Source organism: Exophiala aquamarina (assembly GCF_000709125.1).
Source record: "Exophiala aquamarina CBS 119918 chromosome Unknown aczIA-supercont1.3, whole genome shotgun sequence".
Taxonomy (NCBI): domain Eukaryota; kingdom Fungi; phylum Ascomycota; class Eurotiomycetes; order Chaetothyriales; family Herpotrichiellaceae; genus Exophiala; species Exophiala aquamarina.
Window position 1 is genome coordinate 4278217 of NW_013550585.1, and position 132886 is coordinate 4411102.

At 51.2% G+C, this 132886-nt stretch overlaps 49 protein-coding genes across 49 annotated transcripts; 21 read left to right on the top strand and 28 right to left on the bottom strand.

The window, feature by feature from the left end:
- Positions 1-1415: 1415 nt before the first annotated feature.
- A1O9_05085 (cytochrome-b5 reductase) lies at positions 1416-1987 on the bottom strand (the record flags this gene model as incomplete). The annotated part of the gene is made up of 2 exons (XM_013407371.1): positions 1416-1716; positions 1875-1987. The coding sequence occupies 2 exons, from the start codon at positions 1985-1987 to the stop codon at positions 1416-1418; spliced, it is 414 nt and encodes a 137-aa protein (XP_013262825.1).
- A 906-nt stretch (positions 1988-2893) lies between these two features.
- A1O9_05086 (uncharacterized protein) lies at positions 2894-5899 on the top strand (the record flags this gene model as incomplete). The annotated part of the gene is made up of 1 exon (XM_013407372.1): positions 2894-5899. The coding sequence occupies one exon, from the start codon at positions 2894-2896 to the stop codon at positions 5897-5899; it is 3006 nt and encodes a 1001-aa protein (XP_013262826.1).
- Positions 5900-6325: 426 nt separating this feature from the next.
- On the top strand, positions 6326-7834 carry A1O9_05087 (uncharacterized protein; the record flags this gene model as incomplete). Its single annotated transcript, XM_013407373.1, has 1 exon — positions 6326-7834. One exon carries the CDS (start codon positions 6326-6328, stop codon positions 7832-7834), a length of 1509 nt encoding a protein of 502 aa, XP_013262827.1.
- An 877-nt stretch (positions 7835-8711) lies between these two features.
- A1O9_05088 (uncharacterized protein) lies at positions 8712-9020 on the top strand (the record flags this gene model as incomplete). Its single annotated transcript, XM_013407374.1, has 1 exon — positions 8712-9020. The coding sequence occupies one exon, from the start codon at positions 8712-8714 to the stop codon at positions 9018-9020; it is 309 nt and encodes a 102-aa protein (XP_013262828.1).
- A 1129-nt stretch (positions 9021-10149) lies between these two features.
- A1O9_05089 (uncharacterized protein) lies at positions 10150-11313 on the bottom strand (the record flags this gene model as incomplete). Its single annotated transcript, XM_013407375.1, has 1 exon — positions 10150-11313. The coding sequence occupies one exon, from the start codon at positions 11311-11313 to the stop codon at positions 10150-10152; it is 1164 nt and encodes a 387-aa protein (XP_013262829.1).
- A 1108-nt stretch (positions 11314-12421) lies between these two features.
- Positions 12422-13574, top strand: A1O9_05090 (uncharacterized protein; the record flags this gene model as incomplete). Its single annotated transcript, XM_013407376.1, has 2 exons — positions 12422-12545; positions 12610-13574. 2 exons carry the CDS (start codon positions 12422-12424, stop codon positions 13572-13574), a joined length of 1089 nt encoding a protein of 362 aa, XP_013262830.1.
- A 159-nt stretch (positions 13575-13733) lies between these two features.
- On the bottom strand, positions 13734-15173 carry A1O9_05091 (uncharacterized protein; the record flags this gene model as incomplete). The annotated part of the gene is made up of 2 exons (XM_013407377.1): positions 13734-14380; positions 14504-15173. 2 exons carry the CDS (start codon positions 15171-15173, stop codon positions 13734-13736), a joined length of 1317 nt encoding a protein of 438 aa, XP_013262831.1.
- Positions 15174-16092: 919 nt separating this feature from the next.
- A1O9_05092 (NADPH2:quinone reductase) lies at positions 16093-17100 on the bottom strand (the record flags this gene model as incomplete). The annotated part of the gene is made up of 1 exon (XM_013407378.1): positions 16093-17100. The coding sequence occupies one exon, from the start codon at positions 17098-17100 to the stop codon at positions 16093-16095; it is 1008 nt and encodes a 335-aa protein (XP_013262832.1).
- Positions 17101-17797: 697 nt separating this feature from the next.
- Positions 17798-19720, bottom strand: A1O9_05093 (replication factor A1; the record flags this gene model as incomplete). The annotated part of the gene is made up of 3 exons (XM_013407379.1): positions 17798-17891; positions 17943-19376; positions 19425-19720. 3 exons carry the CDS (start codon positions 19718-19720, stop codon positions 17798-17800), a joined length of 1824 nt encoding a protein of 607 aa, XP_013262833.1.
- Positions 19721-20408: 688 nt separating this feature from the next.
- On the bottom strand, positions 20409-20972 carry A1O9_05094 (uncharacterized protein; the record flags this gene model as incomplete). The annotated part of the gene is made up of 2 exons (XM_013407380.1): positions 20409-20679; positions 20728-20972. 2 exons carry the CDS (start codon positions 20970-20972, stop codon positions 20409-20411), a joined length of 516 nt encoding a protein of 171 aa, XP_013262834.1.
- A 571-nt stretch (positions 20973-21543) lies between these two features.
- Positions 21544-22825, top strand: A1O9_05095 (uncharacterized protein; the record flags this gene model as incomplete). Its single annotated transcript, XM_013407381.1, has 5 exons — positions 21544-21677; positions 21725-22503; positions 22568-22619; positions 22671-22715; positions 22768-22825. The coding sequence occupies 5 exons, from the start codon at positions 21544-21546 to the stop codon at positions 22823-22825; spliced, it is 1068 nt and encodes a 355-aa protein (XP_013262835.1).
- A 490-nt stretch (positions 22826-23315) lies between these two features.
- On the top strand, positions 23316-24421 carry A1O9_05096 (uncharacterized protein; the record flags this gene model as incomplete). Its single annotated transcript, XM_013407382.1, has 3 exons — positions 23316-24096; positions 24167-24271; positions 24327-24421. The coding sequence occupies 3 exons, from the start codon at positions 23316-23318 to the stop codon at positions 24419-24421; spliced, it is 981 nt and encodes a 326-aa protein (XP_013262836.1).
- A 471-nt stretch (positions 24422-24892) lies between these two features.
- A1O9_05097 (calmodulin) lies at positions 24893-25688 on the bottom strand (the record flags this gene model as incomplete). Its single annotated transcript, XM_013407383.1, has 5 exons — positions 24893-24927; positions 25008-25220; positions 25274-25399; positions 25469-25533; positions 25627-25688. The coding sequence occupies 5 exons, from the start codon at positions 25686-25688 to the stop codon at positions 24893-24895; spliced, it is 501 nt and encodes a 166-aa protein (XP_013262837.1).
- An 805-nt stretch (positions 25689-26493) lies between these two features.
- On the top strand, positions 26494-27451 carry A1O9_05098 (syntaxin 16; the record flags this gene model as incomplete). The annotated part of the gene is made up of 2 exons (XM_013407384.1): positions 26494-26908; positions 26961-27451. The coding sequence occupies 2 exons, from the start codon at positions 26494-26496 to the stop codon at positions 27449-27451; spliced, it is 906 nt and encodes a 301-aa protein (XP_013262838.1).
- Positions 27452-28488: 1037 nt separating this feature from the next.
- A1O9_05099 (uncharacterized protein) lies at positions 28489-30180 on the bottom strand (the record flags this gene model as incomplete). The annotated part of the gene is made up of 1 exon (XM_013407385.1): positions 28489-30180. A coding segment is annotated over one exon (1692 nt), but the record flags the coding sequence as incomplete, so codon positions are not given.
- A 3773-nt stretch (positions 30181-33953) lies between these two features.
- A1O9_05100 (uncharacterized protein) lies at positions 33954-37553 on the bottom strand (the record flags this gene model as incomplete). The annotated part of the gene is made up of 1 exon (XM_013407386.1): positions 33954-37553. The coding sequence occupies one exon, from the start codon at positions 37551-37553 to the stop codon at positions 33954-33956; it is 3600 nt and encodes a 1199-aa protein (XP_013262840.1).
- A 1327-nt stretch (positions 37554-38880) lies between these two features.
- On the bottom strand, positions 38881-39445 carry A1O9_05101 (histone H4; the record flags this gene model as incomplete). The annotated part of the gene is made up of 3 exons (XM_013407387.1): positions 38881-38936; positions 38990-39235; positions 39436-39445. The coding sequence occupies 3 exons, from the start codon at positions 39443-39445 to the stop codon at positions 38881-38883; spliced, it is 312 nt and encodes a 103-aa protein (XP_013262841.1).
- A 632-nt stretch (positions 39446-40077) lies between these two features.
- On the bottom strand, positions 40078-40967 carry A1O9_05102 (lectin, mannose-binding 2; the record flags this gene model as incomplete). The annotated part of the gene is made up of 2 exons (XM_013407388.1): positions 40078-40515; positions 40572-40967. 2 exons carry the CDS (start codon positions 40965-40967, stop codon positions 40078-40080), a joined length of 834 nt encoding a protein of 277 aa, XP_013262842.1.
- An 896-nt stretch (positions 40968-41863) lies between these two features.
- A1O9_05103 (uncharacterized protein) lies at positions 41864-42307 on the top strand (the record flags this gene model as incomplete). Its single annotated transcript, XM_013407389.1, has 1 exon — positions 41864-42307. The coding sequence occupies one exon, from the start codon at positions 41864-41866 to the stop codon at positions 42305-42307; it is 444 nt and encodes a 147-aa protein (XP_013262843.1).
- Positions 42308-43199: 892 nt separating this feature from the next.
- A1O9_05104 (AGC/PKA protein kinase) lies at positions 43200-44581 on the bottom strand (the record flags this gene model as incomplete). Its single annotated transcript, XM_013407390.1, has 3 exons — positions 43200-43578; positions 43636-43889; positions 43952-44581. The coding sequence occupies 3 exons, from the start codon at positions 44579-44581 to the stop codon at positions 43200-43202; spliced, it is 1263 nt and encodes a 420-aa protein (XP_013262844.1).
- Positions 44582-45999: 1418 nt separating this feature from the next.
- Positions 46000-48511, bottom strand: A1O9_05105 (uncharacterized protein; the record flags this gene model as incomplete). Its single annotated transcript, XM_013407391.1, has 2 exons — positions 46000-48397; positions 48489-48511. The coding sequence occupies 2 exons, from the start codon at positions 48509-48511 to the stop codon at positions 46000-46002; spliced, it is 2421 nt and encodes an 806-aa protein (XP_013262845.1).
- Positions 48512-49276: 765 nt separating this feature from the next.
- Positions 49277-51646, top strand: A1O9_05106 (ubiquitin thiolesterase; the record flags this gene model as incomplete). Its single annotated transcript, XM_013407392.1, has 1 exon — positions 49277-51646. The coding sequence occupies one exon, from the start codon at positions 49277-49279 to the stop codon at positions 51644-51646; it is 2370 nt and encodes a 789-aa protein (XP_013262846.1).
- Positions 51647-52395: 749 nt separating this feature from the next.
- On the top strand, positions 52396-53337 carry A1O9_05107 (1-acyl-sn-glycerol-3-phosphate acyltransferase; the record flags this gene model as incomplete). The annotated part of the gene is made up of 2 exons (XM_013407393.1): positions 52396-53131; positions 53192-53337. 2 exons carry the CDS (start codon positions 52396-52398, stop codon positions 53335-53337), a joined length of 882 nt encoding a protein of 293 aa, XP_013262847.1.
- A 604-nt stretch (positions 53338-53941) lies between these two features.
- Positions 53942-55857, bottom strand: A1O9_05108 (imidazole glycerol phosphate synthase hisHF; the record flags this gene model as incomplete). Its single annotated transcript, XM_013407394.1, has 3 exons — positions 53942-54028; positions 54142-55638; positions 55729-55857. The coding sequence occupies 3 exons, from the start codon at positions 55855-55857 to the stop codon at positions 53942-53944; spliced, it is 1713 nt and encodes a 570-aa protein (XP_013262848.1).
- Positions 55858-56836: 979 nt separating this feature from the next.
- A1O9_05109 (uncharacterized protein) lies at positions 56837-59848 on the bottom strand (the record flags this gene model as incomplete). The annotated part of the gene is made up of 1 exon (XM_013407395.1): positions 56837-59848. One exon carries the CDS (start codon positions 59846-59848, stop codon positions 56837-56839), a length of 3012 nt encoding a protein of 1003 aa, XP_013262849.1.
- A 486-nt stretch (positions 59849-60334) lies between these two features.
- On the top strand, positions 60335-61140 carry A1O9_05110 (uncharacterized protein; the record flags this gene model as incomplete). The annotated part of the gene is made up of 2 exons (XM_013407396.1): positions 60335-60480; positions 60531-61140. The coding sequence occupies 2 exons, from the start codon at positions 60335-60337 to the stop codon at positions 61138-61140; spliced, it is 756 nt and encodes a 251-aa protein (XP_013262850.1).
- A 167-nt stretch (positions 61141-61307) lies between these two features.
- A1O9_05111 (uncharacterized protein) lies at positions 61308-61763 on the bottom strand (the record flags this gene model as incomplete). The annotated part of the gene is made up of 1 exon (XM_013407397.1): positions 61308-61763. One exon carries the CDS (start codon positions 61761-61763, stop codon positions 61308-61310), a length of 456 nt encoding a protein of 151 aa, XP_013262851.1.
- A 689-nt stretch (positions 61764-62452) lies between these two features.
- On the top strand, positions 62453-64129 carry A1O9_05112 (uncharacterized protein; the record flags this gene model as incomplete). Its single annotated transcript, XM_013407398.1, has 1 exon — positions 62453-64129. One exon carries the CDS (start codon positions 62453-62455, stop codon positions 64127-64129), a length of 1677 nt encoding a protein of 558 aa, XP_013262852.1.
- Positions 64130-70046: 5917 nt separating this feature from the next.
- Positions 70047-72187, top strand: A1O9_05113 (uncharacterized protein; the record flags this gene model as incomplete). The annotated part of the gene is made up of 7 exons (XM_013407399.1): positions 70047-70237; positions 70291-70376; positions 70440-70519; positions 70572-70678; positions 70745-71091; positions 71139-71599; positions 71666-72187. 7 exons carry the CDS (start codon positions 70047-70049, stop codon positions 72185-72187), a joined length of 1794 nt encoding a protein of 597 aa, XP_013262853.1.
- Positions 72188-72748: 561 nt separating this feature from the next.
- On the bottom strand, positions 72749-74239 carry A1O9_05114 (uncharacterized protein; the record flags this gene model as incomplete). The annotated part of the gene is made up of 1 exon (XM_013407400.1): positions 72749-74239. One exon carries the CDS (start codon positions 74237-74239, stop codon positions 72749-72751), a length of 1491 nt encoding a protein of 496 aa, XP_013262854.1.
- Positions 74240-77415: 3176 nt separating this feature from the next.
- Positions 77416-78231, bottom strand: A1O9_05115 (uncharacterized protein; the record flags this gene model as incomplete). Its single annotated transcript, XM_013407401.1, has 1 exon — positions 77416-78231. The coding sequence occupies one exon, from the start codon at positions 78229-78231 to the stop codon at positions 77416-77418; it is 816 nt and encodes a 271-aa protein (XP_013262855.1).
- A 583-nt stretch (positions 78232-78814) lies between these two features.
- A1O9_05116 (uncharacterized protein) lies at positions 78815-80356 on the top strand (the record flags this gene model as incomplete). The annotated part of the gene is made up of 1 exon (XM_013407402.1): positions 78815-80356. One exon carries the CDS (start codon positions 78815-78817, stop codon positions 80354-80356), a length of 1542 nt encoding a protein of 513 aa, XP_013262856.1.
- A 243-nt stretch (positions 80357-80599) lies between these two features.
- Positions 80600-82279, bottom strand: A1O9_05117 (uncharacterized protein; the record flags this gene model as incomplete). The annotated part of the gene is made up of 1 exon (XM_013407403.1): positions 80600-82279. One exon carries the CDS (start codon positions 82277-82279, stop codon positions 80600-80602), a length of 1680 nt encoding a protein of 559 aa, XP_013262857.1.
- Positions 82280-83029: 750 nt separating this feature from the next.
- A1O9_05118 (proteasome component PUP1) lies at positions 83030-83982 on the bottom strand (the record flags this gene model as incomplete). Its single annotated transcript, XM_013407404.1, has 3 exons — positions 83030-83701; positions 83749-83796; positions 83857-83982. The coding sequence occupies 3 exons, from the start codon at positions 83980-83982 to the stop codon at positions 83030-83032; spliced, it is 846 nt and encodes a 281-aa protein (XP_013262858.1).
- A 743-nt stretch (positions 83983-84725) lies between these two features.
- A1O9_05119 (uncharacterized protein) lies at positions 84726-86207 on the top strand (the record flags this gene model as incomplete). Its single annotated transcript, XM_013407405.1, has 1 exon — positions 84726-86207. The coding sequence occupies one exon, from the start codon at positions 84726-84728 to the stop codon at positions 86205-86207; it is 1482 nt and encodes a 493-aa protein (XP_013262859.1).
- A 328-nt stretch (positions 86208-86535) lies between these two features.
- On the bottom strand, positions 86536-87630 carry A1O9_05120 (uncharacterized protein; the record flags this gene model as incomplete). The annotated part of the gene is made up of 1 exon (XM_013407406.1): positions 86536-87630. The coding sequence occupies one exon, from the start codon at positions 87628-87630 to the stop codon at positions 86536-86538; it is 1095 nt and encodes a 364-aa protein (XP_013262860.1).
- A 452-nt stretch (positions 87631-88082) lies between these two features.
- A1O9_05121 (uncharacterized protein) lies at positions 88083-88412 on the top strand (the record flags this gene model as incomplete). Its single annotated transcript, XM_013407407.1, has 1 exon — positions 88083-88412. The coding sequence occupies one exon, from the start codon at positions 88083-88085 to the stop codon at positions 88410-88412; it is 330 nt and encodes a 109-aa protein (XP_013262861.1).
- Positions 88413-89268: 856 nt separating this feature from the next.
- A1O9_05122 (uncharacterized protein) lies at positions 89269-90525 on the bottom strand (the record flags this gene model as incomplete). The annotated part of the gene is made up of 2 exons (XM_013407408.1): positions 89269-90425; positions 90507-90525. 2 exons carry the CDS (start codon positions 90523-90525, stop codon positions 89269-89271), a joined length of 1176 nt encoding a protein of 391 aa, XP_013262862.1.
- A 702-nt stretch (positions 90526-91227) lies between these two features.
- A1O9_05123 (uncharacterized protein) lies at positions 91228-92270 on the bottom strand (the record flags this gene model as incomplete). The annotated part of the gene is made up of 2 exons (XM_013407409.1): positions 91228-91841; positions 91910-92270. 2 exons carry the CDS (start codon positions 92268-92270, stop codon positions 91228-91230), a joined length of 975 nt encoding a protein of 324 aa, XP_013262863.1.
- Positions 92271-93790: 1520 nt separating this feature from the next.
- Positions 93791-95533, bottom strand: A1O9_05124 (uncharacterized protein; the record flags this gene model as incomplete). Its single annotated transcript, XM_013407410.1, has 1 exon — positions 93791-95533. One exon carries the CDS (start codon positions 95531-95533, stop codon positions 93791-93793), a length of 1743 nt encoding a protein of 580 aa, XP_013262864.1.
- Positions 95534-97337: 1804 nt separating this feature from the next.
- On the bottom strand, positions 97338-98399 carry A1O9_05125 (uncharacterized protein; the record flags this gene model as incomplete). Its single annotated transcript, XM_013407411.1, has 1 exon — positions 97338-98399. One exon carries the CDS (start codon positions 98397-98399, stop codon positions 97338-97340), a length of 1062 nt encoding a protein of 353 aa, XP_013262865.1.
- A 1404-nt stretch (positions 98400-99803) lies between these two features.
- On the top strand, positions 99804-101329 carry A1O9_05126 (uncharacterized protein; the record flags this gene model as incomplete). The annotated part of the gene is made up of 3 exons (XM_013407412.1): positions 99804-100694; positions 100744-101130; positions 101171-101329. The coding sequence occupies 3 exons, from the start codon at positions 99804-99806 to the stop codon at positions 101327-101329; spliced, it is 1437 nt and encodes a 478-aa protein (XP_013262866.1).
- A 199-nt stretch (positions 101330-101528) lies between these two features.
- Positions 101529-102696, top strand: A1O9_05127 (uncharacterized protein; the record flags this gene model as incomplete). The annotated part of the gene is made up of 3 exons (XM_013407413.1): positions 101529-101582; positions 101610-102058; positions 102126-102696. 3 exons carry the CDS (start codon positions 101529-101531, stop codon positions 102694-102696), a joined length of 1074 nt encoding a protein of 357 aa, XP_013262867.1.
- Positions 102697-103478: 782 nt separating this feature from the next.
- A1O9_05128 (uncharacterized protein) lies at positions 103479-104783 on the bottom strand (the record flags this gene model as incomplete). Its single annotated transcript, XM_013407414.1, has 1 exon — positions 103479-104783. The coding sequence occupies one exon, from the start codon at positions 104781-104783 to the stop codon at positions 103479-103481; it is 1305 nt and encodes a 434-aa protein (XP_013262868.1).
- Positions 104784-106355: 1572 nt separating this feature from the next.
- A1O9_05129 (uncharacterized protein) lies at positions 106356-107708 on the bottom strand (the record flags this gene model as incomplete). Its single annotated transcript, XM_013407415.1, has 1 exon — positions 106356-107708. One exon carries the CDS (start codon positions 107706-107708, stop codon positions 106356-106358), a length of 1353 nt encoding a protein of 450 aa, XP_013262869.1.
- A 1856-nt stretch (positions 107709-109564) lies between these two features.
- A1O9_05130 (uncharacterized protein) lies at positions 109565-112629 on the top strand (the record flags this gene model as incomplete). The annotated part of the gene is made up of 3 exons (XM_013407416.1): positions 109565-110383; positions 110434-110708; positions 110784-112629. 3 exons carry the CDS (start codon positions 109565-109567, stop codon positions 112627-112629), a joined length of 2940 nt encoding a protein of 979 aa, XP_013262870.1.
- Positions 112630-114938: 2309 nt separating this feature from the next.
- Positions 114939-121149, top strand: A1O9_05131 (adenylate cyclase; the record flags this gene model as incomplete). The annotated part of the gene is made up of 2 exons (XM_013407417.1): positions 114939-120842; positions 120895-121149. 2 exons carry the CDS (start codon positions 114939-114941, stop codon positions 121147-121149), a joined length of 6159 nt encoding a protein of 2052 aa, XP_013262871.1.
- Positions 121150-122881: 1732 nt separating this feature from the next.
- Positions 122882-125335, top strand: A1O9_05132 (uncharacterized protein; the record flags this gene model as incomplete). Its single annotated transcript, XM_013407418.1, has 1 exon — positions 122882-125335. One exon carries the CDS (start codon positions 122882-122884, stop codon positions 125333-125335), a length of 2454 nt encoding a protein of 817 aa, XP_013262872.1.
- A 4340-nt stretch (positions 125336-129675) lies between these two features.
- On the bottom strand, positions 129676-131802 carry A1O9_05134 (uncharacterized protein; the record flags this gene model as incomplete). The annotated part of the gene is made up of 4 exons (XM_013407419.1): positions 129676-129888; positions 130052-130822; positions 130896-131653; positions 131709-131802. 4 exons carry the CDS (start codon positions 131800-131802, stop codon positions 129676-129678), a joined length of 1836 nt encoding a protein of 611 aa, XP_013262873.1.
- Positions 131803-132886: the final 1084 nt, after the last annotated feature.

Genomic DNA, 132886 nt, shown 5'->3' on the forward strand with positions numbered 1-132886 from the left:
GGTGGATGCCCTGGATGGATGGATGGATGGCCGGATGGAATCGTCAGTACTGTGGTGTCTCTCCTTCTCCTTCTTCGTTCCATCTTCTTCCCTGCTATTCGGCCAGAGTACGCCCCGTGGCAATGAGCCACTTGATGCCTAGTTAGCATGAAAGTCGAAAATCGATCCAATTCACTTCTAGTTCCTAAGTATAGAGGACCTCACGGGCGTCCGCCGGGCTGCCAATCAGCTATAGATATCCTAGTGCTACTGCCATGTAAAGCAACGGCCCTAGTTGTAGATGCATGGCGTGTTATTAGCAGCGTGATTTTCTCTGCATTTCACAACCAACGCCGTATACTCTCTGCTAGCGAAGACGCCCGCCCGCCGTTTGAATGCGCGATAAATGTGTCTGTATGTACGAGCTAGCTACGTACCTAGGTTTAATTGACTAGGTCGATTTAACTAGGTCGGCTCGCGGCACCGTCTCTTACTATCGAGTTGTGATATCCAACGACTGATGATGTGAAGAGAGTCTGCCCCCGTCGATCATTCATTGTTTCGAATCCGCCGCCCCTCGTAGCATTAAATTCCACGGCGCCGAGCACCTGCTACATATTCTCTCCCCCCCATTCGCAGCCCAGGGCCACAAGGCGTTGTTCTCTCTCTTGCTATCCCATCTACTAGTCCTGGGCACGGTCCGGAAGATGTTAGTACTCGTACGTATGTAAGTAGTTCGGTGCCCAGCTTGCATTTCAGGAGCCAATCAGTGGTAAGCTTGGAGCTAGGAAGGGAGGCCCGAAGACTACAGAACTCGCGGGTGGCAGCAGTCAGGGCTACTGAGTCGACACGACATGGTCGGGTTCTTCGTATACATTCATCCGTTGGTACGAGGTACGAGGAGGCCGAAGAACGATTCCGCGTAGGTCAGCTCAGTTCATGCCTAGTAGCGAGGCAAACGTCACGAGGCATGGTTGGTCAGTAGATACGCCGTACCGTATGTACACTGTGTAGCAGAGAAACTTGATCTTTTCATTGATCTCGGTCTAACTTTGTATATTGTGGCAGCAAAACTGAGGCCACTCCACCCAAACCGACGATAACTCACACTCTGTAGGATATATAGACAAGAGCCCTTTCCTTCCTTGGTGGGGGAAACATGATGCCAAGTTCGATAAATCAGGGTTGCGTGTGTTTGTTCTGGGTAGTAACAGATGTCTATAGTGTTGGATCTGTGAAAAATCAGACGATCTGCGCTGGGCAAGGAAAATGTGGATTGGTTGCGAGGCTCTGCGCAAGATGACGATTGGCGGCTGGTCTCGAGGTGTACATTGTAACACCGAGACACTGATATTGCTCCGTGCCCTTGCAAGAGGACAACAAACTCCAAAATGAATACCCAAGCATGAAATCCTGTTTGAAGGCTTTCCCCACATCTATTTTGCACCTTCACTTTGACCTTGGACGTAACCGTAAGCGAGGTATGCAACGGCGGCTCCAACGACGAGGACGGCGTAGAGGAGAATTCCAGAGCTAGTGTCAGCGCCACTCTTTCCAGGACCAGCAGCGATCTTGTCAGTGCCAGCAGCCTTGGGAGCAGGGTCACCAGCGACACGCTTCAGTGTTCCGACCAATAGACCGTCGAGGATCTCGCGAGCTTCATCGGAGTGACCAACATCTTCAAAGGCCTCGGTTGCGTCTTGACCGCCAACGTCTAGTAGAACTTCTTCACCACCACTGGGACAAATAGTTAGTAGGAAGTGACCTGTGGAGGGCAACGGTACTGATTGAGGGATTGAATGTGGGGCAGGTGACTGGTGGGACGGTAGAGACAGGTGTTTTGATAGCGGTGGTGTGAGATGGATGAAATGAGGGGGCATCAGATGTAGACGTACGGATGCTCATCAACAAACGATGAGGTATTGTAGACCTTATCATGGATGACCAGGTAGAGATCTTTCTTAGTTGAGTGCTTTTGCACCTCGGCATAGGTCAATTGCTGCGACATGTTGGAATTGATGAGAATGTGTGCGAAGAGTTGGGGTAATTGGTTTGGGAGAGCGTTGACGGTGTGGTGTGGAAGAAGTCTTCAGTTGTCAGAAGGAGACGGTGATGTTGGTAAAGTTGATCGGACAAAAGAATGAGGAGGGGACGTGGGAGGGAAATGGAATGAGATAGAAAGGTGAATCGCAGGTGAATGCGAACGAATAGTGGTGTTGCTGGTGGTAGCAGTGGTTTCTTACACAATTCTGAGACTGACAAAATTGTTCGGTTCGGGAAATCTTGGGGCTTTTGGCGCAGGTGGCAGGTGGCAGGAGGCAGGAGGCAGATGGCAGGTGCAGGCGCAGGCACGACACAGGCAGAAGATAGTGGTCCCTCGGGCTACGGCCCAGGGTCACGGGTAGATGTGGGTGGTCTTGTTGCTGTGGGTGTAGGTGTGGGTGTGGGTGTGGGTGTCGCAGTGCTGGGCGCTTTCGGCAGCACGAATCGGAGCAGCCCTAATTCAAAGGACTCTGGCCACGGCAACGGGAATCAATGCCCCAAATCGCCAATTCTCCCCGGCTTCCGGCTTGACAATGACTGATTCTCTTGAATCTGCTATTCTTTGCTGCTTGTTCCTCTTGCTGTTGCCGCTGTCCGCTGAATTATTCCGCTTTGTTCATCCGTCTCGCTCTCTGATCACCCCATTGCCCCGTCCTCGGATCTGCTCCTTCCATTCTCCATTCTCCATTCTCCCTTCTTATTCCGTCCTGTGCTCGGCCACACTTCGCACTTTCCTCTTTTTGGTTCTGGTCACGTGTTTTCGTGCCACTACCCCGCTTCTTGTCACCACTTGACAAGTTTGACCGCGCGATCATACCAAGTATGTACTGGCCGCCGTCAACACGTGTTGGCTTGTCCACACCCCGCAACGATGACTTCAAATATCGTCTACGATGGGGTTCAACGTGCGGGCCATGAACAGGAAGTAGCCAACACGCTATTTGGTGGCCAGAAGCTATGGTTTGCTCACACAGTTCCCCAACGAAAATGGCTGATCGAAAATGCCCAGAACAATGGTGCTGTCATTGTCGCCATGGACAAGGACGCCGATGTGAGGCTCGTTGATCACGCGAAAAAGAACAATGCCCCGGGTACGCACTCTTACAGATATATTGAAAATTCCATTCGAATGGGTGCCCGAGACAATCTGGCCGACCACGCGGTGGGTCTTGCCACACGTGTCTCCAGGCCTGTGGGTAGCACTACCACGGCCCCAAAACATGGGAGGACTCCCTTCACGAATGAAGACGACCAGCAATTATGGGATTGGGTCAGGCCTCTTGAGGAGAGAGGATATCAGTGGAAAGGCAATGAAATCTATAAACAACTGGAAAGTGTCAATCCCAGACATACCTTTCAGAGCTGGCGCGACAGGTATATCAAAATTACCCGATTCCAAAAGAGAACGACAAATCCAGTCGCCGCCGAGGAGACTCACCCAACTCCAGAGCCATCAACCTCTCAGATCGGTCGTTGTGCGCAGCAGCGGAAGCGAGCAAGACAAGACCTAGACGATCCCGAGGGAGGTGGGGATGAATCTCTGGCTCATGATACTCTCGACCCAACCAGTATCGGAGATGATCGACGTGTGAGAAGGTCCCATCAAAGTCCCAGTGACCCATTACATACTGTATCCTCACTCTCCAAAGAGAAAGATCTCAAGAGGAAAGACAGGTTAGAACGTCCAGCGAGCAAGATAAGACGAGAGATGCCTGTGGAACATCCAACCCCTAAGGAAACCTCCAGGATGAAAGACATGTCAGATCGAACTGGTATCGTGACTGGATGGGAAATTCCCCCTATCATCGCACTTGGAGCGGATCAACAGTCTTTTACCCTAGATGAAGCGAAGCAGCTATATGACCTTGTTCCCCAGCTCACCAACTTGAGTGCTGAGAATTTCGACGAAGCCTGGGACGCCGTGGCTGCTTCCCAAGACTGGGCAGGACATACTCCTCAGGAATGGAGATTTTACTTCGAAAACTTCGTGCTGCCTGAGTACTGCCGGAACAACAAGCTACCTATCACAGAGGCTGCTCCATATCTGATCCGAGAACGGCAACTGAGCACAAGCACTCCCAAGCCAAGAGCAGTAAAGAATCCTAGAACGGATGCTGACCAAGTACATGGCGACATGAAAGAGTGTGGCTTCTGCCACGAAGTAAAGTCAGCCAGATGGCACCTTGATCATAAAGGAAATCGCGTCTGTACTAAGTGTGCCATCTTCTTGAGAGTAGCAGGAGTTCCCAGACCGTCGACTTCCCAGGTCGAGGTAGTTGATGATTTGGAGGATGGGGATCTCTCAAGAAGTATCCGCACTCCTCAGACAAATACAACCATGCGCCCTATGACTGCACCAGCATCCGACTACGTGCACCGTGGGACTTCACCAATCACATCGAATCAGGATCTAGATGTATCTGAAAAAGGATCTCCTGAATTTGGCAAGCCGAAGTCGCCTGTATTTCGACCTGACTCTTCCTCGCTCGCTCGTGTCCCGGAGCCTAACGAGGCCAGAAAGCGAAGCACTGGGAACGGGAGCCAGTCACAATCAACATCGCAAGAGTCTACTAAGAGCGGTGCACAAGGACAAGGCACAAAGTTACATGCGCAGCCAGAATTATCAGAAGCCTCAACTGAACCTCAAGTTTTGCCTTCAAAAAATAGAACGAGAGATAAACGTAGGCTACCTGATGAGCCAGGAAATCTCGACATCCCAATCCAATCCTTGACGAGATCAGATCAGCTTCCTTCACAGCACCCTGCCAATACTAGAATGATGGGTTTTATCGAGAAAGATGAACCCGCTGTTCCACCACTGCTTGAGGCAGCGCCGCAGCAAGACAACCAGGAAATATTGCTATCAGAGTCTCTATCAAAAGACGATGAGGTGGATGGGTTTGTCACTCACCCAGCGCGCCGAGGGGCATCACAGGCATTAAGTCTAACAAAAGATCGGCATGAAGCTCAGACGAGTCCGCTCAGTGTTCATCTAATGAGCGACAACAGTTCCAGAAGGGCCTCAAGAGGATTGTCAGCGTCGCCCGAACCTCCAGCTCGCTCCACCACAGCTTATAGTGAAGATCCTCAGACAAGCACCAGGTTTGACAGGTTTGAGACCGCTCCGGAAACCCCCGACGGTTTCGATAGTGCGGTGGAAGAACAACAACCTGGTCCGAGTGCAAGTCTGGCGAAGTGCAAGGAGCGGCGGGCCTCGACACAAGCTCTTTTCAACGAGATCGGTGACAGCCTGGACGAGGCATATCTTGATTTTGAACTTCCAGAACCAGAGGGGGGTTGGCGAGAGGTTCTTGGCTATGATCCCGATCAGCTCGACCTTCATGAGCTGCATAACCAAGAACCTCGCCACCGGGAGATATCACGAAACAAGGTGAAAGGAAAAACAAAATCCAAAGAAGAACCTCAACACGATTCGGCATTGGCGGACCTCCGCCTGCCCTCTTCTCCCATTCAGAGGAGGCCTAAACCTGTGCCAACATCAACACAAGAATCTGGTGGACCTCAAACCTCGCGCTGGTTCGCTGAACAAGAGGCGATCCACACGAGCATCCACCGTCTCACATTAAAACCCATACTGTTCAAAGCCTTGGAAGCGACAAGCTTTGACTTTGATCTCGCGAGCGAAGTTGTAGGCATTGTTGTCAACCAAATACCTCCAAAGTACAGGCGGCGAGACAAATTCACACTAGGCCTGGAGGTCAGCATCCCGCCGAACTTACCCGGGGTATGGACAAACGAAGACGACAATCTGCTGTTGAGCCACGACTCTGAGGATTTGAAGACTGTCTGGAGAAAACATGGCGATGGCGCGTGTGATGCCCGGTTTGTCTTTCTGGATCAGTGGGTGGAAAGCTGAGGCCAGAGGACCGATTACATATGAATCTCGTAGTGCTCCATGAACTCTCTAGTGCTCATCTCACGTGCCCAGACTGCCCCTGTTTTAGCCTCAATGTCACGTGCCACTGGTGGAGGGTCAGTGATCCAACCATCTGGCTTGTAATTTTTCCTTCCTCCTCTTCCTCTCCTACCTACCACGAGTCTCTGGGACTTTGAATGGCACAACCGAATCCATCAGCAGATCCCGATCCTACGACAATCATGACAGCTCGTTCGATTATAGGGGTTTGATGATGCTATTGGTCATATTTAGGCAATATTTGCATCTCTGTCATTGATGATCATCGTTATGCTTCGCAACCGCCTTGGCACTGTCGGTTTGATGCTACCTCCCAGAATTGTGTATCGTTCACCCAGAACGTAACCACTTCTCACAATCTTGAAAATGGAGCCTGCGACTACAGAAACGAAGCTGGATCTCTCGGTCTCATCGATTCGCATTTTGACTTTGAATTGCTGGGGTCTCAAGTACATTTCCAAATTTCGATCTGAGCGACTGTCCGAAATAGGAAATCGGATTGCAACCATTTCACCACAGCTCGATATTGTTGGTCTACAAGAATGTTGGGCCTTTTCCGACTATCTCACAATCAGAAACCGCACTCGGTCTATACTTCCATATGGTAAATTTTACCACTCGGGGATATTTGGCGCAGGACTGGCGATCCTCAGTCGCTGGCCAATCAGAGAGTCATCTATGTATCGCTATCCTCTCAATGGTCGGCCAACTGCCTTTTTCAGAGGCGACTGGTTTGTTGGAAAGGGTGTTGCCTGTGCCAAGATAGCGCTACCTGATGGAGTGAATATTGAGGTGTTCAATACTCATCTTCATGCACCATATGAGAAAGAGCCGAACGATAGCTACATCTGTCATCGCACGGCCCAGGCATGGGAAATTGCCAAGCTGATGCGAGCTGCATCCGAACGGGGAAGCCTAGTGGTTGGATTAGGGGACTTCAATATGGTCCCTCTGAGCTTTGCGCATGTCCTCATCGAAAATCAAGGCCGCGTTCAAGATGTCTGGCGAGTCCTCAAGCCCGAAAGTAGCGTTGGTGCAAGTATCGACCCTCCCGAAAAGGAGAGAAGAAAACGAGTTGGAGAGGACGAAACTCCAACCGTCAACACAAGTCTCCAAGAGCATGGGCATACGTGCGACTCAGTACTGAATACCTGGCGATGGAACAAAGCAGACCAGGAGGCACTCGAAAAGGGCCGTGATCGAAAGATTCCAGGAACCGACCCTGATCCCAAAGCTAAGCGCTTGGATTATATCTTCTTCAGCGGAATCGGTAAAGGCTGGAACGTCAAAGATGTGCAAGTTGTCCTCACTGAACGGCATTCTACCCTACGATGTTCGCTGACTGATCATTTCGCCGTGCAAGCTACTTTGCTGAAAGGCCAGTCCTCTTCGTCGACCCCAGTAAGGATTGAAGTCCATGGGGCACTCAATAATTCAAGAAGTGAGGATCCCCTTTCTGAGGTGGCGAGCTTTGAGGACAAGGATTTTATTACGGCTGTGTCGAAGGTGCCAACACAATTCCAACTCGGAAAGGACTTCTATAACGATATTCTAGCCATGATTGATAAGTACGCACTACGGGAAAGAAAGCAACGACGATATCGACTAGTGCACTTCATTGGATCGGCATTGTTTTCGATTGGAAGTTTCATTGCCGTATGGTGGTCGCCCATAAACTTTGTGTCGTTCATTCTCATTCTTGTGAGCAGTCTAGGACTTATGGCTGGCACAGTGGATGGGTTGATCGGCGGCCTGTTTGTTGGATCTGAGTTGCGGGCCCTTGCCGAGTTTGAATGGGAGGTGCGGAACGCTCTCCAACTCACCGGTGGTCCAGTGCAGGAAGATCAAGCACTTCAGGACTGGTACGATAAATGAGATTGTCATCGCGGGCCGTCGAGATGTGAAGACAAGCCGAAGATGTAGAGTTGGTTTCGTCAACAAGCGCCCAGGTGATGAGGCGCTTAAATCAGTCATTGCGCTGGACGTCGTGGGCTGTGGGCCTATGGAAAGGCCCAGATATGGCCTTCAGATACATTGGAAGCATCAAGTCAGCCTCAGGGGAAGTTTAAACAAGATGCACAGTCAAGGGGAGAAATTGAATAATAATTACGGTGGTGGTTGTTTTGGTGGTGTTCATGTTGTGTTGTTCTCAGCTGAGGCGCTGCAAGGCAGGCGTTGGGATCACCACTCGAAACAGAAGGAGCGAAACAGGGCTCGAGTCAAAAGGTAGGCACCTCCCACCCTCCTCGATCGCGTCAACCTTTCCACCTTCAACTTCACCACCACAAGTCATCTTCCTTTCAAACTCGTCGTCACTTGGTCGCCTAGTGGTTATTGACCCTTTGATATTCTTTGAGAAGCTTGCGACAACTTGTTCACCAGGTATGTACACATATGTTCCCTCCGCGCATCGCATCGAGCTGCTTTGCTGGCCCGGTAGCTCCCCATCTTGGTTGCCTACCCAGCCTTTCACAACAACATGTTGTTATCATTCAAATGAATCATCTCTTGTCGCAAGAGAGTTATCTGCCACTCTCTTTTATCATATAAATGTTCAAGCGCTGCCCATTGAGTTGTGTTCATTATCTCACCGCCATCGCCTATCCTCAACCTGCCCCGCCTTTTCCACGTCAACAGCTTACTTCACCGAACAAACTAGCTGACATATCGAATCTATAGCCACCCACAGAGCTCTTTAACTTCCCTCTCTACATTCCAGACACCAGTCTCTATCATACACATCCAAAGCACAATGGCCCAAACACGTGGCGCAACCGGCAACTCCAAGCCACGCGTCTTCCCAACCATCTCCACCGAGCCTGTGCGCAAGCCCCGTACCACCACCGGCGTCAAGAAGACCAAAGCCACAGGCGTTACCAAGAAGCGCGCGCCGGCTACTCATCACAAGAGAACGCCATCGCTCAAGGACAAGGTTGTGGGTGTCGTTGAGAAAGTCGTTGGCTCTGCTGAGCACAAGCCTGGCAAGAAAGCAGCCGGCACCAAGAAGATGACAGGCACCGATGGCAAGAATAGCAAGTCAGCAAAGGTTAAGAAGATTTAAAGCGACGAGGTTTCTGTTTGGGGACAATGACGCGACGGATGTGTTCATGTTCTTTGGGCTGGGCGTGCATTTGTGTTGACTTATTACGAACTCTGCCTGGCACGCGCACAACAACACATACGGGCGGGTCTAAACAGGCTTGGAAGACGGACGAGGTTATGGACAGCCATGAATGGATCGATGGCTACGACTAGGACTAGGGTAGGGACGGCGGCGGAACGAGTCTTGGGGAACGAACACGTACTTGGGTATTTGCCATTGACGGTTTTGGTACAGTTTCCGCTATTGCACTTCCAATTACTACTCTATCAGTTTATGACAATCGTTGCAAAGTCTACTTGTCTTTTGCATGGATTTCTGGACAATGAACAAACGTACGCTTTCTTCTCTAACCCCATCCACTCGTGTTGGGTTTTGCCCACTTGACTTGATTTTTCTTGATCTCCCTTGCACAACGCCTTATCTTTAGGTATCTACGGGCATCTTGGAAGGGAGGGAAAGGAAACGAGACCGGAATATTGTATGGCTATCCCGAGTACTCCGTACCGGTTGCCTATACTAACTGAGGGAAATTGGATCTACTCGAGGGTTGACCTGCCTGGTTTGTTTGTGCTGTCAAGATTATGTATGCCTGGCCTGGGAGTGACCGTTGTGGTCTCGTGGCACGAGTCCAAATGCCACTACAGCGATTCACCCTGGTCTGGTCACGAGAGAGAGAGATTCTCTTCCGAGGATATAGGCAGAGGAAGCGGGTTTGGAGGGTTGAATTTGTTTGTCATTCGTGGTTCTATATAGATCGAGCACTTCGTGGTCTCATCTCAGGTCTCCAAATATGCGTTCCGATTCGATTCACACCAAGGCTGATGGGGCCCTTTCCCAGGTTCCTTCAAAGGTTGTCACGTTCCACACGTGGCTATTTTGCCGTTCCCCATACGCCGACTCCCGTCATGAGTTGATGTGTACAGTACAATTTTCGCTGATCATCCATCGTGTCATTTCCACTTCCATGCCTTTCCCAAGGGCTGCTTTTGAAGCCAGCTGGTGGTATAATATGCTCGTGCCCCCCATCCAAGTCGGTTTGCAATTTCGAGGAGAATAAAACAAGAATCATTCATTTGCACGTCGTTTCTCAGTCATCGAGACTGTCGCGCCTATCACGTCGATAGCCACCGCCGTTCTTATTCTGACCGCTCAGTCCAGGAAGAGGGTGGTGATAGCTCTTTGTGTTCTGACTCTGAACGTCAAAGTCCAATGGCTCGTTGAAGGCACCGGGCACAGTTCTAATTGGTCGCTGAGGGCTGGTGTTCTTATTGGGGGAATGATAGCGAGGTGGGCGGGCTGAGGTTGTGGTTTCGGCGGCGGCGGCAGTAGGCGGTGATCGCACACCGAAAGTCTCTTCGCCAAAAGAGAAATCACGGCGATTTTGGCGTTTCTCGGGCGAAGAATGGCGTGGAGGTGGGGGAGCATAGCTGTTGCTGTTGGTTTCGCTGCCTGTACGATCGGACTCTGTGTAATCAGTGCCATAATATTGACCATCAGAATCCTTATTGAGACCGCCGACACGGGCTGGCCTCTCATGTCGGTAGGCACGGACATCGTCATCATGACCTCCCTCCCAGGTGGCTTCGTTAGCTTCTCGTACCTTTCGCTCTTTGGCAGTTTCTTTCTTGAGCTTTCTTGACCGCTTCTCTTGAATGATAGGAGCTTCGGAGGAAAGATCTGTCATTGTTTCGGTCATGCCGTCGATCACGGTACCATCCACCGTGGCGAGGTCGTCTTTGTCGGAATATCCATCTCCGACCACACTGCCACCACCAAGTGCCGTGCTCTTGGTTGCGTTACTGAGAGTGGTACCATTGGGCCCTTTTCGACGCAAGACAGTGGATTTGTACTCATCCCAGTCTCCCTTTTGAAACTTGAATCCACCGTTCTTCGCCCAGAAAAAGAACCAGATGATTCCAACGACGAAAGCAACACCAATTAAGGCGAAAACGGCTTGGATGCCTTTCATATTGATGTCGTTAGGATCAACAGAGCCCGCACCTGGGTTCGTCTCCTTTGTTGGCTGAGTGTCTCTTGCAGTGAGAACTCTGAAAGTGTCCATAGGCGAGAGTATTGGAGATGCATCATCATTGCGTGGGAGGAGGGGATTGTCCAGTCCAAAATCAGATGCACTTCGCTTAACCATAGGCGAGTCTAACAGCTCACTGGGCTTGGAGGACCGAGAATCGAGTTCGAGAGAGGAGAAGATGAGGTCGGGAATATCGATCTTAGTGATCGATGTAGGTGCCATTATTGATGGAAGAGCCCCGAGGCTCACGGAGAGGAGCTTTGTTCAGCAGATGATCTTCTTGTGGGAAATGTGTCAAGCCCGGGCCGTCTGAAAGTGGAGGGACTTGTAGCTTGTATAATGTTTGAAGATGGTTAGATGGAGAAGAGCTAGAAGACGTTTGAGGGAACTCACTCTTGAATGGGGTGATCAATGGAATTGTAGGGTGGCTGGCAAGATGATCACCATTGCTGGTGGCTGGAGGAATGAGACTTGAGCTGTGAATTTACATGCAGTGACGTACAGGCACAACGGTCGCCAAGACTCGTCTTTTATTTACACTGCTGTATGTAGTATAGCTCCGCGCTAGTCAATTGCTACGACGACTGCATGGCCAAAGATGTCTATTCAACCACGGCTACTGCCAAAAGATGTTTAATCTTTGCTGTGTCCCACCCTTTTAGAGCATTGCAGAATTCTCACAGCCATTAGAAGCAAAGTATATTTCTGTAGTATCGCATTAAAATAAAGCAGCATGGCCTTGCCGGGCTGAGATATCTAGCCCACAAGGATTGTCCCCAAGTGTTGTTACATGAACATTTGGGTCCTCGTAGGTTCAAAGTCGATGCACCTGAGGCCTGATTCCTGCAATTTGCGGCCATGTACCTGATTCTTGGCAGCACTGACACCAACAGGGATATGACGGATAAGAGTGGGAATAAATACGGAGTACAAACATCTACTCAACAACATCATACATCATACATATCTATATACATCAATACATCTTGAACCCTTGGACTTTTTCCAAATTCTCCGAAACCCCAGCGTGAAAAAGTATGACAGCAACTTTCACTATGAGCAACCCACCTACAAGGCCCCTGTGGAGGGCTGCTCCACCCCCATCTCGCCATTGTGGGCCTGAACTCGTGTATGTTTCAGGCCAAATTCCTCGGCCTAGTCAAGAATGGCGTTGGCATTGGTGTGATCCGTCGCTCTCTCTTCACTGTTCTTGGGGCTGACCGTCCCTAGCGAAAAGACTCCATGTTCCATGAACCAATAAGTACTTTGAGTTGGCCACGCGGCCACGCACAGTTTCGTGGCCTCAACTTTCTGTCTGGTTGTCGTCCGCATGTCCAACGTGCTGAAATGGGTGTTGGCCTTGTCGCTGGCTCAATGGGTCGCTGCGCAATATCAAAATACCACTCTCTGCGGCCAGAGCGACTTCTATAACTCGACTCTCGTCCCCTACTCCTGTGCGTACCCCTCTGCAACCAAGGGCAAAGTCCTGGTGAAAGTTGCGCTGACTCAATCCTGCAGTTAACAACAATGCCTGGGGAGACAACGGTCAAGGCTACTCGTGCCTGCGCATTTACGACGATGATACCGCCTTTTCTGTCACGTATCAGTGGTCAGGAGACGCCTCCACGGTCAAAGGATTTCCATACATGAAAGCAGACCCCTCACGCCTACCGGTCCAGCTATGGAATGTTTCCTCCCTCGAATTCGCTGCGCAGTGGCGTACATATGTGAAAGGATCCGAGAACTGGTCAGAGGAAGAGCAGGCGATCGCCATGGACAATACAGGTCTACGAGTGAACGTTGCCGTCGATATGTTCCTCTCAGACAATGCAGAAAACTCCACGGGTCTAGGACCTCCGATTGAGATAATGATCTGGCAGTGGTTCACCCCTACCGTCCTGCCGTTGGGGCATGCCGAGTCCACCCCAGAGAAGGACACAGTCGAGATTGCAGGCACGAATTACAGCCTCTACCACGGCTGGAATCAACAGGGCCAACACGTATTCTCCTGGCTGCCCCACCAGAACCTGACAAGTCTCGACACCGACTATTCTCCTCTGTTGAGATACATATGGGAACAAGGTCTCCTTTCCGGTGCGCTGTACATGGGACAGCTGGAGTTCGGGACTGAGGTCATGCACGCTGGACAGGAAACCACTTTCGAAGCGCGGAATCTTACCTTGAAGATCACCAGAGACGGGGATCCAGATGCTCCTCCGAAACCAACCACGACAACTTCATCTGCAACAACGTCCAGAACCTCGGCTCCTCGTACATCGAGCTCAACTACTGTTTCCTCGACGACTAGTGCGACTATCACATCTGCCAGTGATGCTACCGGTGCGACTTCTACCGCCAATATTGCTCCATCTGTCTCGCCACTAGGGACATCTCGTGGAAATTCGGGGTTGTTCATCATTGCATTGTCTCTGGCTATTCTACCGCTGACAATGTTATATAAATTAATAGATAATGCATTATGAGCGATTTGAATATCATCTCATCATTGCCCTCTTGGGCCAAAGGGATATCATCTTCTTATGCCGAACATCTGTGGCCTTCATGTTGTGGACATCCGCACGATCCCCCCCCTCCCCCCCCCCCCCCCCAAAGCTAACACTATTTATCCCAAAAGCAGCTCATTAGACATGGACAGCTGGGCCCTCTCCATCAAAGAAGACCTCATCCAACAAACTCAACATGACTTGCATGCCCTGCCACTGCTCCTCCGCGGTGGCACGAATCTGGTCCGGGGGCAGCACGAAGCCAAAGTCGCCCGTATCGCGCAGCTCGATCGTATAGCTCCAATCCGCCTTGCCAGCGCCGTAGATGTAATCCACACTACTCCCCGTTGTAGCGTACAGCGTGCCACAGCTAGGCCCAAAGGTAAAAGTCACATTGTTCACCTCTCGAATCGTGTACGACACTAGCGCCGCCAGGTTGATATGCTGGCCCAGGTCGTCAGCGTACAGGGTGCAGTTGAACCCCCACGGCGCCAGGATATACTGCCCGTAGCTGTGCCAGTCGATGTACAGCTTGATGCCGCTCGTGTCGCGCAGCGTGTCCACGAGCTTCGTCAGCCCGCGGTTCTCCGGCGTGTCGCTCGGCGCCTCGCCCTTGTACACCTCCGAGCACGGGTTCGTGCTGGCGCCCTGCGGGTTGCTGTCCCACTCGTACGCCCAGTTGCGGTTGATGTCCCGCCCGAAACAGGATTGATTGGCTGGTGGTGGAGGCGGCGGTTGCCGGCTCTTGCGCCATAAGCGTTGCGTCGTTTGGGTATAGATGAAGCCTGCTTGTCGTGGGGTGTCAGCCTCGTTCTGCACCGCGAGGAGCAATATATATACATATACATATATAGATATGTATATACATATCAGAGATATCGGAGATATAAAATAAGGGTGCCACATACCATCGGGGTTGACAAACGGAATGACCCAGAAATCATAGTTGTCGACGAAATACTGCGTGACGTTGTCACCTCCGTTGTAACCCTGGATGAGGTTCAGCGTGAGGAACTCGATGACGGGCGCCGTGATCCACTCTCTAGCATGCACCGTGCCGTGCCAGAGCACCGCGGGCTTTCCAGGCCCGTTGCGGCCCCAGAAATGGAGGCCGAAGATGTCTCGACCCTCGTAGCTCGTTCCGCTGGAGATCAGCTCCGAGTTGTCCGGGAATGCGGCATGCAGGTCCTTGAAATACTGCACGTGCTCGTCGTAGGCATGGTAGCTGTCGTACCATGAGAGATCACCGACACCGATGTCGCGTTTCCATGTCGTTGGTACAGCGGATTCGGCTCGAATCGACTCGCCGAGATTGGAGTGCATGCAGTGCGAGTCGAGACCCAGGGCCTCAAAGGCGGAGAGCTGATCAGGGGGCAAGACGATATCGATGTGGCTAGCGACATCGTGGTTCCACTGCTCGAACGAGAGAGATGATAGTTTCTCCTGCACAGCCTTCAGATGTCTCCCGGTCTTGATGCGGAGAACCTGGTAGCCTTCATAGTCGACGAATGCTGTGTTTGTGACTGCGAGGCTGTGCGTGAGAGAGATAAATAACCATGTCAATGTGAGTATCTTCATAATGTCTTGTGTTGCCGAGGTCAAAATCAGAGGCACTCAGGAGTGCCCGACGTTGGCCGTGACGGTATCGAATATATATAACCACTAAACGTGGGCACCCCGGACGTTTCTGTGCCTGTGCCTATGGCTGGCTTTGCTGGCAGGGTGATTTCACTGACCTGCCTCCGACTGATCGGCCACAGTGTTATGCAATAGATTCAGAAGGTAGCACTGGAAGATCACCTGCCGATGTGCGTGTACAAGCCCACTTGAATACGGGAAGTAGGGCCTATCATTGAATCGTATACCTGTAGGAAGCCGAGTAAAGGACCCAAGTTAGGACGCACAGCCAGTGACAGGCAGACAACAATGTAGACAAGCAGTGGGCGGAGCAGAAGCCCTGGAGAAGCCCTTCTGGAGGTCTCTGACCTGGTGAAAGGTTGTGATATTCTCGACCGATGACGCCAGGCACAGCAACCAGGTTGCTATCCTCCTTCTGGATTCATTCTGGTCCAGCCATGGCGTTTTCTTGTCTTCCAATATAGCCTCTCGGCGTGCCTGCAGATCGAGGGGTCGCCAGCCTTACGTAGTCCTTGCAGGGCTATGGCAAACCAGGCGCCTCGGCCGCCTCCGGATGTTGAAGCCCATGTATGTACAAAGTATCCAGGATGGGGGCAGCTTGGTGCATACAAGCTGTTCCCTGTTTGGTGCTGAGCAGTAGCTCAAGATCATGGTTAGCACTGCAGAAAATAGGGTCTGCATGGATTATTTATGCTACATATGCATGCAACTTTAGGTGATCCGCCGTGGCTGAGTGGAGGGAGCGGGCGGAAAGACACCGACTGATGTTAGAGAGAGAATTCCTGTCTCATTTGAGAGAATAATTGCCTACAAAGCGTCACTTCAGAACGAGGATCTCTCTTCCAAGCTGTGTGTGCTCTCAGTAAACCGTCGCAATCAGCTTCCCTTTGGTCTGGTTCGACTCCAGCAGCTCATGGGCCGCCTGAATATCTTCCATTTTAAACACCTTCTCAACAATGACCTTGAACGAGCCATCGATGAACTTGGGCAGCGCGTGCTCCACCAATTGGTCCCTCAGTTTCCCTTGGTAGCCTTCATCGCGACTCCTGAGACTACTGCCCTCATAACGCAGTCTTTTCCTCAGGAAGCGACTGATATCCACGGGTTTCTGAACGACGCTCCCGCCCATGTTCCCCAGACTGACAATGTGTCCGTCCTTGGCCGCAGCCTCGAGGTTCTGATCAAAGTACGCTGCACCGATGAAGTCGACGATCAAATCAACGCCTTTGCCGTCGGTGTACTTGAGTAGCTCCTGCGCCCAGTCCCCTGTCTTGTAGTTGAACCCCTCGGTCGCGCCGAGAGACTTACAGAAGTCGATTTTCTCCTGGCTGCTCGCAGTCACGTACACGGCACTTGCGCCGTCTGCTCTCGCGAGCTGGATGCCAGAGATCGACACACTGCTCGCGCCCGCATGCCACAGCACACTCCTGCCAGGCTTGTAGTCACCGATGAGGTAGAGCGCCTGTGTTGCGGTGATCCACGTCTCTGGAATCCCCGCCGCCTCCTCCCAGCTGAGTTCCTTGGGCTTGTGGACAAGCATGTGCGTGCTGACCGCGATGTACTCGGCATAGGCGCCTCCATACGCCAGACCGAAGACTTCGTCGCCAACCTTGAAGCCCCGCTCAGGCTCGTTTCCGAACGACTCGATCGTGCCCGAGAATTCCACTCCGAGGGTCGACGGCGCCTGTGGCGGAAGTGGATAGTGTCCTTCCCGCTGCAAGAGATCCATGCGGTTCAGTCCAAATGCCTTTATCTTCACCAGTGCCTGGCTTCCTTTGGGCGTCGGCTTGGGCGTTTCCGAGTTGATGAAAAGCGCCGAGATGGGCCCTTTCCCACCCTTGATGTCGACTGCACGCATAGTAGCCATGGTTGAGTAGCCTGCTTTGAAGATTCTTCCCTGAGCCGGCTTGAGCCGTGCTGCCGTTCTGATAAATATATTCTTAGATGAATATCCCACCCTGGCCTCGCAGAAATATTGAGTAGCCGGGCGTTAGCCGTGAGATGTGAACGATTGGTAATAGTAGGGAGGCCTTGTGCATGTATTATTCTTGCCTTCTTTTCGTGCGAACCAGGCTGCTCCTTCGACGCTTTATCTGTTCAGAGGGGGCCGTGCCGGGGAAAGAAAGATGAATAAGCTTGTAACACATCTACGGCAAAGAGTCACTGGCAAACGTTTAAATAATCTTATGCACTCGGATTACCTCTGCTCGTCCAATGGTTCACACATCATGTCTTCCCCAATTGCCCATCGGATATCGGCAACTGCCCGCGATGACGCAATCTACAGACAGACCCATTCTCCATACTCGTCGATATGATATAGTACAGTGACAAAGCACAATTTCCTATCCCTTGACCATCCTGAGGTCGCATGAGAATGGCTTTCAATGTCGGCTGCGTAAATGTTCCAGCCCCCGTGGCTGCAATGGGCACGACGACGCCCTCATATACTTTGACAATAGCCTCATATCCGCGCTTGAATACTAACAGTACTTCGTCCTCGCACTCCTGGTACCCTGCCCTTTGGCGCCGCAGTATATTCCGATGTTGTCCCTGCTTCAACCTCAATCAATGTTATATTGCTTGATGAGGTCGATCAGCTTCTGTGACTCTGCTACATAATTCATAGGTGATGCCGAGGTGATTTGGTACCGTACTCTGGTTTCAAAGATTAGATGCGATCATGACATGGATTGGACGAAAACTTACCGCTGTTGCTCCTGGAAATTATCAAGTTTGGCCTTGCACTTCCAATTCCAGGTCTTGCAGATTGAATCAGAGATGATCTCAGCCAGTTTCTTCTCGTCAACTTCCTTGATTTCCATCAACTCATCCGCTGTCATGCCGATGATCTGTCTACCTGTCTCGTCAAAGCAACTGACCCATAGCTGACCAGTATGATCGCTAATATTGACCGACATGATGTATCGATATTCGGGCTTAGGATGAGTCTTGTCACATTTCTCACAGCGCCACTGTCCAGGGTCGATCTCGACGACTTTCTTGTTGCATCCTTCTGAAAGACATGCTGGGTAGCAAAAGTTGTCTTGCTTGATGTATTGTATGGATGCCTTGACGGAGAAGAAGTCTGGAGTCTCGGACATGCCAAGTTGCTCCTCTTTGATTTGAGAAATGGTCTTGAATGGGTCACGTCGAGAACCACCTGCAGAGACAGTCCCCTGAACATTGGCATGTGTGGCGAAATTGTTTGATTTTCCTTGGTCCTCATACCAACCTTTCAATTTGTGAGCCTCGGTCATGTCTGGATTTGCACTGACGGACCCGGAGCTGAGAAGACTCAAGCTACGGCCCCCGAAATCCGAAACCTTTACGCCTTTGAAAGCAACCACAGACTCGGGGGGAACATCAAAAGAAGCCGCAGTCTTTCCCCATATTGTGAGCCGTACGGAATAGCCAGTATTGTCGACCAGGGTAAGCTCCCGCTTATCATATGGCTTACTCGTGGTCTTAGAGATGATTTGAGAAGTCTCGCCAATGTCTTTTAGGACTCCGATGATGTCGATCGTTGTATCTTTCTCTACAGACTGTAGATCAGCGATGGTGGTGAAGTTGTACCGCACCTGAGGCACACCATCTTGTTCTTCAGCCTTTTCAACCTTTGTGTCTTTCTCGAAGTGCAATTCGTAGTCGTTGGGGAGATTGGAGAATTGTTTCTTTGCGAATGTAACTCGGCAAGGGCTTGTAATGTAGTAAACACTGTTTTCCTGGAACAAGTCATATAGTAGATCACATTGTTCGTTGAAACCCGTCGCACGGATTTCACTACTTTCATCGAGCAGGTTCACACTGAACAGTTTGCCTTCGCCGTTGCGATTATGCCACGTCTTGATGTCTGACTTGCTCGTGCATCGCGCTTTAATGGTCCATTTGTTGGAGTAAGGGGAAATGGCTTCGATGGGATAGATATTGGCATGTGCGGAGGATGATTGTTTCGCGTGCGTCGGCATGGCTCTGCTTTTGGGTTGCTCTTGCTTATTACCATAAAAGCCTTGGCTCGTGGCTGCACTGGGATTCGGCTTCTGGTCCTCCTCCTCAGGTTTGGTCTCGAAAGGTTTCGGTTCGCCGAGTTTCTCATGTTCGCCGTACTCTTCAAGTACTTTGATCTCGGTAACGATAAGAATTCTGCAATGGAAGTTAGAGATGACACAATCTTATGGGTACTGGGCTCACCGCTTGGCCTTGTAGTTGTTTGCATTGTACCCCAGCAACTGGACCAAAACTCCACGGCGAAGAATTTTCTCCTCCACAAGGTGATTCTGAGCGACTGCCAGCATCGTCTGAATATAATTCTTGGTATCACTGAAGATGACTCTGTGACGTTCTTGTCCACCAGGCTGGGGAGCAATGGGCTTAATCTGAACGCATTGCATTACAGGATGTTGAACTCGGTTTGGGCGATCGTCAAAAATGTCGGCGAGGGAGCCCGCATCGACGCGGGCCAAGGCTGAAGCAACACTGGAACCCATTTTTGCTCAATTGTTGAGAGGAAAAGGGTGTTAGCAATCAAGCGTGGTTGTTCAAGAAGAATTTACAGTAAGAGGCACTCCAACAACTTCGTGGCAACGAGGGGCTCTTGTTGCCTGCACGCGTTGCAACGCGTAAAGTGAATTCCTTGGCACAGCATTACATGGCTGAGTCATTCCTTGGAACTATCTTCAGCACGTGACTAGGACCTATCGCGCCTTACGAGTACGTCATCCCTCCATTTCGCCTATGGCTCAGCTGAGTTGCACGATTTGCGGGTGTATTATTGTGGATGCTCGCTGAGACTGGTAGCGCTTACAAAATAAGCACACGGCGAGTTCTCCGCTGAACGCCGAGTATGGGGATAATCGGAATTGCCTGGGGATCTCCCCCAGTCTAGTAGGTGAGAAGTCCTCGAAGTGTGTGTAGTTTCCTTGAGCAATCGCGCAGCGGTAAGAGACAGTTAGCATCGCCTCGATCGCTTGACCCGCTGCTAGGTCCCGGATCTCTCCGCACCTGGGCACTGTTCCCGTAAAGTCGTCCCAGGGAAATCAGCTGCTGCTTTAGCCCATGATATTGGTACTCATTGATTGTAATCTATTAATACAGTTTTGATTCGTGCCCTTCATGCACTTGTTTTTGCGACTTATCATCTCAAGCGTCTCCTGTTCGTTACTGGACTTATCCTCTTCATGGAGGTGGTTGGGCAGCGACCTCCCTCAAGCCGATGTGAGCTCTTAACATTTTCTTCTTCGCTGCCAAACTTACACCATGAACAGGTTGAAGACCCAGTTGTTGTAAGGTAGCATCCGTTTGCCGTCCGGTCATTTGCCCAAGTTCTATAGATGTAGCAGGGAATTCGTGAATGGTGGCACCGTTAGAGGGGTTGAGGAATGGCCAAAGAGGTTCCGATCGGCTTGCAACGTAGGCATTCTGAACTCGAGCTGTATTATTATGATTGCTATAGAATTAGTATAGTAATATTAGAATGATTGAGGGTTATACATACGATGTAGTCATCATAGTAATAAGATCTCGACGAGTATTTGCGATGTCTTGACGAGTGTCTTGATGCGTACTTGCGATGTCTTGACGAGTGTCTTGACGCGTACTTGCGATGTCTTGACGAATAGCTCGGAGCTCGGCTAAAATTTGTTGACCGTTGGTGATTGCAGGTAGATTTTGTGCTTTCTTGAGCTCATCACTAATGAGATTGAAGTCTGGCTGCGGACCGAGAGGGTTTCCGTCTGCCATCGTCGCGGTGGTGGTGGTGGTGGTGGTGGTGGTGGTGGTGGTGGTGGTGGTGGTGACGGTGTTTGTTTTTGTTCACGAAATGGCGAGGGGGAGAAACTGCTAAAAGTGGGACGCGACTTCACTTAATAGAAACCGCGTTGTTAGCATTGAGGGAAGAGCACCTCCAAAAGCGGCGGCACTGGCCGCCAGATTTGGCGAGAAATTTCTCTGCAACCTGCGTTTGAGCTGCAATTAAGCATCGATGCTGGCAGCCAGCCAACGACGAACGCGAAAATTACATCCGAATCGGGCCGTGAAGCTTTGGTCGTTGGTCGACTGTATCCGGGATCTTGCGAACGACGGTATTCACTAGCTGGCTTTAACGCGGCACAATGCCATACGCCATGTAGAATCTGTGTAGGAGACATTCCGAATATGGATCTAGATGAGGTCGTCCAGTGTTATCGGATGTATAAGTAAAGGAAGAGACCCAAGCTTGTTCGCAATGCTTTCAGAACCGTCAAGGCTCTCTAGGTCAACCAAATTCATATAGCACTTCTGAAAGTGAAGCATCTTTCAATCTGTTCCAACAATGGCACCAAGCACGATGAATGCAGTCGTATTCAAAGGAAAACTCAAAGTTGAAGTCGAACAGCGACCTGTACCTCAAATTCAAGAACCAACAGATGTCATCGTGAAGGTCCGCTATTCAGCATTATGTGGGAGGTTTGTCCCTTGGCTCTCCTCTAGCCAGAATCAAGACTGATCTTTAGTGAACTTCACGTGTTTCGAGGACATCAGGAGTCCCCCGATGGCTTCGTTATGGGACACGAGTTTACCGGCGAGGTAATCGAAATAGGCTCTGAGATCATCACTGTAGCCGTTGGTGATCACATCGTCGCGCCTTTCACCGTCACTTGCGGTAAATGCTTCTTTTGTCAACACGGATTTTCCTCCCGTTGCTCTAAGGGTAAGCTCTTCGGCACAGCAGCTCTGGATGGTGCTCAGGCAGAATATGTGCGCATCCCACTGGCCGACTCGACAGTTGTCAAGGCTCCGAAAGAGATTGACGAGAAGAAGCTGGTTCTTATGGCCGATATATTCCCTACCGGCTATTTCGCCGCGGCAAACGCCTTTAGCGGCATCTCCAAGCAAGTGGCAAGCGAAAGTGTGGTTGTACTCTTCGGGCTTGGTCCCGTGGGCATCTGTGCTTTAGTCAGTGCTTTAACTTACGAGCCGAAACATTTAATCGCAGTCGACAGCGTTCAAGACAGACTAGATCTTGCTGGACGATTAGGAGCCGAGCCCTGGAACTTCCAGACTCAGAAGGACGAGCTATTCACAAGAGTCAAGGAGTTGACTGAAGGTAGGGGTGCCGATGTTGTCATCGAAGTTGTTGGACATAGCTCTGCGTTGGAGATGGGCTTCGAACTCTTGAGGCCATGGGGGACAATCTCGAGCGTCGGCGTTCATAACGGCCCCATACCATGGAGCGGGAACCAAGCTTACGGCAAGAATCTGAGAATTCAGATGGGTCGATGCCCCGTCAGGAGTAGGAAGCCCTATCTCTCTGAGTCCGCACACAGAGAAAGGGCAGATTTGCTGACCATCAATAGGCATTTTTGGGGATGCCCTTAAACTTCTTGCTGAGAAACAGCACACTCTGGAGTAAGGAATTCTGTGAAAGTGCCAGTGACTCAGCGGTGCTAACAATCGTAGTTTCATGACTACCGACATTAGACCACTTTCCCAGGCAGTTACAGCGTAAGTTTTCATGGTTGAATTGACTAGATAAAAATATCTGACTGCAAATTAGTTACGACGACTTCAACCAGATGAAAACACAGAAAGTCATATTCGATGCGACCAAATAAATGTCAACCTCTTGTAGCTTTGGATTTTTAGGGTGCTGGCTTCCCCTTTCGGCCGTTTAACTCCAAGTTTTACACCTCTCTCTCTCGACTTGGGAAGTTTGGACAGCAGAACAGAAACTGAGAGGTTGGATTGACTAGTCATTGTCTTTTTATATTGAGATGGGAACCGGGACAGGCACTCGCAGTTAGGGAAAAAGGGGTTGGAGGTACAGGAGACTTGAGTTGGTTAGTGCTTGGCTTTTATGGGTCAAAGCGGCGTCATATGATGCCCAAAGCGATGATCCCTCTCACCTCACCTCACCCCCATCTGCTCAATAGACACCACCATCATTAGAATTTAATGTCTGTTTTCTCTGCATCGGACTTGTAGACACGAAGCAGACGGAACTTGAGGTTAATAGGCCAGCTTTGTGCTCTGGTCGTTACGACCACTTCCCCGCTTGAAGTCTAGCTCTCCATTGACTATTCGATGCCAACTTCACAACCCACCATGTCCGAGCCAGAGCTAGCCACCAAGGCACCAGAGTCAGATGCATTGGAACCATCCCTGATCTCATCCACCGATTCACCCGCACAGACTGGGCCTACCATGGGAGAGCATTGCGTTACGGACCGTCCGACACCGACCTCCAATCGCCAGCCATCCGGCGAGATGACCAAGTTCGGCGACATCGAGGTCTACGTTTCCAAACCAGGAGACTATCCGAACTCGCCGGCAAAACTACTCCTGCTTTTGACAGCAGGGACCGGGGTACACTCGACCAACAACCAAATACAGGCAGACCTACTCGCCACGGAGGGCTTCGTGGTTATCATGCCCGACCAATTCGGTGGGGATCCCGCGCCCAACACTAAAGCCATCTCGTCAGAGGAAGAACCGCCCAGCCCGAATATCCTAGAACAGTTCAAGCTACGCGCCGCGGAGACGGCAAAGTCATTCCTCGTTGACATGTGGTTAGCCAGGCAGACGCCGGAGAAGGTCCTGCCAATCCTCCTCAAGGTGATTGAGACGGCAAGGGACGAGTACGCTGATGCGTTGGCCCACGGCGGAGGCATTTATAGCGTCGGGTATTGTTTTGGAGGGAAGTATACCGTGCTCCTGGCCGGTGAGGATCCTGGATCGCTGCTGAATGGGGGCCAGGCCGCAAAGGACGAGGAGGCCGGTGTGGTGAAGGAGCCTCTGATCAAGGCGGGCGCGGTGGCACATGCGACATTAGTGACGAGAGAAGACTTGAAAGGTGTCAAGGTACCCCTGTCGTTCGTCTGCGTTGGTATGTTGGCACCGTACAGTTCGATAGAACACTTAATTACGGGCAAAAGCTAACCAATGATACCAAACAGAGAACGACCCTTTGTTTCCTGACGAGATCCTGGAGGAAGGCAAGAAGCAATTTGCTGCAAGTAATCTAGTACACGAGATCAAGACCTATCCTGGTGTCCCTCATGGTATGTTCCCCTCCAGCCCATCCATATGTCGCTGCTTTAGTGACCGTCTTTTCAGGCTTTGCGGTCTATGGTGACTACGATTCGCCGACGATTAAGGAATCACAGCAGTCAGCCTTCCAACAGATATTGAGCTGGATCCAGTCACATTGAAAAAGGGTGTATGAGCATGATGTGCTGCTTTGAGGGGAATCATATGTTCAGGGGACCCCACATCTGATTGGCTGATATTTTGATTGAGGACGATATTGGTATGAAACCGGTGAAATAAAGTAGCAGCATGATGCGAGTGAGATTATGATACCCACACGGGCCCCGAGAATTCCTTATGGCTGAAAAATCGGGGAAATGGAATCAGAGGATGACGTTGCAAGGTTCGCATGAGTTTTAAAAAAGCCCTATAAGGCACTGGTGAACACTTTTGATTTGCTCACTGGATGGGCATGCTAGCTGTTCAAGGCACCCGGCGTCGGTTGAAGCTGATTTCTATGAAAGAGAAAGATGATCCCATTCAAATTTGACACCGCCTGTATTGGGGGGCTGTTCCTTTGATCCCCTCGCTCCGCTCTAAAACATCAGGAAGCATTTTGCGCTAGGTATACGCCCAATGACTGGGTTACATACTCATTTCTGCATCATCAACTGTACGAACTCGTTGTCTGTAAAAGATTGTTAGTACCACTCGAGCGACCACATATCATGTGACAGGGTGGATAGTTGAAAGGGCAGTAGAACTCACAGTCAATACGGCCGTCCCCATCTTGATCAGCTTCCCTGATCATCTCATCCACTTCATCATCCGTGAGTTTCTCACCAATTGAAGTCATTACATGACGCAGCTCAGCAGCTGAGATGAAACCGTTGTTGTCGCGATCAAAGACCTTGAAAGCCTCTCGGATTTCCTCCTCCGAGTCGGTATCTTTCATTTTGCGAGCCATCATGGTAAGAAACTCTGTGCTCAGATGAGCATGTGGGGGGTATGAGAGAAATTCTGTCCAAGCATACCTGGGAAATCAATCGTGCCGTTGTTGTCTGCGTCAACCTCGTTGATCATGTCCTGTAGTTCGGATTCAGAAGGATTTTGACCCAGTGATCGCATGACAGTGCCCAGCTCTTTTGTGGTAATTTGTCCTTGGGTGAAATCAGTATTGTAGGGGCAATGACGGGGTCATGAGGTTGAAGAAGTCAGAATGGACATACCATCGCCATCTTTATCCTGATATAATATGTCAGCACTGAGCTCCGCGTTCGTGGACAACAAGGGACTTACGAAGAGAGAGAATGCCTCCTTGAACTCAGAGACTTGTTCTTCGGTCAATGAGTCGGCCTAAAAATCCATGAGATCAGTCTGTGCGCACTTGGGAATTGTTTTGCAGGCATAGGCGTGGGTAATAAGGTGTTCATGGAACAGGCATACCATATTGAGGGGCTGTTCAAGATGTGCGACTGAGCGCTCCTGGGAAATAGATGGGTGAAGGTTATGCGCAGGGGTATTTGAGAGTAGAAGGGCTTCGGTGGGTTGAAGGAGAACAAGTCAGGGAGCAGCTGAGGGAGGGTACAGCAGCAGGAGATGGAGATGTTGGTTAGTAGTAGTGGCAGTTGCAGGATGATCTGGACTTGTTTTAGTTCGAAAGAGCGAACGACGACCAACAAACGACAAACAAGCATCCAATGGTATTAGTGGGCAGTGAACGGAGGAGGGAATGGTCCCCTCGGTTCCGGATTATCCTTCTTCCCCAGCCTCGGATTATCTATTCCTCCGCGTCCCCTGCCCGCGTATACAACCTGACATCCGACTCCTTTGCGCCATCCATAACGTTGGAGGCCACCTCGTTCAATGATCCTCGCTGTCACAACGCACTGCACTGTTACTCTTTAGATAATGACCACTTATTGAGCCTCGTTCCTCGATGGGAATCTTGCAACCCTCCAAAACCCATCTACGAACACAAGCGACCAGCATGATAGTCACTGCTACCACCCAACTCCATCTAGCAGGCATCACATGTGCATAAACTTGCAGTCTGCCTCGATTTGAAGATGTGGAGAGATCGAACCAACCTGTAATATCTCGTCCCTTAATTGCTCTATTTAATCCAATACTCACACCTTCCAGCTACATCTCTTATCGCCAATCTTACTCCCGTCACCCCGCGAAGAAACCAAAGTATGGAGGTGGATCCAACGGCTTTGCAGGCCATGGCTCCGAGGAGACTAGGGGTCTTATGTCTGCAGACCCCTACGACAACGACGGCGATGCTGTGATAGAGATGGACCTATTACCACCGCGCTGGATCGATGTCCAAGAAGAAGTTGGTGACGTCCTCAAGGACATCACATTAAAGGCCGCCAGACTGGACAAACTGCACGCTAAACATGTCCTCCCAGGGTTCGATGATGATTCGGTCAAACAGCAGGAGGAGCGAGAAATAGAGCGACTAACAACAGAGATCACCAGAGCCTTCCAAGATTGCCAGAGGGCGATCAAACGCATCGAAACAATGGTGAAAGATGCCCGCCAATCTGGCAATGTCCAGAAAGGCGACGAGACAATGGCGAAGAATATTCAAGTTGCTTTGGCTTCTAGTGTTCAGGAAGTCAGTGCGACGTTTAGAAAGAAGCAGAGCACCTACTTGAACAGTAAGTCATACCATCGATGACCATACAGCCATTGTGTCTGACACTTCCACAGAACTCCGAGCCCTGGGTGGTTTCGAGTCACCAATTGGCCGGTCCTCAACCCCAGTCCCACAGAATCCATATACCGATCCAGCATTGATGGAATCCGACGCCGACAAAAGATTCAGTCAATCTACTTTGCAGCAGACAGCTCAGAAGCGACATAACAATGACACTGTCATTGCCCAACGAGAACAGGAGATCAACGATATTGCCCGAGGTATTATCGAACTGGCAGATATCTTTCGCGACCTCCAAGGCATGGTTATCGATCAAGGAACCATGCTCGATCGCATCGACTATAACGTTGAGCAGACCGTCACCGACGTAAAGGGCGCTGAGAAGGAACTTACCACCGCAACGAACTACCAGAAACGTAGCACGAAACGGAAGATTTTGTTACTCCTTTTGCTGCTTGTCATCGGCATGTTTGTCTTATTACTGGTCAAACCCAAGAAAAGCTCTCAACTAACAAACCCCCCTCCGACACCAGCACCACCCTGAGATTCAGCATACTGGACAATTTTCCAGGGGTTTACAGCTTGACGACAAGTGTTCCTTATGACTACCGTAGTAACATCTTGGGCTTGACCGCCGCTCCGGACTTCGTATCGAACATCATTCAATCTCAGATCGATGGAGCGGGTACCATGGTTCTGGTCGATCTTCCCTTGCAGGTGAGGGTTGGCGCAGAGGAAAATGAACCACACCCCCGATTTTCTCACCCTTCCAGCATGTCGATGCAAATGAGGAAGAAATCCTTGGATATCATGAGTTCACCATGTGAGACATGTATAATTGGATCGGATAGTGTCTCGAGACAGATCGAATTCGGCATCCACGTCGTGGTCGTTCGATGCTCGGCGCTTTGTATGCCTATGAAGCCTCCAGAGACGACCTCCTAACCAAATCCAAACCGGTCTCAAGTGGACCTGCTCCAAGAATATGCGAATTTCGTTGAGCTATAGTGAAGCTTCTCGTGTACGAGCAAGGCCAGTCTGAGTGATACCGAACATTTGGCGCGTCCCCGGCTGAATGCACCAAAACGTGTGCTCAGCTACTAATAGTCCTAGTCGAGCACACATGGATTGCGGGAGTGAGCTACTACAGGGGCCGAACAGCAGCAGGGCGCGGTATTCGACTTTTGAAGGGAACATAACACCGAAGCAAGACCAGCTCTTCGGGGCTGTTCTGCCACACGAAGCACGTAGACTATAGACATTCGAACCACAGTCTTGTCATTGTTCAACAAACTATAATGATAATTAGATCCACGCAGGCATTGAGCCATTATTCCTCGCTGACGCATGTCTCAGCATCCTAGCCTCGTCAAGACCGCGTAGCCTCGCTGCATCGTCATCCATCGATATCAGGTTCGGTTGGAGTGACTCTCGGCTCGCACTCCTCTCATGGCCGTACACATCATTACCACTGGCCATGGTGTCCGAGCCATGTGCACCTCCACCACCAAGTTCACTCAACGACCTGCCCAACTGCGTAGTGAAGCTCAATTCCTTGGCCACACCATAGACACTCGGATCCCTGCGCGCAATGCGCCAGCCATTGAGCGCGAGGATGAGCACCAGCGCGCTGTAAACACTGCTGCACACGACCAAGAACGCCAGTGCGCCAATGGGGACTTTCGCTACAAGCGCACCGCGACGGCTCTGCTCGGCGAGATTGTCACTCGCCGTCGAGTAACCCCCAATGACACTGAGAACGCGATTTCCAAACAAGGTGGCCCATGTGCCCGCCATATCCCGGCTGTTCGCCTGCAGGGCCATTTGCAGGACGTCGTTGGTCCAGTCGTTTCCCGGCGAATTAGTGTAGTACTGCAGCTGGCCGACGTACATGTTGAGGATCGACCCATTGACGGGGCTCGTTGTGTGGCTGCGCACGCCGCCATCGGCCCACACGTACTCGACCTCGAATGCTTCCACGGTGCACCCGAACATGAAGTCCATGTAGTACGCCGCATCGCCGCCTGTGGAGAACAGGCCACTGTCGTTGAGCAGGTTTACGTCCACACGCGTTGAGAACAAGTCGAAGCGCCCGGCTACGCCGACGTGGACTTTGTTGAGGAGAGAGGAATCTGAAGGGCATGGAGTCGTGGAGGAGTCGCCGAATTCGAGTGCCCAGCCGGACGAGCTAGTGTTGTAGTTGACGGGGTTGTACGGGGTGGACAAGTTGGCATTGGCGAAGAGGCCGAGCTGCAGGTATGCCGTGGGTTTTAGGTTGAGGGGGGGCGTGTCAGGGTCGGCGATGGTGAAGTATTGATCGGCGGGCTTGACCGGTGCCTTGTTGATGATTCCACGGAAGGCTCCTGAGCAGTTGAATTGAGTGTTGGATCCGTTCGTCGCGAGGGGGTTGCAAGAATTCGTGATTGGCTGGCACTGCGTGGATACACCTAGGGTGCGAGCCCTGTATTCAGTGACATTCGGGACTCGAGCTGAGTTCGGCAAGAGAATGGACAGCCCGGAGTCCAGGCTTTGGATTTGTGACGTGTGCGAGATATTCGTCCTCACCTCATATACCGAGTTGGTCAGTTGTTGGAAGTCAGTTGTAGAGCCATAGACGTCCCAGGTACACGGCAGACAAAGATTCTGGGATCGATCGAAATTCTCACATTTATCCATCACTCGATGACCAAGTGAAGTAGTTGTTGGCGAGGCTCTGACCTCCTGGATATTGACGGCATCGGTGTAGGTATGGAAGATGGTGTCGGCGATGAACATACTCACAACAAGAAACATGCTCAGCAAGAAGATCAAGGCGGAAGAATGCACTTGTTTTGCCATTACAGGTCTCCTTTGATTCGGCCGCCTGCCAAAGAGTGATGGAAGGCACTGCCTTAGATAGGTGAAGAGGCCGTCCATTGATGCAGCTAGGAGACTGATCAGGAGGCTGAGCTGTGGGACATCTGAGATGGGAGATTCACTGCCCCATATGGCTCTCGAGCGGTGTCGAATCTTCCCAACTACATGGAATTTCCAGACACCCATGATAAAGGAGGTCAGGAAGGGCGCCAGTGTAGAAGCGACGGAAGAAACGATGGCCAGTCGGGTTGCGGAGAGGGCAACAAGAATATAGCCTGGAAACTGCTGAGTCGCATCTCGGTATTGAGCAAAAATATCGGCCTGTGGCTGAAACTGGTTCAAAAAGACCAACGCGAGCAATACAGCTGGACAAGCGATATTGGGAATTAGCACAATAAGCAGTGGAAGCCATATCGACGAGGGTGAAGTCGGTCTGCGTACGATGCCAGCGTGTCGACCACTGTGATCTACACTTCCCGGTGGCTGCATGGAGAGACGGGCGATCGTCTTCTCGTCCACGACGATCTCGGGTGAATGGTAGCTGGAGTCGATGTCATCTTGGGGGATCTTCCTTGAGAAAGTGAGATGTGCGTCGTCGCCTCGTAGTGTAGACTGGGAATCATCATGTTGGTGCTGCGGCCGATAGTCTCCAGCGCGTTGAGCGTATGTCTTTCCGAACGTGCTGGCGGTGCCTGGCCTGGATATGGTATTCGAGAAGGAAAAGCCGTCCATGGTCAGGCGAGTTTTCGACATTCACACGAAGAGATGGCAGAGGAGACATGACTCTACAAGACATGGATTTTTGGGGACAAGGAGCAAGGGGTGAGTACATTTTGTGAGAGGTAACCTACCGTGTACTGCATCTGCAAGTCTCGGCTGCCAGTGTACCACTACTCCTTGCCGTCCATATGCCGTGCAGTAAGTCGTGCAGTAGGCTGAAAAGAGATGTCGACAGCGCGAGCGAGCTTTTGATACCAGCCACAGGTGGTGAGATGAAGCTAAGCTGAAACGGGTTAAGAGGCCGCAATAGACTAGTCCCTATATAGGCTAGGGTAGACTGGTGGTCAAACGACGTTCTTCAGCTGGAGTTGTGATCCCCGAGCTGCGCACCTCGTAATTAAGCCTGTTAGGTGCCTTTTCAAAGATATTGGTTAGCGTGGGAAGCTGAAGCCCGCCGTGGCCCAGCCTCAGCCCCGTCGTGTTTAACTAGACCGCCTAGTAGCCACCCTGGGTGCGCCTTTAGGCGAGAGGTGTATTAGGTAACTGCATGCTGAATAGTTAACTGGTCAGATCCCCCCTTCCCCCCAAGACTGCCCCTAATAACGAACCCTGTCACTTCTCCCTGGCCTGTCTGATTAAGCCAGTCGCCTTCTCCGACACCGACTCTTCTATTTTCATCTTCTGCTCACCCATCCCATACAATTTCTCTCGTCTTGCTGCTTCACAAACGCACGTTTCTCAGCATGATCGACCCGGTCGACAAAGGTTCCACCGCTACTTCTGAATATCTGGGTATCATTTCCTCCAATTATGAGCTCCAAATTCATGCTCCAGAATAAAGGTTTGGCATCTTCCAGCATCGTGGCTCGGTAAACATGGCTATCTATTTCGATCTAAACTACATCGCACTTTAACTAGCCTCATCATTCCACCTTACTACATGGCCTTGTCCCTGTCGCTGACACTAATCAATTTTTTTTTCCTGTCGTAGCGGCTTAGCATCAGAAAAGGGCATGAGGTTGTGTATCAACACCGGCTTCACCTCGTACTCGATAGCTTTGGACCAGTGGACACCGGTCTACCTCGCTATGGCTTGGACGAGACAACGATCTTGACTCGACTACTCGTACGAAGGGACCCCCGATCCCTGATGGTTTGTCCTCTCACTAGATATTTAGCATGTGAATCTCTTCTCGTCTCTTGGATCAGGTTTTATACATAAGTATCTCTTCTGCTCCCTCAAGGCGCTAGATGAGCAGTTCCAATCAAGCCATCCTCCTCCGTTCAGAATGGTGTCCAAAAACCTCTTGTTCTCGCTTATTGTCAGCCTTGCCCAGGTGCAAGTGGTGATATCAGAATCCAGCCCAGGCCAAGTTGATGTTGCATCAAATGGTCTCCCAGATTCCACCTCAGGTGCTGGCTTGGTCCACATACAAACTCTATTGTCTCAACATATCACAGAGTTATCTGCGCTTTTGGATAACTTCAAGGAGAGGAGCACCGGGAAAACACTGCTACAAGTCCTACCGACGAACGCTTCAGCCGCTCCCTTGGCCTGTAATTGCCAGAGTTCTCCTCTCGCTCCAGAATGTCGAATTATGTGTGGCAATCACGAAGATGGCCCAATTCCGCCGACGGACACTTCAGCAGTTCCCTTGGCCTGTAGTTGCCAGAGTTCTCCTCTCGCCCCAGCATGCCGAATCATGTGTGGCAATCACGAAGATAGCCCGATCCCACCTGCTGATCAAGCAGCCATACTTACGGACTCCAATGTCAACGGAAACGGGATCGCCCAAAGTCTTCCTCCAGCCGGCCTCCTCCCTTTGAGGTTTTCATGTACCTGTACGCCTCCGATCTTGGTCAGCTGTAAGGTGCTTTGCGCCAATCACGGTGGAACTGTTTGGCATCCACCGAATTCCGAAAGACTGGCTGCCTCATCGGACCAAACTCTCCTCAGCACGGGGGCCCCTCATAGGAAAGGATGCAACTGCAATAATCCCACGCCTAACTGCGTGAACATCTGCTCCAACCATGGCGGCAGAAGGGACAACGGAACCACTGGGGGACAGGACAATGTAACTGGGCCTTCTCATCCCAGTGACCACAAACCTCGACCGCCTCGATCGGGTTCAGATCATGCGTGTTCCGGATGTCCAAACATATGCGGCAATCACGGGAATGATTCTTCAAGGGATGGCCCGTCAACAAAAGCGGCATCTGACCCATCAGTTGACAATGAACGCTCAAGCGACCAACACCAACACCAGAACGCCAGCATGCCATTGCCAGGCACCCAAAGCCTCAACGCCGCCGCAGCAGGAGCACGCCAACTAGCACTCTCAATCGCACTCTCAGACGGCTCATCCACAACAATATCCGCGGCCGTCGACCTAGCATTGTACGCGAGCTTCGCTTCTTCCTCTGCCATAAAGAATCTCGGCTTTGCACATGAGATCCACCCACCATCATCCCATGAGCAATCGGTCACCATCCACGGCCAAGCATGCAAAGTCATCGGGACCGTGGCACTGCTGCTGCCGGACTACGGTCTGCACGAGGTCTTTTACGTCGTTGACCCCATGTCCATCAACATCGTCGTCCTCCTTCCTGAGCTCATCGTTGGCGTCGACTTCCTCCAACAGACCGGAGGCCTCGACGTGAAAAGCCACCTGCTGGTCTGAGATCCATGCGAGACAGATGAGAGATCAGAGCCTCTGTTCGGGGATCTGAAATGGTCGCCGGCGATGACATCGATTTCGTCCGTCCGTCGATAAAGGCAGGAGCGCTGCTACGAGTAGTGTCGACGGGGGTGCCTGAGGGCAGGAATTCCAGTCTCTCCCGCCTCTCCCACTTCCACCCCCGTCCCGAAGCTCCCAACGCCCCGTGGCTTCCGCTTTGCTGTACCCTGCGGATGGAGTCCCAAGGACTATACCACTGCAGTACTATATCGAACCCCATTTCTGCACGCATGGGGTTCCGCTGTTTATACAAGCCAGGGTCGGAATCACGGTTGTTGTCACGGTCATGAGTGAGGAATCAGAACCAGCCTAGTCCTTTCACTTAAGCGGCCGACACATTGTACCAAGCAGAGGTAAAAAAAGAGTTAGATGGAAGAAGGAAGGTCTTCGGTATGTTACGTATTTAGAAGTTGTATGTATACTTGTTATTTGGATATGCAAGAGTTTCTTGAAAAGGAAGAGGTAGAAAAATCAGTATACTTATGCTTAATCTTATGCTCTTATCTGAACCCTCCTTTGATATCCGGATTTTCATTCATTCATTCCTTCCTTCAAGGACATAGGGCATGCATGCTATCTGACTTAATGTGTGCAACGATAATTACAAAAAAAAGAGAGCAATCACTCGCTTGCTTGCTTGTCTAGTCGCTCAGGAAGGACACGGCCAGGTAGACAGACCATAACTAGCCCAGTCACGACAGTCGTCATAAAAATATATAATTATAAATGCAATCAAGAAACAGTACCAGCCATGAACAGCGGTCTTACGCCGACGACCTCCTGTTTCTTCCTTGGGCCATTGCCACCCGGTCCCGAGAGTGCTCCCTGAGCGGGCCCTACCTTACTCGAAGCTCCTCCAGAGGTATTGCTACTGCCGTTGCTGGCACCTTCGATCTTCAGATTCCGCAGTTTCAAGGCCAACTCCGCTGAGGCACTGTTACGCATGGCCATGCACTCGTCCTGTCCTACCCCGGATGGTAGCTTGCTGGCCCCGACCCTAGCTCTACATGGCACAGGCAGTTCAACAGTGCTTGCACCAAGACGGGTCCTGATGTCGTCAAATAGTACCTCCATCGGGGCGATGTATGCAGTCTTGCTCTTGTCGCCCCAAGCAAGGACGTGACCGCAGAGTCCGCCAGATACAGGGTCGTAGACCCATGCGCCGCTGTCACCGGGGATCCCGAAGCCGCCTTCCACGCACCAGCTTGTACTAAAGGATTGTCGGCCATGTAGCTTGACCAGTGCCATGGCCTGCGAAATGCGCCCCTTTTTGAAGCCCGAGGAGCGCCCACGACAATGAACATGCAGACCAGAGAGTTTTGTTAGGGGAGTCACCGAAGTGAGAACTGGGAGAGCGTTGGGATCAGTGGGCCTTGAGGAGGACTCGCGGGTAGTCGATTGGGCTTGTTGAGGTGTTGCGCCAGAAGGGGTAGATTGTTCGCGCATCGAATTTTCGACTTTCAATCTTTCTTCGTGGACACGAATGAGAGCCCAATCCACTTCGTGTTTGATCTCGCCCCTCCTAACGCGACGAATACCACTGGTCGCAAAGACGTACCCAAAGGAATGGCTGGCCAGATGGTCGTCGTCTCTATCTTCCTCACTGGGAAAGAAGTCGTCGTCTACATCATCAATAGCAGGTTGAGTAACACAGTAGTCATCATCAGTGTATGGTGCGATGCCGACTTTGTCGCCAATCGATGCAGCGTCATCAACATCATCAGATGACGAGGAAGATGCATCATCGTCATCGGAGTTGTCTTCGTCGAGCTCGGGAGGGGAGTCTTCTAAGAACCAGAACTCGTTTCCGTCGGCGTCCATGATGGCATAGTCGGGACGGATGGTGCTAGTGTCGCTGTCATCGTCACTGCCTTCGTACTCGTCGTCAGAAATTTCAAAGTCCGAAAAGCGTGAGAGATCTTCCTCAGATTGCATAAAACGTACATCGGCTGATGGATCAAATTGCCCTGGTATGGTCCGCGCAGGAGCTGCTGCTCTTCTCGGTTGATCTTGAGCCGGGAGCTCGTCTTCTTCGTCTTCGTCATCGCTAGGAACATCGAGCATATGATGAACCGTTAAACCGAACGGGTCACCGTCGACGAGGATAGTGCCACCAAAAGATACTGGAGGAAGGTGCTCATGGTCTTTGAACGCTCCGATGCTTGCTCCACTTGATGGACGTACTTGGTACTTTTGTTCTCTCGGCTTGCGAGCAATGGTGCGGCGACTCTGAGTTTTGGATTGATAGGCGGATCTTCTGGGGCGTCTCCTTTTCCCACTTCTCCTTACCTCACCGTTAAGGATGACCACACCCCAACCTTTCTTAGGTCGAAATCTTTTTCGAAGGACGTCGCGAACTTTATTGATGTGTGCGCACTGCACACAAATTGTGGTCTTTGCACTCTCTGGGCTGCTGCCAAACATCATCAGACTAAGACTGCATGACTCAGGGGTATCTTTCAATGCTGTGTTAAGCATCTTGCCTAACTTCGGCATGACAACGGTATTCCAATCGTCGAGATCGGCTTGGGGAATATCCACGTCTGGCCATTTCTTGAGTGGCACCTGCGGCGGAACGGTCTTCTGCTGGATTGCGTCTGCCTTGCGCTTCGAGTTTGCGCGCTTAGGAAGTTCAGGTCTGTCTTCGGCCTTGTCTGAAACAAAAGCTGTCTTTTTGTCCTCGGCGGCAGCCAATTCTTCAGCCCTGCACATTTGCTCGATGATGAGAAGCTCGAAGACTTCAATGTCAGAGACAGGCGGTGGCCCTTCTTCATCAAGTACACAACATTGTTGAAGATCTTTTGCTATTTGTAGGAGAAAGGCTCCAGCGTCCTCATAATTGTTTCTGTACTGAAGCTCTGCTGGGGCTTGCAAGCATTTTTGTACCACCCGCATATACTTGCTACCACACTTTGGTGATAGCTTTTGAGAATAAATTCGTTGGACTCGTTCCATGAATATACCGCGATTGTACTTTGGCTTCCACAGTTTGGCTAAGGGAATCCAGAGGCCAATCTCGAGTAATAGCAAGCCAAGGCTGTAGATATCGTAGGCTGGGACGGTTTCGGCCGCATGAATATCGTGTTGTGGATGCCGATATATGGAAGCCGCAAAAGGCTCTTCTTCTTGTAGTCTCGACACAAAGTCTTGACATGACTGCAGCAGATACGGCGACCGCATTTCCCTTGGGGAGTTGGATCGATGCATTTGGTCGTTGGAACCAATCAAGATGATATTGCTGCTGTTGATATATTGATGAGTCTCGCCTTGAGAGAAATATCCCATGACAGAGAGAGCCAGGTTATAGGCCAGTCGGAAGCGATCTTCGAGTGCTGGTTGGGCAGAGTCTTGAGTATTGGAGTTGGAGATCAAAGATGCTAGTGTGCGCTGGTGTTGAAGGTTCTTGGAATCGTGTCCTTCAGGTAGACCGTATACCATACCGCAACGAGGGCCGTTAGGGTCGACCGTGAAACCGAGTAGTCTAAGATGTCCACACCATGACAGACTCCGATCCTTGCATAGGTTTCCCCCAAGTTCGTGAAGCTCGAAAACATCATCTGCGCTTCCGACGACATAGGGAGGACAGTCAGCAGTGAGATAATCAACAAGGACGGGTTGGTTGGTGGGATGATAAAATGCGATGGACCTTTCTCGTGAGGCGGCTGATCCTTCCTTGGGGTCATATGGAGGTGGGTCAGCTGTCTCAGAGAAATAGGCATTGAACTCGAGGCTCGCAAAGTCGATGTGTAGGGGGTGATCGAATAGATGTGCATAGTCGGTTCCATCCGAGGCCTGATGGGAGTGCTTCATGCGCTTAGCATCGCCTTTCTCCTCATCACCTTTCATCCGAGACTCAGATAGACTGTAGAGGACATCGATGCAGTTGGTCAGCTGGTCGAGTAAAGTCCTTCCAGTTTGGACCTCGTGACTGGTCCAGTCCTTACGTTGAGCCACGGGACTGGAGCCGGGCCCCCTCATGGACTTTCCTGTCTGCTTCATCTCATATCGCTCCGGATGCTCGAGTCTGCCACTTTCTTCTAGCAGTCGCTTGATCTCCGACATGACACTAGCGACGACTTCTCCCAACCCGGCTTGGTCGATTTTCTTGTCGATATCAACATCGATCTGACCTGGGGTCTGGGGTCCTACGTCGGTCCAGTGCATGCCCCATGCTAATAATCTGTCCTGCTGAATCTGGAAATCGCGCCTTAGGTCTCTGACATCGGGTGAGTCAGTGGTGTTGGTGGCAACCTTTGCACTTTCATAGGATTGCTTGGTGTCGGAGTACAGCTTCGAGAGGCGTTGCAGATAGGTGCCACGCCTTTGAAACATGTTGACGAGCGCTTCTTGTTACTCGGTTCTCGGTTTAGGTTGGTTGCGTGGCTCCACGATGTGACCGAGTAGTAGTTGGTGCTTCATAAGGGCGTGTTCATCTTGACCCGGCTGATACTGAGTGCTGAGTGAGTTATTCCCTCGTACGTGCTTGATGTTGGCTGATGGGCGACGGGTGTGTAGGCGTAGAGTCTCTGAGCGTGTGGTGGTGGTGTTGGGCTCAGACTCAGCCAGAGAAGGGCGGGGTAGAGGCACGTATATCGTGGGCGGGCGAAATCCTGCTGCCTGCAGTTTCATTCGTAAATCGTACAGTAACTAGTCCTAAATGGACATCCGAGCGACTACCTCTTCGCCACACTCGCGCTAGACCATATGCGGCTCTTTCCTTGCGACTAAGTCTTGCTAGTAGCAGTCGCCATGGAAGTGGATGGGGGTTCTAGGCGCCACCCGATCCCATCCTCCTGACTGGCACGGCCCTGTATCAATTGCTGATCCAATTTGGTGCTGTTTCGTGCGAGGAGGCTTTGTTCAATCATCCTGTGTTACGAGCCTACTCCTACTCCTGCTGTAAACGTGGCTGCCTTGGCTTACTCGTAGCGACAGACCGCATCTCGGATTTATGTGAATCCGCTGTGGCGGTACACAGGTACATAGGTGTGTGCCTAGGCACTCGGCCTTCCGCACGAGAGACTGCTGTGCGAGTCCGGTACGGAGTAGATGGCCTGACGTGAGCGAGCTCAGCGATCACGCTTAATCGCCGAATCTAGCCGGGCCTGGGGTGCCTGTTCCACGAGTGATATTCAATCGGTATGTGCCTGAGTACAGAGTACTCGGTTCACGATCAGAACTGAATACAGGGGCTAAAAAGGCCTTGCGCAAGTCTACACTGAGACGAATGATTCATTGAGGTTCTTCGCTGAGGATAACAGTGTTCTTTTTGCCATGGTGAAGAGCCGCCGCGAGTTCTCCTAGAGGAAATAGCACCCATAGTACGGAGTAGTGGCGGCTTATTCTACCGGGGCTACATGCAAAGGTAGAACAGTTTCATCCGCAAATTTATTTCATTGATTGGTATTTAGTGCAACTGACTATCTTGCTTTGGTTGGAGATGCTGAGCCTGAGATAGTCTCAAGCATGACCGCAGCATAGCATCCCTTCATCAAGTCAATAGCAAAACATCATGGCTGAACTCATAAAAGCCCAAGTTCAAGTCTGGTGTGAATTGTGATACAAAAACCCATTGCGCCATTCATCAACCATAAAGCTCCATAATCCATAGCCATTGTAGTGACAACTCTAGAAGGCATGACCAGCCTGTTTGACAAATCTAACCGCCGAAACCGTAGAGAGTTCGGCCCTGTCGCTTGAGAGCATAGACGACATCTGAGGTATCATTAGATTCGCACCAGATCAGGCACCTAGCGTTGTAAACTTACCAAGGGAAGTGACAGTCTTTCTCTTTGCGTGCTCAGTGTAGGTGACAGCATCACGGATGACGGATTCGAGGAAGGACTTGAGGACACCACGGGTCTCTTCGTAGATCATGGCAGAAATACGCTTGACACCACCACGGCGAGCGAGACGTCGAATGGCAGGCTTGGTGATACCTTGGATGTTGTCTCGTAAGATCTTGCGATGACGCTTGGCACCTCCCTTTCCGAGGCCCTTGCCGCCTTTACCACCTGTAGGAGAGAAGAGAATCAGTATATGCTATGTCTGATAGATATTGTATGTGTTGCACATCGAGTTCATGATCAAGTGTGGTTGACTTGAGGTAGCAGGGGTCGGGGCGCAGCCCAGGCAACGCCGACGAGATGCATCGAGAATGATGACGAGGAGCTGCGAACAAACACATCGACAGTTCATCAGAGGAAGTGCTTACGTCCGGTCATGTTTGTAGAAGTTGAGAAGGAATAGACAGTAGTTGTTTGAAGAGTGAATTGATGGTTGGTAGATGCAAGTTGTTGATGGATGAGGACTGGTGGTGAAGATGTAATAGGTGGGAAAAGAAGAGAAGAAAGGGAGAAAACGGAAAGGAGGGACAGAGGGGAAAGAGCAATATAAGCCCAAGGGAAAATGGGAATCACGGGAGGGAAGGGGCGACCACTGGCAGGGCACAAGGCAGTGACAACAGAGATCAATAATAGCTTGGCGGGATGAATGATCCTACGGCAAAAGCTCAGCCAGAAAAGCCAGCCTGGGATCACAAACAAAAGTGCTGGAATCAGAACGGCGTAAGGTCCTGCTGTGGTGGCGTGTTGATTGGCTGTGAACATTTCCATACAACACTGTCCAGCTGCTGCAAGTATGTAGGATCACGTCACGTGCCATAGCTTAACTCTCCGAGCCAACCAATGTCTTGGCAACATCATGATCATCATCGCCAGAGGACGGAGGACTGGCAAACAGGCACATTCGAGGCACTGATAGAAAGTGTACACATGAGTCATGATTCACTACGGCATCATCACTTATCTAGGCAGTACATACACGCTGCTAGAACGTCACGCATGTCTGCCTACACCTAGAACCTGGAATATCTCTGCTTCTCGGTGTATTTGGTATACCCGATATAACCGCCACCAACCAGGCCCGCGAAGAATAGCACCTTGACAAAGAACCAGCCCCAGCCGCCGCCGGTCTTCTTGGGTGGTCTACCTCGTCCACTGGCTCTTGCTGCTGCGGCTGCCGCTCTTCCTGAATTGGCCGCTACAGGGTTGTACAGATTTCGGGTTTCCACGCTAACAATATCAAAATTGTCCGTCAACTCCCCTGTGTGCGCACTGAAACCAAGATAAGCTGTGTTGGGCATCTTCAGCGGCTGTTGGTCGGTGGCCTCGACGGTGAAGCACTCGATCCATGAGTCTGCGGACTTATACTGTAGTTGTAGTGAAAGCGATTTGTCTTGGAAGTATGTCAACTTCGCTTTAGACGGTACCGAGGACGCACGTAGACCCCGTGCCTGTAGCCTTGTCAGGAGCAATTCCACGTATTGCAGTGCGGAGCAGTTTCACTTACCGAGCACCCTCCGAGCTCATTCGCCTTGCCATCATTCGCCGAATCATAAGTAGTCTTTCCGTCTCCCATCATCGCCATGACATACGGGAATACCACCCCAGGACGGTTGTTCTTGTACGTGTCGAAGAAAATGCCCAGTCCTTCGAATCGATCTGCGTGGCCAAAGACCGGCCCTGGCTGTGCCCTCTCTTTGGTAATCCACAGTGCAAAGCCATCGCCATGTAGGTGGCCCTTGCCTGCTATCGAGAACTCAAACTCGATTTCCCAGTTGGTTGCGGTGATAGGTATTCGGGAGAAGATCCAGCCAGACTGCGAGGGGATATCCGAGACTAGTCGTATGTACTGGTCGGCGCGAATGATGGTGTCTCCTCCAAAGTCGAACCATCGACTGGACATGTCAGAGTCGAGATATGGAGGTGCGAGGCTGTGTGTTCGCAGCTGGTGGGCGCAGAGTCAGCACGGTTGCCCAACATCTGGTGGGTGAGATAGAAGTTGAACTGACAGGAATGCTTTTCATTTCAGGGTCAGCCTCGATGGCTGCCCTCGTCCCAACAGCGCATGCTGCCAGGAGGGTTAATGTAGACCAGGTGTTGGAGTACCACATGTTTTGTGGCGTGAGGATGAAGAGTGCGACAAGAAACGCTCGAGCAAAGAACAGAGAGGATCAAAATGACAATTTTGTGAAGCACCACATGACACGGACCAGTCGAGGAACTGAATGCAATTAAATCGAGGAGAAAACCACCTCCTGAGAAAAGATCAGGTCGTGCTGGCGACAACTTTCTGGACGACTTGGACTGAACTGGGTAGAATGACTCGCACCCTTTACCAATAGGTGGCCAGTTTCAAGAGACGCAGCAAGTCCCCACGACGAGTGCTACTACTCCATGTAAACGGGGCGGAGTGTGGAGAGAACATACTGCAACATGCAGGTGCTTCGGTGCTTTCCAACCCCTGTAACTCCAAGCCTGATGAGCGCCTGGGCCCTCTATTCGTCGTGCTTAAAACGGTGCCCCCTCTGCCCTGAACTACCCGCGGCCGCCTAAAGAAATGGCTCGTTGCTCATATGCTAAATTGCTAGGGTTCCTAGCCTGCGGCAGACTTGCCTTAGTGGGCTCCTTCTGGGGTGTAGAAGACATCGCGGCCAAAAAAGCCATCAAACTGCAGGCCAGCTCGACTTATCCAGCAAATACTCTTCACAACCGATCAATTCCACCATCTTGCCACAACGACTCTCACACCATCTCTATCACCATCCAGAAAACCAGCTGAACGCCTCACCACTCATCACGATGGCATTCGGCGGCTTCTTCGGCGGCGGCGGCTCGAACGACTCATCTTCCTCATCTTCCTCATCCTCTTCCCCTACCGACACATCATCTTCCAGCACCACTACAATATCATCACCATTCTCCAATGCCTCCTCATCCTCCGCACAGCCGCCGTCCGAGATTCGGCAGAAGATCCAAAATGCGATCGCCATGCAGTCGTCGGTCGAGAACGCCAAGTTCCTGATCCAGAAGGTCAACGAGAACTGCTTCGAGCACTGCATCCCGGCGCCGGGCTCGAGTCTGAGCTCCAAGGAGCAGGGCTGCTTGAGCTCCTGTATGGAGAAGTACATCGAGGCCTGGAATTTGACGAGCCGGACGTACAACAACCGCTTGCATCGCGATTCGTTGGCCGCGGGTGGACCGGGACTTGCTGGTGCGGCGGGCGGCTCGAAGGAATTGTTCTAGGCCGTCTCTCGACGGGACAGAGCCGTCGGCGTGAGCGTGTGTCAGTGTTGATCAATACTGCGAGTGCTCGGTGGAAGGAGAAGGAGAGTACTGTATGAAAAATCCCCTACTTACTGCCTACCTGGGTCTGGCTACGACAGTGATATACGTTAAAGGAATAGAGAAATGAGCAACTGGACGCCATGCTCTAGTTGGTGTCCCTATTTTGTACAAACACAATGAACTTTCACATTCTACGAGAGTGTGACTCATTATCAAAGCGAAGCACGCAGTGGGTGAGAATACGTATTACTGGTAATAATAACAATGGTCGGAGGCGACTAGATGATAGCTGACCCTGGAGGGATCGGGAATTTTTGACGTTGAGCTGCCTACCCAACTCGGTTTCATATTGCATACAGCCCGGCTCCAAAGGCAATGATTTCGTTCGTGCATTGATCCCCCACCCCTTTCCTCATGTACTCTCGTCCCTCATTTACTCTGACTGATCTGAATCTACCCGTGGCAGATGACCTCGCTTGAGGATTTCACCAACGGTGAGCCCGCTTTGGACACACTGGCTTCACTCTTTGGTATTTTTTCATCTCAAATCTGAAGCACAAATGCAGTGTTGCGTCCGGTTCGTAAAGTCAAAGATTTCGATATGCTTCCAAAAACCCGGAAATGTGCTCCTCGGTCCATCGTCGAATTAGCAGAAAACGTTCCAGTGCTGCCAACAACCATCGGTCCGTCGTCAACTCCCAATCTCTAGACACGTACACATGGTTTCTCGCCTCTTCAAATCCTTGGCTCATGATGTGATATTTCTGCTCATTAAAAGTCCGTAAAATAATGACCGTATCTTTTATTGATCAATCAGCTTAGTTATGGACAATCGTCGACCCAGGCACACTTACGGATCATCACTCTTCTTGCCATACTCCTCTGTCTCCTCGGGATACTTGTCAAATTGACTGGCATCACCTGCTCCTCCCTTGACGGGAGGCACATAGGGTGCGTCAATATCTTTCTTGACCAACCGCTCCCAGGTCACTTCGGCAAACCATGGGTGGTTCTTGATAGCGGCTGGACCTTCGTGCAGATTTCCCAACCTCTTGGTCAAATCGGAGGTAATCAACTGCACCAGAAGATCTTGAGCATCATGATGGATGTAGGGCGGGTACTTGACTCGACCCTTCAAGATATTTTCATAAATCTTGACGGGAGAACCACCATCCCAGAATGGGGTGAAACCACAAAGCATTTCAAAGATCAAGATCCCGAGAGACCACCTAGGCTGATGTGAGCTCACCATGTGTTAGAACTGCTGTTCAAAGTGTCAAACTCACCAATCTACGGACTTGTTGTAACCCTTCGAAGCCACAACTTCCGGCGCCAGGTAATCTGGAGTTCCGCAAAGCGTCCAGGTAATGTCTGGTACCTCTTTGGCAAAGCCGAAATCAGTAATCTTTACATGGCCATGTCGGTCCAGAAGTAAGTTCTCGGGCTTGAGATCTCGGTAGATGATGTTCTGTGAATGGAGGTATTCCAGTGCAAGGGTGACTTCGGCTGCATAGAATTTGGCCACGGGATTGGGGAAACGCTGTAATTTGGATGATTAGCTTCACTTCACTTCGGCGCGAGGGATGGACTCAAGGTGAATACCTGAGACTTGCGAAGTAAGCTAAACAGCTCACCACCCTCAATAAAGTCCATGACCATGTAGAGGTTTCTAGAATCTTGGAATGTGCCCCACAAGGTGATCAGGAAAGGGTGCTTGACTCTTTGTAGCATTTTCCTCTCATCGTTGGTGTGTTCGATCTGCTTCATTTTGACGACCTGTTGCTTCTTCAAGACCTTGACGGCATAGAAACGCTGGTTGTGCTTAGACTGGACCAGGTGGACTCGACCGAATGAACCCGTACCCAAGGTTCGTTGCATGGTGAAGTCTGTGAGGGTGTATTTGCCCTTTGTTTGTCGCGCAGCACCTTTACCGTCGACAGTGCCAGCGGCTGGGCTGGCGAGACCGGCGGTATTCATGTCGCCGTTGGTTTCGGAAGCCTTGGCATTTGGATCGGGGGCAGAAGTTATGGTGGTGGTGGTTGCTTGAGAGGTTTGAGAGGTGGCATTCGATGCGGCAGCTTTGGAAGAGACGGGCGAGGTTGGCGTTTCGGTCTTGTGTGAAGACTTGTATTGAATAGGCTGATAGCCTGCAGCTCCGCCCGCCGCGGCAGACTTGTCTTCAGAAGACTCTTTGGTCTTCTTCCTTTTGAGAAGACCTCCAAAGGTCGGCATTTAGGCGCTGGTGGGAAGGCGCACGTTCCCGAAGAGTGGAGTGTGGAATGTGCAATAACGCAAGAGAAGGACAGGCAGAACAGGTGGTGCTTTGAGCTCTGAGACTCGTCAATGGAATCGCACCGGGGTCAACGAAGGCGTAATCGTTGCGTGGGATGGAACAACGAGGATGGGGATAGAGATGGGGATGTGCAGCAACCTGAATCAGGATGTCTTGAAGAGGGGTAGCCAGGCCAGGATTGGCGAGAGGTGAGTGGCTCGGTAGTCTGGGACGCCGCAATCGAGCCCGATAAGCCCTGGCAATCAGAGGGAGGGTCGACGGATACTGGGGTTTGGGCTGCGACTACGCCTGCGAATGCGGACTAGCGATGGGCCCACGGGCAGCGTGGGAGAGGGCGGAGGATAGAGAGGAGGACTCAAGAGCAGGAATGAAGCTTGAGGATGTAGCTGTAGATGGATAGAGATAGATTCAGAATTCGAAGAGTTCGAGCTCCCACCAGAACTCGAAAGTGAGATTCGAATTGGTTAGAAGAGGAGGAAGGGGGAAGGGGGAAGGGGGAAATAAGGCAGGAACAGGGACAGGACCAGTCGAGCTTGCTTCCTGGATGGCTTGTTGGGGACACGGGACGTGCAGGTCAAGAATGAAGCTACAGACTCCAGACCACGGACTAGGATACTACTGTTACAACACAGAGCACGGAGTATTTCACATCAATGAGGCTGGCAGGTGGTGGTAGCCAGTCTTTAGAGTTGAGTCATTTGCAGCTTTGACAACTGCCTTCGTTGCTTCCTGATGATTATTGGCGACAAAAGAGGGGGAGTCAGTACCGGCTGGCAAGTGGTAAGTGGTAAGTGGTAAGTGGTAACGAGGGATCGAATAATCCGTGATCTTGCGGAATGAGCTTGAGCTTCAGCTTCAGACACGAGGATTCGGGGAAGCTGTCGGTATCGGGGACCTTCTTGGGGCATCGACTACAGCGACGAGTACCTGATACAGCTGCACCACTGAGCACCTACGAGGACTGAGGGGTTCGTAGAGTTTGCTGCCTTTCTATCTAGGGATGGAGTCCCAAAAACAAAACCCGTACGAGTACTTGGACTAAGTATCTCAACTCCAAACTAGCACTCGTATGAGTGGCATCACACTCCCAAGGACAATCCCCATCATCTCACCCACGAGCCTCTCACTCGTTTCCTCTCCCCTCACATGTCCACTTTTCCAGCCACTTCGTCATGGTCATCGCGGCTTTCTAGACCCCATCAACAAGGCGGGCAACCCCATCCAAACCTGGCCATTGTCGTCCTCCCGCAAAAACGAAAATCCTTGGGAGATTCCCAGACGGAGTACTGATATACTCGTACACAAATTTACGAGATCAGACTGCGATCGTTCGGTCTAGCGTAGGTGCTCCAGATTCTCATGCTCGCGCCAATCTCATTTCTCGAACCACCTCGTCAACGATCTCCTGCGCCTCTCCGGCTGTTCTCGCCTCGAAATCGTATCGTTTGGACTCGTTGACCCGCCGCACAAGTACTCGGACCAGCTTCGAGTGCTTGGAACTGACCTTGCACCGAAGAATATCATTGAATGCAATCGAGCTGAACTTGGCGCTCGACGCTGAATCCGCCGGCATCACATGGATCGTGTCGCCATCAAACACGAGAACTCGTTGACTCCCTTGCGCGAAAGGCGCCAGTTGCTTCCTCGTCACATAATATTTCTTGAAATTGTTACTGCTGCGTGAAACCACGTCCTGGTTCTGCGCCAATGGGTGTAGCATCTGCCCTTTCTTGCCTTTCTTCGGTCCCTGAATGTCAAGTAGAAGAGGCGCATTCGGAGATGAACTGGCTGGCGATCCTGTCAACGCGCTGACTCCGGGTCCGAACCGCTTTCGCACGAGATCCAAGTCCGTTCTGGTGCCCAGTGCCTCTATTGTTCGATCTAGAGGTGCCACTGTGTTGGTCCCTGCAACCCTGAGTAAGAACCCCGCTTTGTCAAAGTTCCATCTCTTGCAAACGTGATCCAGGATCTCGGCAATATAGCTATCCGTTGAAAGCTCCATCGTCATGGTCTGATTGGCTACATCGATGTCGAAGTACCGTATCCTAATCGTCTTCGTCGTCCCCATACGAGGAGTAGCTTGGGGTGCTGCCGGCGCCGGACGATCTGCCGGCGTCAAGGCCGAATTCGAGAGTGCCGATGTAAAAGGCTGTCCACCCAAGAGCAGATTGGTTCTGGTGCCGGTGACTTTGGCCGCTGGCGGAGCTGGAGTGGCGCCCAAGTTTGGAAATGGTGTCGGGCCTGGCGTCGGTGTCAGAGTCATCGTAGTATCTTCCTGAGCAGCTGGAATGAACTGCGGCGTTTCTTTATTGTTGGCCTCGACTTGTTTCGCCGATGCCTCAACCAACGCAAATTCATCGAATGGTTTCTCCCGAGATCGAGCTCGACCGCCACGATTGTTGTTGTAGGTAAAGTCTGTAACCGGTCGTATGCGGGCCAATGGCGGGAAATCATCATCAACTTCGCCATCTTCAACTATTCGTAATGTCCACTTGTTGACATTGAGTTGTTCTTGTGTCAAAGGTGGCTCTAATTCTTCCTCCCCGTACTGCCACAAGCTCAAGCCGATCACTTCTGCAACCATCACCGCGAGTCCGTCCTTCGAAGTCCTCGCCAAAGGCATTTCGAATGGCTCGTCTGCGTTGTTCGAAAATGGAGCATAGATCTTGATCCAAAGTGGATTTGGCGTGCCTTTTCCCGAGAGGGTCGCAAACCCCTGCACTGGATTGCTAGGTGCTTTGCGTTGTGCATTCAATGCCGCCGACAGTAGACTCTGTGGCTGAATCATGCTAATAGGTCTTGGAGGTGGTAATTCGTGTAGTATCGATAGCGTACGTTGTCTGCGAGGGGATTCTGCCTGTTGCAGACGAGATGCTGAACCCCCAAAGCTGTGCAAGATTGGTGGAGACGACGTAAGGTTGGACCCTGTCAGAGGGTTTATGAGTGATGCAGAGTCTACCGTCTCACCCAGGTCTGAGGATAACGCTGAGCCATCTGAATCTCCATCAGAGTCGTCCTGTAGAAGATTACGGTGTCCCAGGTCGGAGGAGCCATGAACACGATCATCAGTTGAGGTTCCTGCTATTCTGACAGATTTTGAGTTCTGCCCGCGCTTGAGTTGCCTTCGTTGAAAATATGACGGATCAACCTCATTTTCTGAGGACATGTCACTGCTGGTTGTGGTGTCTCGCCTTTCCCGAGCCTTGACCGCCTCAACCGCACCTAATGAGCCTGTCCGTGTTCTGTTGTTTGTAGTGGGTTTCGAGGGGGAGGTGGTTGTGATATCGGGGGCATTTGTGCTACGAATCGGTGATGAATCTGCCCGACTTCGGGAAGGCATTTTAGCGAAACGAATCTGTTGAGCGGCCCGTTGAGCACCCTCGGCTTCTTCTTCAGACTCGTCGGTGAGATCACTGCTGTCATCGTCCTCGGCGTGCTCCTTCTTCCTTCTTCGACGCGCATTGAAGCCAGGGCCGATGGTGTCATTGCTGGTCCGGCCAGTAACAAGGCCAGCGTCGTCATCCTCATCGGCATTCAAGTTTGTCAATTGGAGCTCAGCACTAGTCTGAAAATACTCTGAATTGATTGCTGTTGGGATGGGAGGGGAATACGTGCGTTGAACGGGATCCGCCGTCCAGCCGGCAGCCCGAAATCCTGGAGTATTAAGTATCGAGGAGTTGACATTGATCAAGCGTTCCGCGATTCCATCTTTCACACTGGCAAGATAAGAGGTACGGAGGTACCAGATGGCAAAACTATTCCATGAAATTAGCGGTTGCTGAACCAGGCGGGAAGGACGACCGAGTCATGGTAACCAGAAGATTATTTGCGAGTCGGTGCACTCACTCTTCGTTTTGCAAGAGCGCCATATTCGGCAATCAGTTAGTTGAGATAAGAGCCAGCTGTATCAGTTCATGCCGTGTGAGGCCTGTGTCGGATTTGTCGTTGGTTCAGCCCAGATATCACGACCAGACCCGACAGACTCTCCAGCTGGTGGAGTCGACTTTGCCTGTGTCATAGACTAATGAGACGACGAGATTGTTTCTTGAGTTTCACTTCATCCATATACTAGGAGTTTTTGAGTCACCGGTAACATAGGAAAGGGCTGCTGAAGGGGCAGCAGTCGGCGTGGCTGAGGCGAAGGGGAAGCAGGACGTGGCACAGGAGCCAATCAAAGTCGTGGTCTCCGGTCCGGTGGAATATCTCCTGTCTGACGAGGCATCCTTCCCAAAACGGCGTGGGCAAAATAAGTCACTGCCGGCGTGGCGGAGATATGCCATGAGCATGCTTAGAAATGGACCGAAGCTACTTCTGCCTCTATTCAGTCCCTAGGTATTCTTGTCGAGATGGAGTCGAATGATCCCATGTGGGGTTTCCATAGGAAGTACGGTGAATACCGAAGAATAGACGTCGAGTCTGATCGGTGAGGCGTAAACCCCGGGTGATGTAATATGTCCTTGGCATTCAGTCAGACGAATCATTAATCCCCTCACCACATCCAGCAAGGCCAAGTCAGCCTTGGAGGCACCAAAATATGCTGCTATTTCATTCTTCCCTCCTGCCTGTCTTGACACCGTCGCTGCACCCTTCAGACCAGCTATTCCTCACTTCTCAACTCTTCCTCAGTCACCAAAATGTCCTGCCCGCACATCAATTCCACAGATCTCCGCCCCCCACGAGCCAACCAGAGCGTATATCGCGAAGATTGCACACAATGCTTCGACTCCCAGGATGACGAGGCAGGTTTAGATGTCTGCTTGCACTGCTTCAACGGAGGATGTGCAGGCGACCGTAACCACTCTCTTCTCCATCACTCTCTCACCAACCACCCTCTTGTACTCAACATCAAACGCACACGGAGACAAATTCTACGGGATGAACCCCCACCGAAGTTGACCAAACTTGCCATTGCTGCTGAGACAGAAGAGGATAAATATGACACAGTGACGCAGGTCAAATGCCATGCATGCCAAATCGAGGATGTGGGTAGTTCTACAGGAAACCTGCCTGCGGTGGTAGATGGTGTCATGAAGGCTATGACTTTTGCTAAACAAGAGGAAGTCAAAGCCTGGGAACAAGATTTTACTCAGTGTGAACATACTCTCTGCCTAGCGCAACAGCCTAGCAGACAGATTGAATCGCAAGACTTGGGCGGATGCTCTCAGTGCGATCTCAAAGAAAACCTGTGGCTCTGTCTCGAATGTGGAAATCTTGGGTGCGGCCGAGCGCAGGTTGGTGGTGCGAGTGGCAACTCTCATGGATTGACCCATGCTACAGAAACACAGCATGCTGTGGCAGTCAAACTAGGCTCTATCACCCCAGAAGGCAATGCGGATGTCTACTGCTACCATTGTAATGAAGAGCGGATCGATACCGACCTGGCCAAGCACCTCGCGCATTGGGGCATCAACATTACTGAACGCGAGAAGACAGAGAAGAGTTTGATGGAAATGCAAGTGGAACACAACTTGAAATGGGATTTCTCGATGACTGCCGAGGACGGGCAAGAGCTTAAACCATTATTTGGACCAGGGTTTACTGGTCTGAAGAATATTGGCAACAGTTGCTACTTGGCTAGCACGGTCCAGTGTCTGTTCTCTATCCCCGACTTCCGGCAGAGGTACTACCACCCCGATCAGCCCCCACCTGGTGCAAACCTTCCAGCCGAGGATTTGGAAACGCAGTTGCGCAAGCTGGCAGATGGCGTCTTGTCTGGCCGCTACTCACGCCCTGAGACTTCGATCCAGGCATCTCCAGATAACGTAGAAGTCCCTCATCAGAAAGGCCTCTCACCGGCGATGTTCAAACATTTGATTGGACGGGGACACGAAGAGTTTTCGACCATGAGGCAACAGGACGCCTTTGAGCTATTGCTCCATCTGTTCAAACTCATCAATATGTCCAATCACGCAGACCCCACAGCAGATCCCGTGCAGTCCTTCCGCTTTGCCCTTGAACAGCGCTTACAGTGTCTAAGTTGTCGGCGGGTGCGGTATCGAATAGATGAGCAGGACAACATCTCGATTCCCGTGCCCGTCCGGCGGAAAGCAGCAAGCAATGGAGACGGTGCCAAAGGATCGGAATTCGAGCCGGTGTCGCTCAAGGAATGCCTGGATATTTTTACCTCGTCAAGCACAGTCGAATTGACGTGTCCATCGTGTGGATCCAAGGCTGGATTTTCCAAATCATCCAAGTTCAAGACCTTTCCTAAAAACCTTGCTATCAACCCTCTTCGATTCGAAGTCATCAACTGGGTCCCCACCAAGCTTGACATCCCTGTTCAAGTTACTGACGAGTCATTTAACCTGAGCCAATACAAGTCAGATGGACTGCAGGTTGATGAAGATGAATTGCCAGAGGACGCAGATGTGGGCGGTGGATCGACAAATACGGCTGCCTTTGTACCGAACGGAGAGGCGCTTGGTCAGCTTGAATCAATGGGTTTCCCCCGAAATCGCTGCGAAAGAGCTCTCCATGCCACAGGGAATGCAGATGCAGAGGCGGCCATGAATTGGCTATTCTCTCATATGGATGACGCGGATATTGACGAGCCTCTGAATCTCGGTGGAGCAGCAGCCTCAACAAATGACGATGCGGACAAAATCGCCCAGCTCGGAGATATGGGCATCAGTGTGCCACAAGCACGTAAGGCGCTGCGAGAGTGCGGCGGAGATGTCAATCGAGCATTGGATTGGGTATTTAGCCATCCGGATGACCAAGGCGATTTTGGGGATGAAGCGAGCACAGAAGCGGCGGGGCCACCAGCAGCCAAAATACTTCCAGGAAGTGAGGAGGTACCGGCCAATTTTGAACTGGAAAGCATTGTATGTCATAAGGGAGCGAGCATTCATGCTGGGCATTATGTTGCATTTATTCGGAAAGCGATTCCTGGGGCAGAAAAAGATCGGCAATGGGTTCTGTTCAATGATGAAAAGGTGGTCAAGGCGGTCGATGTGGATGAAATGAAGAAGTTTGCATATATCTACTTCTTTTCGCGGAGTTAAGGGTGAGATAGGTCGGTCTCATGGAGATGGGCCGATTGCATACCTGGACGGAATGGGATGAGAAAATGAAGAAACGAACATACGCATTGAGACGGTATCAGGGAAGATGGGAGGGGGGACATACATAGATGGACGAGCATTCACATGACAAGCGAGATCTTGTCCATGACAAGAGCTGAAGGACAAGCTCCTGAGTTGTTTTACAGAATACAGATATGGTACTGTAGTACGAGTATGGGTTCTATATTGCTCCGTAGTACCACGTGCTCAGGGACCTCGGCTTGGACACGGTCACGTGCTCATAGCAGCTATGATGTCACCTGCCGCTGGGCACAACATGGCAGGCGGGATGAAAATTGTCGTGGGGTAAAATTGGGAGATTCAACAATATTGGATTCCACAACGAAGCAGCCCACACCTACGCCTACATCTACACCTACATCTATACCGCCAACATCACTATATTCATATGCACAGGTCCCTGGGAACACACAGCCGAACTAGAGAACTTGTGGCCGCTACATGTAGAAGAACCACGCATAGGCTCAGACGCACGCTCACCACCGCCATCCATCGTTCTCCATCATTCTCCAGGTTCTCCAACCAGCTATCACCACTCTGAAGACACTAGAACTCCATCTCGCTGGAATCTCTCCGTGCACAATCACGCACTTTCGTTTGTATCGATCCCACCCTCTCTTCACTAGCTAGGTACCCTCGATCTAGGAGACGGACAATCACCCTCCACGATGTTCTTCCTCTTCCGCTACATCATCTACTTCCTCTCCTTCTACACCTTCATCACCATGGCCCTGTTTGCCTTATACGCATACCTTCCCAATCCTCCCCCTCTCCTGGGCTTCATTGCCCGCGTTCTGTCTGCCTATATGACTCTCATCGTCAGCGCGGCATACGGTACTATTGCCTCTGCCGTTCTTAAACCTCTGGGATTGCATTACAAGTACGCTCAGTGGACCACTGCTCGATGTTTCAAATGGCTCGGTGCCCTCACTATGGGCGTTAAATTCGACATTCTAGAAAATGGCCGACAAATCCTCGACTCCAATCGACCTGCCGTCTTCATCGTCAACCACCAGACCGAACTCGATGTCCTTCTCCTCGGCTCTATCTGGCCTCTCCACTGCTCCGTCACCGCTAAGAAATCCCTCCGCAACATTCCTTTCCTTGGATGGTTCATGACACTTTCCGGCTCTGTCTTCATCGACCGCGTTGACCGTACTCAGGCCATGAAGGCCTTCGAAAGTGCCGCTCGAGACATGCGTGAGAAACAGCAGAGCGTGGTGATCTTCCCCGAGGGAACAAGAAGTTACTCTGCTGAGCCAATGCTGTTACCGTTCAAGAAAGGTGCTTTCCATCTTGCGGTTCAGGCTGGGGTACCAATCGTCCCCGTGGTCGCTGAGAATTACAGCCGCGTGTTGAACGTGAAGGCCAAGAGGTTCAATGCTGGAACAATCAGAGTCAAAGGTGAGGAGGCCTTGATTTCCCCCTACGCTGCTTGATATCAATCTAACTCATCAACAATAGTTCTCAACCCCATCCCAACCAAAGACCTTACCGCCGCCGACGTCGATTCGTTAACACATGACACTAGGGAAAAGATGCTCAACACCCTCACACAACTAGGCAAAGACTCCGAGTCTCGATCAGCGACTTCAAAGAAAGAGTTGTGAAGTTTGGGGCTGGCCAGATCAATACTGCAGGACAAACTATGCGAATGAAATGTTGGCGGTGTTCTGCATGTGGAAATAATGAAAGGTTACGCCAAAGACCAATCTGCCACCTGTGAATCACGCTTTGATGAAAGCACGATACCCTGGAGTTTTCGTTTTGATTCGATCTTTTTATGGTCTTTGCAATTTTGGGTTGAGTTGTCGATCTGGCTGCTTTTGCTTGTTCAGAGCATCAAACACTAGCATTATCATCATGTCGATATGAGCCGAGAAAGGTTACTTACATTCGATAGCCTGGCGTTGGCAGGGAGCTGCACGGGTCATATGTGAAAGGCAACTCAAGTACATATTTCTAGGTATCTCTTCTCGATGGTTGCGACGGCAGAAGTGACTAGAATCATCCCTATTATTTGTTGGTTGGAAGCCCAGCGGTCTCACCACCGAACTGTACCATCCTTCCCTTGGCGCTGTCTAGCTAGAATTTCTACCGTTGTCTGTTGTAAGTCTATTCACGATTTGTATGCCCATCTAGATTTGGACATGAATTCAAGCTGGTCAGCTCGCTGGTCTTCTTATCTGGGTCTCCGCGTCGGTGCGCCGACGATCAGAACTCCTCATAAGGACGAACCAGCATTCCAGCCCCGCCAAGATACTCCTTGACCTGTGTGACTGTGTATTCTCCACGATGGAACTATCGCACGCAAACATGGTGTTAGAGAAGTGAAGTGGAGTGGAATGCAGCGAGATATCAACGACACGAAAACGAAAACGAAAACGAAAACGAAAGGGGAAAGGAAAACTCACCATCCCAGCGCCCAGCGCCGCATCCACGCCTGTCGCATTGAACACCTCCTCGAAATGCACTGGCCTTCCGGCCCCCGAGCTCGCAATGACGGGGATTTCCACCGCCTGCTTGACCATTCGGATCAACTCGAGGTCATACCCGCTATTCTGCCCGTCGCGATCGATCGCATTCAACAGAATTTCGCCCGCGCCCATGGCCTCGCACGCGGTGACGAGCTGTACAACGTCCAGGTCGCGCGTCTCGCGGCCCCCGCGCACCGTGCACGCGTACCACACGTATTCATTCCCATCGGCGTTGGGCAGAGAGGTTTTCACCGTCGTGTGGGTCGTGTCGCTGGGGGACTTGACGAAGATGCGTTTCGGGTCGACGCTGACCACGACGGCCTGGCGCCCGTACGCGGCGCTGATGGTCTCGATGCCCGTCCTGCCGCACAGCTTGCCCCCAGCCGCCCAGTACTCCTCGGCAGCCGTGACGGCGTCACTGCCGATGCTGACCTTGTCGGCGCCAGACGCGAAGTACAGCTTCGCAACGTCCAGGGCGCTGACTTCCTTGCCTGTGCCGGGGTCGACCGTGTCGCGAATCCCGCCCCCGATGGTGAGGGGCACGAACACCGTCTCGCTGGTCCGCCGTAGGATCTCGAGCATCGGGAGATCGGCCACCGGGCAGTCGCGGAACGACGTGATGTTCAGGAACGTGACTTCGTCCGCCCCCTGCTCGTAGTACTTCCGCGCCATGTCGACGGGCTTGCCCAGGTTGCGCACCCCTTTGCTGTCTGTTTTCTCGCGCACGTCGTACTGGTCGCCTTTGGTCACGACGAGATCGCCTGAGTCGTTGGTGCGCACGTCGAGGCACGCGATGATCCGGTGCGTCAGGTTATTCGTTGTCGCGTATTTGGCTGACATGGGCTGCGTTGTGGTCAGGGGTGTGGGTGCATCAGACCACTCGCAGCCGTCGAGAAAAGCCTTGATAACCCTCAGTCCCGCTGCTCCTGACTTCTCGGGGTGGAACTGCGTAGCGAACACATTGCCCCGGCCGATCGCTCCGACATAGCTCTCATCCCCATACATCGCTGTCGCGACCGTCCAGCCAGCTTCTTCCAGTACATTTGGTAGGTATGGTGCAAAGTAAGAATGGACGTAGTAGTATTTACTCTTGGGGCTCAAGCCGTAGAAACTCCGAGTTGGCGAGTTCGAATTAGAAGTAGAGTTGGTGTGGTGATGGGACGTAGAAGCGTCATTCCACCCGATACACGGGACCGATTTCCTCGACCCACCCAGGTTCTTCGGCGTGAACTTCTTCAGCGTCTCCGGGATGAGACCCAGACCGGGCACATTGGGCGCCTCCTCACTGCCTGAAAACAGCGCTTGCAGTCCAACGCAAATCCCGAAGAACGGTTTGCCCGCTTGGATATGCGCGTGGATGGCTGGCAGATAGCCCGCTGACGCGAGACTAGACAGGCAGTGGCCAAAGTGGCCGACGCCGGGGAGGATGATTTTCTAGACAGAGCAGTTGGCAAAAAATATATCATCTCATGAGATGAGTCCGGGCTTAGGGTGAGGGAGGGAAGGGAAGATAACTTGACATACATCGGCACTCTTTACATCCTCAGGGCGTTTGACCCATTCGACCTCGTAGCCACACTTCTCAATGGCGTTGACCAGTGATCGGATGTTCCCCGCCACGTAGTCGAGTAGATGCACTGTGGGTTTGGCCATGGCGATGACAGGCGTGGGTGCTGGAGCGGTCAACGGCGTAGGGAAAATGTGGATAAATGAGATGAGAGGAAATGTTTCGAGATCTGAGCGGGTTACGCGCAATTTTTACTTTCCTTCTACCTTTCCATGCCGCAAATAGATCTCTTGAAACCCAAAACCAGAGATTAATAAAGTGCGTGATCTATTTTTGCCCAAGGCAAAATGCGAGAAGATATGAAGCCCAGGTCGCATCTATATATATATATCATATGAATCATACGAATTATTTTTTTGGTCGTTTGTCAAGAGCCAATCACAGGCACGCGAATATTTACACATCGGAGTATCCTAAAATCCGGCCGGATGAAGACCCAGCCAAGGCAATCAAAGTCGTTCCGTGCTATGTCTAACTGAGGAGATGATTTCGGAGCATGAACAGGGAATCCGACGAATAGTCTTGCAAATCTTGTTGATTCATTCTCTTGTTCACCATCTAAGACCCTGGCTCTAAATGGGATGAGTGGAGCGGAGGGAAGGCTGAGCGAGAAAGGGGGCGGAAGAGAGCACGCCTTGTTGACAAGCAATGAGAAGTACTACCTAGGTGCGAGAAGGGCAAGTCTCAGATAGTTAATACTGCAATCGATCCTTGTAGCTTTTGACTTCAAAAAGAATGACATATCGCTTGGAGCTTGCTGAGTGAGCGAAACTTTTGTCTCGGTGCTTGCATATCTTCATCACTACATCCATCGCGTTCATCTAAGCCCACCGCCTTGATCAGACGTTAGAGGCCACCGGTGCCTCAAAGTGATTGAATTCCAATGCCGGCTGAACAAAACAGCGTCGGTGATATTACAGAATAGCATGTTATTGATTGCCACCAACACCAACCCCCGGGGCCGCTCGTTGCACCTCTTAACGAGTTACTCTATCATATCGTACACTGGGCTTCTCGGCATCGTCATTACTCGTTGCAGCATGCCTGTCCAGTAACTCACTAAGGTCATTGCGTCGCTGCCCTGACCGCCTGCAGCAATAACGCAAAGATGAGACCCCTGGCAACAAGCTCAACTTGCAGACAATCGAAGACTCTGCCCAACGCCTCGCCACTGGCAGCTGCACCCATCACGCTCGTAAGGGCCTGCGGCATGCCGCGCTCGACCAGCAATTTCCGAGCTTTGATCCGGAGTTTCTCCTTTTCCTCGGCACTCGGCTCTTTCGGCCACTTCGCTTGCTCTTCTTCTGTCGGCAGCGAGTTCTCACGCAGTTTCGTCAGGTGTGTCGCAAGACCTTTGTCGCAGAAATTCGCTTCCACGACGCTCTCTTGTAAAAGCACGCGGATCGACTCGAGTTGCGGATTGTTCGGCCGTAGGAGGAATGTCTTCGCGGCAGACAGGAGGGAAAGGCGAATTGTCCAGGTACCGGCCAGGGAGTATAGTTCGGTGAGGATTGCGAATATGAGTTCAATGGATGCGCGGGTTTCTTCTTCGGAGATGGGTCGATCCTTTCTGGGACTTCTTCTGGCTGGTGTTTTTGGGAGATTGACTGAAGCTGGTGTGCTGGATTCTTCTGGCTTTTGACTAAGAGCCGGAGTCGCTGGGTTGGCGATGATGGTGTCTTGTCGTGGTCGTGGTGGTGTCTGAGGCGGGATCTCAGTCACAGCCCGTGGTACTGGCTGATAGTCATCTGATATCTCGCTTGGTGGTGGGGGAATGGACAAAATCTCCTGTGACTGCCTAGCGGAGTCAAGCATGATCGATGACGATCGTGACCGCTGGTTTTGACTTGAAGCTGCAGTGCCAGGTCTACCAGGAAGAGGGGGTCTGACCTCGATACTATCGGTGCTCTGCCTCGCGACATCAGAACTAGATCTGCAATTCTGACTGCTAGAGGTATCCATCCTAGAGAGTTGCTGTGATGATCTGGGATTTGAGATGGATTTCTTCTGATTGCCCTGCACACCCGTCGCCACAGCGCCGAAGACACCCTGCACGCCACCGAGCACAGCCTTACCGCCTCCAGCAATGTTCTTGCCGCCTTGACCAAGAACATTGATGAAGTTCTTTCCCACATTTTCTAGCGCTGCACCACCTTGCACCAAGACATTCTTGCTCTGAGCAGGAGCCTTTTGTAGACCTGTTTCTTTGTCTAAGAATGTCTTCATGACTCCAGTCTCAGCAAGCGGCTCAAATTTCAAGGCGAATCGGAGATACGCTTCGAGGTTGTGGATGAGGCCCTCACTAGTCTGGCCTCTCCAACTGGGAAGAGCGGGATAGTGTTGGGTAAACTCATGCTGTCCGGTGATGGGTGCAATTTTCTTGAGTGTCTCATGCAATGGCTCGAAGTCGATATACTTGCGCGTGACCATCCATCCAGGGAAGCGCTGTGAAGCTGGTTCAATCTGGAGCAGATATTCGCTGTTCGGTCGTTGTTTGAACGTTGTCTTGGCACTGATATCAGATAAATCCATGATGGTGATAGAGGCATTGTGAAGGGTCAGGGGCACTGCTAGCATGACTTCTGTTGGAGCTGGCGCATTTGATATAGGTTGAGGAGGAGCTGGTAGAACATCTGGAAGTTGATCAAAGCTGGTAAAGGGCGGGTGTTCTTTGCTCGGGCTTGGGTTCGGAGAAGGGATAGCATTGCCATCAATATCCAAGACCATTGAAGAGTCCAAGGAGTGTTCCTCGCGACGGTTCCGATCACTGTCAGATGACGTGGGCGTGGCTAAACCGGCATCGGTGGTCGTAACAGAACTTGTGTCCTCAGCTTCGATAGTAGGGAGGCCTTTCTTCCGTCTCGCTTCGTCCTCGGCGATCATCTCATTTAATCTCTGAGCTTCTCGCATGGCTTCCTCCATGGCTTCCTCAGCTTTACTGACACGTCTCGTATGGCCTTTGCTGGATGAGGCGTTTGCGGAGGCGAGAGATGCGGCATTGGCCATATCTTCCACGCCAGAATCAATCACATTCATTATCTCAGGCTCACCGTCTTCAAGAAGGTACACGATCCACCCATTGATCCATTCAGGTTTTGAACACGTAGCGACGGTGGACTCCAATACAAGACCAGCAAGAACCTCGCGCAGGAAGACCTTGACAGGGGGACATGCATATGACTTTGAGTCTAGGAAGTTTTGTAATATATCATCTGCGACCAGATTCAATTTACGATCTTGCTGGTCCCGACTGAGAACATTTGCCAGGTTGCTGTCGGGCTGGAAATGCAAGTATGTTTGAATGGCGCGTTCTGCATCATGGTTTGAAGAAGCCTTTAAAGCCGTTGAGAGCTCGTTCAAGAAGACAATGATAATCGAAGTCGAGTTTGCGAGGAAATCCAGAAAAGGATCAGCTGGCCGCTTGCGTGACAGATGGTTGGAGAAGGAGAGGATGAAGCTGGTCAGTGTTCGTCGGCACGCTGCCGGGAACGACTGTTCTTTTGGAAGTAATGGGCTGTACCACCACCTGACATAGTCTCTGATGACGGCGTCGGTGAGGTTGACCAGAGCCTGTCTTGTTTCTGGCTGGAAATCTGAAAAGTCCACGGAGATTTTGGAGTCTGGTTCAAGGCTCTCGTCGTTCTTCTCTTCCTCCGCTCGGCGCTTGTCTCGCCAGTCGAGCAGTCGGTGCGTGACTTCTATGCCCAACTCTTTTCTCCGACGGGCAGCATCACCACCACCACCATTCTCGGTCCCGCCTGATTGTTGGGCGTCCCAAGTGGCATGAAGGACTACACCACCAACTGCGCCAATTAGTACCAGGCCAAACCGGCCCAAGACCAAGTATGTTGATGCACATAGGCCCACGACGCAGGCACCGAGGGTCTCATTGCTGGCGCTGGCAAAGAATCGCAGAGTAGCGTCAATGGCGGCGGAAGTATTGACGCCCTTAGTGGAAGTGGCAGTCGTAGGAACAGTCTGGACAAGGGATGCGGAAGTGGACGGCTGAGAAAGGATCGCGGAGTCTGTCTGGTTCTGACGGGGGTTGACAGGATCAGGATCAGAGTGTTCCTCCATGCTGCTCACCATTCATGCTTCTTCTGAATGCCTCAAGTTGTATAAAATTGCTGTGCTGGAAGGAAGCAGACGGTCTTGCTGAATTGTATAGGTGTTCTATCCCGCGTCAGCCGCCGGTGGCCGCGGGCTTTGTGTGGCTGCGGATGAATTGGAACTGAGAAACCCCTGGGTGCCTGGGGCGGCTTCTTTGTCTCCAGCTGCCGCAGATCTGACGCACGCGCCACAGGGCCAGTCGAGGCGAGGTGACCGGGTCAGAGATGGTGGGTGTGGGCCTGGTGGTGGGCCAACTGTCTGATCCCTGCCGAAAAAAAGGTGGGATGGACACTCACTTATCGAAACTTTTTGGAGCCGAATTTCATGTGAGCTAAGCAGTGAAACAATTGTTTATTGCAACTATTACACCGATCAATCTTCCTCACACGGCTGTAGTCCATCCTGCAGTGGTACTTCGTATTGCACTTGGTCGATTGTCACGTGAACAAAACCATGCCAGAACAATTGTGTTCAACCTGCGACGAGCCGCTTCTCATTGAGGTTGAAGCGGACAGCGATGTCGAGAACTCAAAGGCTGCTGCGAAGGTGCACACCATACCGGACGACCTTGAATTAAGCTGTGGATGCCATTATCATTGGTATATCTATATGTTCGCTCTGTATTCTAATACGCTCTAACTCGGTCTAGGGAGTGTTTCCTCGACGCCTACAACATTACTCAATGCCCTAACTGCGACAAGAACATCTCCTCACTCTCCGCCACCGGTGATCAGCAGGTCCTTGTCACCCTGAGAAATGAAGGAGGTGTGCAGACTGGCTACGATATCCTTCCCACGGCCACTGAGGAAGCATACCTGCGGGCATACCCAGAAGAACGCAAAGGTCATGCTTACCTCCAATTTTGCAGAGAAGGCGACATCGACGCCATCATTCACATGATCAAGGATGTGGACGAACAAGAAAATGACGAAGAGGACGAGTACTCCGATGTACTGGAATACTCTGGGACATTCGAAGGAATCCACGGGTCGGGCCTTCATGTCGCAATTAGGCATCAACAGCAGGAAGTGGCCTGGCTCCTCCTCGCCCTCGGCTCACAGTTGGAATGGTCCAAATTTCCTGACGCCGTCATCCAAGCAATGCAAGAATTGGGTCTGCAGAAAGAAGACAGAAATTCTCAATCAGATATCCGAAGTCTCAAAGATAGCTCAGACAGAACACCCGCGGATGTGGCCAAAGAGGTTGGGGGACTATGGGTTGAATGGTTGAATGAGGGGCGGCTCAATCCAAATTCATAAACCTGGGTTTGTACCGCGCCATAATTCTCTGTTCGACCAAGAAGGATATTCGAATCGACAGAGATCTAAAGCATAGGAGCGATGGTCTTTCTCCGGTATCCGAGTGAATCAGGGGCATCATGGGGGAGTGTCATGCCTGATGCAAAGAAGACGCCGGGTGTTTAGTCCTAGGATCCGTCCCGATCACGTAGGATGTATTTTGTATGTGTACCATGGGCCACCGTAGACTGGTTGTCTCCTTCTCCCTTGTAGATAGTCACGGTTGTAAAGCCCATGTTGCGACCAACCTTGCTGACACTGCCTTCAATGGTCAGGATATCGTCCAGCTTCGCGGTTGAGACATATGAGACGTGGATGTCGGTACTTAATCCTGTCTTTTCAAGCCCCGTGCTTGCGATGGCCATGCCCCCCGCCCAATCTACAATCGTGGCTGACATGGATCCATGTAGCGTGCCCTTGGAGTTCAAATGGTTCGGTGTGACCCTCAAGGTAGCCACCATAGACCCGTTGGTCGCAGAGACAAGAACAATTTCAGAAAAGAAGAAATTGTAGACTGGGGAATTCTGCGAGACGCGGTGCCAACAAGCTCGAACGCTTTCCAGGGGCGTCTTGGAAGAGGCCATCATGAATGAAGGGGATGGCTTGCAAAGATGATGCAAGGGGACTGCTACTGGGTGAGACGGAGGTAATCAACAGCTCGAGATTGCAAACAGCGTTGAGTGCGATTCAAATTTCGTTGGAGAAGCCCGGTCGTCACGTGATATGGTGCTGCAGAGCATAGAGCCTGCATTTCCAACAGAAGAATTGCACCGTAGAATCTTTCCACGGACTCCATCATCGTCAACCTGGGTCTCTAAGTTCAACTGCATCATGACTCCAATGACGATTGAGGTGAGGGTGCCTTGGTACCTATCCAGGGACCGTGAATCGCAAGGGAGTAGCTCTTCTTCTCATGCATTTCTCTGAGTTAAGATTCGTTGGTGATCTCCGCAGCCGAGGTTTCTTATCGACAATCAATCTGGAAAGTTTCCCCGACATCTGGTCTCGTTCACTTGCCAATGACGACCTCGACTCCAAAATTAACACCATTTGCCCCGAAGTAAGTGCCAATAGTCGAAGTATGCCACCAAACTGGTAGGGTTGACTTGCCTCTCTCATCTCGACAAGACTGGCGCTTGGCAGTGCTTCATTGTGATTATCGATTGTCCTTTATGAGTGGGTAACCCTCCGAAGTGACCTAGTTGTCGATAGGTCTACTGCTTCATCACATCAGAGTCTCCGTGTTCGAATCCCAAAACGACTTCTCGAGACGATGGGATCGATTGAAACCCCACGACAAGAAACTCACGATGTTCTCATCATTGGTGCCGGTCTCTCTGGGGTCTGCGCCCTTTACCATGTCAGAGAGCGTTTCCCATCCTGGAACGTAGGTCTTCTAGAAGCAGGCACTGACGTTGGTGGTACCTGGTACTGGAATCGCTATCCTGGTGCACGTTTTGATTCAGAGTCCATCTCGTACGCTTTCTCATGGGACAAGGAGCTTCTACAAGACTGGCATTGGAAGGAAGCCTTCTCTCCTCAGCCAGAGACTCTCAAGTACATTCAACTTGTGGCTGACAAACACAACCTCCGTAAAGACATTAAATTTGGTGTGCGCGTGAAATCTGCCACCTGGAATGAAGCAGACAATACGTGGGTGTTCCTGGATGAGTCAGGAAACTCGCACAAAACGACTTTCTTCATCAGTTGCCTGGGGTTTTTATCTGCGCCCACGCTACCGAGAATTCCCGGCATTGACAAATTCCATGGAGAGAAATTTCACACTTCTCGATGGCCTCACGATTTCATAATGAGCCGTGACTTTGCTGGCAAGCAAATAGGAGTCGTCGGTACAGGTGCGACTGGGATTCAAGCTATCACGGAAATAGCAAAGGAGCCAACTATCAGATCCCTTCATGTCTTTCAGCGGACGGCAAACTGGTCCGCACCCCTGCGGAATACAGAAATCACTTCAGAACAGATGGCATACTACAGGTCTGAGTATGACAGTATATTTCAACGCTGCGCTCAGACTCCAATGTGTTTCATCCACGAAGCCGATCCTAGGAAGTCCTCTGATGTCACGGATGAAGAACGAATGCAACTATGGGAGTCGATCTATGGCCAACCTGGGTTTGGCAAGTGGTTGGGGGCATTCAGGGATACCTATGTGGACCGTGAAGCGAACAAGCTTTACTCGGATTTCATGGAGAACAAGATCCGTCAAAGAGTCCACGATCCTACGGTGGCAGAGAAGTTGATCCCTAAAAGTCACGGTTTCGGAACCCGAAGAGTGCCACTAGAGAGTGGATATTTTGAAGCCTATAATAAGCCAAACATTCACCTGGTCGACCTTCAGGAGACCCCTATTGATAAGATCACTCCCTCAGGAATCTCGACCTCAGACGGCACAGACTACGAGTTAGATGTCATGGTGTTCGCAACTGGATTTGATGCAATAACAGGAGCGTTCAACGCAATCGACTGGCATGCCAAGGACGGTCGACCCCTTGTAGGGAGTAGCGATACGGAGAAAGGTCAAGATGCTATATGGATCGACCACAAACCGAAAACTTTCCTTGGTATTACTGCACCAGCGATGCCAAATATGTTCATGGTGTTAGGCCCCCACCAACCATTCGGCAATGCCACGCGCAGTATCGAACATGCAGTGCTCGTCATCTGCGAGCTACTGCAGTATTGTAAAGACAACCACTACAGACATGTCGAGCCGACACAGGAAGCGGTGGACGAATGGACCGAGCATGTCCACGAGTGCGCCAAAGGTGCACTGTCCAATGAGGTCGATAGCTGGATGACTGGAGTGAACAAGAATGTTGCCGGAAAAACCACGCGCAGTGTGGCCAGATATGCGGGCAGTGCCATTGAGTTTCGTAGGCGCTGCGAGGAGTGCAGGGCATCCGGTTGGAAAGGTCTGGTCTTCTCATAGCCGTTGCATATCTGTTGAGTTTCAGCCTAAGATGAGTGTTATCCCGAGGACGTCCCAGCGCCTTTCTCAAAAGAGCAAGAGAAACACGTATTATCATAAGGAAGACATTTCGAAGCTCTCCTTTCCCAAACGAACGAGTCTTAAAACAACACCGCAGCCTCCTTCAAGTTGGAGTATTGGCAGAGGCGAGCAAGTATTCGTTCCGACCGGCAATCGCCCATATCTCATGTACCTTGGCACACGATCGAGCCAATGCTCCTTGAACAACACATCAGGTCCCAAATATGACTCCGTGAAACGCATAGATTTCTTTAGAGCTCATGTACTCGTCGGAGATATCGCTGTTGAATGAAAGATTAATTGGTGTGAATCATTCATACAGATGTCGCCCATGACAGCCCTGCGGGTTTGACGCCTCCGCTGGATGCCGCTGCAGTGCTGCTTAAGGTACCGGCTTCAACCAACCCCTCCTCTCAGAACGATTGTTGACGCTGCTTGCTCCAAGACTACCAAGGCATTCCACGAGTAAGGAGGCCAAATGGTGATTATTGGTTGGCTCGGCGGCTCCACGGGTAGGAAACCCTTCCTTGACTCGTTAGTATTCATTCTCCCAGCGTGTACCACATATACCTGAAGGCAGATATTGAAACAGGAACCCTTGAGTCGAACACGCGCTCCGGAAACGAGATCACATGTCTTCATGGGAGGTTCGCATTATCGACTGGTATAAAACGCGTCTTCAAGACTCTCTCTTGTTGTCATTGTCAACGAACAGTTTCTTAAACTTCGTGACCAAATGTCGCAGGCACCGTGTTCAACGCGTTCGACACGTTCAGGGTTATTGCAAGGAAGTCTCGGTACACCCCTCCATTTCTGGCCTGTCTCAAGAGCTTTCTAGCTTGGGAACGGCTATCTTGTAATTATATACCTCGACACTGACGCATGCTAAGATCAGGAAATGTTCCAAAGAAACATCGGCACTTTATCCGCAAACCAGGAACAATCAACCTACACCAGTGTTACCAATGAAAAGGGCCACAAAGTCAAGATAACGGAGCCGCAATTCAGTATTTCCGACGACCACTATGGTGGAAAGGCGAGTAGAGTCCCACAACTATACGGAGTTGCCAATGTGCCAGTTCTAACTAACCTTCGCTCGCTCATAGATAATGACCCACTTTGCCAGGGATGTGAGAACAGCTAAAATTTAAGCCTGCCATCGCCCAGTTGCGCCTTAATGCAGAGAGCTTAGGACGCTGCTGGCAGCTCCCCATGATCCGTCAGATAGCGTTGCTCTAGCTACCTCGCGTCCTCAACATCATCAGAGGCCGCCAGCGGTTAATGCTCTGTATGTTTCGATATCCCAGAGGTGCTGCAGCCTGCGCTAGTTACGCTCTCTGGTTCGACACAATGTACAAGGAAGACTCTCTGTGAAGATGAGGCAATCAATGGTAGCAGGATCTAAGGGACACTGTTCAATACTTCAAGTGAGGCCACTGGGGCAGCAATGGCAATAGTCTTTCACATGGTGCGGGGGACCTGGCTTTGGAATCTCTTTAACAAGTTTTGTCACCTTCCAGAAATCCCTCTTTTCTTCCTTTTTTTCATGGATATAGAGAGCCGTTTCGGGGTTCGACGTTTTAGGTTTCAACAGTTTGAGCTTCAGAAACGATTGGGAAAGACTCGGAAGAGCTGGAACTCTCTAGGATGCTTTTGACTTAGGATAGGGCAACGAAATAGGGATGCTCGCTCTCTTAGAAACTGTCACTTCCCGTGCAGCAAGGAAGTTTCCCCACTCGTGTTTTGTCGACCTTTGTTACCTGTGTGTGAAATGGAGCTATAAGCTCGGGTGAAGGCGATATAGGAGGTACCTAGGTGGACGCTGTGTCGGATTTGCTCAACCCTCATCTGCTTGGTTGCACCACGAGCCTCTGAGCCTTGATGATACGATTTAACGATTCATTCAAACACCAACTTTGGTCACCCTTGAAGAACACCACTTAGGCATTACCGATTCCAGATTTCAACAAGGTTATACTACCATGCATTCTGATATTCAAGGGTCAAGATGAAGAAAGAGATTCGAATTCTAAATACCACAACACCGCAACCTGCGACCTGCCTGACATCGAAAGAGGCCTAGCCATTCTTACTCCTGCGTATGCTCCTTAGCCTGAATGACTCTAAGAAGGCATCTCTTGGTCGCGCTTCATGGGCCCCACTAGGCGTAATGAATCATGTTTGAGCGGCGGCAGCAAGCTGTGCGACCATATGAGAGGTCTCACTCACGTCGCCGTCGCTTTTCCTCCTCACATTTTCGTCGCGTTTCCTCCTCGCGTTGTTGCTTCTCAAATGCTAGCCTTCGCTGTTCCGCTTCTCTCCTCTCTCGCTCTGCACGGCCCGCAGGTGATTCAGCTGCTGCAGGGATTCATTAATTGGAACTTCACTGTCCCCTAGAATTCTTTACTTTCCCTCTTTTCTCGATCCTGGATGGTCGTAAAAAGTACCATCTTCCCAGCGGTCTTCGATCCATTTCCACCCAAGAAGTAGTACTGCCCCGGGTTTATCCCATATAGTAAAGGCCACATAGAATTCCAGGGCTTTTCCAGCCAGTCCGTCCTCTGTAGCTACCGTCCTGAGATTAATGACACCGCTCAATGGCACAGCAATATCAAGGTCTCAAAGAATGCGCTTTGATACACGGCTTCCAGCGTAACCGCATGTATCAAGCATGCCAGTGCACTGTGGATAGGGTGCTCCCTTGGAGAAATATCTGCGGGAGCGTACGCTTGCTTTTGTATCGGAAGCGTGGCGTCAGAACTCTGAGAATTCCAGGGAGCCGGTCGAGCGCCAGTTGTATCGTAGCCTGATCCCTGCAAGCGGCCTTTATTTGGAGAATTTGAATATGAAAGGTATATGGAGGTGGATCATTATGGTATCCGGCGATATCATTAGATTCCTGGACTCTTTGCGAAGCTTTTTCGATTGTTCATAGTCATAGTTCTGGCTAGGCCTTCGAATCCATCCTCCGACTTCAGCTAACATCAAATTACGCATATTCAGTGTGTCCATGATGTGGATGGATATTCCAGGGAAGATCAGTCTCTCACGGAAAGGAAATACTATGGTGAGGTCGGGGAAATGAACAACAGTCTAAACAGAATTTGGAGAAGAGTGATGATAGGTCGTCGTGAGGCTGAACGATCTCGGCAACCTTTCTGATATCTTAGTTTTGAGAAAGGCATGCGCTCTTGGCAGGCAGGGAAGCGGAATGCGCTGGCGAAGCATTATTTGTCCAGCCTGGCGCAGCACCGAGCAAAGAAGTTAGAACTGAAGTCGCCAGAATATCTCAGCCTGATGCTAGGCTTCAGCCCAGCTGTCATCGCCAAATTTCCATCTCTTCCCAGTCACACACGTGAACATGGAAGGCTATGATAAGCTCGCCGAACGGACGGCCACGTTACCAATCCTGGCAATCTTTCGACAATTCCAAGCACTACGCGCACAGAACTTGCTGTACATGCAGGCTGAGCTGATAGAGCTGGAGACCTGATTTCGAGACCAGGCTAGCAGAGATAGCCATAGCCAAGAGCCGACTGAGAGGAGTTACTCGCGAGACTGCCTTACTCTCAGTTCCCTGAACGGCAACGGTCAGCACAGTGAGCAGTGGAAAACAGCACTAGAAATTAGAGAGAAGCTCGAGGTATATGGTCTGTAGCTTGTTTTCCGTTGCAACGGCTTAGGTACTGACATGCTCGCCAGAGATGGCACTTTTACGCCATAGCAAGTTGTCATCAACGTTTAGCATGCCACCAAAGCAAGCTCTGGACATTTTGGCAAGCAACATGGACAACCCCAGATTGCCGGACTACCTTCTGGGACTTGATCATACCGCGTGGACAGACGAGCGGTCCGCACAAGACTTCGGGTCCGTGAACCGCGTTCCTGAATTTGACACTGTAACGACATGGCTGATCAAGCTGTGCCTGAGTCTGTATCGCCGACTGATTGGAAGTCGGATGAAGCAGAGCGTCAATGTGGACGCAGATCTAAACCCATTATGATGACGGCCATCTCCAGATACCAACTCACATCATCAGTACGCTCTTCGCGTCTCTTCTGCCAACTTTTTTTTATTGTCGTTCTGTATACACATCGTTTGAGGATACGGCAAAGCGACTAGGACTCATCGCTGTGTTCACCGCCATTTTCTCGGTAACTCTGGCAGGTTTGACGAAGGCCAGAACTGTCGATATCTTCGCCGCAACGGCTGCGTGAGTCCCTACTCTTCTGGAGTCCAGTTTAAAACTGGCAATTTCAGATTTGCTGCCGTTCAAGTCGTCTTTGTTGGAACGAATGGGCAAGTGTCTAACAGGCGTAGCGGGCCACCATGATATTGGAGATGCTGCTACTACCATGGGTGTCCTTTAAGGCTCTTTGATCCATCATATTCAGTCCGATAAGTTCGGTCCCATGGTGTCTTGTGGAACCCAGAATTAAATCAACCAAGAGTATTAGTACTCACAGTGAGGGGACTCCCAAGAAATGGATCACTTCGACCCACCAATGAAAATGCATCCGCGGAGGGCACTTCACCCGCGGATTTGGATCCAATATGCAAAGATAGGCTGAGTCACTTCAGGACGTTGATCCACCACGTAGCTGTAGTAGCATTTGTGCTCGTAACATGTAAGAAGCTTAATTAAATCACCAGCGATCTGCAAGAGAACCTTAGCGCAATGATTTTCTACACAGCCTTGTCATATTCTCTGCGAGATCAGCCACATCCCACTCTTACGTACACAATCTCGAAATGTTTCAGCAAAGTCATAGACACAGCTTGTAGAACAGTAGAGTCTTGTTTCCTTCTCGAAGAAATCCCAAGATCAGCCATGCAAGGCTCCGAGCTAGCCCGGTGTCTCAGAAGATCCCCCTCAATCTGATGGCTTTTACAATTCCTCCCTTTGTGTAGGGACGATCTCAAAGTAAGTACACCAGCTTCTTCAACTTTAGAGACTTAGTCGCAAATCCGTCCCATGATCAAAATTCCTATCCTGAGACTATGCATGCGCTTATTTCTCCCAAGCAGAAAACTGTGTAGCAACTTTAAGCCAATCAGGAGGAGGCATCTCACTCTCCCTATGCCGCACTGGACGCAACCGATCGAAGGCAAGGAATGCAAGAACGTTTTAGGATGTGGAAAAGCCTCCTGGACACGAGGGAAATTGATGTCAGCAACTAAAATGCGGGTAGAAATAAAGATTTTGCGGCCTAGAGAGCGGTGCCGTGACTGGAGAAGGTGACCTTCCTTCTCCATAAAGGATGCTGAGGACAGTCAGCCCCCAAAGTGCAACAATACAAAGGGCAGCTACGACATAACGTCACAGAAGAATGTGGATCAACTTGGGCACTCTGTACCTTGAATCTCCAGACTAAAAATAGACGGACATGTATATCCGCGGACTTAACTGCCTGTCGCCACAGCTGCCTTGAATGTTGCGAACGCTACATGGACTGTTCAATAGTGCGGCTGAGTGCTGAATCATCCTTGATATAGCTGAGATGCAAATTCAGGAGCTCAGTGGTGGCCTTACGAGACCGATGAGTCTATTGAAACTGAAGTATATAATTCGAATTTCCGTGGCGATGGGTTCTACGACAGCCAGCGGTGTCAGTGTAGGCTATCTATCATCACGAAGCCCTTCTGTTTTAGCTCAGAGCAATCATCTAGTTTCAAAACTACATACCGCTCGTTCATGAGATGGTACCGATGCACTTCCTTCAAGCTACAGGCCTTTTTATCCTTGGTGGATCAGCAGGCACGGTCTGGGGATCTGACCAACTCTATCCCCGGGATGGAAGTGTTAGACGAGATGGATGGGAAGACCAAATCATGAGGCCAAACATTGTGGTCATCATGACGGACGACCAAGATCTTCATCAGAACTCCCTCATGGCTCAACCTGCCGTTCAGCGTGAATTAGTCGGGAAGGGTCTTACATTGGAAAACCATTTCGTTACCGTGGCGCAGTGTTGTCCCAGCCGGACAGCATATCTTCGTGGACAGGCAGCGCATAACACAAATTTGACCCACGTCTTCCCTCCTGGGTGAGTACATTCCCTGAGTGCAGCTAGAAATTTGCTAATGAACTCGCTTCAAGAGGTGCGTTTGAGAAGTTCGTAACGTCCGGACAGGACCAGGATTACCTCCCCCACTGGCTCACGGCCGCAAACTACAACGCCGAATGTAGGTCAAGCATGAAAACTCAAGAATTGTGAGCTGGTGCAAAACAGACACTCATTGTTTCAGATTACGGGAAATTCATGAATGGGTATTCCACGGCAACATATAACATTACACCGAAGGGATGGACTCACACGGATATCTTGGTAGGCCTTGTCAAAGTTTGACCACTCAAAGAGTGGATGCTCACTAGATTAGGTCAATCCGTACACCTATGATCTTAACAATGTTGTGATATCAAGAAATGGGTTGCGCCCAACCGTCTATGACGGATACCACCAGAGCGATATACTCAGAGCCATATCGTAAGTGCCTCTGTGTTAGAGAAATCATAAATTTGCTGTTGCAGGAATGGCACTGACATGCAGCAGTCTCAATAGATTGGACTATTTGACTAGCCAGGACAAGCCGTTTTACATTCAAATTGCACCAACAGCGCCTCACAGTGGCACCAGTGGTCCTCCAGAGCCTTGTGCTCGACACGTTGGTCGATATGCAAACATGTCTGCCCCTAGAACCCCAAACTTCAACCCTCCAGATGAATTTCAAAGTCTGAAGCCTTCCTATCTCAAAGATGCTCCTCTGTTAAATTCTACTGAAATTGAATATCTCGATCAAAACTACCGCGCTCGCCTTGAGTCTCTCCTGGGGGTCGATGAAATGGTGGAAGACATCATAGCGAAGCTTGAAGAAAAAGGCGTGCTGGATAATACATACAGTAAGTTGTCTAGGCAAAGGTCGGGGTCTTGATACTGATTGGATTAGTCATCTACACCTCTGATAATGGTTGGCATGAAGGCCAGCATCGAAGGATTGGTGGAAAATGCCTCCCATACGTCGAAGACACCAATGTCCCCATGATCATCCGTGGCCCTGGAGTTCCAGTTGGGGCTAGGTCTAAAGTTCCTAGTACGCACATTGACATGGCGCCGACATACCTTGAAATCGCTGGCGTTCGTCCCGCGGATCTTCCTCCTTTCCTAGATGGGAGATCGCTGCTTCAGGAGTGGAAGAATGGCGGCATTGGCAACAAACCAAGGGAAAACATCGCAAGAGAGGTCCTCAATGTCGAGTACTGGGGCATGACTCAGGAAGGTGCCGATTCAGTTTTCGAAATCTACCCCCAAAATAATTCCTACAAGACCGTTCGAATAGTTGGGGACACCTCGGCGTGGCTTTTTTCCCGCTGGTGCACTTCTAACGACACGGAGCTCTACAATACGATCGTAAGTCAGACCTCCACGCTCTCTCGCCTGTATCAAAGAGGGAACAAATGTTGACATCATGATTAGGACGACCCATACGAACTTAACAACCTGGCTATATCACCCACCGAAGAGAACTCCAGAATCATTTCTCGTCTCAACGGTGTCCTTCTCATCACTAAATCTTGCAGCAAAGACACATGCCGGAATCCGTGGAAACTCCTTGCAACAGACGCTGAAGGCGACTTCACCAATCTTGAAGAAGCGATGGATTCCCAATACGACTCCTTCTTTGCCTCACTGCCGTCCGTCGGCTTTCAAGGCTGTTTGAGCTATCAGTCTGTCGAGAACGAGATACCTTTCTACCCGCCAGAATCGTCCTCATTGGGGCGTGAATACAGAAATGACACTAACAACTTTACTGCGTACTACCCCTTGGGCGAACGGGTGCCAGGAAACCCTGAGCCAATGGGCACGGAAGAGCAAAGGCACAGTACCTTCGAGGAGATCATGAGGGCGGCGAGAAATGTCACAGATGCAGAGATCGGGACTAGTTTGCCATGCAATCTTCCGCTCTATTGTGCAGACCTGGCGACTGGGGGTGGATAAAGAATTGCACCTCTGACGAATCCCCGTTGTTCTTAGGCGGGTCGTATAGGTCATGGCTGCTTCAAACGACTGGCGAGGACAGTGTATAGGCACGATGGATGAAAGCAGGATTTTATACTTCAAATACGCCCAGTTCGAACTTTGGGCATTTTTACAATGGCATATCAGCTTCACTATGGATAATGCCTATTTCAGATTACAGATCGCTACTAAAGGGCACCTGATATCACAAGAGAGCGTCTCATATCATCCTCCTATTCGTCCCAAGTTCTCCCAACTCACTCTTTTGTCTGCATAACGGATAGGGTTCGACAGCGAATTAAGGCCCGTTGGTTGGGTATCCCTTCACGTTGCTCCGAAAGAAAGCTTGGTAATTTAGCAACTAGACTGCCTGCCAGTCTTGTCCGATCAACCTTCCCGGTATTTGGATGCTCAGAATTCACAGACCTAAAGTTCTCAACTGCACCCATTTCCAATCGCGAATGAAGAACTCAGGTGTCGGCCACGCGAAAAGGCTGCATGTACATATCCCACAGATCCTTGTAGGTACGGAGGCCTATGTTAGCGAGCTGATATAATAAGTTTGAGAGAATGTCGGGGACCATTACTACGTACCCAGTCAACCATATTTGGATCTGTCAACATCTCTTCAATGTTGCCGAGGTCATTGTCCGAATTTGTTTGCATGACGGAGGATTGTTCTCTGGAAGACGCTGAAGGGCTATTGTCTTCTGCTGTAGATCCAGCGAAACTGTCTGCAAATATCATATTAGAACGAGTCGAAGACTCGGGCTGGTACTTCGTCCTGGGAATTGGAGACTTGCTTGTGCTCTGAGGATGGACCTGCTGGTCCAGATCGCTATGGATGGGGATTCCCATAGGCATTGCAGAGGGCTTGTGGCTCGACTTCGCTGATGACCCCAGAACCTTTGCTATCATGGCACTCATGACGGCTGAAGCCCTACGAATCTCAGGGGAAGTAGTATGAAACCCTTCCCAGAACTGACAAGACCGCAGAAGTGCATCAATTAGGTCTTTTTGGCTGCCTTGCAGCGGCTCAGAGGCATTCAGACCTCCTGGTGGGTGTGACCGAAAACTGAGCTCAAGACAGGCAATCATGGAGGCAAGCAAATAGTCATGGATATCAAGAGAAGAGATGAACCACTTTTCGCGAACCAGGCGACCACCCGTCTGAACCTCCTCAAAGATCTCCGCCTGGTTCCTGAGAAGGCTGAGCGCTCCTGCAACACAAGATGACCTTGAGTAGGCGTATTTTGGGTCTCGATAGCCGACCGTCATATAGTGCCGGTGAAGTATGCAGCGCGCCTTCTGTGAGAGAAGTTCCATGTTGTATCGTCGAACTAGTAAATATGGCGGTACAGTGAGACAGTCTTGCAGGTTATCTAAACGAAAGCACGGAGGTATGGCCTGTATCGCGCCACGCAGACGTTCATCTAGCGCAATGATTTGGTCGTAAGGGGTGACCTGGACAGACAAGGTTTGATCACAGATAGTTCGGAACACCGAGACTATGCGGCCTTTAGTGATGGTATATAGCACTGGAGTCTGTTCAGTCCCCGGCCGCGGTTGTGGCAGTTCGACGTTGTCTGGGTCGATATCTTCGTCCAAATAATTATTTGGGAGTTGTGTGTCGCAATGATTTTCTTGTATAAAGGAGGGAAGTCCCAGGTGGCAACAGGTAAGAGATTCGAGCTGGCAGATGAGCGCCCAAGTACGACGTCGCATCTCGCCCTGAAATGGAGAGATCTGTGCGAAGTTCGCCGGCTCGCGGTGGTAGCCCATTCGTATTGCCAGTCGGCCAACGACACCGGATAGAACCCAGATTCCGAAGTAATTCTCTGGCATTCGCATAAACTCCGCCCGGATGTTGATTAGAAGTGCCTGCAATGTGTGGTGATTTGGCTCGTAGGCATAGTTCGAGGTCAACATGCAATCTGTAGAGCGTTGATGAAATGTACGCATAACATCCAGAGGGTCTCCCAGCCCTCCAGGAAGATCCTCCCGTGATTGAAAGTACAGGAAGGCACCCATGTACAAGATACCAAACAGTACACCCAACCACGGGAGGCTAGCAGCAGACGGATTGAGTAAGAAATGGCTATACTAAAAGGCGAACTTAGTTGGTGATGGTAGCTTGAGCTTGAGTGAGACTTGCCTCTCGTTGAAAAGTAGGTGCGTGAACCAGAACTTTCACTTGGTTAGTGTTTCTTGCTCATTCTCGGTAGGAAATACTCACCGGTCATGGGTACTGTAGAAGTAAAAAATCGGGATAAGAACCGGTCACAGATTGCCCGAGGCGGGACGTCGAGTAATATCTCATCCTGGCTGGGATATATGGTTTTGCCTTGAAGAAGCAAGGGCCCTAAAGTATGCTGTTTCTTTGGCAAGTCTGGTTGTTCAAACAAGTCCTCTTCCTCGACCAAATCTCTGACATTTGCCACCTGGGAAAATAAATGAGGTAAATCCAAGATTAGGGCTTGAGCAAGAGAAGCAATCTCCAACATCAACCTACTTCATCGCAAATTGCCGTCCAATGTGCTGCAGAGACATAGACTGTTTGACTCTGGTTTGCTACCAATCGTCCAGCCACAGTCTCGGGCTTGTCCTCAGAAGTAATATTACCGCTGAGTGTAAGATCGTGGCCGGTTGGCAGGCCGCTGTGGTGAGAGCTTTCAAGGACAGATGACTCCTTACTCGCGGCAAGAACTGACTCATCAAGGTGACTCCGCTGGGGAGCTATCGTGCTGACAAGTCTTTCCAAGTGAACAAGTCGAGCATTGAGATTCTGTCTGCTAGGTCGCGTCTGAGACGAGTTGCGGCCGCTTGGTAACGAGCCGTATTTACACTCGCATTTTCTCACGGCACAATTGCTGCAGGGTTCTTCTCGATCGCACCTTAATCTAACCACAATACTGTGAGCCAGTCGCCCAGTAGTATCAACGAGTGACTTACTTCCTTTGTCGGCACGAAGCGCAAGACAAGATGTTCCGTGCCCTCTGCATGATCTTGATCACTTTTGTACCGGAGCGCGTTTGGACAGAAATTTATCAGACACGGTTTTCACAGAAATTGTGCAGACTTAACAATTGTAATCTCTCACTGGAAACGATTTCAGCTCCCCTCAGCCTCGCCTTGGAGATGACGTATATTCAAAACAAGTGCCTGCTGCCATCTTCAGGCCACCAATGCCAACTGCAAAGAAAAAGTAATAGCGCCAGCGAGGAGAATGCTTATCAGGGCACGACACAGCCTTACCAAGACTCGCCAAGGCTGGGCGGAGAGAACGTCTCCTACCTGCACCGCCCACCACTCACGCAATTGTACTACTCGAACCGCCAACGTCCTCCTCAAGGCTGTGAATGTCTGTAATCCTTGAGGGAGACACATCTTAGCGCAAATTGCGAGCTTGGTACGGGGAGGCTGCCGGTTTTCGAATGCCATTGAGCTTTTCGATTCGTAAGGCCTTTCAAATGTTGGCCGCGGCTGAGATGAACGGGTCCTCCCCTCTGACACCATAGCCATCCGCACCAGCATGAGTTCCTGTAATTTCATGGTAGAAAAGGATTGGGTGACCAAGCCGGAGTCCAGACTTGCCATTTGCGCTGTAGACATTGACATTCGAGGTCCGTATTGGGCTCCTATACGCGGATCAGAATTCGCTCGATTGTAGACCGTTGATAACCTCCGAGCCACCTGAACTGGTGGGCATCAATTTGTTTCTTCCATTTCTAAGTCATAGCCTACGAAGGTGGCGGCTGACATTCATTTTGCCAGACGTACAAAATCTGAGCAGAAAACTGCTGTGACCAGTGAGGCTGTGGACAAGCGCTCAGCCTCAGCCTTACAGCGCAGCATTTTCTAGGTACCATCTGCTCAGGTGCTCCTACGCATCTGAGGCTCTTTCGGGTGCCGTTCTGGAATGGGAGATGGCGCCAACCAGCAGAGGCTGATCTGGCAATATCTGGCTGAGAGGAATACGTAGTCCATAGCTAGGAAGCCAAATTCGACCTCCTTCATACCTCAACCAGCTCGGTTTGGGAGTGGCTCAGCTTGTGCTTGATGAGGCGCACTAAAAACTTCTGCTAAATCTCAGATCAAAATAACCGTCGACCACCCTCCTGGACCAAACCATACGGGGCAGTTATCATACTTACAAGAAGAGAGTAATCGGTCTACCACTCCACCACGACACCAGCTACTAGAACTTTCCTTCTCCCTCACTGGGTCGCTTCTTCTCTATTTTTTGTTGGGCTTTTCAATGAACGGAACTATACCGGCCATCCCAACCTCTGTGGAATGAGACACAGGCATCTTTTTACGCCCCGTGGGAGATCCAAATTGAGCCCAGGAATTCCAACAAGGAGGTTACGGCGCATTGGGTCCGATCAAGGTTGTGGACGCGACTGAGGGGGTGGATGCAATTGAGTTAGTTGACGCGGTGGAAGTGTTGCAAGCCGCGCAGGAAGCTGATGAGGTCCCTCGGCGTGGACAACGTCGAGGATTAGGAGAAAGGGGACGTCTCTAGGCAAAATATACAGTACCCATCTAATTTCGACGGTGATGATATCACTCAGAGTCATTCGTATCGTAGTGCTTGCTGTATGTGAGGTGCGATGGTTTGATACTAAAGTGGAGAGTGCTTTTTCTATATGCTTGCAAGGGCATACATAGTACATGACTTTTATGTGCGCAAGGAGTGAAGCAATACTGTTATGGGACCATCACCACCGTATTGATTTTACCAAGGAAATTATCATTGCTTCTCAGCACGTGTTTCGACAAGTCTCGAGAGGAAGCAGTAAAGTCCACTATCTCAAGTGTATTATGGTCTGACCTAGTGAGAGGTGAAAGAATTTGACAGGCTCCATGCAAGCAGAGTTGGGTTCATGTTCTAAGTGTGTTTGCTTGGTTACGTTGGGAAAAGCCAAGCCCCTGAAAATCAAGCCTTGCTAAACGGCCTTGCCTATCATCAACACCACAAAGGTAGCCCTGCCACCTAATCTGAACTGAAGAACACCAACCATATTGATATCCTCTCGAATGTTGAATCTAGGCAAGGGTTTTAAGCTACTGCTTCCTTGTTCAAATATTTCCATGAATGAGCGTTGTATTGCTCGAAAACCGCATATCATAGCAATGTCATGTCATCGAGTTGGAATCCCACATGAATATTGATCTAAAAATTTACAATGCAGATTAGTTCTGGCTCATCTTTGAGTATATCCGCCATCCACAAATAGTGCAGTTCCAGTGACAAAGGAACTTCTTCCACCGGATAGGTAGACTACGCCATCGGCTATCTCCTGGGCAGTGCCCATTCTGTTCATGGGTACAGCATTCTCTACTCGCTCCTTCATTACTTGCAGGACTATCTCCGATTGAGTAGTCATAGGTGTCTCCGTATATCCTGGGCATATCGCATTGATGCGAAGCCCATCCTTGGCATAGTCTTCCGATGCGGTCTTAGTCAGGCCAATCACTCCATGTTTCGAGGCAGTATACGCAGTCGACATTGGCACTCCCACAGCCCCCAATATTGAGGCAAAATTGACAATGGAACCACGTTGCAATGGGCGTCCATCGATACTGGAGAGGATACGGTCTTGTTTCAGCATAATCCGCGCCGCCGCTTTAAGGACCAGAAATGTTCCTGTAAGATTGACGTCGATGATGCGTTGCCAGTCGCTAGTTTCTGCGAATATCGCGCCACCAGGATGCTTCATAGCAAGTCCAGCGGCATTAATGACATAGTCGAGGCGGCCAAATTTCTGAGCGGCGCTGTTGACGGCTTGAATAACTTGGTCTTCATGTGTCACGTTCACAGTGTATACTTCGACTTGCAAGGATTTTGCCCCCCGTTCGGCGGCTGCTTTCTCGACTTCGGCTTTAACTTGCTCCAGAGCTCCCTGGTTGAGATCCAATAATGCTACTCCTGCTGCGCCATCCCTGGCGAATGTGATCGCGGATGCTCTACCTATGCCAGAGGCAGCTCCTGTTATCAATGCAAAGCCTGGTACGTCCATGGTTGTTCTTGGTATAATATGAGTATGACTCGACAACCGAAACCTAGTCTCAAGGTCACAATGGATGCAAGCAAACCATGCGGGCCGTGACATGCCGAGGTGATATTCAGGATACTGTTTGTATTTGTACTCTTGACAGCCGTGTTGATGCGGGGATGGCCTTGGGGTGGCCCTCCTGATCTCCAAGAGGGCATGTTTCTGAGCCGAGCCCGTAATTCCGAAAGACCGAGTGTCAAGTTCAACCGGCCAACTTGTGTGAGTAAGGATGCATCGGGCATAAGCAGCTGAACAATCACCAGTTACCTCGCTTGATACCTCAGAGTTCAAGTAAAATGAGAACTGAACTGGTTGAGGCACTTGGAAGATATGCTCCGCCAGAATCCCTGTGCCACACCGGAGATATGCTTCGCCGTATTGTCTTGGCTTGCATATGGCGGCGGATGGGCGGTGGCAGAATACCTTCCCGTCTCCACAACTTTTTCGTACCCAAATTTTCTTGCAGACCTTCGGCGGGCGGAACGATCATTAGTAGACATTCGCTGCGATTCTGAGCAAAGGTCGAACCGACCGATTTTCTGCAATCATGAGCAAACACAGCCTCGATGAAGGGCAACAACTGGCCAAGCAAGACAAGAAGAGAAGAAAAAGGGATCGGAAAGAAGCTCTCCGCCATGAGGACATCACTCCCAGCTCGACCGATGCCACTGCCAACTCGACTCCAGCACCAGAAGAACAAGATGAGGTCGCAGAATACAAGCCTCACCCTTCTCTCGATGCCCTCCCGCAAAGCGATGTGGACAATTTCTTCAGCACTCAGTCAGTGCAGATAAGTGACCCACAGACCTCCAAAGTGCGACCGATCCTTGCCTTTTCTCACCTCCCCGCTGTCCTGGCCGCCCAATTCTCTTCGATTTTCTCCTCGTTTGAAAAGCCCTCCTCGATTCAGTCCGCTGCATGGCCCTTCCTCCTCTCAGGCCGGGACGTTGTGGGTGTGGCCGAGACAGGAAGTGGCAAAACAATTGCCTTCGGTCTGCCCTTGGTCACCAGACTAGCCGCATTGAAGAAGAAGAAGGGCATTCGGGCCATGATCGTGGCTCCTACACGAGAATTAGCCATCCAGGTCTTCGAGCAAGTAGACAAGCTATGTCAGACCGCAAAGAAGCTGAAGGCAACCTGTATCTACGGTGGCACCAACAAAGATGAGCAACGGCGGAGTCTGACCGGTGTCAATATCATTGTTGCCACACCCGGACGGCTGAAGGATTTCATGTCTGATGGCACAATCGATGTCTCCAAGACAAGGTATCTCGTTCTCGACGAGGCCGATCGTATGCTTGACAAAGGGTTTGAAGACGATATCAAACATATCATCTCCCAAATGCCTTCTCCGAAAAAGCGACAGACTGCTATGTTCACCGCTACCTGGCCCAAATCGATTCGGGACCTAGCCGCTACATTTATGAGAGAACCGGTCAAAATCACCATCGGCCGTAACGACACAGACGACTCAGGCGAACTTCGAGCGAATGCTCGTATTGTGCAAAAGGTCGAGGTTCTGGATGGTGCCGTGAAACAACAACGACTTCTCCAACTCCTGAAGGAGCACACCGCCGGTAACAAGCGCAACGACCGCATCCTAATTTTCTGTCTGTATAAAAAGGAGGCCCAGCGCATTGAGAACTTCATCCACGGCCGCGGCATGAAAGTCGCCGGAATCCACGGAGACCTCTCCCAGTCGGCTCGCATTGCTAGTCTCGAGGGCTTCAAGTCCGGTTCAGTCAATCTTCTGGTCGCAACAGACGTAGCAGCTCGTGGCCTCGATATTCCTGAAGTCAAGGTCGTCATTAACGTGACATTCCCTTTGACCGCCGAAGATTATGTCCACCGTATCGGGCGAACTGGTCGAGCAGGCAAAAGCGGACTTGCAATCACATTATTTACAGAGCAAGACAAAGCACTTGCCGGAGGCCTGGTCAATGTTCTAAGAGCCGCCAAGCAAGATGTCCCGGAGTCCCTACTGAAGTTTGGTACCACGGTCAAGAAGAAGCAGCATGACTCGTATGGTGCCTTCTACCGTGACGTAGAAGATGGCAAGACGGCCACAAAAATCACGTTTGATGATTAAATTGATAGAGCATAGCGGAGGCTCATCTTGCATGTAGCGGAGCATCTAGCTTCCATGTTGACTTTGCTTTGAGAAAAGGTATCCTGGAAGCGAGGCGTTGGGGAATGATGATTTGCAGCATCTGGACTAGAAAATCACGCTCGGTGAAGAGGCTAGAGTAAAGTGTTAGACTTGTAGCCTTAAATGGATCGCTGGGCTTATACATAGACAGGATAGAAGTGGGTAAAAAGTACAGTCGGCAACTTACATGGTTGAACCCAATAGCGCTGTTCCTGCTGACAGAATACCAAATACCTCACGGGTGAAGCTCTCAGTCGTCGTAACAGACATTCTCAAACCGAGGACAATAGCACCTGACATGGCAATGGACGTGGTTGACGGGAGAGCCTCGCGGAGAAATTGGTCATACATCGCGCCTCCATTCTCCCCAGTCCAGCCGGCAATAAACCACAAGCTCCACATGATCCGCAAAGCCATATTCACCATGTTCGCCCAAATCAAACCGCTGGCGCCCAGTCCGCTCTTCGTCAGCAAGAGCCACGCCGCGCCACCATACACCGCTGTACAAGCCACCATCCACAATGATTGCCGGCGCAGTTCCGCTGGCGTCGCGACAGATGTCACGAACGCGTCCAGAATGCCATTGACCGCCATGAATGGGATGTAATAACAATATGTAGATAGTAGAATGGCAGTGGACGGGGTGTACCAGGTCGCGCTCAGGATGTGCCTGACGCCGAGCGGAAGAATGTATGGCGCCAGCGTGACCAGTGGCAGTGCGAGGATCAAGTAGAAGTGCAGTATGTTCGTCAGGTATTCCAACGCTGCTCGGTACTGGCTGACATCGGGATTTTCCACCTCTGCCTTCTTCGGCCTGTTGCTGTCTGGTGAAAGGAGCCGGCCAAATGCATTCCGACTGCTTTCCTCAACTGGCTGGAACACCAGTCTAGCGAGCAGTCCGCCGTAATTCGACGCCAGCGCGAAACCGCCCTGGTCCGCCAGGGTGGACAGGAATGAGAGAATCAAGGCGTCGCCTTGCGTCAGCAACAGCTTGAATATCGATTGCATGTACATCGTCCCACTGAGGAAGAGGAGGTATTTTGGAAACATATCTAGATGGTTCGGATCGTTGCTGGCCAACGCTGATGTGCCCAGCCTTGCGGGCACAAGGCTGAAGTTATCTCTGCGTGCTGATTTCAGCGTGGGAAGGAGATATAGGGCCAGTAGAACGATTGAGTACGCTGCCTGGCCTGCTGCAAAGGGTAAAATACTAGGGTCCCAGCGCTTTCTGTGGCCCAATGCTGCGACCGCGCACGCCGTAAGACATCGTGCCATTGCCGCCGCTGTTTCAGCCCCTGCGCGCTCCTTGTAGAGCGCGTTCTGCTGGATGAAAAGAAAGGCTGGTTCGGCTAGTAACTCCACGAGCGTCGCGAAAGCGTAGATTCGGAAGGAGAGAGTAAAATGCGAACTCGAGAGTGCTTCCGTCGGTGCCGATGCCAGATACGAGTAGCCAAAGACCATGGATATTAGCAGGCCGAGCAAGATCGTCAGGTACGAGAGATTCACGACCATTTGGCCCTGGAGAGATGCTTGGGAGCGCTGCTGATTCTGTCCCCTCTGGTTCTTCCGCACAGCTGTAGACTCGCCCTTATTGCTGTCATCCTCATCACCTGACGCTGGTGAAGTCGGAGATGGGGCGACCGGGACCTGCCGCTGCAGTGCAACTCGCAGACTATCGCGGGCGAAGTATAAGCTTGTCGTCGACACAAGGTCTAGTTGAATGGAAATGCCCAGCAACGTTGGCGAAAGGAAGCGCAGGAGAAATTGGTTGCCGATGAATGTCAGCGCTCGAGAAGCCACTTGGATGAATATCAGGAGTAATGTGCCGCTTCCAGGCCAAACTGAGGTGTCTGGTGTGGCCATGGCCCTTGAAGCCGTTGCGGTAGTTGAGATGGATCAGTAGATCATCGCCTTCATAAAGGAACTACTAGACACAGTATTCAATCTTGCCTGGAGATTCAGTTGGTTTTCGGGGTCTGAGACCAACGTGGTGTTACCTTATCTCTGCAACCGAAAGAGTGGTCAGTCAATCCCAGATGCACTTCCTATGACAAATAGTCGGTATAAACGACGGTCAGGCTATGGAATCTGGAAATGACCTTTCCTAGTATTCCAATTTGGCTCATGAAAAGTGGATGGTGAATCAGCCACGTGTCCGATATCAGCGTATCAATTATTTCTCGACTCTCAATCAGTGCATGTGTAGATATATAGACCCGCAACAGAATGGTGACCGTGGCGCATTTCAACGATCGTTTTCTAGGTGGTTCTCTGGATTATCTGTCTTAAAAGCAATCGATTCCCAACGCAATTATCACAATAATACAAGGGGAATGACGGCTCTCTACTTGGAAAACTCACCACTGTAGGGACTGATAATGTTCATATCAATATGCTCGTTCGGGTGCAAAGCATACATCATTTTGGGGAATATCTGGTCCTAATGGTACGGTGCCATAGCTGAGCTTGCTTCGATGCCCAGCAAACTCCATGCGCCTTTCTAAATGCATAACTGCACAATGCTATCTCACGGACATGCACCTGCTATGATGGCATCTGCATCTGGACCTAGGGTTACAAGTGGGAGAGGCTGTCGAAATCAGAGCCACCTCTTCAGACCTCGTCCACATCCATTTTCTCCACAACAACTAGACTGTCGGAGTCACTGCCAGTGCCGAGTTCTTGTACCGTGATATATCGGCCAATCTCCTCCTTGGTGATGATTTTCTGGTTCAAAACTGCCGTCGTACCACGGGCGAACTTGTAATTGCGCTCCTTCTTGACACGTTGGTTGGGGGTGATGTAGTTTCTCAGTAATTGCGATGGCTTATCCTTCTCAATGACACAGACGTCGACATTACTCCCAGATCCCAAGTCATTGAAGATACCGGCCAGAATGGCATCGGAACACAGTTTGATCGCCCCTTCTCTGGAGAGGGTCTTCTTCCAATTCGATTCAAATACTGCCATTGCAGCAAGAGATCCAGAGCCCATGGTGACATAAGGCAATTTATCTGTTGAACCGTGAGCGTGGACAGTGAACAATCCAACTCCTGTAGGATCCACCCCAGCAACAACCAAGTATGCCCCGATGTGCCCTTGATACCGGAATAGATGTTGCTTCAACATAGTCATGACAGTGACAACACGAGGTGTGCGACCAGTGGAGAGAGCATGGAGTTCAAGGTTCGACGAGATCAGAGCGGTCGTGAATTCGGTGTCGGCCGCAGTACCAGCGCCTGCACACCAGATATTCGGGGAGATGTAATGTAGTTTTTCGCAGTTCTATACCATATTAGAGATGTTGATTGAAATCCAAGATGGAGACAAACCTTGTCAGCAACTATGGGACCGCTCGTGGCTCGAGTATCCGCTGCAATCTGTACAAAGTGGGAGTCAGTACGTGCAGCATTTCAAGGCACCCGGAACAGAGAACTTACCACGACACCATTGTCGTATATACAACCTACAATGGTGGTTCCAGTGCTTGTGGCCTTTGGCAAAGGAACCCCTCGTGCATGTAGCGCAGCGTTACGGTTATAGTTGGTGAAATCGAAGCCGGGCATGGTTGCGGCAAAGGCAAAGCGCCAGATGGTTCTGGGAGCGGTTACGAGATAGAGTCCAGGATTTGAGGAACGGTTCTAGTGGCGAAAAACTCTGAAGAGAAAGAGGAGGAGGTACTAATGAGTGCAGATGAAGCAACAGAGATCTGTGTTGTATGGTGAAGTTGTGAGATACAACTCGTTGGCTGCGGACTAATTGCTCCAGAAGGCAGCTTTGGACATGCGCAAACACCTCCATCAACGCGTGTCCCGACATCTTGACAATCACGTGATCTACGAAGGAGCATATACGCTAGAATGACATCCTAGGGCGAGCCATACGATGAATCGCGCTAAAATAGGGGACATACATACGTGAGACCCTTGGCGACTTTTAGAGAAGAGCCTCTTACCTGCCTTTCGAGTTGACTCTGTTCGTATCGTCTCCTCCATCACTCGGCAGCTCCTAAATCTTCCAGAGCTCTCAAATGACCTGGTTCAGCTGTTTGAACACCTTTCCACGGTAGGTGCAAACATCCTTGATGGTCAGTCTTCAATCGGAAGCTCCTGGTGCGCATTCTCGTTTGTATCTACTCGTATCTAGAAGCACAACCGAGTTCGGATACGGATAAACGACTGGCTGGTAGGCGTATGTTGTAGAGCCTTGGCAACACTTGCTTAACGCGACCATGAGCACCTCTCTCGAATCCATCAGCATATCATTTTCGACAACCATTAACATCACCTTACTACCTTGGCTTTGAATCATGTCGGCTGCGCAGCTAAAACCACATCGGTTCACGTCATTTTCAGATCTGCCCGTCGAGGTCCAGCTTGAGATTTCACAGCATCTCGACCTGACATCGCTGAAATCATTCAGGCAGGTTGAAAGAGGCTGCATCGCCGCGACATCCAAGCATTTGTTCAAAGAAATCAAGCTATGGCCTCTGATATGGAGCTGGACTCGCTTGGAAGCCATGAGCCAAAGCCCGTTCGTCCACGATTATGTTGACACTTTAAGATTGCATACCATCGTGCTCAATACGAGCTACCTGGAATCAAAAAGCGGTCGGGAAGACTTCATACGCATGATGCAACGCATTCACCGGCAGAATACTCCTGCTTGCCACGACTCTAGCGTTTCTACTGACCCTCTGAGCGACCAAGAAGCTAATACCCTATTTGCGAAGTATAGATTGTACGTGGGGGCCCAAAGACTCTTCGAGAAGCTTGATGTGACAGCAATCCGCCGTGTGATCTGCGGCTTTTCAAACTTGAAGGCCATTGTCTGCGACGAGCGCAGGTACAATATTTTTGACAGTAATATCGACTTTCTGCCTGGACCATCGTTGGCCAGGTCTGTCGATCTCACCACACGTGCTGACTTGACAACTACGCCGGTTCTTGACCCTTTCTATTGCGCGTGTATGAGCTCTAGACTCCATCATCTGATCCTGGAGCCTGTCCTCTGGCGTCATCTCCCTGTGAGCGACGAAGAAGATATACCTAGCAGTGAACAGCAGGCAGAGCCCAGAACGTATGACGACCATCGCACCCTCGTTCTGAGCCTTGATAATAAAGGTTACCTCACCAGTTCTCGCATGCAGGACACGTATCTCGCACGGTTGACGAATTACATTTCGCGTTACACTAACCTCGGAATGCTTACTTTGAGCTTCGGGGCAACCCACTTCCTGTACAACTATGCCGAGATTCTGTTGAAGATTTCCGCTGCATTGACGAGACTACACCTGCCTCAATTATGGTATCTAGCCTTGGCGAACGTCTTTACTACTGAGAAATCCATGACAAAACTGCTCCAGAACCACTCAAAGAGCCTGCGCTTCCTGCAGCTTAGCTCGATAGGAGTCGGCCTCCCTAGGAACGCTAGGGAAAGGGAATCAGTGCTGTCTCTGTTCTGGAAAATTCGCCAGGTGACTTTCTTGGAGAAAGTCAAACTCAAGGGCTTGTTCACCAACATGGTGGACGAAGCTTGGGAGGCTACTGAAGGCAAGCAGCTGGGTTGTCGCACTCAACTTGAAGACTTCATGTCGCATAAAATCGACTGGCCGGTGGGAGTGAGTCTAGAGGAGTATCTTCTGTTGAAGGAGGAACGCCTCGCTGCAACCAAGCAAGAGGCAAAGGCAAATGCAGCCGAAACGTTATGGCAAGACCGTTCATGGGCTTGGTCAGCATACTTCATTGAAAGGTGTCGAGGATTTATTCTGCTCCAAGCAGAGATGCGCTAACAGATTAAGGTAGCCGGGGAGGGTGAGTTGGTCCTTCGGAGGATGGCCAGGACGATCAGTCATGTGCGGTGACTTCTAGGTCACCGAAAATACGCCTGGGATATAGAAGACCGCAGATAGTAGTGTGGAGAGTAAAATCAATTATTGGATTCGTGTAGGCAAACTATCCATATGAAAGATTCTCAAGTTCACTCGTCTAGATATCCAACAATATCGATGATGGGGACTGATGAGGTAGTTGCAAGCTTTTTCTTTTTGGTTCCTCATCCCTGAGAACAGGTGCTATATTAAGACACAGCACAGCGGTACAGCAGACCCTGGCGAACAATTAGTAAATAACATCGTCCTCCTGTCCGAGCTCGAGTTCTTCGCCGCCATGATCGTCATCCTTGCTGGACTGCGGCCGGTCACTACCCGGCCCGCCGGCTCCTTTAGCCTCAGTCCTGGACCGCGCGGGAGAGTGCGAAGAATCTTTCGCATCCTCTCGAGTCGATGCGGGAGACGGTGCTCGGTTTTGAGCCTGTGGCAATGCATTGGCAGGGCCATCGACACCTCCATTCATGGGGACATCTTCCGATCTCAGTCCCCGTCTGCTCTCCATGGTGCCATTTGTGCTGCCACTTTGCACCACAGCACCATCATCCCGCTGTCGGTCGCCCGGAGTACCTGCCACAACAGCGGTCTTCTCCTGCTGCTGTTGCTGCCGCTTTTTCCTCTCCCACGCCTCCCACTCCCGATTAATCGTCTCCTCCACTTCATCCTTCTGTCGCCTCACAGTCTCTTCCTCTTGCGCTCGCATCTCCCAAGGCTTATAATACAACATCGGCTCAGTGTCCGTCCTCAAAAATTCCGCCATGGCACTCATGTTGGTATGTCTGGTCCTGATCGCCTCCTCGTCCCAGCGGCGCTGCTCAACCTTCCGCGTCCTGTTCAGCTCTTCCCTTTTCCGGCGCGCGTGCTCCGAGATCTCTTCGTTCTCCCGCTGCAGGCGTTGCCGTTGCCGAGACTCTATGTCCTCGCGCCGTCTGGCAGCCGTTGCTGTTATTGCGGGAGAGGACTTTGTGCGCGATGATGCCGCCGGCTGCGCAAGGTTTCCTAGTAGTGCGCCGAAAAGGCGTCGATTGCGCGACTTCTCATCGCTGTTGTTGGCCGTGGCACGTCGGCGCGGAGGTGACATTGCTTGTCCTCCTACTGCAACTGCCGAGGTGGTCGAGGTTGGCGAAGATGCGTTGCGCGCGGCGCGAGGAGAGGAAGGCGATCTCGCGCCATTGTGATTGCTTGAGATGGTCCAGGAATGGCTGTCGAGGCGAGGCCGTTTGCTCGAGTCCGGCGACTTTGATCGTTCTGACTGGCGCCTCTTGAGAGACGTGGTCGGCAATGAGGGTTCAGGCTCATCGGGGATCACCACTGCCGAGGATATCATCGTTATGGAGAATCGTCTGGATGGAAGTTGCTGGTTGCTGGTGATTTCTTTTTCAATGAGGATTATGCATGATCATGGTATCCTTGCCCTGCAGATATTAGACCTAGTGTTGCATCATTAAATTGGTGAACTGACAGTGTGAAAGATTGGATTGATATGATCCCAGCCTGATCCTGGGCCACCCCGGCACGTGATAGCCGAGTCAGTGTGGAGGCTAGCCTGCGGAGAAACTGAAATTCCGCTGGTACGCAGATTTTGGATTTCCAACAAGGCTGCTCCCACTTGCAGTTACCAGTGCCACCCTCTTCCATCGTCTTCGATATCTCTCAACACCGGTACTGACGCAACAGCTCTATATCTCACGGCCCATCGCTCTCCTCCTCCTTCCACTCAACAACCAAATCTAGCCACCTCAGCAAAAAGCACATTCTCCCACCTCACTGCGCTACAACATGTCTCGTCATCACCCCGATCTCGTCATGTGCCGCAAAGCACCGGGCATCTCGCTCGGGCGACTGTGCGACAAATGCGACGGCAAATGCCCTGTCTGCGACTCCTACGTCCGACCCACCACCCTCGCACGAATCTGCGACGAGTGTTCCTTCGGCAACTACCAGAACAAATGCATCGTCTGTGGTGGTGAGGGGATCAGTGACGCCTTCTACTGCTTTGAATGTACCAGACTAGAGAAAGATCGTGACGGATGTCCTAAAATCATCAATCTGGGATCGTCCAGGACGGATCTATTCTACCAGAAGAAGAATTTCAGGAATCAGTATTGAAATGGATCTTGATCTGTGGTCGTATGTGCAAAATCGCATGTTGGATCATGAATCGCCATCCCAGTCGAGGAGAAATACGCGCTGAACTAGCTGGTAGAAGCGGCAAGAGTTGGTTCTTCGAAAGCCCGGACACCATCTTATTGATGCAATTTCCTGGACAACATTTGCTGAGTACCACCGCAATGAGAGTCTCAAACTTGACGTACAGTCGATTTGACGAATAATCCCTTGGGAAGAGACTCCTATGCGAACAGCCAAAGCTGGCAGAAAAGCGCTCATACGAAGCGCATCATGCAGTACTCGAGAGGAGCCGGGTACAAAGACTAGCAGGGCTAACAACTACAAACCAGCCATCTGACACTGTTTCCCTATGTGGCGTTGCCAACGCGCGCGCTTAAAATTATCAATAAGTCCAGGATTCCTGCCAGAAGACCATGCGACCAATGCCTCAGTAATCAAACAGGGCGCCCCCTCTAGTCTGATTCCCGTCTAACCTCATAGAACCACCCTTGGTTGATCTAGGATACATATAGGTGGCCGCAGGAGCGGCACCACAGAAGGCTGTACGATATGTGAGTGGCACCATCTTTCTGGAAGAAGTTTTCTCATTCCGAAAAGGGTGACTTCGTAGCAACCTAGATCCAGGAGCCATGACAGATTGGGATTCGTACTTCAGACAGCACAATCGATTCAATTCTCTAGACTTGATTTCTCATAACGATTTTGTTTCTTTTTCATCTCTCTCGCGCTATGCTTTGCCTCTCGTGCCAGGCCAGTAGTTCTACTCAACAACATGCGGAGTGTGAATAGATCCGCCTCTTCCCAACCTTATACTCAGCAGCAAACTTCCTCGTCCCTACCGCTTCCCAGGCCTCTTCGGCCTGGCAAACCCTTCACCCCTAGGTGTCGCCGTGCCACTGCCTGGAGCACTATCTACACCACCACCATTCCCGCCAGCACCACCACCGCTCAACGCCGCAACCTCCTCCGGAACCCTCTCCCCATCCAGATCCGCCGGCTCACTCGCCTCCAGCCTCTTAACGACATCAACCCCAAACTCTGTCTTGGCATAATGCACAAAGAACCGCCCGCTGCTCGCGTACAGCATGCGTTCCTTGACCTTGCTGGTGCCGGGACACACGTAGATGAACAGCGCGCCTTGGACACCGCCGGGAACGTAGAGGCTGTAACTAGGCCGATCTCCGGGGATGCGGGCGTGGACGACCCTGGCCGCAATATTGCTTTGCGGGCTGCCCACTTGAGTGATCGTCTCGTTTGCGATGTCGATTCCGAACTGCACGAGCACACCGCTGCCGCTGTCGCCGCTTGGGTCCTGAGCGGCTTTGGCGGCCGCGAGGCCCTGGCGCGCGTCCTCTGAGATCTTCATGCTCACACCGCTGCGGCCTCCCGCGCCGGCAGAAGGCGTCCCATCCCTCGAACCACCGCCAAACGCCGCGCCCGAGCCCCCCTCGTTCATCAAATCCCGACCCGCCGTGCCATGGCGGGCCTCCTCCTCGGCACGCTTGACGGCCTGCAGCTCGCGCTCCTCGACGCTCAGGAGCGCGGTGTCACGACCGCCGCCGCTCCCACCTGAGGGACCTCCACTTGTGTATCCCGAGTCCGCCCAGGTCTTGGGATCAAGCACCTCCTCCTTCTCGGTCAGAAAGACCGTGTCGGCGAATTTCTCGGACCCGAGTTCCCGCACGAGCGTGGCGCGGGTCGAGGCGAAGAGGGTTTTCTGGCGGACGGGGGCGCGTGACGGGATGTATGTTGCTGCGATGAGCTGCGCGGTCGGCGTGGGGGAGGTGCGTAGCAATAGGTAGAGTGGAACAGTGGGCGAGAGGATGGGTTCGAGGGAGGAAAGCGACGAGGTGAGTGTTGTCGATGGTGAGGAATTGGGGAATGGAATGGCGGGTAAGGAGCTCAACGATTCGCTGGAGATGGTCACGGGGAAGGCGAAGAGGGTGCTGTCAGCGGCGAAGGAGGCGAATGCGTCGTGCAGGTCGGCGGAAGCTGTTCGGAAGGAAGACGAGGGTGGTTAGAGCCTTGGTATAGCGGGATTTGGGTGGTGGATGGGGAGGGCTTGATACATACCTGATATCCCAGACTGCATATTGAAAATAGATGAATGAATGGATAGGGTAGGGTAACGTTGTATGCAATTGTAGGACGGGTCTGGAAGTGTTCACAATCAAAAGTGCAGTCGGTGCAGGCGGTGGGTTTTAACTGAGAAACTCGGCGAAGACGAGGCTGTGCTTTCGGTGCTTTCGGAGCTTTCGGAGGATGGGGGATATCGGACAGAGAATGGAGTCGATGGCGGTGTCTTCAGACAAAGGATGGTAGAGTCGAGGTGCTAGCACCATGCAATGCCTCAGGTTGCGAGCACTGTTCAATGGTAATGAGTGGAAGAAGGTTGACTGGTTGTTCATTTGCTGACAACAACAACAACACCAACGGAGGCCCGAATCGACGCAGCCTCGTCACGCGCAGCCCCGCGCCTACAGAATTACCCCGCCGTAATAGTATGTGTAAATACATATCATATATATCCATATTTATGAAATTAATGATAAGTCACTGGTATGCTGATATTGATGTTCTTGTTCTTGTTCTTGTTTTGTTCGGTCTGTTTGACTTTCCTCAACAGTCAAGCAAGTAATGATAATGATAATCCAATGCTCGATTATATACAACAATAACAAGCGCAGTGGTATATGGTATCCAACGACGTTCTTTTAAGTTGTTGTGTGCTCCAGAAAATGCAATCCAGACAATCCCGTCCAATGCAATCCAACATCTGGGAGGTTGAAGCTCTCTATTCCTCATACTTCCCTCCCGTGAACGGTAGACTGCTGTCCTCCAACCTCTTCTTGAGGAATTCATAAACGGTAAACGTGACAGCCTGGCCCGGTGCCACTCGCATCACTCTGGGTGTGATACCCTTGTAAAAGGCGCGAGGTCCTTCTTGTTTGAACATGTCGCTTGATATCGCGGTAATGCGCTGTATGGCTGATTGGCCTGGTTCCGCCGGTGTCTTCTGTAGTCGGGTCTTGATAGTATCAATGGGAGCATTGGAAAATGGGCCCATTGCACCCGAAATGAGGCCGATCAAGGTGGTTTGATATGCAGGGAGGTTCTTGCCCTCATATTGAGGCTGCCATCTCTGTAGAATCTCTTTGAACTCTGTATACGCAGTGAAGTTGACTGCTTGGTTTGTTCCCTGTCTCAGAGCCGTCAGAGACACTCCGCGGTACAAGGCACCTAATCCTTCTTCTCTTATGACGGTCAGGGCCGCATGTGGTGCGCTTCGGTACTTGGGGATGTCGAGGGGGTCGGATAGACTGTGGTATTGAGCCTGCATTCGAATCTTGACCACCTCCATCGGCGTCACTACAGCCACGGCTTCGGTAACACCAGCACCCAATCCAGCTGTCGTCAAGTCAAAGTCAGCTTATCATCCAGAGCCGCACCTCACAAGCACTCTTTGCTTCACTTACCGAGGAATGTCGCTCTTGACGTAACAATGCCATCTTCATTTGCCAGTGCTTGTTTATACCACTCGTACGATGTAAATCGAATAGCCATCTTAGGAACGATGCCACTCAGCACTGCTCCCAGACCTTTGTACAAGCCAAAAGCAGTTTCCCGTTTGACGATGTCCTTTCCCGTCTGGTAGAAGCCTCTCTTTTTGGTACCGGGGGCTCGGCCACGTCTCGACAGCTGCATCCGCACTTTGATGGTATCGAGAGGATGACACACGAGGGCTTCCATCATTCCAGCACCACCACCGGCGATCAAGTTGGTGGCTGCACTGGCGGGTTTCTTCCCACCTGCACTCTTAACACTCTTGGCCGACATGGTCGCGGTTGAGTTGAGCACTCGATCCAAGCAATCTCGGCGCAGTCAATGGAAGATGTCAAGATCTCAGTCCAGATAGTGTTGGTCGCGTGCGCCTAGATTGTCGCGTCGACTCAGCATTCAGTTTTCTTGTGCGGAAAAGGACTTTGTTGGGAGCAAATATCTCCGGAGGGAAGCAGTACGAGTGACTCAATGTGACGACAGAATAGGTTTCGGCAATAAATGATGCCGTTCCAAGCCAACGCCAATACAAGATCAGCCAGAGAGGAGAGACGATCCTTAACAGCGATCCAAAAAGAGTGCCCAGGTGGAGGAGGGGAGAGTGAGGTCACTTTTTTCTGTTAAGGCACAAGCGAGGACTAGGTAGTTAAGTATGCATGGGAGAGGATGTTTCTGTCTGGAGTAGAAAAGAAGACGGCCGAGGAAGACCGTTCTGATCCGAAATGGCAAACCTGAGGAGAGACACGCGTGCCAATGCCTGTTTGACGTTGGAAAATCCAAAGGATCGATCCAAACATGCTCCAGGAACTCGATCCAGAGCCAGAGCCAGAGCCAGAAAACACAGTTCTGCCTTTCCGCCGAGGCACAGTGAGACCAAGAACGGAAGGGTATTTCATCATCGCGCCCAGCAAGTAGTGAGGCCGATCCAGGCACATGGGCGAGTGGAAAGCATAGCTGAGAGGTCAGTGGTCCGTGGTCCAGAGGGGAGACCCACAATGAAGAAGCTCTGATGGGCGACCAGTTGTAGAGCCAGGAAGATGCCAGGGATGAAGATGGTGGAGGTGGCGGAATTGAAGTCAGGATTGTACAGTAGGAAGGGAGTCAACACGTGGGGCGGGGAGGGCATGTGATGAGAATGCCTCGGCTCAGAAGAGGCCTAGAAGAGGCCTAGAAGTTAGTTAAGTTAGTTAAGCCAGCGCCTATTCTGTCCGTCCAGGTGTGCCTAACTCTTCCTGTGCACCCCTAACTCGCCCCCAACAGCCTCGAACTCTCCCCAACTGTTCTATTTCCTCCCATCCACCTATACAACTCGATCATCAATATCACAAAACCAACAACCCCATGTGCTAGTCATCATGAAATATCACGAAGCCAATTTCCAACCCATTCCCAAGTCCATATACCCATGCCATTGCCATTGCCGTTGCCATTACATCCTTCCCTTGTTTCCTTTCTGATTTCTCTTCCGAAATACATCCGAACTTGGCCGAACCTCTTCACCCATTAACCCGACATGTCCCGGATGCGATATCGGAAATAATTCAATGGCCTTCTGCTTCAACTTTACCATGGCAAAAGTGTGCCAGCCATCCGAGGTAACTGCTCCCATTCTCATTTTGACTCATAATTGAAGTTGAAGTGAGTGTGGCCTGGATCCGTTCGGTCTTTACGCCGAACCGCCAGCTCACTGCCATACTATACCTGTGGCAAACAATCATTTGTCTCGACTTCCACCGGAACCGAAGCAAGCATTTCCTCGTACGTCAAGGTCGAATAAAATCCATGCCGACCATTACCATTCACTCAGGAGTGTCTTCTTCGGAGCTTTCAGCATAGATGGCTCTCTGTAGCAGCCAGCTCAACTTCGTATGATTGGATTGCTGAAGTCGATCCAGAAGTAAGTATGCATCGTTGATCTCACCAAAGTCGTCCCACGAGTACACGGTCAACTTTCTTGCATACCGCTGGAACTGAAAGGCGAACCATTCTTGATTTTCGACCAGCTCGCTTGCCACTGTTCCAAGGCCTGCCACCCAGAAGAGCAAGAGCTCCTTCTCTGGACTTGGCGTAGAGCTTTCAAAATGGGCGGTCAAGCTAGCCAGGCGATTCCTTAATGGTCTTGCGTCGATGGCTGCTCGGATGGTCAGGACGCCTGTATCGTGATCAGCTGGTGAGTACGGAGCACTCGCAGGAACGAATGCGAGCCACACGATAAGTGCCAGTCGAACACAATCCTGGATTCTTGAGTCTCGGTGGTTATGGGCTGTAGTCCCAACCTCGTCCTTGAAGCTGAGCAGCTCGTCAGAGAGCGTATAGCTGCGAGCGACCGCCCAGTCCCGGTCAGGAAGACGAGACATGCCACATAAGCCCGCCCAGTGACATTGTATCACATGAGCAAGGTTGACGACCGCGGCGACAACGGTGCCAAACTTTGGACTGAAATGCACACTGGCTTGTGAAAAGCCTCGTCCATTAGGTTCCCGTCCATCTTCTCTCAGGGAACGCATGGCACTGGCGGATTGCTCAAAAGTCAACTCTTCGGTCTCCCATCTCTCCTCCACGAGCGGCGGCCTGGCCGTAGCAGCAGCTTGGAACCGATCGGCAACCCAAAGCATACGCCGCAAGTAAGGGTTCAGGTTCTGGAACCCGCCAAAATGGGTATTGCACAAATGCATAATCATCCTTCCATGCATCAAAACCGCATCCCAGTTCCTGCGGTAGCTCTCCACCGCCCACAAATACAGGATACTTTGGAGCAACTCCTGCGTTACCGGCTTGCTCTGCGCCAGGTACCGCCTAAGCAGTCTCAGCGTCACATCTGCCAACTGTTCTGGAAGATCGGCCCGCGCAAAGTGGTATTGCTCCACATACTTCATGCGAGCGCTGGCGGCTGTCAGCAGAGCCAGAAAGTGCAGCTCCTCCGACAATGAATTACGGAGGATTTGAATGGCTGGGCTGGTGGGGCTCTTCTGGTTGAATCCAATGAACGAGACGATGTCCAGCCTCGTGACGGCAGGGAAGAACTTGAAGACGAAGTACTGCAGAATTCGATGTTTCTCTGCATCAATGGACACTCTGAATTGGCCAAAAGGTTCAACCGATGATCGACTCGGCCTGAGGACCTGTAGCAATCGGCTGGACGGGTCATGGCCATGGCTGTGCGTTCTGGTACTTTTTGCGGCATTTCTATCAGGTATGGGTCCTTTAAGAGCCTCCTGTTCGACGGCCGAGCGAGATTGAGCCTTGTCAGTGGCCTGCAAGTCTGGATCGATGGTGGCTAAAGGCAAAGTTAAGTGCGAATGCGAATGCGAATGCGAGCATGGTGCAAGTGAAGTCCAGCCTAGAGGAAGAGTGCCAGATCTCTTGACCAGCCTCCTGTTCTGTCTCTCCTTGCCCAGGTCGCGGGATTTCTGGACATGCTGGTTGATTTCTCGGAGGTTCTGGGAGTCAGCTTTACTATTAGACAGAGATTTGGAGGACACCGTCTTATTCACGAATAAAAGGCCAACGGTTTTGTTTTTCGCGTTCATCTCATCGAACATTGCATTTTGGCGGGGCTTGCAGTGACGCTTGGGTGGAACGCATTGTCACTGTGACGGCCACATTGTCCTGGTACTGGCCGGCTGGGCAGGATTAGTCGGAAGAAGGGAAACAAAGAGCCAGGTCATGATCGACCACTTTCAATCGGACGTTTCCTGAGCCTCAATTCCCTTTTCAAGTTTTCAAAACCCGTCCATGGCTCTTGGAAATCGCCCATGCCTTTTGCGCGGGGTCAAAGGAATCCCACCGGGAGGATGGGCAGGTTGGGCCTTTTTGGTTCCGCAACTGGCTGCGTATTTCTTATTGCGACCAATTTGTTGGCCGCATGGGCTAACTGGAGCGTCCTGAACTAAGTCTCATGTTCATTGCGTAGGTGACGCTCTGTCCCTCCAATGAGGTTCCTACGATACAGTGCATATATGCATGCACATGGCTGAGTCAAGCTGATGCCTAGCCATTGCCGAGATTGGTTCGTTGTAGAACCTGGTTCGGAAGTTCGAGATATAATTAATTAGGTAGGCTTGGAATCAACAGAGGAGAAAATGCATTTTGTTGTTTCAGGTTTGAGTGCTTTGTTTTCCTGGCTGTAAGCGATAGTACAAAACGTAATTGATTTGTCGTGTTGAGTAAACAATACTACACAGCAACTGTGCTTTGGTGTTCAGGATGAACCAGACTTGGCTTGCATTCGTTACAGCACAGAATTGACCTATTTCAAGAGGTCTTTGCTGTCTAGAGAATAGTCCAAAGCCGAGACATCAATAATACTGACTAAACTGTTCCGCAGCGATCCTTTGGGCGGATTGAGAGACCCTTATTTACCAGGAAGAGATGCTTGATTTCTCTGCTTCCTTCCTTCTTCGCACCGTGATGTATTCCCACCGCGAATCTCCGGATTCCAATGGCTCGGATGTCTGATCATTTTGATATACCGAGACTGTTGAGCGAAATATAAGAATGCAGCTAAGGCCGGTCAGATCCGAATTGTGCCCAAGGAGGCGTTTGTCCCCATCCACCTCTCAGGGTCAGGCTGCGTGCCCTGGATGTGAAGGCCTCAAGACGCCTCTCCTCTACTTCCTGGCATCAGGTTCGCTGCGCAATCTGAATCAGTGCACACGCAGCTACGTGTCTGCCGCCTTGATCGCTGATACAATTATTTAGTATCTTTATACCTTCTCTTCGCGGACGCGGATATATCAAACCGCGGCTCAACATTTTCCGGACATGTGCCTCCCTGCTCTCACCTTGGGACGGTACTATAGAAACACTTGTCGGAGACCAATGGATAGCGAATGTTTGCCAGTGATTGTGCAAATCCCAATTGACGCACTGACCTCGGATAGCTGTCTGAACCTCAATCAGATGAGTACGGCGACCAGACCAAGCTTCAGCAGCATCTATGTCGACAATGAGAGGAATGGCGTTGGTGAGCATCCTCAACGCGCCAGATCTCTCCCAACACCCTGTTCTAGACATAGGTTAGAGCTCGGTGGAACGTCAACAGAAACTCAAAGTCCAAGGCTAGCATAACCCGTGGCGGCAGGTCTGAACAAGCAAGGCTGTGTTCTCACCGGGAGTAGAATTCCCATGTTTGCTTCAACGCCCTGTGCCACGGCCAAACTTACCTTCACTTTGGATGAACGAGGCCTTGGCGTTCTGGCACTTTCACTGAACGAAGGCGGGCATGGCTAGCAAGGGAACATCAGGTGAATATTGAGTACTTTGACTCGTGATGGCTCAAACCGAGAAAATTGCCTTTAATATTCGTCTCAATTATGTCTGTCAATATCCAAGCCCCTTACTAGTTCAGAGCTTGCTCTTGCCACCGTCCGATTTACTGAACACCTTCTCGTGCAACCAGTCACCAATGATCTTGTTGCATTCCTCGGGTTTCTGCCAGAGTGCCCAATGGCCGGCAACCACCTCCCGCCTGGTCAAGTTTGGGATCCTGTCTCCCATCTTGGCGGCCATGAAGGGTTTCAAAGCTTGGTCTTTCGTGGCTAGGACGAAAAGAAGCTCTTGGTTCAAGGTGAGATCTCTTACAGCGTCCTCGCGGGATTTGCGGCCCTCGTCGAAAAAGTACGTCCACTCGTCCATGTAGTTCTCCTCACGGACACGGTACCAATTCAGGGGACCGTTCAAGCCGTGCCGAGCGTACTCGTCAACATAATATTTTAGCTCGTCATCGTCAAGGAGCTTGTTCCTGCCGAGACGTCGTTGTTTCTCGAAGTCTACGCGCCCATTTGCATCAAAAGCCACTTCACCTTCAGGGGTTCTGGCACCGTACATATTGTTTAGAAATTGGCGGATTTCATCTTTGGACCGGATCTGTTGCTCGAGCTCCCCGGAAGCAAAGTGCATCTGATATGCGAAGTTCGGTAGTTGGTTCTTCACCATCACGGCTAGAGGTTCATACTTAGTCGTGGGCGGGGCGTAGGGCGTGCAGATGCTAAATACCGAGGTGATCAAGCCGGGGTAGTAGTGTGCAACTCGGTAGACAATCGCACCGCCCCAATCGTGTCCACCGAGAATGATATGCTTGAGACCAAGCTGGCGGCAGAGCTCAGCGATGTCATCGCTGACTCGCTTGTAGGTGTAGTCCTTGAGCGTGAATAATGGTGAATCAGTCCGCCCATAGCCCATGCAGTCAGGAGCAATCACATCAAGGCCGAGACTTGCCAAAAATGGGATCTGATAGCGCCATCCAAACGAGATGTCTGGGAAACCATGAATGAGGAAGACAGTTCCTCTGTGCGGGACTTTGGTTGATGCTGGACTGTACAGGTAGCCATAGTTGTGACCATTGAGATTGGCTGACCGCAGCGAGACCCGAGGGTCGTTGTAAGGTTTGAGCTTGTCGACAGGCATATTCAATTGAGTGATTTGTATCCCCTCAGCAAGATACCGTTAGGCTCGTGATATCTCGACGTAGCTGACCGGACTCAAGCTCGTTGTTATAGAGATTTGATGATTACTATCTTCTGACAATTGACTGCGTACCGTGGAGATGTGTCCAATGATGATCGACGGCTCAATGAAGGTTTGCGCCTCGGTATATGCCTGATCGGGTATCTCGACGGCCAAGTAAGCAGAGGCTGCGCCTGCTCGTGCCGTTACGTATGGCTGCTACAGCATTCAAGTTGTCTTCAGAGCATATCAAAGGTCTGATTTCTGGGAGTACCGTCGGACTGTCGCTTGTTAGAGTCCAATTGGGCGTGGGCCGAGGTATTATTATGCATGAGTAGGACCACGAAAGGCTGACAGACCCTGGATTCGTTTTCATTCTGCGGGGAAAGCTGTTTTGACCGGGGAATATCCGGTAATTAGGCATGGAGCTAGCCAGAATTAGGATATGTCCCGGGATATGGGTTTATCCGATCCGGTACAGAGCAGTGTTCCTTCCTCATTCCAAACCTCCTGCTTTCCATCCTTCTCGTTCTCACTTCCCTGGTCTCAGGCCCTCTCAACTAATTAAATCACCATTACCAGCAATTTTGGAAGGCCTCACTTCGCGCCAGCCCTTGATGTGATGTACCTCCACGCTATATGCCTCGCCGATCCAGTCACTGCGGAAATTTGATCAACACGCACCCATTGATCATGAAACAGGGTTCGTATCTTGCAGCTACGCGCCCTTGGATGGCGTGCTGAGAGTACGAGATGAGCAATCCACCCCTCCAGTTCTCGACCTCTTGGTGTCTGTGGATGCTTCCCTCGTCACGCTGAACAACCGTATGTTGTACTGAAATTCCGATATGTATCTAATGTGCCTATGTTGCAATACACACTAAAATGACCGGGAGCATGGCCTCCGTCCATCAGCGCGTTGCTAGAATCCCGATCCCAGGCTGAGCAAGATTGTCCTTTTTGTCAGCAAGGGTGTGCGTGCCTCCTTGAAATAATCTTCGAGGTTTCGATATTCGTTATATCTGTTGTTTGCGTTGTCTTTCTAATCAATGTCTACTTTGTCACCTGCATCTGCATAAATCCCCGTTCGTCTCGTTGGAATACATATCCAGGTTATCTCAGCAAAGACCTCGTTGAGATCAATTCGTGCGATCCAATCCTACCAGGGTACAAATCCAAGGTGCATGAAGACCTCTCGACTTCTTCCTTATTGGGGTCACCTCGAGTCTCACACGAGGCGTTGGAAGCCGCATCGCGATCAGATCGCATTGCCTTACTCAAGACCGCAAAATTGATAATGGCGTTTTCCCAGAGGCATCAACAACAGGCCGTACACTTGGTTGGGGCAGTGCTTATGTCCTTGTTATGTCCAGGGTGATAGGGACTGGCACTATCGTGCAGACCGTTGGGAGCCCAGGTCTAGCGCTTGTGCTTTGGGTTGTTGGATCCTTGGTCGGCTGGGCTGGACTTGTTATTGACATGGAGTACGGTTGTATGTTGCCTCGCTCAGGAGGCTCGAAGGTCTATCTTGAATATACTTACAGAAGGCCTCATTTTCTTGCCTCAACTTTTGTTGCAGTACAGGCTGTTCTTCTTGGATTTTCGGCAACCAACTGCATTGTCTTCGCCAAATACGCTTTGTTTGCTGCTGGCCAGCAACCTGGAGACTTGAACACTAAAGTACTGGCCCTTGGACTTCTCACTTGGATCACAATTGTGCATAGCTGCTTCTATCGCACTGGTATTTGGATCCAACATATCCTCGGCTGGCTCAAGATTGGGCTTGTCATCTTTATGATTCTGGCTGGGTTGTTTGTGGTTTTGTTCCGACCTCATCTATCGTCTGGCGCGTCTACAGGAACAGGTGAGGCTTCAAGATCTCTTGTCTATGCCTCCGACGACCTATGGGGCGGCTCAAATTGGGGCCTTAGCAACTTGTCTACATCCTTTTTCAAGGTCCTGTACTCTTATGCTGGACTCAACAATGCCAACAGTGTTCTGAACGAGGTTAAAAATCCTGTCAAGACCCTCAAGTTCGTGGGGCCCATTGCTCTTGCGACCGCCAGTGTCATGTATCTGCTGGTCAACATTGCATATCTGGCGGTAGTGCCAATGGAGGAGATCAAGCAAACGAGAGAACTCATTGCTGCTTTGGTTTTCGAGAAGTTGTTTGGCCAAGGCTTTGGGGACAAATTACTTCCCTTAACCATCGCGCTAAATGCAATTGGAAACGTCATGGTGGTAACTTTCAGTGCTGTACGCTGGTCAAGCTTGTTTGTGGGTTGCTCAACTAAAAACATAACAGTCTCGAGTAAATCAAGAAGTCGCTCGACAAGGCTTCCTCCCCTTCTCTTCAACTTTAGCCTTTAACAAGGCCTTCGGATCCCCCATGGGCGGCGTCATCGTTCACTACATACCCTCATTCATAGTGATCGCCGCACCCCCATCGTCTACGGTCTACTCATTCATCGCAGATGTTGAAGGATATGCTGGTCAATTTTTTGCGATTGCCATCAGCCTTGGCCTCGTACTACTGCGTGTGCGGAAGCCTGACATCTTCCGCCTATTTCGAGCCTGGTTACCCGCAGTATGGATTAGAATCGTTCTATGTGTTGGCTTGATCGTCGCACCAATAATCCCACCGAAAAAGGGTACGTCCGATGTCAACTTTTTCTACGCCATGTACGCCATTGTTGGATTATAAATGTAAGCCTTCCACTCCCTCCGGACAGCCGAGCTTTACTCAACGTGTCAGATTGTTATTCTCACTTTTCTACTGGTGGGTTTGGACAAAAGCCTTACCTCGCTATAAAGGATATAGGCTGGAAGAAGAAGCCGTCATCCTCGGTGATGGGACAACAATCACTAAACTGGGCCGCAAGGAAATCTAAACAACACTGCGCTGCTTTCAGGGTTGATAAGCGCAACATAAATCAGTTAAGAGAGGGAAGAGGATGGCATGATACGCTTCATTTACGCTGAGCCAGACATACTCCGAACAGCGCACGCAATTCGAATGAGCGATCTCTTATTGGCCTCGGTAGTGCCTCATACATACGTCCTCAAAGCTTCCCCACACAGCATACGAACATGGCGCAGATGGTCTTACGGATGGCGTGCTATCTGACAAATCAGAATCGGGGTGTCCGTATGTCATAAATAGAAGGATAGCCCTTTACCCATCGTCATTATCCCGGGGCGACAAACAACGCAAGCGTCATCGACATTACGACAATACACACTTACACTACGGCATCAACAGCAGTTCAGCAGCCTGGAGGCCACTCCACGTCGTTTGAGCCTCTGACTAACCAAGTACACGACACGAAGACCATACAAGCGGAGAAGCACCGTGTCCGTACTTCGTTGAACTATTACAAGGACCCTGGGGACGGAAGCCCACCACCGCCAACCTACGTCGGAAAACCAGAGACCTACGAAAGGCCCTCTGAGCCTCTCGAGGTAACCATCTATGACATTCGAGGCGAGGAGGACAAGTATACACTTGACGAACAAGGCTTTCAGATCCACAAACACTCCAGCGTCGAGAAGGACTTTCTTGATGACGAGAAGATCAAAGCCCAGTACTACCCGGAGGTTGAACAATTGCTCAAGGACGCGTAAGTACCTCTCCAACAGTCCCGCAGCTAAACCCTTTGATCAAACGCCAACTCACTTGCCATCTAGGACCGGCGCATCTCGCGTCTTCATTTTCGACCATACCATCCGCCGCGCACCTGCAGACCAGCGCACCACCGATCGCAAGGCCGCGATCAACCTTCGCGGCCCCGTTAACTGCGTGCACATCGACCAGAGCTACAGCGCATCAAAGTCGCGGGTGCCACACCACCTGCGCGAGGAAGCAGACCGGCTCCTGCAGACACGCTACCAGATCATCAATGTGTGGCGCCCGATCAAGAAAATCCTGAAGGACCCTCTCGCCGTTGCGGACGCGCACAGCGTGCCCGAGTCCGACCTCATCCCCGTCGGCTTGATCTACCCGAACCGTAAGGGCGAGACGCTGACCGTGCGCCCTAATCCTGATCAAAAGTGGTACTTCCTCTACGGCCAGGAGCCCAACGAGGTTACGCTGATTAAATGTTTTGACTCGAAGCTTGATGGCCGCGCGAGAAGGATTCCGCACACTGCATTCAGTAATCCCGCGCATGTCGACGACTACTCAAGGGAGAGTATTGAGGTTCGGACGCTTGTGTTCCATGAGGACCAGCCTGCCGAGGAGGGTGGGCCCAGGGTTTGATGCTAGGGCATGTGGATCAGTTTAGTGGTTGTATGCTGTGCGCCATGTAGAACCTCCTATTACATGATGAAACGACTACTACGTTTTGTTTCGTCTTCTAAAGCGTACAGCTTTGTCTGAGGGTTAACACGATGGCTTGCTCCGCTGGATGCGCGGCTACTGTATAAGGGCGATGACAATAGGAATAAGCGCCGAGAAGGAAGAGAACAAGAGGTATTGGTGTCTTCATCAAGGAGTTCTGAGGATCGATATCTGGCTAAGTCATCATAGAGATACGTAGCTGGATCTATACAACCTTCTCCTGTGGCCGTTTTTCACCCTTGGTTCTTGCCCATCTAGCATACGGTCACATCTGGCCGAGCGTACTACGCAGCACACGAGAAAAGGGTGATGAAGGAGAATTGATTCTGGAGGGGAAAAAGCATGGTATTTCAAAGGAGCATGTAGGAGCCATGGTGAAAAAGTAACGTATTCCAACATGGCGACTGCTGGGTTCTCGAGTCTCCTAGAACCTGCTGCCGTGAGGCATGGCAAAGTCTAGGAGTCAGGTAACGGTACATAGGGCAACTAAGGATAGTGTGGTTTGTTTGCGATTTGAGCCAAAGTCCCCTGGCATTCATTACAAGGGTTGAAAGAAAAAACAACGCACGAAAAGCCACCAGTTGATAGAAACCTGCACCACTTTCGCATCGCCAAGGGGAATTGATCCACATATCCATATATCCCGCCGTTTCCACTGTTCATTCGTTCACCAGGACAAGTTCTCCTGACGACAGGCCGGATCAAGTCAAGCAAGCAACCATCAGCTTTTCATAGTCGCCGGAAATTTCACCCTTGACTCTCTGGATAAGGTCTTTCTTGTACCTGTGCTGGTATGCTCTCTTGACCTGCTCCATATGCTGCCTGTTCCAGTGCAATCTCACGATTCTCGCAACCAATAGATTGTCCTTGGTGCCGAGTCCTGCCATGGCTTCTTCGAGCTGCACCGCGTCCGACATGGTACGGTCGGTGGCTCTACGAACCATCAGCAAGAGTGCTTCTTCCATATGACCGGAGAACTCAGAATCGATGACCTTCTCCATATCGCTGTGGTATTTCTGCTTCCACAGGTGGTTGATTGCACGGATTTGGCCGTCACTGCGCTGGGACAGGATGCTGCAGACGGTAATTTGGTCGGTGCCGATCCGGCCGTCCATGGCACGATGAAGCTCCGTAACGTCACGATCGACTTGAGCCGGATCAATTGGTGCCGATTCCTCAGCTCGAGTGGCGGCCATAACCAGGCCGAAGAGTTGCTCAGTCTTCATAGACAAGTCGCCCTTGACTTCGGACTCGAGCGACTTACGGAAAGTCTCTTGATATGCCTGTTTGATGGCGCGCATGTCGGCGTTGGAGCGGCCAAGTAGGACATCGTTAAGGACCGACTCTTTCGTCCCCAGGCCTTTGATTGACCGATTGATTTCATGGACATCATGCCCCAAGGGCCCCTGAACAATTGCGACAAGGCCGTCGCGGAAATATTTCGAAGTCTCGGACTTGATGTCTGCTTCCAGATTCCGGCGCAAGCGTGTGTTGTAGGTATTTCGAAGGAGGGCGATTTGTAGCGGATCGGGTTTGGACAGGATGCGGATCAAGGTGTTCTCGTCGGTACCGAAGCCTTTCATTGCACCACGGAGGGCATCTGCGTCTCTTGAAGCATCACCCTGCGCCGAGGCGCGTGGGTCATAGCCCGGCGACGGTTGTGCTGGGGGGGCGTAGCCACCCTGAGGAGGAGGATAGCCAGCTTGCTGTGGCGGAGGACCTCCAGGCGGAGGACCCCATCCACCTTGCTGCGGCGGAGGTGGTCCCTGCTGCCATTGAGGCGGCGGACCTGGAGGCGGACCCCATCCTCCCTGCTGTGGTGGAGGACCTCCAGGCGGAGGGCCCCATCCTCCTTGTTGAGGCGGCGGACCACCTGGTGGAGGACCCCAGTTGCCCTGCTGCTGAGGGGGTGGAGGGCCCCAGTTGCCCTGCTGCTGGCCGTAGCCAGGATTTTGTGGCGGATAACCACCTCCGTATGGGGGTTGAGGGGGCCCGCCGTATGACATTCCTTGTCTTGTAGTTCTTTGGTAGAAGTAAGGAGTGATAGAGAGAAGAATCGACGACGAGGTGAGAGTTTGGAGGAAGGCAAGTGCAGGCGTGGTATGATAGTATAATGAGCGCAAGTTAAAGGAATGGAGGGAGGGGCCTAGAGTCTAATAGCTGAGGGTTGCCGAAAATGTGGCTACAGCTTGGAAACAGTATGGAGGAGATAGTGCAATTGTTAGTACCAGATAGGGAACGGATCATGACTACAAGCAGTCAACGAAAGCCCTTCACAGCCTCTGTTCAACCCACCTTGGATGATGCAGGAATGCCAATCGCGGGGTTCAAAAAGAATGCTGCCGGCGCGCAATGAGGCTGAGTAACGCCGCCGCCGTGGCGCAGCCTTGGCAAACGTGGCGCATGCGGGAATTCGGCAAATTATATGTCATTATCACGTGTTGACGGCATCTGATGACGTGTCTGATGACATAATGGAGAGGGAAAGGGTCTCTTGTTCGCTACCAACGTACATAGGGAAATAAAGGGAAAGTCAGAGCAAGAGGAGATTTACACAGTGCATGATCTCCTGGGTCTGCTTTTTGTGTTCATATATACTTCGTCTTGGCTGCCAGTGATCCCCACGATTTCATCATACTGTGTCGCCTATTGCTCAGTGAAGACTTTGACTTCTCCTCCCATCATCTTGCCCCCCTGGATCATGTCGATGCTGGTTCTGATTGGTAGGGAAGGTCCTTCCTGAGGTTGTGTTCTCACGACCGTGAAGTCACTTGGTTCTTTATCAATATGCTGGTTGAACCAGCCTCTCACTAGCGCCTCAGCAGGGAGCGCAGTACCATGGATGGCGGCAGAGTGTGGGAGGTATATGGGAGGTATGCAATCCGTATGCGAGTCTGTTAAAATCGATCGCACGGCCCTGTGACCCTTGGAGGTGTGTATGAGTTAGAATGAGAACCAAAGAATAAAGAACACAGAAACAACTGCTGCAAATTCACTGCCTTCGTTCTTTCAGTCTTCAGAGCGCTGTGTGCCCATCGAGACTGACTAGCATTGAATATATACGAGTAAGAGATTATGCAGAGTGCGTGACAGCGCCTTGAGATCGACCAATAGTAGAAATCGGAAAGCTAAGAAGGTTTTCACATTGCCTACGAAGTTCTCGACCTAGTGGAGTTCAACACAGGCGACTGGTGCAGATCCAGGGACCGAAGAACCGCAATCTTGACTACCTCCTCATCCCCTTCCTCCCGTCCCACATACGAGTAGTTCAATCAGCTGTCACGCCTCATCGAAACCCCGCACCTCCTGACCTTCGCTGGCCGGCATTCCATGCTCGATGATATCGACGAGTGAAGAAAGACCAAAGGGGAAATTGGACTGCCTGGGAAGGCAATTCTTTCAAGTTTCGTGACCCGACGTGAGGTGGATGTAAGTTCCGCTGCGATACATTGCGGATTGAATGGCCCTCGATCGTGGCAGGGAGCTGACCGTTACGGAGTGGGTGTGTAACTGCCAATGATTTGCCAGAGTTTTCCATTGGCATACTAATCTTGCATTTTCTGATAGTATGCAGTGGCCTACCACCCACGCCATCTCACCCATACATCAATCACTGTGTCTGGGTTGTCAGTGCTGGAATCCACAATCAGATACCAGCCAAAATTTGCCAAGGTAATACATGTGTGATTTGGCCAAATGCGCAGCTTCTGGCCATATTTCAGAGGCAACTGTGGTTTTTTAGTACCATCCTTCTCCCAAGCTAGAATCCCGTGTTCTTGGGAAGTGCGATTCACAATGATACGGTTCTCTGGTTCGATGCTGTAGCCCTTGGGCATGTTCCAAGGAGTCACTACCCCCCAGCCGGGATAGTCCTTACAAGCCTCTCGAGCCAAGGCAAGAACTCCGGCGGATATCAGGGCTTCAGGTTGCTCGGTTCGAGAAGGATAAAGAGAACAGACCTCGGTAAGAATGGAAACAGCAATGGTGTCATGAGGATCTTTGCTCATATATCGGCTGCTCGTTGCGACTTGTTGGATATCGAAAGTCGGGTAGACTCCTGCGTGGATCTCCAGCTCCAAATTAGTCTTGGCCAGCTCTAGACTCTCCTTAAGAGATGTTGCCGACGAGGTTGTAGCAGGGTTTGCGGGAAGAATATTCTGTAGCGAGAGCGCTGTTGGAGATGCTCCCACAGAGACCACCAATGGGACTTTGCGGTCTACCTTGAAGTGCTTTGATGCTTGATGACATACATCAATTTCGACTTTGAGCATATCCATTGCATCATCGGGTGAGGAGCCTCCATATGATAGACTATTATGTGAGTAGAATCCCAGTAACTTCAGAAGTCCTTGTTCTTCCCCTTCACTAGCAGCCTGGACGAGGTTAATCATTTCTTGAGAGCCTGGACCAAGTCCAGCCCTGTGGTAACCACAGTCGGTCTTCAGAAAGACCGATGCGGGGAAACCAGCCTGTGAATGGAACTCTTTTAGTGACTTGAATTGCTCAAGATCATCGATCATCACACTGACGGCGCCTTCGCCCAGGCTTTTGGCGACTGATGCTAAGCGACTGACCTGAGAAGGAGCAAGCGGCAACGCATATAAGACATTCACCTTGGCGCCAGCTTGCTTATATTCCAGGAGCAGAGGTACTACGTGTTCCGCCTCGATGACGGTAGAAACGACCAAGCGTACATCTTTGCAGTTTTCGCCAACTTGGAGCTTGGTCATCTCGGCGGTCTTGTGAGTTTTGATATGAGCTCTGAAGCTGACATCAAGTTCTTTGACGGCATTGAGCATGGCCGTGCAGTTTTCCTTTACCTTTGCAACATCAATGATCGCCGAGGGCACGGGTAGATCTTGAAGCAAGCGATTGCGATATGCCTTCAGGAGCCCATCGCGTGCTGATAGGGGGAAAGCGTCCGAGGACATGATTTCGACGTCTTGCTGTCCGAGGCTGTGGAATGTCGACACAATAGAGATGGTGGCTGAATATGTGTGGCGTGAAAAGGACTCTTCGGGGCTTGGCAATACCTGTACAGAGTACAGAGTACGAGTATTTCCTGCACGTGCTGTATCCGTACCGTACGGGGTTGGTACGGCAAGTCCTTGCGACAGACAGGAAGCAGTCTGTTGTTGAGAATCGAAGACCTGGTTAAGGATGGTTTCTATTTTAGTGGATCAGCGAAATTGAGTGATCGGTTTTCGGCTCATCTGCCCGGAGATTTTGTTCGAGAGTGTGCGAGGTCAGGGGTGGTTGAGTGGATGGTTGAAGTGGTACTTCGTCCTCCCTCCTCGTAGAGAGCGTCCAAGTGGCTTGATGCCCACGTTAGTTGGGGTTAGGCGACCACTGCGTTAATTGCGTCCTGTACGCGTACGCGGGAGGACGGAGTAAACTTACCTGTACTCGTACGGTACCAAGGAAGCGTCCGTTGAAGTTCTCTACAACTTGAAGTCTGCACCGAATGTGATGAGAACAACTCATGGATTTATACAGCTCATCAATTTATCTTCATTATCTGCCTACGACCCTCTGTCTCTCAACGGTATCTTGTCCGACTAACGAAAGGGCGTCTACAGAGCGTAACCTCTAGGTTGCATCGTCTCGTCTCACGCCCTCTGACCACGAGCACCGGGTATTGCCCCCATCCTATTTGGTGGGACTCTGTATCGTACGAGTACATAATTGACAATTGATGCATGAAGCAAGCGGATCAGGCTCGAGCCGTTCGTGCTCTCTAGGTTCTTTAGGATCAGGTACAAAGGTCTGCCACTGGGTCGCTTCATCGGGGAAATACCTGCACCTCGTCCACCATACCGCATGCAGCCAGAGTTTCACCACAACACACTGCCCCAATTAAAAATCGAGGGCTTCATTTTAAGCTCCCCCCTTTGCGGACTCTCGTATGGATCTTCTGTACTACAGACTGCATGCTAACTGCAAGTTCCGCCAACCCGCAGGGAATGTTGAAAGTTGAAACAGGGCAACCTGGATATGCCACCCAGCTCTCCCATGGCTTGTAATATCCCGGGGCGGCCATCCTGGTCAATCTGCTCGTGGCTTGACGGATCTACGACGTCCAGGGCCTGTGCTGACCAGGTTTCCTCTGAGCATGGGCTTGCTCGTGCTTCCTCCCACACCAAGTCGTGAAATGACTGACCAAAGCCCACTGGGGCCATCTCCATCAGAGAGGGAGCAGGCTATCGTCGTTATCCAAGACATTTGACCTCTCACTTCTGCCTCTGGCCAACATATCGCAATTCTCATCCTTCTCACTTTGCACTCCATCCCCTGCAGCACTCTTTGACGACCCGGTATACTCGGTATGCCCTTCCTCTGAACACTCGCTCTTACAAATACTCCTGAACCACTGACCCATTCCCCTGCTAAGACCACGCCTCTCTACGAAATATCCGTCCCGATGCTGAGCTTGGACCTTGTTTACCGTGCCATCTGTCACTGACCGTCCGTGCTGCACGCCAGGTAACGCGGGGTCTGAGACCTCACGGCTGATAAGATCGCACACATATTGTTTCACGTCGTGCACAGCTTATCGCTCCCCACGTCTTCCACTGTCGAGCTCCTGGCAACTGAAGGACAAGCAGTGACGTCCGTTGCAAATAACGACGGGCCTGAGATATTGGATGAAGATGAGAATAGGGCCGGGCAAGATAGAACATGAAGACACCTAGTGCCGCTGTACATTGGGGACAAGCCATTCAGTGATCCGGTTACTGTACCCCCACAGAAGAGCGCCATGAGTTCACACTCCGGCAGGACGACAGCCATGTCGACCGACGGTAGTAAAGGAAGCAATGGAGGACAGGCACTTGTCCGCGCACCCATCCATCCTGTGGCACAATTACAGAAGCCGTTTGAGGAGTCGATGCTGGAGTCACTAAACGATCTGCTGGACCAGGATGTACCCCTCGATGCCCTGACAAGACGCACCATGCTTCTTGAAGCACCGACCTACAACCGCGTGATTGCAGGGAGATGGAAGCAAAAACCGGGAGAAAAATACCATCCCCTCTGGAAGTTGATCGCTCAAATGTCGTTTGGAATGCATCTACTGGCAGAAAATATGGCATTGTCAGAAGAGGAGGTTATGCGCATCCTTCAAAGCCATGTGGATGATATTGACGGCTTCCTCGAGCGTACCACCGAAGACCTTGAACTTGCACAAAGCGACATTCACGAACGACTACGTTGCCTCAAACTACCCTTGGCCCACGGTGAAGTTTTCGACCGTATGCTGGAGGATCGTGCCTTTCGAGCCTCCATCCTCGATGGCAATGAGAAGATTGACCATGTCATCAGCCGAACGAAGAGAGCGGCCAAAGACGCTTTGAAAGACGTCCAGAAAGGGTTTGACGCCACAAACACACTGGAGAAGTATCTAGCCAAGCTACAGAACTCGTGGCAAAGAGAGTCGCCGGAACACGAGGCGGTTCTCGTTGCAATGTTGGGAAACGCCGAGGGTTGGCGCCGCGCGTTTCTGGAACTACATCTGGAAGGGAATAAGCTTGCAGGATCTCTGAAGAAGCTGGGTGAAGTGGTGGCTGAGATGCAGCGGAGAGCTGCTGCGGTCAGCCGCAACATTGTGGTGAGTAGTAGCATTGACGATGATTGGTTCAAGGCACTAATATTCGGTAGGCAAAGCAGCAACGTCCCAAGCATCCGACATCTCACAGATCGGCCATGCTGTCACAGTCAGGGCCAGTCCCTGAGCACAAGCCCTTACCCACCGAGCCTGGGCAAATAAAATCGAGCAGAACATCGTCTCGCAGCACAAACATGACCGGGTTCTCCAGCAGACCAGGTAGTGGGAACAGACCGAGTCAAGGGTTATCTGGCGGTCAGTCTCCAGAGTCAAGGCGAAATGCCAGCACAGACATGACACATCGATCAATCACGTACCAAGCGGAAGCGTTAGATCAATCCCGAGGCCATCTTCCCACAGATTCCAATCCAATGATTGGGGGGCTACTAATTCAAACAAACAGCGAACACCCTATCGAGTTGCCCGCTGATGTGCCAGAAGAAGTATTACGGCAAGCGCCAGTGTCTGTGAAGAATCGCATGAGTTTGACACTCGGCCTGGCGGTGAAGGATAAATCGGAGCATCGGATTTCTAGTGTCTACTATCCCAGAGCCCTAGGTGACCTATTGAAAACGCCTGCAGCATCACAACTACTTGGGTCGCCAAAGGCCACTGCTAACGCAGCGACTCCTTTGAGTGCTGTCATCACCTCGCCTACTTATATGCTGGAAGCCCAGGCAGACTATTTCGCCGACAGCGAGAACACACCAACCTTTGGCAAAGCTCAATCAGAGAACAAGCACGGATTGATTACAAGTCCAATCTTCGAGGCAGCTGCGCGCGGTTCTGTGCGAGCGTCGATTGTCGAGCCAGCAAGTAGAACTCGGACGCGAAGTTCGTCGATCCGCAGTCCTGCATTCACATCACACCCTGCCGTGATGGCCATGGCGATACCACCGGCAGAATTGCCGGCATCCTCGGCATCGTTGATGCCAGAAGACGTATCAGATACAGGCAAGGTGTCAGCGCCTTCGAGCATAGGGGAACCTGGGCCAGAGATGGCCGATACCGAAACCACGAGGCCAGTATCAGCGTCAGAACCAGGAGTTAGGGTGGAGGATTCGGGCTTTGCCGTGTCTGTGGTCCCTGCTTCTGCAGAAGGAGAGACATTTGCAGCAGCAACAATCAGGACCGACCAAGTGCAGAACGATGCAGTCAGTGTGTCAGGGGCCCAGGATCAGAACCCGAATCAGGACAAACAGCTGTCTTCGTCGCCCAAGCAAGAAGAATCTCCACGACCATTAGAGCAAATTCCAAAAATACCTACCCAGTCGCCGCGGCCTCCGCCTGTCCCTGAGACCACAAGAACGGTGGATGCCAAAGATGAGGAAGTAGAGATTATAATCCACATTAACGAAAGCGATGTGTCCAAGGAGCCGTTCTGCGCCGAACTGGAGGCAACCGCACCTGTGAAGATGCAGATACCCCAAGATTTTGGGCCGGTGGAATTAGAAGCACCGGTTCAAACATTCAAACTGCCTCCACGGCCAATTGCGGCATCCCAAAATCCAGACAAGGAGGTACCTCGGGCGAGCATCCGTCAATTGGACGACTTTTTCAAGCTGCCGACCGAGCAATCGATCAAGCCGGGAATGAAGCCGAACGATTTTGGGAAATCGATGGCTCCAGAACCCATCCGTCCGTTGAAATTAAAATTGGCCAAAAAGGACGGGAAGGTGGTGCCAGTACCGATATCGAGCCCAGCAACTCCAATCAGCGGCAGGCAGAGGGAAAGTCCAGGGCCGTCCAAGTTGAGGATGGATGTTGTAGCCGACATCATTGAAACTATGTCCAACACACCTCCAGGATCACCGGTACATGACAATCGATCATCTGGAGCATCGTCCAATTCGGCACAAAGATGGTCTCACCGTTCGACTCGATCTTTGGGCCCACCAGACCAAGCACCGGCACCTCCTGGGCCAGGGGGTCGGCAAATGGTCAACCCGGACTTTGCAGCAGCGGGACAATTCGAGGGGGAGCGAAAGATGAAGCAGAAGAAGAAGAGCAGTGGATTCGTCAACATGAACAAGGAGAAATGGAAGAACTTGTTCCTCAACAATGGCAGCAGCACAAATGCCAGTTCAAGTTCAGGGGCTTCGCTGGCGACGAAATCAGAGAGGACGACAAGCACGACGAGACCAAGTTCAGAGGCGGTGCCAGCTGCAGAGATGTTGACGGGGTCGGGCAAGGATGTGTTGTGGTTTAAAGGAGAGTCGAAGAAGGCGCTTGGGGTGTCCTCTGCTTGATATACCATCCGAACCTTGAGGAGCAGCCGGAGGAGGAGAACAGAAGGAGATCCTCCTAGCATTCCCCGATCGTCACGGATATGATGGTCCTCATAAGCGGACGTTTTGTTTTTATACCTTTATTTATTTGATGACTGTCAGATATAGATTCCTCACCCAGCTAAGTCAGGCAGGCTATATACATGTCGGAGGAAGGAGGGGTTCCCCGTCTCTTTACGATGCACGAACGAACTTGGTTGTGCGATGCAAACCTGATCTAGTAGTCGCAAATCACTAGTGACAAGCCTGAGTGGACAGGCTTGCAGGTCGCCTTGCCCGAGTCTTGAGTCATTGTGTCCGATGTCCGTGCGGTCCTGTGTAAAGGGTCAAGTGCGGAGCTGTTGGGGATAGTCCAGTGTGGGCGGCGTGAGGCCCACGAGACGCAGGCTTTGGCCGATTGGGACCGTCCCGAAATATGTAGAGCAGGGGGAGGATGGATCTCCCCAGACGGAAGCAGCCGTGGCAAGTACGAGGTGCTCGGTGCTGATGCACCGGGGTGGTGTTCATGGAGTGGGAGTGAGAGCGGGAGTGGCACTGTCTGTATCATCATCCATGACTCACCGACGGTTGCAACCATGGTTGAATGACAGGTTAGCTGGCCGCGAGGCAGTCACAGTATGAGATCCTGTGAAAAGTCTGTTAAGATATACATTGCAGCAACGGTGCATGAGAGAATGACGTGGCTCAGAGCGGGGATCAGCTTAAGGACATGTACGAGTGAAGTTGCCAGGGGAGGTCTAGGTCTTCGAGTTAAGGGATTGCTAGGTGGGGGCGGAAAACGAAGGGCCTAAACGCCGCCGAACTGACATGCCTAAGGAGGTAACTGGTAACTACAGCCCTTGGTCACACGGCACGAGGTACGAGGTCCTCCGTCCCGAGTACCTAGGAGTCGCAGCCAGTTGTAGGGAGTAGGAGGTACCTGGAATACAATAATAGGCATCAATTGGTGCAGCTACAGTAGATCTCCAACACCAAGCCACCACCCATTTGCTTGTTCGCTCCCTCTTCGCTACCTAATCAAATCCATTGTGTGGTTCTTACTCGTAATGCTCCCCCCAAGCACCCCATTCTCGGGAGAGGTATGCCCGTATGAGGCACTGTCGGCGTGGGTTCCTTATCCCATATTCCAACATCCGTACTGCTAAGTGCCGCCACATCCCCCCAATCCGAACAGGTCACCCTCCACAAACACACTAACCAGTTACCCGAGCAGGGAGAGAGCCACCTAAGTCGACTGGCCGAGGAGGCTACCAAGGACCACCGCCCCATAGTTTAGGTGCCTATTGCCCTGCAAGTCGGCCCCCTCGTCCCCCTCGTCCCCCTCGGTCCACCAACAACGCCTCGCCTCGCCTTACTTCGCTTTCCGCCAGTCCAGTCCAGCCCCCATCGGCTTGTATGTCCATCTCGATCAGCATCTTCACACGCCTACAACTCCTGGTACAGATTGCAGTCTACACAACTTGGTCCACACACCTGCTGACCTACCTCACCAACAGTGTTAATCACTATACTCTATACCTCGTTGTCAACACCCCGGCTCTGGTCCTATGAATGCCATTGACTTAGTGTATTCGAATCTGCTGTCCAGTTCCTGACCGCCTTCAATCCTGGCGTCACCACTCACCACCCCTCTACGCCAATATCAGTTGCCGAGTGCCTGCGCTACGCCTGTGCCTGTGCCTGCGCCTGTTTCTCTTGCTCAGCCTTTTTGCCTGGTGTCTCTGCGTCTGCCTCACCTCCACCGGATCGGGCCAGCGACTGCAACCTACCGTTTACTACCATCGACATGTCTCACGAGCCGTGTGCTTGCATACCGAGCCTCATCTGATTTAATCCTGATCTCCAACTGGTACCCACGCCTGAGCTGCGGCACTCATTTCGCTCCCAGCTGCTCCAGCTACGCGATTGAGCATGCTGATTGAATCGTCCTGCGTCAGACGCGATTCATATCCGCACCACCCTTGAACATGGTCTGAAAAGGCATACAGAAGTACCGAACCGCGTTTATTGAGTAGAGTAGGTACCACTCGTTGTCCTGCTCTCGCTATCTCCACCAGGTTATCGCCATCTTAGATTCCCTTGACTGACCTGTGTGGCGGACCCGACCTACAATCCATTTATCCATTTATCCATTAACATGATCATGAATAGGACTGTTTCTTCTCCCTTCGGTCTCTATCCTGTCCCTGTCGCCGCCTCGTCCTCGTCCTCGTAGTCCTCATCACAACCTCTTCTTCGCCGACCAACGCTTCTCGAGGCCTCTGAGAACCATGGCCATCTTCGGCTCCCCAGCAAACCCCCCTGCTCGCCAGCAGGCTCAGCAACGAAATGCTGCCGCTGACATCGCCCCATGGGATCTCAGACCCCCAAATGACGACGAAATCGCTCCTTGGGAACGAGGTCCTCAAGCCCAGATCACAGGCATACGCCCCTTCAACCAGTCCTACTTCAACGATGCAACCCCTCGTGAGGCTCAACCTTCCGTGCGACCGGATACTGCCAAAACAAACATCTCAGACTCCCCGGACTTTGACGCCGACGCTCGCCGCCCTTCAATAGCCAGCGCCACTACCATCAGCAGTACTGGTTCAAGAGGGAGTGCCGTCAACGGACGTTTCCACAAGAGTCTTAAGGGTTTCTTTGGCGAAGATCCCACCGACTCACGCAAGGGCTCAACCGCAAATCTGCCCGACCAGGTTCAACCAAATCTTTTCGCAGAGAAGCCGCCCCAGAGGAGTGGCTCCGTTCAGACACAGAATACTGCAGAGGAGCGGCCAAAGACCCCTGCTCCCCCTCCATCAAGTGAAGTCACCCCCTGGGCATATCAGAACTTCGAGGACGTCTCAAATTTTGGGTCTGCTCCTATACGGCAGCCCCCTCAGAATGAATCAGTTGCACCAAACAACAGTTCAAGTGCCCCCTTGCACCGCCGGGGTCTCTTACACCGCCATACTAGAAGTAAGGAGGATCCTCCCAAGGGCCAACAGGCCACGAGTGCCATTCCCAAACGTCCATCTACGAGTCGAGAATCTTCAACAAGTAACCTTGGTCATTTCCGAGGAACCCCCCAGACCAGCACTCCGATGAGCTCCTCCACCGCTCTTCCTCGCAACACGAGTCCTGGTCCTGGATCTCGCAAAGAAGCCTCTGCCCCCACGGAGAAGCGCTCAATCTTTTCCAAACTCAAGCACCGCCATCACAAGGAGAAACAACCTCCACAACCCGAACCTTTACGCACCGCCATCGAGCCTGTAAGCCCACCGGAAGAACTTAAGAAGCCCAGATCGCACTCAAATCGCGCAAATACATCTGATAGTCAGGACAACAAACGAGACAGGGAAACTAGTGTGGCCTCTGTTGACAGTGCCTCTACTATCAAAGCCTCAGACAGTTCCCCAAAGGTCGATCGCACCTATACAGCACAATCAACCAAGTCTAGTCGGTTTGGACGGCATGGAAGACACCGTGGTCCAAGTTTCCAGCAAGAGCCGCTCGAGAGGAAAACCACGGCCACACAGGCACCAATGCAAGCTGGTGTTTTCAATCTCGACACCAATTTTGACGATATGTCGGATATCATTGCCCAGCCTCAGGTTCCCAAGACCCCTGTCGACCCTGGAATATTTACCGGCAGCAAGATTGCCCAGACTCCAGCATCTGAGATCTCTGCGCCTGCATGGGATGCCCCCGACAGTTGGGCTGTCAAAGGCCAAGAAGACGAGGTGCTGGATGCTTTACCTGAAGCTAATGAAGATGGCCTACCTGCAATTCAGGAGGAGGACGGCATCTCATATTTCATGCGAGTCTTTAGAAGTGATGGCACTTTTGCAACCCTGTCCATGTCCATCAATGCAACGGTGGGCGAGGTCTTACAATCCTTGGCCAAGAAGTCTGTTCTTCACGATTCAATCGACAACTACCAGTTACTCATGCGCAAGCACCAGCTATCGCGGCAGCTTGGAGGCTCAGAGAGGCCTGTGGCGATGCAGAAGAAATTACTACAACTCGCAGGGTATACGGACCGAGATCGAATTGAAGATATTGGTCGCGAAGACAACAGTTATCTGATACGCTTCACTTTCTCCCATGAAAAACAGACTGGCTATGGTAGTGGCCTCGACAATGATCCTGCGTTCAACAAGATGCAAAAGTTCAGTCATGTGGATCTCCAAGGGAAATCTTTGGTTACCATTCCCATCATCCTATACACCAAAGCCTCGGAAATCATCTCCATTAATCTGTCTCGGAACATAGCCTTGAGGGTGCCGAAAGACTTCGTTACTGCTTGCATCAATCTCCGTGAAATCAAGTTCACTGGCAACGAGGTCTGGCGCTTACCGCCTAGCTTGGCTTGGGCAACCCGGTTGACCGTGCTTGATGTCTCCAACAATCGCCTAGAACAATTAGAACATGCAGAGCTACATCGCTTGATGGGACTTGGGAGCTTGAAGCTCGCAAACAACAAACTGACGGCGCTTCCGGCGAACTTTGCCCATTTCCGCCAACTACGTAGCCTGAACTTATCCTCCAACAATTTCACCACCTTTCCCGAGCATATTTGTGCTCTCAAGTCTCTAGTCGACCTCGATATCAGTTTCAACAAATTATCTTCCCTACCGAAGATCTCTCAACTTATCACTCTGGAACGACTCTGGGTGACCAACAATGATTTGAAAGGGCCATTCAATGAAAGCTTCAAAAGCTTGGTCAATCTGAAAGAGATCGATGCTCGCTTCAATGGGATCACCGATATCGATAGCGTGGCTCAGCTTCCGAATCTAGAACAGTTACTGGTGGGTCACAATAATATCACCACTTTCAAAGGCTGCTTCCAGAAACTCCGCGTCCTAGTTCTGGATCATTGCCCGATCACTTCCTTTGAGCTTGAACAGTCCGTTCCCACCTTGACGAGCCTTAATATTGCTTCAGCAAAATTGGTCGAGTTCAAGGAATCGCTGTTTGATTTTTGTCCCAACCTACAGAAGCTGAATCTGGACAAAAACCATCTTTCATCTATGTCTTCGCAGATTGGAAGATTGTCAAAACTTGAATTCCTCAGCATGGCCAAAAATCCTCTGAACCTGATCCCTCCTTCTATTGGCAATCTGGTAGAGCTTAAATTCCTGAACTTGAGGGAATGCAACATCAAAAGTCTGCCGCCAGAGATCTGGTACTGTCGGAAATTAGAAACGTTGAACGTCTCTTCCAACGTGTTGGAAACGTTCCCTAAGCAGAATGCTGCTCCACCTCCCAATGATGCCAGAGACTTGACTCCAGCCACGACTCCAGGTCTCTCGACTTCACCCAGCTTCGAAGAGCTCGGGAAGCTGGAAGACTTCCAGGCCCGAAGGCCTAGCCAAGCGTCTGCAGGGATGATGAGCATTGGCAGTTCACCTGGTGGCGGACGGAAGAATTCAGTCGCTTCAATACCGGGTCATCGAAAGGCTTCCGTGATATCAAGGACCAACACCGAATATTCCATGAGTCCAGCTACGCGAAAAGATTCCAATATCTCCCAGGCCAGGCTTCAAAACACCTTTGGCGGATCGCTACGATATCTCTACTTGGCAGACAACCGACTTGAAGATGACGTGTTTCGTGAGCTAGTCCTACTTCCGGAGCTGCGTGTCTTGAATTTGTCATACAACGAGCTTGATGATTTCCCTCAGGGAGTACTGCGGCGATGGACTCAATTAAGCGAACTGTATCTCTCAGGCAATGAGCTCACATCACTCCCGTCGGATGATCTCGAGGAGAACAGCAATTTAAGGGTATTGCACCTGAATGTCAACCGTTTCCAAGTACTTCCAGCTGAACTCTGCAACGTACACAAATTAGCGACGCTAGATGTGGGAAGCAATTCACTGAAGTACAACGTCTCGAATTGGCCGTATGACTGGAATTGGAATCGCAATACAAATCTTAAGTACTTGAACTTCTCCGCCAACAAAAGGTTGGAGATCAAGCCGGCAGCTCACCAGAATCAGTCACAATTCAATTCAATGAGTGGCGAGCAAACAACTGATCTCACCAGCTTCAATACCTTGAAATATCTGAGAGTGCTGGGGTTGATGGACGTGACCCTCCTGACTAACACCATCCCTGACGATAACGAAGATCGTCGAGTCAGAACCTCAGCATCTTTGGTTGGTGCTTTAATGTACGGCATGGCAGATACGTTGGGCAAAAACGAGCACCTTTCAACCCTTGATCTCCTCAAGCCAAACTTTAGGGGTCATGATGCCGAAATCCTCATTGGGCTATTCGACGGTCAAAGCATGTCCAGTGGTGGCTCCCGGGTGGCGAAGTACTTGCATGAGAACTTCCCTGCGATGTTCTATGATGAGCTCAAAAGGTCTGAGGCAACTAAAGACACGCCGGTAGATGCTCTTCGACGGACTTTCCTGTCTCTCAATAAGGACATGGCGAATTTTGCCAGCAGCAATTTCGATACCAAGGAGCATCGATTGGCTAACGGCCATAGAGGTTCTACAGTGGCAAATATTCTGGGTCCAGATGATCTTACCTCGGGCGGTGTGGCCACCGTTATGTATCTCAATGGGACAGAGCTACACGTCGCCAATGTCGGCGATGCAGAGGCGATTCTCATTCAGTCCAATGGTCAGCATCGTGAGTTGACAAGAAAACATGATCCCGCGGAGCATCGTGAAAGAGAAAGGATACGAGAGGCGGGAGGCTATGTCTCGAGACAAGGCAAGCTCAATGATGCCCTTGAAGTCAGTCGAGCATTCGGTTATTATAGCCACATGCCGTGCGTGATTGCGGCGCCACATACATTCAACTGTGGCCTGACTGAATCCGACGAGCTAATTGTAGTTGCCACGAAGGAATTTTGGGATTACGTCACGGTTGACTTGGCCGTGGATGTCGCCCGAGCTGAGAAGACTGATCTCATGCTCGCGGCACAAAAGCTTCGAGATCTGGCAATGGCATATGGAGCAAGAGATAAGATTATGGTGATGGTGCTGGGTATCTCAGATCTGAGGAAGAGAGGCAGTCATCGTTTCCGTGGCACTAGTCTTTCCATGGCCAAAGAGCTTGGTCTCGACGAGGGAACTATCTTTCCAACCAGGAAAAAGAGAAGAGATCAAACGTTGGTTGGCGATTCTCGCCTGGCTAGACTTGAAGAGCCAGAAGCACCCATTGGGGAAGTGGCTATTTGCTTCACCGATATCAAAAACTCGACGGCATTGTGGGAAATTCTGCCCGTGCCCATGAGATCGGCTATAATGATGCACAACGAACTTATGAGACGACAACTGCGAATTATCGGTGGCTATGAGGTGAAGACTGAAGGCGACGCTTTCATGGTGTCTTTTCCCACTGTGACTTCTGCGTTGCTCTGGTGTTTCAGCTGTCAGAGTCATCTCCTAGAACAAAACTGGCCAACGGAGATTCTCGAGACAGTTCACTGCCAAGAGAAGCTCGATGCGGACCAGAACCGGATTTATCGTGGACTCTCTGTGAGGATGGGGCTCCACTGGGGCCGACCTGTGTGTGAGCAAGATCCTATCACGAGGAGAATGGATTACTTTGGCCCTATGGTCAACAAGGCAGCCAGAGTATCAGCGGTTGCTGATGGTGGACAAATCAGCGTCAGCACTGACTTTATTGCTGAAATCCAGCGGACCTTGGAGGCATATGCCGACGATGATCGGCGAGACTCGGTGGGTTCAGAGGATACAGTCAACGATGATCCTCTGGCAAATCAGATACGACGTGAACTTAGACAACTGAGCAGCCAGGGTTTTGAGGTTAAGGATCTCGGCGAGAAAAAGCTCAAGGGTCTTGAGAATCCTGAGTATCTCTATCTGATGTATCCCCACTCCCTTGCAGGGCGTTTGACCATTCCGCCAGGGGCTGAGAACAAGGTCCAACTGGGTGGTGACACTCCCAATGCAAACGAGGAGAAATCTGGACCTGGGGCTCTGGGTAAGAACACTAGATTGAATCTAGAGCTTGATGAGGTTTGGAAACTTTGGGATATCGCATTGAGATTGGAGATGCTCTGCAGCTGCCTCGAAACACCAGATCGTGCAGCTGGCTTGCAAAAGCCGGAATTGAGCCTCCTAACGCGGATGAAGGAACGAGGCGGAGTGCAAACGGATAGCTTCATGATGAATTTGTTGGAGCACCAGGTGACCAGAGTCGAAGTAAGTAAATTCACTCACCATTAGCGATTGTGATGACTGACATGAACTGCAGTCATGTGTAACTACACTGCAACTACGGCACATGTTACAGCCGTTCCAAAAAGGCACTCCCCTTGTTGACCAAGCAGCTCCTATCGCAGGGTTGTTGAGCCAAATCTCTGAACTGCTCAGACAGGCCAACAGATTGAAGGTAGGAGGACAAGCAGCCCAGGTAGAAGAGATCGACCAATATGAAATTGTCGACGAAGACGTGGATGAGAGCGATGATGACGCTGAAAGTGCAGTGGAAGACACAGACTCGGATTGACGTTCTTACTCCAGATAAGTTTCGCCTGGGAGAGAGGGTGCGCTCGGCGTACGATCCCCCACCCCCATCCGCAGGCAAAGGAACAATTCAGCAGAAGGACAACGATACTTCGTGCATCACCAGGCTCTCCAGGGAAAAGCCCGCACGCTCTCGGGCCAGTAAGAGCAGGACTGACGCTTTTATTTGGATATTATTACTTTGTTTACGAAAGGAGGAACTCTTACGACTTGGGATACGATATTCTTTGGGCTTGTCTTTTCGGAGCTGCATGAAGTAGCGCCATTGCGGCGGCTCTTGGCGTTTTCATGAAAGCGAAAACAGTACAACAGCTTTATTATTACGGTTTATTTGGGCTTCGCTATTTTTGGGAGGCGGTTGGGACGCACTGACGAAGAATTGACGGTGTTGTTCCTTTTCTCTTTTCACACAGACAGCAATTTTGCTGGGGAAGCAAGTCATATATTTTTGACACCCGTGACACAGTCTCTCAGCGAAAGGGACGACACGGTTGTCTTCGAGGACGATTTTCTTGCGAATATGGGTCGGGGTGGCTGGTGGAATCGGCAAAGCACGGGACAACAAACGAACGAGGACATTTGCCTTCATGGTCAAGAGTATAGGATTCTCCTGGCCTGGCAGGATGACAAGATGCGGTCGGGATGATCAGATCGCACTGCCGCCAAGCGGGTTGCGCCATCTTTTCCCTTCATAGGAGGCGGCAGCATGGTTTAGGCGGTCAATCTGGGTTCAGTGTTGGATGGAGCAATGAACGCTGACAAGAGCACAGTACAGCCAGTAGTAGTATAGTAACGCAATCGAAGTTCGGCAATCCATCATCGAACTGGAGTGTTTCGTATCGTGCGAGACCTCTTGACCTCTTGACCTCTTGACCTCTTGACCTCTTGACCTCTTGACATCTTGACATCTTTTCATTTCGTGATGCTGGAGGTTATCCCGGCGAATATCGCCTGCGCGAGCGCGTTTGTATACCCAAGAAGATCATTTTGGCTCGAAGGATCTTCAGAGTCACCGTTGGGCATGGTCGATAGGAATCGACATTCCAGCGTCTTGCCATCAGAAGGGCCACACACCCGTCCCACAGTTTACCGTTTCGCCATCTCAGGTCGGCGATCGGCCGCGTGGATTGCTGAATCCAGAAGTGCTTCATCTAGCCAGCCAATCCAGTTCTGCGCTTCGTTTCTCCGAGTATTCGACCGACCAGCTCAGCTCCTGTTTTTGAATTCCAGGGTCCTGCGCTTGTCCTGTCCTCCGTACACGATGATCGTAGTGATGTTATCTCCTTGGGCCGCTTGAGTCTTATTGGGGATAATGCTTCTGCTCGATCTTGTTCCCCAAGGAAAAACCCTTTTGCCCCCTTCGCTGCTTAGCCCGTCTCTGTACTTCCACGCCTTACATGTGCCTGCCAATGCTTGATGCTTGGAAGAATCTCCGAGGGTTTCTTGAAAGGACGAAAAGCCCGGCAGCTCTTCCTGTTTCGACGCTGGAGCCGACGACGTAGCTTGCAGCTTCGCCGTGACGTATTCATCTCAATATAAAGAGGAGTTTTCTCACGTTGAATTAACCGCACGGGCAGACTGGTCTGTGTGCAAGCTCTAGCTCGGTTTCATTCTTTTGCCTTGCCATCGTGCTATCAGGACACTCACTCTTTGTTAGACTCTCGTCAACGTGACTATCTACCGATCACCTTTCCAGAGTTGCAACTACCAGCAGCATGAAGGGCTACCACTTCGAGTCCAACCCGGTAGCGAATCCGGAATCTGTCATTCTGGGACCAAACTACCGCTTCGTAGTCCTGAGCGATGCCCTAATTCGGTACGAGTGGGCGCACGACGGCAAGTTCGAAGATCGTGCATCCACCTTCGCTATCAATCGGGACCTGCCAACACCCAAGTTCCAGAAGGTCGAGCGCGATGACGAGCTCGAGATTATCACCGACCACTTCCACATTAGCTATGACAAGAAGCGGTTCTCACCATCAGGCCTCCTTGCCAGTTTCTCTGCCAAAGTCACTCTCTGGGGAGCCCAGTGGCGGTACTCGGACGACGAAGGTGCCGGGAACGTTGCTAACCTTGGTGGCACGGCAAGAACTCTTGATGAAGTCGACGGCCGTTGTGCTCTTGGTGTCGGCGTGCTTTCAAAATTCGGATATGCAACGATCGACGACAGCAAGTCGATGTTGTTCGACGGCAAGGGATTTGTGGCCGGTCGACTACCCGGCGATCGCGTCGATGGATATCTCTTCGCACACGGTCATGACTACAAAGCGGCGATCAAGGCTCTCTACTCCCTGAGCGGGAGCCAGCCCCTACTCCCGAGATGGGCCCTGGGCAACTGGTGGAGTCGATATTATCGCTACGAGCAGCAGGAATACATCGACCTAATGGACGAGTTCAAGAAGAAGGAGATCCCACTTTCCGTCGCCGTCATCGATATGGACTGGCATCTCGTCAATGACGATCGTGTCCCACATGCCGGCTGGACGGGATATACCTGGGACGACAAGATGTTTCCTGACCCGAAGAAGTTCGGCAAGGACCTGCACGACAGGAAGCTGAAGATCACGCTGAACGACCACCCTCATTCTGGCGTGCATCACCACGAGGACGCGTATGAGAAGATGGCTAAATTTCTCGATCACGACACCTCTCGCAAGAACCCAATTCTATTTGACCCGACGAGTCCCAAGTTCATGGAAGCGTACTTGTCCATCTTGCACCGCAATATCGAGAAAGTCGCCTGCGATTTCTGGTGGATCGACTGGCAGCAAGGTGCGCACACTAAGGTCCCTGGAGTAGACCCGCTGTGGCTGCTCAACCATTTCCATTTCCTCGACAACGCGCATAACGGGCAACGACCCTTGATTTTCTCGCGATATGCGGGACCGGGCTCGCACCGCTATCCTGTGGGATTTTCTGGAGATACGATCACGACGTGGGCGAGCCTGGCGTTCCAGCCTGAGTTCACAGCTACAGCTAGTAATATTGGCTACGGGTGGTGGAGTCACGATATTGGTGGACACATGGGCGGCACAAGGGACGACGAACTGGTGACCCGATGGGTGCAATTCGGTGTCTTCTCGCCTATCATGCGCCTACACTCTTCCAACTCCCAGTGGACTTCCAAGGAACCATGGAAGTACCGCAAAGAGTCGGAGATCGTGATTCGGAATTTCCTGCGTCTGAGACATCGCCTCATTCCGTACTTGTACTCCGCGAATGTTCGGTCGGCGACAAGCGATGAGCCCCTCGTCCAGCCTATGTATTGGTCCTACCCTGAAATCGACGAGGCGTATCAGGTTCCGAATCAGTATTTCTTTGGTGCGGACCTTCTAGTTGCTCCGATCGTGACGCCGAGGGACACGAGGACGAATCTGGGCGCTGTCAAGGTCTGGCTACCTCCCATGTCCGGTCGTTGGGTCGACATCTTCACAGGCGTCGTCTACGACGGCGAGAGGGAGCTGAACATGTACCGGGGCCTCCACGAGATTCCCGTGATGGCTCCCGAAGGCAGCATTATTCCACTAGATGCTGATTCAGCACCGGAGAACGGTGGCAAGAACCCCGAACGATTCGAGGTCCTCGTCGTTGTAGGCCGAGACGGCCAATGTAGCGTGCTCGAGGATCCTTCAGACGACACCTCCGAGGTAGAGAAGAAAGCACCTGAGAGCGGCGAAAGAGGCAGCCTCATCCAACTAGACCAGAAGAAGGGCACGCTCACAGCTCACGTCACGGGTAGAACTTGGAGCTTCCGCTTCCTCACGCTCAGCAAAATCCCCAAGGACTTCAAAGTCGCAGTCGACGGCAAGGACGTCACGAAAGAAGCAGAGACCCACATCGAGACATTCCCCGATACCCCGTCTATGGTGGTGCAAATTCCCACATCATCAACAACCTCCAAAGCATCAGACAGGAAACCAACAATCACCATCTCCCTGGGCCCTGACCCGCAGCTGGGCGTGCACGACCATAAACCCCGCATTGAGCGGCTGCTGCTCGACTACCAGACCGAATTCGATATCAAGGATCGTATATGGAGTATCGTTGACGACCGCAAGGGCGCAATTAATATCAAGATGGGGAAGTTGATGAGTCTCAGTGTGGATGAACGATTCACGGAGCCGATTGCCGAATTAATTCTTTCGGATCATCGTGGTATGCACTTATGAGAAGGGTTGGGGACGGAATAGTAAAATAGTCAGGGAGGAGACCTATAATCCTGAAGATTAGATGGATTTTCCTTCAACCTACAATCAATCAAAATTCGCGAGGCCTTTGACTTTATTCTCTGACCAACTGTATACTGCAGGTCCCTCGTCTATGAGAGAAACATGGCATTAGTACTCCGTACAAACATAATACAGCATCCATGTTTTTCCTGTGCCAACGTTGCCAAGCAAAGCGTCAACAACCCGCTTTTCCACATTCTTCGCTTCCCGCTTCACATTTGTCCTGAATATTCGGACACGAAGTTGACAACAACTGCTCTCTGACATATGTCGCACATTAACATTTATTGGTAAGATGTTGAAATGAGGTGCTGCTAAAGTATGGTCTTAGTCGTCGCAAAAAGGACGCCCAGGATACTTGGGAGATGGGACTAGGAGTGGAAAGGAACAAAGCCCAGCTCTAGTCAAAGGGTTTCAGCTCTGGTAAAGCGTCCAAAAGCGTAAGGCTTAACAAAGAGTGTGCAATGAGCCTTGTCCTCATTGTTCAGGAGCCTTAATATGGGTGCCTAGGCATTATCTTTACTCTCTTGGTTAGCGTTTGCAAGATGAGCTCCCAGAACAAAATGCTGTTTAAAATCCTTTTCTGTAATCTCCTGATGAAGGTTACCTTCGAGGAGAATTTCAAAAGGCTATAGGTTTTCCGCTATCGCAGACAAAATCGATTATGGGCGATCTAGCGATCTAGATATCCGCTCTATAGAGTGATTCACTCTGGAGGCCAGACAATCCCTCCCTTCCTGTCTCAAACATATTCCTGCCATTACAGCATCAAGGATGGCCGCGCGCACAATATATAAAAGAAAAGCAAAACAAAATTCACAAAATGTCAGCGCTCGGATTTGATCCAAGGTCTCTTCAGAACTTTCGTCTATCAATAGAAGCGCTACCCAATCGATCGGAGAGCCGGCCTTTCAATCGTGTAACAATCCTGCGAACACCACGACGGAACGTGCTAACCACTGCACTGCGCTAGCTGTTTTGGCAGAAGATCCGGCACCTGATACTTCGAAGGTGCAAGAAGCAAGGAAGCGTACTGAGTACGTGAATACAATGGCATTGTTCATGTGACAACCTTTATTGACAATGGGAATGGGGTTCCACCCACAGCCTCGTAAAATTGCGCTAGCCAAAAGGGGGCGTATATGAATATACATAAGGTGAATACACAATACACTAAGTGGATATTGATTCACTGCCTCATGAACAACAAAATAACAATCAACAAACGGGCCAGTGAATGCCACACACAATGGGCAGGTGAGGCAGGTGAGGCAGTCGTCTGAGGATTTGTTTCCTCTCCTACAAACATTGCTTTCCCTTGAGATCTTTCCTCTGTCTTCCTCACCACAACCCAAACCACCACACAACCCCGTTTTCCTGCTCATTCTCGTTCTCATGCCCATGCCCACAAAACTTCTTGTTTCTTGGTTCTTTTCCGGCATCATGGATCTCGAAGACTACTACCAAGAGCGGGTCTGGTGCGACTACGAGGTCGAATCCCGCCTACACAAGAAGTACCTCGAACAGATTCTCTGGAAGAAGTTCGGAACACATCCATGCGACCAAGGCCAGCTCTATGACCTCGCCATCTTCCTCGTCCTTTTATTTCCCTTGGCCTTTCTCTACTTCTTCGGCACGCGTTTGCCTGCGAGGGCAGCACTCGCAATGTACGATATCGTTTGGCGCTCCGCTTCTCTCCTCGGTCTTTTCCTCGTCGACTGCGCGGTAAAGGCGGTCGTCGTACTCATCTGGCTTGTTACCCGTCTCCCACAGATCATCTACGAGAGATGGAATGTCCATTGGCGAGAATGGATGACTCGGCTTCCTGAACCAACACCAACCCCAACCCCAACACCTCCGCCTGGTCCTGGACCCATATCAATACCTACACCTACACCCACACCCACACCTACACCCACACCCATCCCTGAACCTATACATGGTACTACTCCAACGCCTACTCCAGTCGCTAAACCTGCACCTGCACCTGTTCCTGCACCTCCAACTACGCCTACGGCACCGTCTCCACCTCCACCCACCCCTGGCCCCTCTCAGCCTCACAATGGAATTTCTCCTTCAGATGGTGACGGTGATGATTTTCCTAAACCTGACCTTGATTTCCCGCCGGATTGGTTCATGAGAAGCCAGCCGATAGCACAGATTAGAAGACCTCCCTGCAGCGTCAGACCGGTGCCGATTGCAACTCGCCCCGCCTTTATCCGAACGCGCCTTTCAACCCTTCATACTCAACCTCCACCCACACAGTCGCACGAAGAAAGAGTGCAATTTGTTCGAGAGCAGACAGCTCGAGAATCGAGGCCTGCCATGACTGGCCCTCGGAGAAAGACTTTTCCAGAGATGGATAAAGAGATTGCAGCCTTGATCCAAGAAGTGAATCTGTACAAGACACAACTCAGGTCGCTCAAGCAACAGCGGCCTGCTTCACAAGCTGCATCCTCTCTAGAACCCCTTCCAAAGGATAGGCTCTCCGATGAGAAACTGGCTATTGAACGCCAAAAACGCGAGCAAGCCGAGCAAAATGCTCAGGCTATTGAGGAGACTCTTAGACGGCTGATTCTGGAAACGGATATCTCCCTGAAGAAAGTCTCGGATGAAAATGCTTCCATGAAGAAAGGGTCTGACGAGAAGTTTGCTACCTTTCAGAAGGCCTCGGAAGAGAATACCGCCCTCCTGGAGAAAGTCATGACTGAAAAGGATGCCCAAATCCTCGATCTCAATAGCCGATTGAATGAAAGCCAGACACAACTGCTCGATCATCAACAGACCGCCAGCATCAATGAGCAAGCATCGAGGGAGTACAAGCAATCTCTCGAAAGCCAATTGAATGATGCCATCTCAGCCAAGGATGCCGCTGAAGCAAGCGCCGCAGAGAAGACCAGCTCAGCAGAGAGCGAGAAAAGGGGGGCAGAAGCCTCGAACGAAGCACTCAGAAACGAGTTGCTCGACGGCGGGAAGACGAGGGAGAGACTCGAGCAAGAAGCCGAGGCCCTGCGTCAGGAGAATAAGAGCTTGAAGAAGCGTGTAGGAGACTCTGAGAAGGCTCAAGCAACCTTCGCCCTTGAAAATCAAGAGAATTGCGCTCGTGCCGATCGTCTTGAGGCTGAGATTCAGGCCACAAAGGCAACTGCTGAGACCTTGCACCGCCAACAGATTGATCCTGTGGAGACAGAGAAGGCCGAGCTACTTCAACGCTTGCAGCACGCTGACAACACTCTTCGAGACGCGCAGCAGCAGTGCGAGAATCTGAAAGCAGAGGGCCAAAAGGTCCAGAATGAACGCGACGCCGCCAAATCTCAGATCATACAACTGCAAGCGCAATCCGGCCCTGACTCGGTGAAACTTCAGCAAGCGTTTGGCGATCTGCGAGCACGATTTGACCACGGTTCTGGGCAGTACCAGCGGCTGAGCGAAGAGTATAAACGTCTCAAAAGCTATCTCGCAGAGATGGAGACTTCCCTCCAGACAGAACAGCGCCAAAAGAATAATTTGAGCGGAAGAGTTGAGAGCCTCACAAGAAGCAATCAAGATCTTAATGGCCAGTGTACAGTGCTGCGAGAAATGGCGGAGAGAGCAGTCCGAGAAGCAACAGCGAAAGTTTCAGCAGCGAAAGACGAAGAGATACGACAGCTTCGAGCCCAATTGCAAGGGAACAACACCAACGGAGTACCTCAGACACCGTTGCGAACTCCAGCCACCAGCGTGATCAACCGCTCTACTCCTACCTCCGTCAAGTCCGTCGACTCCTCGTTGTTCTCTTCCGGTCCACGAAAGCTGCCACTCACCCCTGCCGTGAATCCTCACGCAAAGGCTGCGCTGGCAAACCAAGAGAACTCGAGGATGGCAACAATGTCAATGCAACTGCAGGAATATGCCAGGCAGACTCAAATCCTCGAGGAGCAGCGAGACGCAGCGCTGGAAAGGTGTGAAAATGAATTGTTGGAACCCAACCACCGAAGAGAACTGGTGCTTGAATGAGGCCATTACTATGAATGATCGAATGAAGTGGCGTGGATCAGACTTGGGACCCAGCCATTGGCGCTAATTAGAGAAATGTGCCAGAGACGCAATAGGCTTGACGAAAACAATCAAGTTTTGATGAAATCGACATCGTTTCAAGTAACGTCTTATTCGTCCACCCTTCCACAAGTCCCATCAGAATTGCCAGCATCGTTGTATTACATAGGTCCGTTCTAGTAGCTATCGCTTTTCCTTCGCGTTTTTCATCTGATCACATCTCCTCCCAGAACAAATTCTGGTTCTCAGTCACCCCTTCCGACCCTTTCAATATTCAATGCGGCAGAAACATTAGCAAGATGGCTGAGTACATGTGGCGTGTTTCCCAGCTGGGCACCACTGAGAGAGATTTCTTCGGACAACATCCCGAGGTGGTTACGGAAGTTGGTGACGGTCTCGAACATCGCGGTCGCGGTTGCCAGGTATGACTTGCTGTATTTTCCCGCTCGGACCAATGCCTCAATTAGCCAAAGCGTGCACATCACGAATGTGCCTTCACGGCCACCAACACCAGTGATGTGGGATAGAAAGTTAGATAGGCTTGGGAAAGGTGGAGAAGACAGGGAGGAGAAATGGGGCCAGAAGCGGGTCAGAAGGAAGTCAAAAGTGAGAACTACGAACCGTCATCGGTCTTTTCATGGTCATGCCGGAAAACAAACCCGGCTGAGGCAAGGCCACCATTCTCTGGGCTCCTGAGAATTCGAGCCAGAGTGCCGATGAACTGGGGGTCATTCGGAGACATGAAGAAACCAGAGGCGCCACCAAGACAGCGGAATCGAGACTCGTCTTGGCGTCATAACTCTGGACAAAACAGTTCAAATCGTAATTGAAGCCGCGCTGCATCACCTGTTCGTAGATGGTATCACGGGTCTCAAGCCACTTGAGACGATTGGGACAGGGGAAATTGCGTTTATCAGACAGGCGAATTGGGCTGTCCACGGCCACCCAAAGCATCATTTTGGAGTAGACAAAGTGCTGTTTGTGACCGCGGACCTCACATATTGACATATCCGGCTGGTCCCAGACTTTGCAAACAAAGTCTGTTATGTAGCGGACGTTGAGCCATTGGGCGTAAGATCCTGGTTTACCGTGCTTGTTGTACAAATAGATTGAATCCATCAGTTCGCCATAGATGTCTAGCTGCACATGGTCAGTCGCTGCATTGCCAATGCGTACTGGACGCGAGTCCTGGTAACCGGATAAGTGGTTCAGTGTCAATTCTGGTAAATCGGTAGAGCCGTCAATGCTGAACATCAGTGGCAAATGGTGAACTGTTGTCGAAGTTTCGGCGACTTTACGCCATTCCGCGATCCGCGCGAAGATGAAGTTGATATATGCTTCGGCTTCAGCCGGAAACCCCATTTTGAGGAACACGTCGGAGGGAGATGTTAGCTAAATACGATTATAGGGGACAGCAAAAGTCTCATGGGATCACCTTACAAATTGTGAAGCTAGAATCACGCACCCAGGAATATCGGTAATCCCAGTTTCGTGGGCCACCATTAGCTTCAGGAAGAGAGAAGGTTGGTGCGGCGACAATGGCACCCGTGGCATCATAGGTGAGGAGTATCAGAATGAGCATACTGCGTTCGACTTCTTGGTGAAATCGCCCGCGGGAGTGACAGGCTTGAATCCAATTCGTCCAGTACTTGTAAGTATCATCTTCGAGGGTACTAAATAAATCAGCGTTGAGATATGGCTCAAGTGCTCTGTTGTACATGACCATGATACTACGTTGACCCTCTCGAAGCTCAAAGTAAGCATGCAGAGTGTCGTTGGTAGAACCTTCGATGCGAAACATATGAGGTGCAGCCTTCAATGGGCGATCGTGGGTGTAGTAGCTGATGAAGAACTCTGGAACATCATCGGACTGGTTCTGGTTGACTGGAACCCATGAAAGGGATTGACGGTAAGTGTCCCCATCTGCATCGACCTGGGAGAAGTTCATGGAACCATCAGATCGAGCGTAACCGGGTTTGGGACAAAGCTCGATATCTATGGACATGGAGCCACGGATACAGTCGAGTTTCCTGACAAGGGTAGAGCCACTCCCTCGCAGGACCTTGTTGTGTTGGGACAGGGCAAAGAATCGGTCAGGTCGACAACTCCATCTTCGTCTATCCATTTTGTCTGGAAGAGGCGCGGTAGTTCTGCTTGCAGAGGGTGCTATTTCGAGGACTGATACTCCAATGGCTGCCTCCGCCTTGACTCGTGTCGAGGATTCTGTAGAAAGTCGAGGGAGAAACAAATTTTGGCCAGCACATGTAATCAATGCGACCATTCTTGCCAACCAAGGCGCACGTTTTCATGTCGCCAATCAGGCCATAGTCCTCGATCTGGAGCGGCAGAGAAGGGAGGTTGACCTCACCCATGATTGCAACGAGCAACGCGTAGCGAGTCAGGCTAGAAGCACGTTGCGAAATCTGAATGATGCAGAGCGATGGCCCAAATAGTCTGACAAGGGCGGCAGGGAGAGATGTGCACGGACGCCCAGCTCAAGCAGGGACTTGACTGTGCGACTTCGGTCTGGTCTTGTGAGACGTAGAGTGCTAAAGGAGAACTCACAGGTGTCACGAAGACTGGGAAAGGAGATGACTAAGGGAGGAGGAATACGAGAGCGGAAGCAAGTGACCAGAGAGGACAGCTTGAAAGACAGACCCTTGGATTCCTGGTGCCAGTATAGACACAGCTATGCGTCCTTCGTACCGTAGGCTTCTAGCAGCAAAGCCTGGAGCTGAGATGGCTAAAGTTAGTGGTTAAGTGACATTCGTTGATCTCGTTGACACGATGACGTTGATTCTGGTCGACCTTTGGGGTCTGGATGGCAGGCTTTTATTGGGGGGGTACAGCCACAAGCGCCCATTTTACTGTTTGGCCCGAAGCGGCCGACTCGGAATTGATGATAATAATAATCGCCAGCTGCGTTGTTGAACACCTGGAAGTCTTTTACTGAATGGACTCTCGGGAGGCTGTCAAGGCTCCAAGGCTGAGGATCCCACCCTCGTAAAGTCACGTGATGCGAGCTCCTGAGGATCAAGAAGCGGCATTGCGCTTGTCCTAAAGCAGCGCTAGCACATCTTGGCGCAGGCTCCCAAGCGAAATCTCCTCCTCTTCCTCCTGTCAGAATCGAATCGCAGTGTAATTAGTAGCGTGGATAGACCAGAAGAGGCACAACCACGTCCCTCACACCTTGCATCAAGTCGCCTACCGCTTCATCTCCATCTCCATCAGATCCTCATCGTCGACTTCAACATCCAGTTGTGCCGTCGCGGCCGTGGCTTCATGTCAAACAGCTGCTAGCAGTCTGTTCAACTTCACACGCTCGTTCTGGCATCTGTCAATTTCCCCTGCAAAACCTCCAACGGCCACGTCCACTTCTCCTTCTCCTTCTGATTCCACCTCGGTTGATCTCTCAAACTTCACACACCTACTACTTTCTCTTGCTCCCTCCTCCTC